We start from the raw sequence: 144,179 nt of genomic DNA, 5'->3' as shown, positions 1-144,179 counted from the left end.
TCTTCTCCTCCTTCTTTTCCTTCTATCCTTCCTTCCTTCCTTCCTTCCTTCCATCTTTCCCTCCTGCGTTCTCCGCCTTCTTTTCCATCTTTCCTTCTTTCCTTCCTTCTTTTCCTTCCTTCCTTCCTTCCTTCCATTTGTCCTTTCTTCCATCCTTCCATCTTTTCCTTCTTCCTTCCGTCCTTCCTTCCTTCCTTCCTTCCTTCCTTCCTTCCTTCCTTCCTTCCTTCCTTCCATCCATCTTTCCTTCATGTCTTCTCCTCCTTCTTTTCCTTCTATCCTTCCTTCCTTCCTTCCTTCCATCTTTTCCTTCTTTCCTTCCTTCCTTCCATCTTTCCCTCCTGCGTTCTCCGCCTTCATTTCCATCTTTCCTTCTTTCCTTCCTTCTTTTCCTTCCTTCCTTCCTTCCTTCCTTCCTTCCTTCCTTCCTTGAATTAAAATGAGTTTGACCCCTGTGTTCTATGTCATCACTCTAAAGAACCATGTTTGGTTCCAGTTAGAACCTTTCCTGTTCAGTGTGAGTTCAGAGCTGCTGATATTCTCCATCCTGCAGCTTCGGAGCGTCGCTCGTCATCCAGCAGCCGATCGAGACGCGTCCAAAACCCACCGGACACTGGCGGCTGTTCATCTCAGATAGCCTCCTCCAGCCACGTAGCCAAATAAAAACAGCACTCCTGCCTCCTCCTTTCATCCTCCTCTCCCTGATCCCCCCCCCTCCTCCCTCTCCTCCCTCTCCTTTTTTTATTTTCTTTCATTACTGACTGAAGGAGTGTGTGTCTGTTTGTTGCAGTGAGGAGGAGGAGGAGGAGGAAGGGGGGGGGGGGGGGTGCAGTGAAAGAAAATGGACTTCTGTGTGCTCGCTAGCAGCAACAGCTTTTTTTAATCCTAGCCCCAAGCCGTACTGTGCACTGAAGCAAGCTATTACATGGCAACAATTAAGAGGCTGGAGCGCAGCACCTGGTCCTCCCCATTTGCCGGCCTTCAGTGGCAGCTGACTATACAGTTCGCCCTGCCAGGTGGTTCCACTTCAATCACATTAGCTAGTCACTGTAGGGTTAATAAAGAGCCGGCTAACCCTCCCTCAACCCTCGCTGCTTCTTTTCTTGCAGCGAATCTGAGCGCGGAGCATTTTAAGACTTGTTAAAATTAAGATCCCTCCACTGGCGCTGGGTAATTAAAGCAGGGGTGGGGGCGGGGGGGGGGGGGCAGGACGAGCTCCTTGGAATCTAGTGTTTCAAGGAAAAGAGGAGGGGGGGGGGGGGCTGATAGAGAGGGAGGGGGGGGGGGTGGTCCCTATCCGCTTAGTAGTCCATTTGTACAAAGAGCAGAGGATCATAATAGACCTTTTCATGGATAGACAAAACAGATGGAGGCCAATTGAAATGAGACAGGCAGGGAGACTGTACATATCTGCCCGGATACTGGCCAATGTGGAGGGATTCACCCCCTAAAAAAAAACAAGTGGCGGCTCCGCTCAAGGCTTTTGTTTGTGTCCCCCCGTCGCTCGGAGCGTTATCGCACTAAAAACAGCTTGAAAACCAAAAAAAAAAAAACCTGTAAATAAAAGGAGTTTGGGGTGGGGGGAGGCGAGGGGGGGGGGGAGGGGGGGGAGAGAGACGACGAATGTGTCAGGCTCACAATCAATACTCATTTACGAGCACAAAAAGCAGATGTATGCGCTGACATTTAATGCAGCCGAGGGCCTCGTCCTTTCAGCAGGATGCTAATGCTGCGTTCCTCACATTACCGCCTGTTGCTTTGTTGTTGTTGTTGTTGATTTGTCTTAGTGTTGTTTCTTTTATTGAGAGAGTCGAAGAAGATTCATTCGTTTATTTATTTGTTTTTTATGATTTATTTTAAGGGGAAAATGTCAAATCTATTATAAAAATACAGATAGCTGATAAAAGAAGCTGAGATTTAAGAGATTTTTGCACTTTAACATCAAATTTTCCCCCATTTATTTCCTGTTAAGTGGCATTAAGGTTGGAAAAATTACACATTTTTGTATTTTTAGTTATAACTTCATCCATGCTGTCTGACTGTATTGCACTGTATTGTTTGATTTAGTGAAATATTCGGAGAGTCCATGTTAAAACTGTCAATAAAATGCAATTATTCTTGATGTTTTCTGCCTCATTATATACATATATTCTCATAAAATGACATATTTGGTGTGTTTGAAAACTTTGGGATCCCTAATAATGTCTAAAAATGATCTTTAATTGCACAAAATGAGTTTGAAATGACTTATTTAGTAGATTAGTTGAGTTTTGATTGTAAGAAGTAAAGACAAATATACATTAAAGTTAAAATAATAATGATTTTTAGATGTTTTATAATAGATTATTGATTGTAAGGATTCATTTAAAACACTCATCCAGGTTAAATTGATGATTTAAAGTTAAATTCCTGCAGTATAAAGTGACAGGATGTTGTATATGATACCATATTAAGATAAGAAATTATTAAAACATGTTGTGTATTTGTGCATCAGTCTTTTTGTTTGTTTCCTTTTCTTCAGCAGAATAATAACCCCCCCCCCCCCCCCCCCCCCCGATACGACACGTCGAGTCTTTTCTTTGGATGTAACTCGACTGCATTTCATGTCTGCCTTTCCTCAGAAGCATCACGAAACACATCAAAGCCCCGAAAGCCGAGCTGGAGATGGAAGAAGAGAGGAGGCAGGAGGGGTGAAGAGGAGGAGGAGGAGGAGAGAAGAGAGAGAAGAGAGAGGAGAGAGGAGGGAGGGAACGCAGGATGCCCGCACTTTAATCTTCTTTATCCGCTGATGTGAGGACAGACCGTCCCAAATTCCATTTATAAGAGAAATACTGATGCAAAAAGGCTGAGCGTGTCTTTATACCAGAGTGAACAAATTGGGATGCTAATGCGCAGCCTTTGAACTGTGTAAAGTGGCATAATGGGATGATCCATAAATTATTAATCAGCGCTGGTTTAGAGCTCGAAACCCAGAGGATGGCTGACATCACCGCTGCACAAGAAACACCAAGAAATCTGTTTGTTTGGTTTCTTCTGGTGCGAGCTGAATAAAACATTACTGTCTGTATCTGTTTATTTTTTAAAGACAAGCAATAAAAATGTTCAGTTTTGCATCTTTTTTAAATAAGGTTTGATTAAGTGATTTCAGTGCAGTTTAGGTTTGGTTAAGAGTTAATAAAAAGATGCTATGGCGGCTATTTTATGCATTTATAAGCATTTAGTAGCATTAAAATATAGATAATTGGTTCTTGTGTCTTCCAAATAATGGTATGAATGATTTAATTAAAAATAATGTGTTAATACATGTTTAATTAATGGATAAAATGTGCTGAAAGGATTCTGAAAACTATAATATATTTGCATCTTTAACCAAAACTAAAGATCTGCCTCATTATTATCTATTTTGGCATCTTGTCACCAGCAGCAGATAGAAGCTAAAGAGCTAGATATTTCCTTCAGGTGTCAGTAAAGAAATGTTTTAAAAGAGTTATTACAGGTTTAAATAATCCTAAAAACATTAGAAAGGTTTTTTTTTCAGGCCTTCAGAGTCTCTAGAGAGTTTCCTGTCAGGCTTCATCCAATGAGCTCCACCAATCAGATGATCAGAGCGGCCCTGACAGGCGACACCGAAGGCTGCAAAAAAAAAAAGAAAAAAAAGAAGAAGTCCCTGAAGCATTTAGTGCTGATGGGAAGTAACAAGGTTGGACCAACATTTTTATTATCAGCTAGATTTTGGCAGCTGGACGATCCAACGACGCAGTTTAGACAGATTTTTCTCAGCTGGTTATTTGTGATTTACCCTTTTTTTTTGGGACTTTGTGTATCTCACTTCAAACATATCAAGTTATAGATGAGTTTAAATAGGTTGCATGTATGCTTTGTTTACAGTTGACATTATCATTCATCATCAGCTCCTCTCTCTTGATAAAAACTGACTTCTCTCCTGCTCGTTTGTCATGTCGAACACAAAGAAGCGTCTTCAGGTTTTTGCACTAATCTCGTTTGTTACCTGCCTTCAGACCCCCCCCCCCCCCTGCAGGAAACCCCTCTTACATTGTTTGGGGGTGAAGGTGGGAGGGGGTGAGCTGGATTAGCGACGCTCTGAGTGACTCGGCATTACTGTGTCGCATTGTGGAACTCCCAACGTCGCCTTTTCCAAGGAGATCCACGCCACATGCTGCCCCGGGTTAGAGCGCTGTAGCTAGCAGACAGTGGAGCCAGTGTCCAGGCTGATAGGCTGGCAGGCTGCTTGGCCTCCATGCCAGAGCACACTGCAAAAGGTTAGACGCTGTGGAGGCCGCAGAGGGTTTGTATAGCAAGAAAATAACAAGTGGATACATTATATTACACTACTGTACATATAAATACATCATATCTACGGGGCCTCATCTTTTCTTTAGAACCTTATGGGACTGTAACTTTTATAATGTGTGCTAAAAATTGATAGGAGAGCTGTTTGGATTTGACAGGTTGACTTAGGGTTATTAATAAGTAAGTGTATTTATTCCTTTGTAGGTCACACCAAGAAAGTGCTATTTCTTTGAGGCCATGACAACATAAAACATGGATTATTTTTTCTCATTGACCCTAAATTTAATGTTTTACAGACTTCTACAGACCTAATTTGTTCAAAACGTCTTTTAAAAATATCTTAGAGACTCATTCTGTTCATGTACAAGATGAAAAAAATGAAACTCAACTTCAAAAATGTCTCCAGCAGGATCTCTGATGTCAGCAGTGATTTGTGTTATTCTTCATTTATACACTAAAGCACAACCTGTATCTATAGCAACCATAGAACAACCTGTATCTATAGCAACCATAACACAATCTGATGGTCCTGTCTGTGCATTACATTCCTCATACAAGTGGTACAAAGCTTGGATTTAATTGTTAAACGTTACATTACACAACTGTACATCAATACAATACATTCAACAGGCCTCAATGAGGATTTATGCTCTTTAAAAAAAAATATATATATATATATATTAATGTAATCTTTTCTTTAGAGCTTTATGGGAGCGTAACTTTTATAATGTGTGCTAAAAAAAAAGACATTTTATTGGAGAGCTGTTTGGATTTGACAGGTTGGCTTTGATATTAATGTGGGTTATTTATAAGTAAGTGTATTTATATGCACTTGTGGCCCACATTCAACTAGTTGATGAGTTTATTGAAAAGCCTTTTTGCCTCCAACCTCCCTCCTGAGTGGCTTTTTTTACTGGTTAAGTCTCTAAAATTACTTATTTGTGATCTAATTTTAATAATTTTTCCATAGAAATACTAAAAATAATCTATATTGAGATCACAAAATATTAAAACAAACCTTTTTTTATTATCATCATCATCTAACCGAGTGCATTACAACTCTGCATTAGGATCCCTCAGGGTGCATTATCATATTTATAGCACAGCCACTTACCACTGAAAGCTTGTGTTGAAATCATCATTCGCTGTTTTTTTAAAAATGTGTTTACCTCTGTTTCATTAATGGGAATTGACTGGTAATGTTGCCTAAAGCATCATTACTGTTGTCATGGTTACCTGTCAGTATACTGTATTGTTGCATAAACCTTCCTAAACTGTTTTGTTGTGATCACAAAGTAATTATTTATTAATGTCATAATGACATAAAATCACACTTTCGTCGTCTTCGGCCTCCCAGAAATGTGTCATGAAGCCATTTACTGTATTCTTTAGTTATTTCTACTTCGTCTGTCTTCATGCAGCTTTTATGACTGATGATTTTAGCGGACTTGTTCAGACTGACGTTTTTTGCAGCGGGTGTGTGGTGGCCAGACTCGGAGCAGCTGGTCAGTTAGCAGGCCACATCAGCGTCAGGCCGCCTCACTGATAATGGGATTAGTTTAAGCCAGGCAGCAGGGAAAGCAGAGAGGGTTAGGAGGAGTGGTGGTGGTTGGGTGGGAGTGGTGGGGTGGGGGGGCTGGAGAGGGAGGGGGGGGGGTGAGTGGATGGGTGGAGGGGCCCCATCATTCACCCGCATCTTTAAACCCCCCAAAAACCCATAACTACACACTGCAGGGCCTTACTGCAGGTATGTCACACAGGATTCAGATTCTGGTTCTTACATTGGTGTTTAAAGATGAATGAAAGAAGAGAATAAATAAATTAGTATAAATATTCAGTGACCAGATATTCTGACAAAGTTATGCAAGTGAAATGCTGCAAAAATATTATTATTATCTGCCCGTTCGTCTCAAACCTTTCGGTGGAAAATTTCGGCTTGTTTTCAGTGTTTTCGGATTCAACATCGCCCCCATGTGGCCGTTATTTAAGCCATTTTCATTTTGACTCCTGAACCGTGAAGCGTTATTTTATCCACACAGAGGTCATACATGTTTAAATTATTAATACACGTTTTTAAATATGTAATTTTTATAATAAGTGAACACGTGCTAATCTGAATCTGAATCTGCATCAAATACATAGATGCTAATTGGCTAATTATGACTTCTGAAAAGGCCTAAATTAAATTAAACTATGCTTCATTTTTGAGATACAACCTGTTGTCCTCCCGGGTCAAAACTGCCCCGAGGACAACTGATTGGCTTTTGAAAATTGTGATCCAATAAAAAGGTTGGGAAGAGCAACAGTGAGGCTGTTTTCTTTACATAACTGTTTTCAGTGTGAAGAATTAATATGCAACCATAACATACTATTTTGGGCGTTCATCCAAACCTTTGGTGAAAATTTTTAAGGACTGAATTTTTTTAATAAATGTGAAACCTGTAGAGCCGTGGAAAAGTTGTGTGGTAGTTTGCGCACATCTGGAACAAAAAAACAGGTGCTGGACCAAAAAGCTAAATCTGTAAAGGCAGAAGAAAGTCCGCACACCGTGGCTCCCAATGCAGGTGTAGTTTAATGGGACGTTTCGAGCTTCTCAAGTCTGAATAAGAGAAAGAGGCTTAAACTATACCTGCATTGGAAGCTACAGTGTTTGGACTTTATTCTGTCTTCTGCATGGAAATGGTCGTAATCCAAGGAATCCAATGTGTCGATAACTCTCAGTTTATTATGCACCAAAACATAAGATGTTACATAATCTGCCACATGATGGCGCTATGTGCAAATCCAGGTGAGTTGTTTCTTAGCTTGTGCAGATTTTACATCATTCTATTAACTAAAAAACTGATGATAAGAACCAAAAACAGCCAGGAGAAAATAGACATGGCTGATTTTGTACTGAAGAAAGTGAAGTGATACAAACAAATGCAGTTAGTAAAACTTCTAACCAGAAGTCACTTAAACCCATTCGGTGGATATTTTTTGCAGCGTACACTCTCCGCCCCTGAGCTCACCTGCAGTGGAGGCGGTTGAACCACACTGGGATCTAATAAGCTCACAGCAGCTCTATTATCATAGCCAATCTCACTTGCTAGCAGCCCCATCTTGTGCTGCTGCCGACCGCAGGCTTTAATGGCCCAAGTCTTTGCAGTAGAGGATGGCTAATAGCGGCATCGATACGAACAGCAATTTTTGGCTTGATGGGAAAGCCCTGAAGTCAACATATTACTTCCTCTAAACCACCACCAGCAGCAGAGGCACTACCACATAATTTCACCCTAAAAGCCCCCGGAGCTCCTGCTGAGGGCTGGAGAGGATTGTAAGGGGATTGATCTGTGAGAGTAGATGGATGTGTGAAATCCTACAGAGCCGTCTATTGATTTCAGACAGTGTGGAGGATGAATCCATGATAATAAAAGGTCAGCGCTCCTTAATCCTTGTCTTTAATCAGAACAGAGATCTGTCCAGCAGCCTCTTCAAAAGAAAGAGAGAAAAAAATAAAATAAATGGAACCACCTGAAGTCTCAAAATAAGCCACGTTTCAGCGGTGTGAGAGCGATACATTCACAAGGATCTGTCGTGGTCAGTGTTGCAATTGCTGCACTCAGAAAAAGACAAAAAAAGAAGAAGGTGGAAGGCGGCAGTGAGGGAAGAAAACTGTTCTTAAAGAGGTTGAAAAGTTACAGTGCAAGCTTTTAAACAGTTGATGAGAAAATGGTGTTTAATGCTGCTTTCTTCTTGTTTCCTGTGCTGCTTGTACGACAACATATTAATAAAATACTGGATCTTACCTTTTAAAAATGTCCCAATATTCAAAAAAATGTCTTCCCCAAAATACCATCACTAACTTTCCACAAATATATCATGACCTTTTAAAATGTCATCACTTTACAGAAATCTTCTCACTTCCTCAAGCAACGATCTCAATTTCCAAAAAAACATATCTCTCTCTCCTCACTGTCCAAAAATGTCAAAATGTCAAGATGGCTCGACTTTTAAAAATTATTCTTTTTTTTTTTTAAAGACTTTCTCAATTTCTAAACATTTCCTAACTTTCCAAAAAATGTTGTTACTTTTAACAAAAAATGACATCACTTTCCTGAAATGTCCTTACTATCTAAAGATGGCCTTACCTTGCACAAAGATGTCACCATTTTCCAGAAATGTTTACATTGTCTTAAAAATGTCTTCTCTTTCCCAAAAAATGTTACTTTTCACAAAAATGTCCCTGCTATTCAAAAATGGATCTTTCTCACACAATGTCCTCTGTTTTAAAAAATGACATAATTTCCCAGAAATGTCTTTAATGTCTAAAAATGTCCTCAGTTTCCAAAAATATTCATGTCTGAGAACGTCATGACAGTCCTCAAAATGTCTCAATTTCCCAAAAAGTATCGACTTTCCAAAATGATCTACATCTTCAAAAGGTTCACACACACACATTTCATTGACATTTATTACCTCACCGTAACCATAACGACTACTTGTAAAATACTAACCTTAAACTGCCCACAACATGAGTAATACAAGTACACACACACACACACACACGCACACACACAAATTACATTGACAATCAGAACCTTACTGTAACCATAACCACTACTTGTTGACCCCTAACCTTTACCCCCCCGCCCCCCCCAGCATGAGTAATACAAGTACTTAAACTCATGAGTACAAGCAGACTCACACATAGACACGTATCTATTCATAAATTCACACACACATACACAAATATACACACTGCTGCACACTCAATGTAATTGCTTCACATATATAGACACACACACACACACACACACACACACACACACACACACACACACACACACACACACACACACACACACATACAGTCCCATGAGGCACCTGACACATGCAGCTGCCTGTGGCACCGACATGTTCATACATGTCATTCCAACATGCTGCCGAGTGTCATCTAAAAGACAAAGCATCCAAACACACACACACACACACACACACACTCACACACACACACACACACACACACTTACACACACACACACACACACACACACACACACCGTGCTGCATGTAGAAACATCTCAGATCAACAACCTTCTGTTGACGCCGCTTTTTAATGATTTAGTGTGTTTGTGTTTCTATTCATCGGTTTTAATGAGCATTTTGGATTTGACGCAACAATAATATGAAGAGAAACATCCGAAATCACAAAAAGTATTAATATCTGAAGGTTTTTGTTTTTGAGACTCTGACAGCAGGGCAGCGTTTCATGATGAGATGTTGACCTTTACATTTACATACTCTTCATATTCTGACTCATAATTAGTCTTTACACCAATTCACATTCATAAATTCTCCATCAATTTGATTAATCTTATGGAAAAAAGACCTTTACAATCATTATTTTATGGTCCTGGAGAACATTTTATAGGATATTATGAATGCAACATGTTTGAATGATGATTTTTGAGTCAAATTTGTACATCTGCATATATAAAAATGTGTATCAGCTGCACAAAAATAAAATAAAACAATGCATTTTATTTCCATTTTTTTGTACACTGTGAGTCACATTAGGAGAAATCAAGCTAAAAGAAATGTGTATATGGTGGTTTTACAGCGTTCAAATGTAAAAAATGGGTAAAATTTGACCCTGAATAATGTGTAAGGGTTAATATAAACACATTGTTCCTTTTTAATTTGATCGTTTAGATTTAATTTCAACATCGTCATAAAAAGTTAACGACCGCGGACGAACACTGGCAGCACGAGCTGAACTGACAGGAAGCAGCAGGGGGACGAATTCTGGCGGAAACCGCTAATGAAGCTTGTTGAGTAAACTCCAACCTAATTATGGATATTATGTGTGTGTGTGTGTGTGTGTGTGTGTGTGTGTGTGTGTGTGTGTGTGTGTGTGTGTGCGTGTGTGTGCACTCGCTTGGCATGTTTTTGGTTTATTTTGGAGGGGAAATGTGTTTTGATGACCACTGAGGCTTCACACATCTTGAAATTCATCATTTTAGATTATTAGAGGAAATGAATGATACTACTCTTCAGTGAGCCACATGATGTTACTCAGACACACCAAACCTTTAAGGACAGGATCCAACCAGCAGTCAAGTGTCCATATGAACACAAAGAGGGTTTCCTCTCTGTAATCATTCCTCCTGTTCATACTGACTATTAAAACCTTCAAATGTGCTTTCAATGTAAAGTGATGGAGGACAAAATCCACAGTCATTTAAAAGTAGATGATCAGCTTCTATTGAGCTTCATCAGTCTGAGTTAGTCATATCAAGTGATATCTGACACATTTACAGTCTTTTTAGCATCAGATTCCCTCTTAGTGTTTCCCTGTTGAGCTGTGGTGGAAGTATAGTAACAGTGCCAAAGACTTTGGCACTAAAAACACTGTAACATTGAAACATAGAAGATGAAGATTTGAAGCTTCATTTTAGCTTCAGATCAACTTTTAAATACATTTTCAACACAGAAGAAGGACTGTGGATTTTTTCCTCCATCACTTACATTGTAAGTTTATTATGAAGGGATCTTCTAATGGTCAGTATGAACAGGAGGAATCATTACAGCAAGAAAAACAGGTTTAATGTTGTTTTAAGGTAGACTTCAAAAATTGTGAACTAGTCCTTTAAAGTCTTTTCTCTTGTAAAACCATAAAGCAGCATTTGAAAACACTTCTGACTTCTGATCTCTTACACAAATGTTTCTTTTCCTCATCCTGGTGCTGTAATGGGCTCCCTGAGGCCAGAAACACCCACTGACATTTAACGGTTTTAGTCGATGTTTTTCTCCACAAGAAGAAAAAAAAAGAGCCAATTTCACACGCAAAAAACAAACTTGTACAAGCGACACCATGTTGAGATTTAAACTTTATCAGAAGAACTTTTCAGCTTTAACCCTCCTGTTGTCCTTGAGTAAAAGGAAGGAAGGGAGGGAGGGAGGAACGAAAGAAGGAAAGGAGGGAGGAAGGGGGGAGGAAGAAGGAAGGAAGGGAGGAAGGAAGGAAGGAAGGAAGGGTGGAAGAAGGAAGGAAGGAAGGGAGGAAGGAAGGAAGGAAGGAAGGAAGGAAGGAAGGAAGAAGGAAAGAAAGGAGGGAGGAAGAAGGAATGGAAGGAAGGAAGGAAGGAAGGAAGGAAAGAAGGAAGGAAGGAAGGAAGGAAGGAAGGAAGGAAGGAGGATGGAAAGGAGGAAGGAAGGAAGGAAGACGGGAGGGAGGAAGAAGGAAGGAAGGGATGAAGGAAGGAAGGAAGGAAGGAGGGAGGGAGAAAGGAAAAGAGGAAGGAAGGAAAGAAGGACAGAGAAGAAGGAAGGGAGGGAGGAAGAAGGAAGGAAAGGATGAAGGAAGGAAGGAAGGAAGGAAGGAAGAAGGAAGGAAAGGAGGGAGGGAGGAAGGAAGGGACGAAGAAGGAAGGAAAGGAGGGAGGAAGAAGGAAGGAAAGGATGTAGGAAGGAAGGAAGGAAGAAAGGTAGGAAGGAAGGAAGGAAGGAAGGAGGGAGGGAGGGAGAAAGGAAAAGAGGTAGGGAGGAAGGAAGGAAAGAAGGAAGGAAGATAGGGGGATGGAGGAAGTAAAGAAGGAACAGTCAAAACAGACGGGGTCAATTTGACCCAGGAGGATGACACAAAGGTTAATAGAGCAAAGACTTAAAGGATGAGGACCGGTCTGGCAGATGCAACCTTTTCTTCTATTAAAAACTTCCCAAAAGAGATATTTTTATACATTTATGTGTATTTGCTTGTGCTATTGTAATTAATATTACGTACTGTCACCCACTCCTCCTCTCTGTGATTGATTCATGTGGGTTGAAGACCATTTATTGTCCTGTTTGCTCAGCTGTGAATAAATACATACTTTACTTATTAATGAAGAAGACAAAAGCCAATCTGTGGAAGAGTTTACCTTCTTACTGGTAGATTAAACTTCACCTTTCTTTTTTAAACTGATATTTCCTGTTTTATAAAGCAGATTTTGTCTATTTCTTTATTTTATGTCATATTTCATAACTACAAAGCTTTCATGCTTGATATTTGAGGTTTTAAGGCGCAGCACTTTGTAACTGTAGTTTTGAGGAGTGCCGTATGAATAAATCATGAGTTACGTACTTCAGCAGCAGCAGATCACAGTCTCGTTATGCAGATGATGTCGTAATGATCTGAGTCGTCCCTCCGTCAGCCGGCTGGACTGAAGGAGCTGCAGCAGGGGCTTCTGGGAGCTGCTGGTGTCGTGGAACGATGCCTGAGCCGCCAGCAGCGCTCCTACACTTCTTCTTCTTCTGCATCGGACACAAGCTGAACCCCCCCCCACACACACACACACACACACACACACACACACAGATACACACACCCCTCCTTAACACACACACACATACACACATACACACACACACACACACACTCACACACACATTCGACCAGCCGTGCTTTTGTCTGGCATGTCCACATGCATCTGTCATGCATGGCAGCGTTGGCAATGACAGTCTGCTATTGTTGCCCCCACCCCCTCATGCCCCCCACCCCCACCCCCCGCCACCCCCCCCCCACCCCCCCCCACCCCCATCCCCAGCCACTTCAGCAGGAGACGCAGCCACAGTTTGGGGTAATTGCTGGTCCTAATTAGTTCACACAAACACACACACACACATAAACACACACACACACACATGTATATATTTGCCAAAAATAGTGATTAAAAGCCCCAAATCCTATTAAACGAAAGCTTCGTGAAAAACAATGTAACGTGTAATTTCGAGAGCGTCTTTGTTCTTTTCTCTCCTCTCAATCTCTTTTTTTAATTGTTACAGAAGGAAGGTTTATCTCTTAATTCTGTGTCTAATACCACCATTATGATTATGATGATGATGATGATGATGATGATGATGATGATGATGATGAAGGCGGCGGTTTCACCTACTTAACCTCCTGTGGAAAGTTTTTTTTTATTTTATAGAGGCCAGTGGTTTAGAGGAATTTTGAAAACTGACAGTAAATGGAGGGAAAATAGATTAATTTGAATTATAAAGTTTAAAATCAACTGAAATTACATCAATTAAGCTTTATAGTGTTATTAAAATGTATAAAATAAACACATTTTAGTGACATTTTTGGCACTGTAGTGGTTTAAAAACAAATGTACTGCAGCTTTAATGTTTTGGTATTTCTATATAAGAATCCCATCACTGCCAGTAAAGTGTTCATCACAATTTCAGCCAATCATACCATCACAGAGTTCTGGCCCCTCCCACCCGCTCTCAATGCTGTGTCACTTCCTGTCTCATCATCCTGCCTCCATTTACATGCAGCCTTACTGTGACCTGCAGACTAGTTAAATATATAATACATATATTGTGTTTTTAATTTCATGTTTGACAGTTTTCTGAACAGGTGAGCAACAAGTTTGAAACCATCAGTATCATCAGAATGTTAAAATAATTAATATCAACCTTTATAATCAATAATATTGGAAAATCCTCCTCCTTACTCCTTTCCTTCCTTCCTTCTCCCCTCCCTCCCTCCTTCCTCCTTTTCTTCCTTCATTCCTTTCCTTCCTTCTTTCCTTCCTTCATTCCTTCCTCCCTCTCTCCCTCCTTCCTCCTTTCCTTCCTTCCCTCCTTCCTTCCTTCCTTCATTCCTTCCTTCCTTCCTTCTTTCCTTCCTCCCTCCCTCCTTACTCCTTTCCTTCCTTCCTTCCTTCTCTCCTTACTTCCTTCCTCTTTTCCTCCTTTCCTTACTTCCTTCCTTCCCCCTTCCTTACTCCTTTCCTTCATTCCTTCCTTCCATCTTCCTTTCCTCCCTCCCTCCTTATTCCTTTCCTTTCCTTTCCTTCCTTCCTTCCTTCCTTCCTTCCTTCCTTCCTTCCTTCCTTCCTTCCTTCCTTCCTCCTTTCATCCCTCCCTCCCTCCCTCCTTACTCCTTTCCTTCCTTCCTCCCTTCCTCTTGTCCTTCCTTGACCTGAGGACAACAGGAGGGTTAACAATACTCAAAGATGCTTTACAGAATCAAAGACAAATTAAAACAATAAAACCAAACAGAATAAATGAAAACACAATGAACAAAAGCAGAGAAGAAGAAACAAAATAGGTGTGCTGAACAGGTGAGCAACAAGTTTGAAACCATCAGTATCAGCAGAATGTTAAAATAATCAATATCAACCTTTATAATCAATAACAGACTCCAGTATATTATCATTCTGACAACACCAATATTACTCTTGTGCATAATGTTACAATTTCTTTTTTACTACTATTGTTTTTATTGCTGGTGTACTTATTTATTTATTGTTCTTTATTCTTTTTTATTGATGCTCTTTCTGTTTTTTCTGTCCACTTGTTGCTGCAATACTGTAAATTTCCCCACCGAGGGATTAATAAAGGAATATCTTATCTTATAATAATAATAAAAATAATGCATTTTATTTATAGAGCGCTTTTAACCCTCCTGTCGTCCTCCCAGGTCAAATTGACCCCGTCTCTTTTCACTGTTCCTTCTTTCCTTCCTTCATCCCTCTTTCTTTAATTTTTCCTTCGTTCTTCCCTTCTTTCCCTCTTTCTTTGCTCCCTCCTCCTTCCATACTTCTTTCCTCACTTCCTTCCATCCTTCCTCCTTTCCTTCCTTCCTTTCCTTCCTTCCTTCCTTCCTTCCTTCCTTCTTCCCTCCCTCCCTCCTTCCTCCTTTCCTTCCTTCCTTTCCTTCCTTCCTTCCTTCCCTCCTTCCTCCTTTCCTTCCTTCCTTCCTTCCTTCCTTCCTTCCTTCCTTCTTTCCTTCCTCCCTCCCTCCTTACTCCTTTCCTTCCTTCCCCCTTCCTTCCTTCCTTCCTTCCCTCCTTCCTTCCTTCCTCTTTTCCTCCTTTCCTTCCTTCCTTCCTTCCTCCCTCCTTACTCCTTTCCTTTCCTTCATTCCTTCCTTCCATCCTCCTTTCCTCCTTTCCTCCCTCCATCCTTATTCCTTTCCTTTCCTTCCTTCCTTCGTTTCTTCCTTCCTTCCTCCTTTCATCCCTCCCTCCCTCCCTCCTTACTCCTTTCCTTTCCTTCATTCCTTCATTCCTTCCTTCCATCCTCCTTTCCTCCTTTCCTCCCTCCCTCCTTACTCCTTTCCTTTCCTTCCTTCCTTCCTTCATCCTTTCATCCCTCCCTCCCTCCCTCATTACTCCTTTCCTTCCTTCCTTCCTTCCTTCCTCCTTTCCTCCTCCCTTCCTCCTGTCCTTCCTTGACCTGAGGACAACAGGAGGGTTAACAATACTCAAAGACGCTTTACAGAATCAAAGACAAATTAAAACAATAAAACCAAACAGAATAAATGAAAACACAATGAACAAAAGCAGAGAAGAAGAAACAAAATAGAAAAACAAAACTTCATCATCACATCTTATATTATGTTATCTTATTTTAATGGTTGATGTTATAAAAGGCTCAAATGTTCACTGTGTCCACTAAATCTTCACCAGCTGTTCCTAAATCTGTCACTAAGTTTGTGGCCAAGTCTTTAACCTTTGTGTCGTCCTCCCGGGTCAAACTGACCCCGTCTGTTTTGACTGTTCCTTCTTTCCTTCCGTCTGTCCTTCCTCCCTCCCTCCCTCCCTCCCTCCTTCTTTCCTTCCCTCCTTCCTTCCTTCTTCTCTGTCCTTCTTTTCTTCCTTCCTCCCTTCCTTCTTTCCTCCCTCCATCTCCTTTTCTTCCTTCCTTCTGTCCTTCCTTCCTCCCTCCCTCCTTCTTTCCTTCCCTTATGTCCTTCCTTCCTTCTCTCCTTCCTTCCTTCCTCCCTCCTTTCCTTCCTTCTTCCTCCCTCCCTCCCTCATTTCCTTCCTCCTTTCCTTCCTTCCTCCCTCCCTCCTTTCCTTCCTTCTCTACTTCCTTCCTCCTTTCCTTCCTTCGTCCTTCCTCCTTTCCTTCCTTCTTCCTTCCTTCCTCGATCCTTCCCTCCTTTACTTCCTTCTATCCTTCCTTCCTCCTTTCCTTACTTCTTTCTTCCTCCCTCCCTCCCTCCTTTCCTTCCTTCTCTACTTCCTTCCTCCTTTCCTTCCTTCGTCCTTCCTCCTTTCCTTCCTTCTTCCTTCCTTCATTCTTCCCTCCTTTACTTCCTTCTCTCTTTCCTTCCTTCCTCCTTTCCTTCCTTCTTCCTCCCTTCCTCCCTCCTTTCCTTCCTTCTTCCTCCCTTCCTTCCTTGACTCGAGGACAACAGGAGGGTTAATATAGTTTCAAACTAGCGATTACCTAAATCAATAAAACGTATTAGCCAGTAATCACTGTAGTAATGTGTAAATCAGTTTCTAGCAGGGATGTATTATAAGAGCTGGATACTGGACGGAAAATGGCGCTAAATCCATCCAGTAAGAATCCCCCAGATTACAAGTGTTTCCCCAGCCGGCCGCACCTGTGAGTTCCTGCTCGGCCCACAGACTTTACATTGTGATGATGTCACACGTTTTTAAAATCACTTCTCTCTGCTCAAGGAGAGTTTTACGAATATAAAACTTCCATGGACTAAAAATGAATAATACAGAGTCATAATTGAGCTTGTCTGTGGTTTGAGGTTTCCTGTCAACAGTTTTATAGACTCTCTCTTTTACAATGATGGTCTAATTGGCTTTTTTTTTTTTTTTTTTAATTTTAATAGCTGCAATACCGGAAGCTGCCACTAGGAAATAAGCCAAAATAGCCACTTCCTACTGTAAAGAAATGACCTAAACAAAAACATACTGCACACACTCTACAGGTTTCTGCTGCTGTTTAGTCCTCTAACACCAATGGGAATAAAACAATGACATCATGCTGCTTTTCTAGACTTTTCGAAATGTGATCGGACCGAATGGATCAAATTCTGAGAGTGAAATAAAATAAGTCTATGGGGAAAGTTTAACATGGTTTGGCTGCTCAGTGTTGTTCCTGGATCTAGTGCTCATCCTGATCTCATACGCTGTGCATTGGCTGTTATTGGCTGGGGGCTACACACCAACTGCCAAAAGGTTGAAGCTCAAAAGCATCTCAAACACAGTGAAATAATAAGAAAATAGAGCCAGAGGGCAAAGACTGGGTAGATAAATACACACACACACACACACTTCTAGTAGGTCGAGTGATGATTGACAAGGATTACTTGAGTCTATACAAAATCCTGCACAGTATACCTTTAAACTGAGAGCTGTTGTCATGGGCGCTGTAACCTGATAATAATCAGGGCTTCGCAGTGGGAATACACGCAAGCACCTCTACTCGAAATAATCGCCGGAGCGTGCCCTCATTGGCTCCCAGGAGCCCCGACGCTGCCACAGCCCTGATTTAATCTGCTCATTATTACACGGAAAAATTACTGACAAAATAAATCAGCAGGTTTGGGAGTTATCTGTGTGGCTGCGTGATTTACATCCTGCCTCCCAAAAGGCCCCTTCGGAAAAATACACGGTTGATCCGTTCGCCAATTTAAAAACACACAGCAAACAACTTTGGCGTTTGAATAACATCAAGAAATATATGTTGTTGTTTTTTAAATCATCAATAATTTATTATATTCTGAAAGTTGCCTAAAAAAAAAAGCTTTAATCAGCGACATTTTCTACATGTAATCAATAGAAAACCACCCTTTAACCCTCCTGTTGTCCTTGATTCAGGGAAGGAAGGAAGGAAGGAAAGGAAGGAAGGGAGGAAGGAAGGAAGGAAGGGAGGAAGGGAGGAAGGAAGGAAGGGAGGAAGAAGGAAGGAAGGAAGGAAGGAAGGAAGGAAGGAAGGAAGGAAGGAAGGAAGGAAGGAAGGGAGGAAGAAGGAAGGAAGGAAGGAAGGAAGGGAAGGAAGGAAGGGAGGAAGGAAGGAAGGAAGGGAGGAAGGAAGAAGGAAGGAAGGAGGGAGGAAGGAAGGAGGGAAGGTAGTGGGGAAGGAGGAAAGAAGGAAGGAGGAAGGGAGGAAGGAAGGGAGGAAGAAGGAAGGAAAGGAGGGAGGAAGGAAGGAGGGAAGGTAGTAGGGAGGGAGGAAAGAAGGAAGGGAGGAAAGGAAAGAAGGAAGAGAGGAAAGAAGGAACAGTCAAAACAGACGGGGTCAATATGACCCGGGAGGACGACACGAAGGTTAATTCCTTCTGCAGCATTTCTCTTGATCACTGGAGACCTTATTAGCCTGCTGTGACCTTTGACCTCCTTACTACACTACATGACATCTGTGTGATATATAATTCAGATTAACGGTGAAACTCACACTTGAAATCACTCTGCAGTAATGACTAAAATCCAGTTTAACCATCTTCTGTGTTATGATGTCTTGTGTATTTGTAGCTAATGTGTTTTTGGTCCTTTTAAGGAGCCTTTAGACTGTAAGTTTATTGCATTTCATATCGTGGGAGATGCCTATAATAAAATCATGGCTGCAGTCTGTGTCAGGTTGTTAGATATCAATATGAAGCTGTCACTGAATGTGTGGTGAATTATCGAAGGCGTCATTTATCAGCACCGCTCTGATGTTTAGAAGTTTAGTCACACAAAGTTATTTAATTTTACCTCCATTGTTTCAGCTTTTATGTGTCATGGACGTATTAAAGTGTTTTTCCTCCTAATCTTAATACAATGAAGGAAAACTATTATATCCTTTGTTCTTCCCTTCCTTCCCTCTTTCTTTGCTCCCTCCTCCTTCCATACTTCTTTCCTCACTTCCTTCCATCCTTCCTCCTTTCCTTCCTTTCTTTCCTTCCGTCCTTCCTCCTTCCTTCCTTCCTTTCCTTCCTTCCTTCCTACCTCCTTCCTCCTTTCCTTCCTCCCTCCCTCCTACCTCCTTTCCTACCTCCTTTCCTTCCTCCCTCCCTCCCTTACTCCTTACTCTTCCTTCCTTTCTTCCTTCCTTCCTCCCTCCTTCCTTCCTTTCCTTCCTTCCTCCCTCCTTCCTCCTTTCCTTCCTCCCTCCCTCCTTACTCCTTTCCTTCCTTCCTTTCCTTCCTTCCTTCCTCCCTCCTTCCTTCCTTTCCTTCCTTCCTTCCTTCCTACCTCCTTTCTCCTTTCCTCCTCCCTCCCTCCTTCCTCCTTTCCTTCCTCCCTCCCTCCTTACTCCTTTCCTTCCTTCCTTTCCTTCCTTCCTTCCTCCCTCCTTACTCCTTTCCTTCCTTCCTTTCCTTTCCTTCCTTCCTTCCTCCCCTCCTTCCTCCTCTCCTTCCTCCTTTCCAACCTTCCTTCTTTCCTTCCTCCCTCCCTCCTTACTCCTTTCCTTCCTTCCTATTCTAGACAATAGTGTGATTCCACTTTCCTTTGTGTTTGTGCCGGCTAGTGCTGGGTATCGGTACTCCATACCTTTAAAGGTATCAACCGAAATAAATAAATACCAAGTAGTATCGAAACGTCTCCCGTCAAATGATACATGCAATCGATCCTTTTTGCACCCAGAGCTAGAAAATATGACTACTTGTGTTGTATGGACTTTGCTCACGAGCCAATTGATTTAATGCAACATGTGATTTGCCCCACTGCACTTTATGCAATTTAATGATGGGTATCGAATGAAGGACTCAATTGGTATCGGTATCACTTTAAGGATACTTGGATTGGTACTGGTATTTTTTAAACAATAACAAGCCCTAGTGCCGGCCCAGTTTAAAGATGACAACGCCCCCGTGCACAAAGCAAGCCCCTAAAGAAATGATTTTTCCAGTTTAGTGTGGAGGAACTTGACCACAACCACATTAACCCTCCTGTTGACCTCGAGTCAAGGAAGGAAGGGAGGAAGAAGGAAGGAAGGAAGGGAGGAAGGAAAGGAGGGAGGAAGGAAGGATGGAAGGAAGGGAGGGAGGAAGAAGGAAGGAAAGGATGAAGAGGAAGGAAGGAAGGAAGGAAGGAAGGAAGGAAGGAAGGAAGGAGGGAAGGAAGGAAGAAAGGAAGGAAGGAAGGAAGGAAGGAAGGAAGGAAGGGAGGAAGGAAGGATGGAAGGAAGAGAGGGAGGAAGAAGGAAGGAATGGAGGGAGGAAGAAGGAAGGAAAGGATGAAGGAAGGAAGGAAGGAAGGAAGGAAGAAAGGGAGGGAGGAAGGAAGGATGGAAGGAAGGGAGGGAGGAAGAAGGAAGGAATGGAGCGAGGAAGAAGGAAGGAAAGGATGAAGGAAGGAAGGAAGGAAGGAAGGAAGGGAGGAAGAAGGAAGGAAAAGAGGGAGGAAGGAAGGAGGGAGGGAGAAGGAAGGAAAGAAGGAAGGAAGGAAGGAAGGGAGGAAGGAAGGATGGAAGGAAGAGATGGAGGAAGAAGGAAGGAATGGAGGGAGGAAGAAGGAAGGAAAGGATGAAGGAAGGAAGGAAGGAAGGGAGGGAGGAAGAAGGAAGGAAGGATGAAGGAAGGAAAGAAGGAAGGAAGAAAGGGGGATGGAGGAAGGAAATAAGGAACAGTCAAAACAGACGGGGTCAATTTGACCCGGGAGGACGACACAAAGGTTAAACAACTTTGGGATGAACTGGAAAACCTCATCATCACCCGACATCAGTGCTGGACCTCACTGATGCTCTCTCCAGCAGCCAGGTTTCAAAGTCTGGTGGAAAGCCTTAAAACCAGAAGAGCAGAATGACATGTTCAATACTCACATATCGGGGTAATAAACAGGTGTCCACATACCTTTAGCCATGTCAATCAATCAATCTTTCAATCAATCTTTATTTATATAGCGCCAAATCACAACAAAAGTCATCTCAAGGCACTTTACACATGGAGCAGATCTAAACTGAACTCGTCAGGTTTAATTTTAAAGAGACCCGACATTCCACATGAGCAAGCACTTGGCAACAGTGGCAAGAAAAAACTCCCATGTAGCGTATTTGTAGAAACCAGTAGATGCATTAAAGAGAAACTCTCCCTCTTGTTCGTTTCTTTTGATCTATAACATGAATCTGATCAGGGTCTGCAGATGAAAACAAGCATTTAGGCTAAATCTGACACATTTTACATACTATTGATGCTAATTCGTGTGTGTTGTCTCTGATAAATAAACATTTTAATATGAAATGTGTAAATTACAATCCTTATATCCTCAGCACCCAACACATTTAAGATACAGTATTGCTTCATGGATGCAGGAATGATTAAACCTTTCAAATTTGACGTATTTGATGGTTTATTAATCATCTCGACTTGTCATTAATTAGCAGTAAGATCTGTGTATAAAGGTGTTTTTGGGTTGGATTGTAAATCAGTAACAAACTACATGTGGAGACATCCATCTCAGCTGTGTGTGCAGCAATGTTACACAGTGAGTGATGGCAGCTATAAAACAACACGTCCACTTCAGCTGGATTCATTCTCCACACTACAGCGCCATCTATGGTTCAAAACTAAGAAGTTCTTCTACAGAGTTTGAGGAGCTTCTCGTGCATGGAGAATGGGATTGGCCCATCTGAGGTTTTAATCTTTATCAGAGTGGTTTTCTCTTGTTTTATCTGAACAGAATTTGACATTTGCAGATCACCAGAGATTTTTTTCTACCCCAGAAGAACTGCTTTTTTGGTCCCAGTAGAAATTCTGCTAGATGTTGAAGGTTTTTTGTTCTTTTGGGGTTTTTTGTGCATAGCTCTGCTTCTGATCTGCCTCCGCTAAATCAACTGAAACTCTAAAATCTTCTCTTTTTGCCTTTTTTTATACATGAGTTTCTAACCGATCTTTTCACAAATACTAATAAGAGTTGTAGACACAGCTTGATGCAGTTCAAGGCGCTTTACTTTAAAGTAAATCTTGCTAAAATGTGTCCTCTTGTAGATTTCATCCACTATAGGTTGCTTCCCACCTCACTCAAATGCAGCTTTTGTAGTTCCACTTGTCAGATACTTGTAGACAGCCAACATAACTGAGTCCACTGATTGTAATATTTGTTGATAACCGGACATAAATGTGCACAGTGGTCACAGTTTGTTTTATTTATAGGAAATGTGGGATTGAGTTTTATGAGCTTGAATATCTGTAGCCTCTGTTTATAATATTAATAAATGTCATGTGTGTCCTCCACCTTTATCAAAGTGTATTTTTCCTACTTAAAATGACATAAAAATAACAAAAACAACAACAACAAAGCCTTTCTGCACTATGAAAATAATATTGAGACCAGTTTAGTTTATTGTTTTGTGTTTGTTATTGATGATGTTTTGTTTGTTTGTGTTTTTACATTTTCATTATATTAAAATATCACTTATAGCCTCATTATTACACATATCTGGGCTTTTATTTATTAATTTATTGTTTTTTTTCTCTGGTTTTTATTTTTATTAATGTGTTTGTTTGTATGTATGTGGTGTTTGTTTGTTTTTACTGAATAAGTAATTTATATATCCTATAAGTATATAGACAATAAAAATAAAATAACATTTAATGTCGTCACCCTGTCATAGTTTAATATTTTGATGTTATTAAAGCTTTTATGTGGAAAAACAGAATGTCCATCTTTACATAAATCACTCCATATATTGGTGTCTTATGTAAAATGTATAAAACTGAAGCTAAAAAAAAGTACAAAAACTATCAGTATTTCCCCTTTTTGTCTGCAAATTTACAGATAAATAATGATTATTTTATATATTTTAAAGTCTTTCTTAACTATTTATATTTAGAATAAATACAGTATTTTCCCAAGTAGCTGCAGTCTAATGTAGTCATGAAGTATTAAACTCTTCACTCCAGTTTCAGAGCTCTAACACGACCAGCAGGTGACAGTAAAAGACCAAAAATACCAAATACTGAAACTCTGACAATCCTCCAGAGGAAGTGATCAGCTGAGAGTCATTTTCTACTGAGCATGCTCAGTTCCACCCAGACTGCAACTCTTCCTGCACATGTGTGACAGTAAATGTTTAACTTCAGTGTTTGTGTTCAGAGTTTAGTCCCTCACCACCCCTAACCCTCTGCAGCAGAATGGTGAGTTTACACTTCATTACTTATTATCTTTAAAAAGCCCTTTATGCCGTCTGTTTATAACAAATCAGCAGATAATAAGAAAACTCATGAAGGAGATGTCTGTTGTCCTCTCCAGGTTCGTTTCTTATGCATATTTTATTTTTTTTAATGTTTTTTCAGACCATAGAAATATAAAAACTGCATATTAAAACAACACAAAAGGCCTCACGATGTAAAATTACAGTCTATGCTTCTTTTACTGTTACATGCAACTAATTATATCTAAATTTTAAGATTGATTTGCAGTAATAAACCCAAATTTAACAGTTTAATCTATTCAAATAAAAAGTATATATTTGTGAAAGTATGATACAGTTGCAGATGTTTTTTAACTTTAAGTGAAAAAGGCAAAAATGTCATAATTCACAGTCAGATCTTTGATGTTATTGAGAGTCCATTTTTGTAGTTTGGTGTGTAGTTTTGAAATAAAGGAGAAATCTGCATTACATGACATGTTCTCTCTGACCTATTTAATAGAGAACTGCATTGATTAGTGAATTAATCAATCAATAGAAAATGAATCTGCAACTATTTGATAATTGATTAATCTTTTTGAGTCATTTCTAAAGGAAAAAAAGCTAAAATTCTCTTTTTTCTGCTTCTAAAATGTAACTAATTGCTCTTGTTTCTTTAGTCTTGAATGAGTAAACTGAATATTTGAGTTGTGGACTGTTGGATGAGACAAAATAAGACATTTCAAGTTGCCTCTTTTTCTGACCCTAAAAACACCAAACAACAATCTTTAATCAAATAATAGAGAAAATAACCGTTGCTGACAAAGTAACGGACAAACATCATGCTTTCAGGGATTTGGAAGAATTCAGCATTTAAATAAAAACAACCTGCAGAGAGGAAACAAACACAAATCAAACCTAATTCATTGATATTTGTTTTGTTAAAGATCTTTTCAGAGAGCAGCTCATCTACTCTGACTCTAAAACGAATCTCTGATAAATGACTCTGAAGTGTCTCATGAGCCATTCTGGTGAATAAGAGTCATAAAGGAATACATTACAGCTTGTTCACTTTCATTATGTGCCTCCCATTAATAAAAAACTGTAATATAAATGAGGTTAAGTGTCTTCAGTGAGAGTTTCAGAGAGTCTCTGCAGTCTCAAACGCTTTTAGATGTTTCTCTTATATTTCTCTGATCTGTCACCTCTATAGTATAATATTAAGGTTTCTCATTTTTGAGTAGCTGTCCTTCACTTTTATCACAATCACTTTGGACAGAGTCGTCTTAAATACTAGAAATCCAACTTTTTATAGTGAAATCATGAACTGTGAAAGCACCAATATAAACTCACCGGCCCTTCATTAGGTACACCTGTGCAATATAGTTCAATCTATTACAAAAACTCTGCTATAAAATCTATATTTATGAAGTTTATATATGTTCAGTTTTTGTTGACATTGTCAGAAAAGATGATAGTTGTACTTTATGTTGATTATTGAGGTCGTACTAAGTGGTGATGGTGTATTGGAGTGTGGCATTATATTGAATAGTGTTCCTAATATTTTGCCCCTCTCATGTACGTTAACACAGTGGACAAAATATTAGGAACACTATTCAGACTTATCACCTTTTCTGACAATGTAAACAAAAACTGAAAATGTATAAACTTCCTAAATTAGCTGTTGTACTGGATTGAATTAGATTGCTCAGATGTTCCTAATAAAGAGGCCGATGACTGTATATATCCTGCACACAATATTCATGAATCTTGACTGATGAAGGTCTGAGGATGAATAGAGTGCAAGTGATTGAGCGTGTGCAGGATTTCACAATTGAAAACTGTAAAAACTAAACGTTAATCGTTAAAGCTGAAGTAGGTTTTGATATTTAAGCTATAAACACACATCATCAACATGCAGAGTAAATACATATAAAGTGATGTGATGTTTGCTTTGCCTCTCTGCATCATTTTCTTTGTAAATCCAGAAGATCAGTGTGAGCTTCATTAATGACTGGTCACATGCCCCCCCCCCCCCCCCCCTGCAGGGTCGGAGGTCAGCCTGGTGTTTGGTTAAGCTCACTGATCCTGTTAGAGATCTGAATGGACCACACACACACACACACACACACACACACACACACACACACACACACACACACTGAACACACACTCTGAATAAAAATCTGGAGTTACACACATTTGTGTTTCTTTTCTAAACATTTCGAGCCACTTTGTGTTTCTCGAGCTGCTTGCTGGACAGATAAACATCAGAGTGTAAATGCAACATTACGTCTCCATTACGCCGTCTAAATATTAAAACTGAGTGTGAAAACAATTTGTGTCCACATTAGTGCTTCCAGGTCATTATTGAAAAGAAGTGAAGCACATTAAAAACGCCTAAATCTCTTTTTCTTTGTCGTGTTTTCAGCTGGTAAACCCCCCCCCCCCCCCCCCCCCCCCCCCTCACATTACCATAAAACCAGCTGATAGCCAATACCAGTTGATATGGCACTACACAGTTTCAGCACGACTCGCCTCGCCTCGCCTCGGCTCGGCTCGCCTCGGTACGGTTCCAGAACAGACCTTTTCAATTACAAAAAAGTACCTACTCAACGTGGGCGGGGTCGTCATAGCACAGCTCCGCGAAACCTCCGCATTAATTAACCTTATTGTTAATGTGTTTTTTTAAAACTTGCCTTACTCTTCTCCTTCAATGATCACAGTTTGTTCTGCATATTGATGGTGAGACATTACAGATCTGCACACTGCATCTGTTCTGGGTCTTAGTTTAACTAGATAACTTCTAGCAGTCTGCCTGTTAGTGAGACTCTGTTGACCTCTCACATCATCTATTTGTGAGTACAGACAAATTGGTTGTTTACCATTAGATTGCATGCCAACCTCTCCTCGACTCCGAGCCATGAGAGACTGGCTTACTCTCTCTCCTTCACATCTGACAGACAACTTTATTTGGAGCTCAGACAGATGTTTTTGTTGCTTTTTACCGAGCTGCTCAGCGGTAATCAAGGTGAGATGTCACAAGCGCTCTGGAGGCTTATAAAGTGGGGTGGAACATGTCTCCGCTGTCCCCAGAGGAAATTATGCCACAGATAAAAAATAAGTGACAGATGCATAGATCGTATTCTGTTTAGATTACTTTTTGGGAAATACCTGATATGTCAGCAAGACTATATATGCTGTTCAGTCTTGGTCACATAAATCCATCCAACACTCATTCTCATAATTATTATTTATTTTAGTTTCATGGTATTTATTCATTTTCATCTGTTTGAAAGATTGTACTTCAGTGAAACAGGTCTAAAAAACAATACAAAGAAAAGTCACATAAAACAAAGAAAAACTTTGTTTTCTTCCCAGAGTTCAGCAGGGGGAGGATCGCCCATGCAGGTCCATGCGGTCCGGTTCGGTCCGGGTCAGGAACTGCTGGGATCTCTGCAGGCGTTCGTGGAGGAGAGGCGACTCCAAGCCCCGTTCATCATCACCTGCGTGGGCAGCGTTACTAAGGCAACACTCCGGCTGGCAAACGCCACAGCCACAAACACAAATGAGGTACTTTACAGCTGTGTGTGTGTGTGTGCTCTTGTTTTTCTATCCTGGTGGGGACCGCAACCTGACATCGACTCCTGGTCCCCACAGGCACGAGCATTGGAATCAATAGCAAACAGCCTCCTGATAGGCCTGGTGCAGATTTTTTGAAGAAAAAAAAAAGGTACCCACAGGGCAGGTTTTCCTGACTTTGTGTGCACCCCAGAGTTCACAAACGGTACTGCAGTGTACGAATTTCCCCGGTGGGGACCTTTTCCTGACAAAGTGTGTATATTAGCATATTAGCTTTGTATTAGCATATTAGTTTAGCGATTAGCACCCTGGCTAACTGGATTATTAAATGCAGTGTTAATGGTTAGGGTTAGGGTTTCAATCCAACATTTGTTCAAATACTGAATATAAATTGTACTGTAGCTAACAGTGATGTCAATTGTATGCTAATAGGCGTTAGCATTATGGGTCTCAACGTGGGGGGGAAAATTCAGGTTTCAAATTTATGTGAGAGTTATTGATATTTCAAGTCATTTTTTTGTTCAAACAGAATTATAATGAATTTAGGAGTTAAAATTACGTCTCTAGACCCTTTAGAAAGGGTGGAACCCACGGTACATCACCCAGTCAGGAGTTCCTACGAGATAGTAAAAACGGGTATGTGTGTGTGTGTGTGTGTGTGTGTGTGTGTGTGTGTGTGTGTGTGTGTGTGTGTGTGTGTGTGTGCGCTGTTGTCTCATCATGATGTAAACTCTACCTCAGGTGATCCACCTCACCGGGCGGTTTGAGATCGTCTCCCTGGTCGGCACGTTGAACCCAGAAGCTCACGTCCACATCTGCCTGTCGGACGGCGAGGGCAAGACCATCGGTGGTCATGTGATGGGGGATCTGGAGGTGTTCACCACAGCTGAGGTGGTCGTCGGCGAGGCGGTGGACCTGCGGTTCATCCGGGAGATGGATGAGCGGACGGGTTTCCCTGAGCTGGTGATTCAACCATGCACGGAAAAAATCAGCCTGACTGAAGCTTTTGTTAAGTGATGGCATGTTGGTGTGTGTATGAAACATTTAAAAGCATTTATCGGGTGTGAAGGGCGGTTGAAGTTACAGCTGCAATCAATGTATTGTTGTTTCTTTTATAATAAAGTTGAAATTCAGTCATCTGTCATTTCAAAACACCTGATTATAGGCTTATAGTCACTATTCGCTATATTTAAATAAGACACGTTCTGCACATTTCCAGCTCTATATTTATATTCTGGTGCTCTACTGGAATATCTTTGCATGATTTACAGTTGAAACCTCCTTATTATAATGGCTCTTTATGCAGTCCCTCAGTTCAGCCTCTGTCTCTTAACAGGCCGTTTTAGCGCCTGTCTCTTTAAGGCCCGCCTCCTGGTGCGCCCACTCTGATTTGATTGGTTAGCTCTTGGAGGCTTTCCTATTGGAGGCTTCTGAAGGCTACCTCTAAAAGACACCCAACAAACTATAATAGCAGGATTTCACTTCTTTACTGGTTATTTACTTGAAGTGTTCAAAGCAGGAGCATTCCATGTTTAACATAGATGTCCGACATCATAATAATAAAATATATATATATATATATATAATAGAAAATCATAAAAATCATGTGTCCCCCTTAAAGCCACTAATAGACTGCTATTCTGAGATTATTTGTGTGAGTCGTACTTTCAAGAAAATGATTAAAAGTTCTGATTTATGATGCATATTGTTGCAGCTCACCACAGACTGATCTTATACATGAAATATACCAAACAGTGCCACAAAATGAACAAATATCTGCAGCACAGTGTGGACTATGAGGGAAAAAATGTGCAGAATGATGTTTGTACAGAGACACTAAGCTGTTTTCACCATCATCTGCTGAAAGTAGAAAATATCTGAGTTTAACAGGTGTACCTGCAAGCATGATTTAGAGCCAATCGTGGTCGAGTATGCAACTTACACGTGTGTGATGTGGAAACGTGACGCGTCCAATGCACAAAGACTGAGAATCTGTGAGACATGTTTACATATTCAGAGATTCTGAGTGTTTCAATGAGGTAGAAGGAAAAGATGTACATTTAAGGACTTTTTAAAGGAAGTAATTGAACTATTTATTGTGGAAAAAACGTCAGAAAACAGAGTACATTTATATTTACTCAAATATGTCGTGTTTTTATCAATGAAAAACTCATCATTACTTCAACTTGTCAATGGACAAAGAAAGACAGCAGGGTTTTGGGTTTACATTCAGTGTTGTGACGGATCGATGGATCTGCAGTGTGAACATACAAGTCATGTTTTTACTGTGCAAAAAAAGCCAATTAAAAGGGTGAGATAACAAAAAAAACAACATTTAAAGTCTGCACCACTTCAAGTACAATGTCTTCAGTCTCCGAACAAACATTCACACACACACACACACACACACTGTTGTCCCGAGCCCCAGCATCCAATAGGAGCGTCTCTGTGGGAGTCGCAGCTTTCTGCTAATAGATGTTAAACTGAGCTGCGGCCTTTCAGAGCCTCTGACCCCCCTAGTTGTGACAAGACAAAGCGAGAACCCCCCCCCCCGCCCTAAGGATTAGTCGTGACCTCCTCTTGGTCACAGCCGCCGCAGCGAAGAAAGGAAGGCCTCTGTTAGTGTGTGTGTGGCGGGCGGGTCGGAGGGGGGGGAGCGATATATATAACAGCCTTTTGATGGAATCCAGTTAATGGAGTTTAATTGGAGCTGATTCCAGCCTGCAGGTCTGCAAAAATGTCCGAGGTCACATTACTCAAGTCAAGGTAACAGTCAAGGTGTTTTGTAATGACATAATATAAAATGATTTCAAGATAAAGACAGGTCTGCTCACTCAAGTTGGTTAAAACAGGTGATTTTCTGTGGAGGTAACATGGGTCTAGATGCTGCTGCTGTGTCGTTGATGTATACTTTCGGCTAGAGCATTAACGATTAGTCGATTAAATGATCATTTCTGAGGATTATAAAGTGAATAATTTGGGGTTTTGGACTGTTGGACTACTAAACCAGGCAATTCAAAGATGTCACCTTGTATTTTAGAAAACTGTGACGGACATTTTTCACTATTTTAGAAAATAAAGATTATTCATATAATTTTTCACTAGTATCCAATAGAAACCAAATGAACTGCTTTCAGTTTGTTGCTACTATCGCTGGTCCAGACAAAGCTATTAGAAAAGTTTTGATTGCTCACTTTGGACAAGGTAACGGTTCTGTAGCTCAATTTAACAGCAAATGAAAACAGATTACATTACAAATACAATATCGATCAGTATCCTGCAGTAAGTGGAGATGTGTCTGATCTACATGAATCTTGAAGGTGTCATATGTTTATTTAAAATGTCGTTATGAGTTTTATTTATATGACCTATTCCATATTCAGATGGCTTGATCATCATGCAACTAAATAGCAAAACAAATCTCACTCTGTATTTAAGTCATATATAATAATATCTACATGTATTTTAAGCTTCAGCCAACTGTCAACATCTGGAAATTATCGCTAGTGTTTCTACATGTTATTCTGTTTTATGATTACAGACTGTTGCTATTACAGGTACTTGGTGTCACCGTTTCATCTCTTATTATATGTACTTCACTCATAATTAACAACCTGCCTCTTTCACATTAACACACATATAACTGGATAAGAAAACCTGCTTTTTACTGAGCTATTTTATTTGATAGCTCCGCTTTGTTATTCTGGTTATTCTGGACAGCCAGTGTTAGGCTCAGTGAAGCCAGCTAACGAAAAGACTTCCTGGGTGTGTTGAACTTGCTTTAGTCCAGGCCCAAGAACAAAGGATCTGACAAAGACTGAACTGAAGACAAGGTGTAAAATACAACCTGAATTAATGAGGGAGTGGGGAACAGCTGACTGGAGTTGATACGCTGGGGAAGGAGCAGAGCACGACTGATGGTGGCTGATACAGGACAAGTGTGTAGATTGCCAAAGGTGGGAAAGTACAGGGGAGAAACAGAAAAAAAAACAATGCTCTTCCTAATAAACTGACACACACAAAACCTTAGCAGGAAACATATGGAACAAAGAAAAGACACAAACACTCAGAAAAAAGAGTCCATGACAGTTTTAACTTGGAGTTTCTACAAATTTCAGGATTGAGGTCACATATGCAAAAGAAGAGAATAAAAGAAAAATATTATATGGATACTGGTGTCCTTATAATATCCTTAAACTTATTTTTTGCTGTCTGGAAAACAGCTCATTTTGTGCTATAATCCAAATCACACAAAAACAGACACATCAATCGTCTAGAATACACATATTTTATTCTATTTCTGCCACAGATGAAGTTTGTTTGTTCACATTTATTCATCATCCTTTGGAGATTTTCTGCAGAACATGGAAATATGAGTGGCGGACATCAGTTACTAATTTAAAATACCTTTCTAATGACATCTTGGCATTATGGTATAGGAAGAAACAAAAGGAACATACTGATGCTTTTACATATGTTACCTCATGAACTCAACATGCATTTGCTCGTTTTTGACGTAAGGTGTTTGAAATGAACTTGGGGAAAGTACTGAAAACTGTTTTGGTGCTGTGGATATGGAAGTTCAAGCTGGAAAAAAAAAAACCAAACAAACAAATTAAGCAGCTTTTTACATGAGAACGGGTCTCGAGTCTTGGATGTTGGTTATTCCTCCAAAAAGAACAAAAGACTATGGACAATTAAAAAAAACAAAAACATGACCTGCTTGAGGCAACTTTGGCAAAAACATTAAGTACAGTTAAATATTGACTATCTAAAACTGAAGGGATGTTTTTTTTTAAAGAATGTGAGTTTGGTAGCCAATTAATAAAATGCAGAAACCAGCAGCAGCATGGTCCCGTTTGAGTCGAGGCAGCCCGTCAGCGAGGCAGGCAACCGGCCGCCACATTAAAGCGGAGCTACAAAGTGTCCCTGCTGCAGCTTTGTGCTTTTGTTTTGCTCTGTTGACGCAGCATGGTGGCCAAAAAAGCGTTGGTGGTCTACCCCACTGCCCCCAGGGAGGCAGTTTTATGTGTCCGACTAAAAGCGGATCAGTTCTCGCTGCTGACAAATTGGAAGGCGACGAAACCGCCCCAAAGCGGATGTTCTGGATTTGAAATCTAGCTTTTGATCTTAAAGTCCATCCTCAATTGCCGTCTTTTTATCTCTTCTTTAAATGGCCGAGCAGAGGTGATTAATTCAGTGTAGTTTTCCCCTATGCTTACGTACACTTGTGAAGGCATTTTTCTACAGACAAATATATGAGTTATATTCTGGTTTTGAAATACAGGAGTGATGTTTGTTGCTTATTAATGTTTCAAAGCAGCGTAAGCATTCGGAGTCCTGCTGTGAGGCACCAATTACATTTGACTGTGGGACTCTTTCTCAACAAAGAGTTGACTTTAATCTCTGCTCAGCTGTAATGTTTCAGACCGCGTCTTCTCCCGTGTTTCCACTGCAGCTCAACGTGTTAGCTCTCTCATGTTGTACACGGAAGATACGGACAAACAATATATACATGTTTTTATTTGAATTTTTAATGTGCACATTAGAAAACTTGAGTGGAAAAGCAGAAAATTCAAGAAAAATCTCCAAATTTTGCTAAAAAGATACTATGCTTAATTGGTGGAAAAGTTGAATCAATTAAAGGACAATGCAACAAAGTGCGATGGAAACCAATGAAACCATCATATACATACAATGCATGAAGCTTGTTTATTAAACATCACTGAAGAGATTGTAATATTCTTAAAAATTGATAATGAAACAAACAGAAATGTCATTTTTCTGTCATGTTTTTCACACAGTTTTTGAGCTTTGACTGCCGCTCTTTTGGTGATGTCATCTCGTTGCATCTTCTTCTTCTACTGTGGTTTAATTGCACCGACTGGAAAAATAACACTGGCAGCTTTTAATCTTGATGAAACCAAATATTATATGCATGACATAAAACAGCAGTGAATGGAAACAATGTAAACCTAGCTTGCAATATGACAAGATAATGTTTTTTAATCTTCCCTCATCTGATTTATGCTTTAATTTACATGTGACTCATAATGTGTGAAAAAGACACAAAGACACTGAATTTACTGTCAACACTGGAAGCTGTGACAACAATATAAATACTAGTAAACTCACAGTAGCTGCATGTGATCTCTTTTAATGGCGTCCATGCATGAAGAAGCGGAAGTGGAAACACCATGGTGATGGTCACATGACATTGGTAAGTAGCTTCATATAATTCTGTGTTTTGATGAGTTCTGCTTGTTACTTGTTTTATTGTCACAAACCTGCTATTTAGTTTGGTGTAAGTTCATAAGCTTCTCAAAACAGAAACATGAAATAAGTTGTCAGAGACTCTCAAACAATCAGAGCCTGAATCAATAATTCACTTTATTTATATCACAGGTGATTCTGCCTCCATAGACGATCCCACCAGGATCAAATAAACTACACGTGACCTAATATGAGTAGTAGTAGTTTGTTCCATCCAGGGACTACTGGTGGAAAAATGGGTTTCCTTGTTTTATACAGGGTTAATGTTTTATTGTGCATTGTCCCCGTTTAAATAAAATTTAAATGAAATTAATGAATTTACAGTTGCTGGAATTTGTGTCATGTTTTTTGCTGGTGAGACCTTAAAACTGACGTATTCATATTCTCAGAAGAATAATCTGCATACAACCTCACTGATGTTCTTAAAGGCAACCTGAGAGTGATTGTTATGATTTTAAACGTGGTCTTATTAGACTTCAGATCAACAAAACTGCCCCAAAAAGAAAGTCAAGTCATAACATACAAAAGAAGGTGAATAATGACTATTTACAAACATGTCTTAGTGTTTCTTTTATTATTATTTGATGCAAATGTTTCAGTCAGGTTATTAATTTATTAGTCAGGTTATATGCAAACATTATTATAAATGGTTATACATATAAAAAAGCTTTTTGAACTGTACAAATTTGAATAAAGGTGAACTAAGATTAAGCAACATATTGATTATTAAATGAATTCCTCAAACTCCAGCAGGACCAGATAAATCAGAGCCAGCACATGTTTAAGAAACAGACGTATTTCTGTTAAAAGGATGAAAACAAACATGTTTAATAATTATGTAATGAATAATTAAGAACTTGATCTGACGTGGTACTTAGTGTTTATAGACCTTATATTGTTCAGAGAAAAGGTGTTATCATCTGTTATTTATTGATTTATTTTCATTAATGCTGCTCTACCTTACTAAATATAAAGTGAGGTAGTATAATGGAGTTGTTATTTGGTGTCTTGGTAAATATAGAAGAACATGCATAAGAAATCTTCAACCTTTTCAGTCTAATTTAAGATGATTTGTTGTCTCTTTATGTTAAATATTATATTATGTGTTGCAGTTTGAGAGTATTTATATGTTTCTATAAGTGCTGCAGGCTGAAATTAGGCCGAATATACTCACTTTATAGGCTTAATCTGCATTAAACTACCTACAGGTATTATGAAAGTTACATACACTTTGAAATGAGGTTTAAAGTAGACATAGTGTAAATCCTTTTGGAACATAAATGTCTTTCAATTGGAGGGAAAAATGGATAAAGATGAATTCTGGCCTGCTGGAGACTGCTTAAAAACTAAAGACACATTATACATTTTTCAGTAGTAAATGCTTCATTGGAAGTTAGTCAGACATGCATGTATTGAATAAGCCCCTTCAGTATGTTGTAGGATGGCGTAGTGGTACTATAAAGCTAAACTTGAGTCAAGTTGAACATTTCTGCTGGTATTTTTTTGTCAGCTCTCTCTGTGAAGGCGCCCCGGCTTTGCCTATAGTGCTCTCACTGAAATGTGCTGCGTGTTTGAACAGTTTCAGTAAGTCTCTCTCTGCTCTGCTCAGGTGAATCTCCTCCTGCAGCAGAAGCGTCTCTGAGTGACAAACGAGGAGCAGAGAAGCTGTGGAGGAGCCTCATAATTCCCTCGTTTAGTATCTGCTCTTTTTCTCATTAGTGACTTCTCCTCCCTGTCGCCTTTTGTCCCCCCGACTATATTATCCATCTGAGTAATGAGCCGTGTGAGCGGCCTGCCGTTGTTAAGCCGCCCCCTCTCTGTCTCACTTCCAACGAGACCAACCCAGGTCATTTGTGAGTCGGCTGCTAAACGGCCTCCTTGTTTGGGGAAACAAGAGAAGCAGGGGCGGCGGTCGCAGGCCTATGCACGCCCTCCGGCGCTGGGATGCGAGCAGACGGCCCCCCTGGGGAGCCGCTGCCACCGCTACCGCTGATCAACCGGCTTTCATGTGGCAGCCAAAGATCTCCCAGGCTAATGACACGCAGCTCTGTTTGAATATCGCAGCATGAGGCGGAGGGCCACGCGAATGACACACACAGATCAAAACAATCTGAGTCGCTGCTGTCACTGCTGAGGGAAGTTGCCACAAGTTTAGTGAGTTGTTCTGTTTTGTGTGTGTGTGTGTGTGTGTGTGTGTGTGTGTGTGTGTGTGTGTGTGTGTGTGTGTGTGTGTGTGTGTGTGTGTGTGTTTAATGAACATCATGTTGTTTTGTGTGGTTTGTTTTAACATATTAACACACAGAAAGACACTGAGGCAAGTCACACAGAGCCGTAAACACTGTTCTGTTTCCATCAATAACATTACATCCAAATGAAAGAGGTGGAGGAAGACAAGGAGTCCTGTAATAAAGTAAACATGACAGTACTAAATTATAAGTCCTGCAGTCTGGAGATAATATCTGCAGTATAATGTACAGTAATAACGGAGGACAATAATGAATGCACTAATTACTGATTTTTATGAATACATTTGCATAAAGAAACCCAAATTTCACTCAAATTGAGTCAAAACTACAGAGAGCCAAGATCAGATTTGGACATTTCTGTTTCTTAATTGAGATGTTAATCTTCCCATTCATGACATTATCCTGATTCTAAGGTATCAAAGCAAAGATTTTGTTCCCAAAGTGTTAAACGTCTGTTTTCATCATGTTTATATTAAGTGTGTGTCGGCTGCAGCTCTTCTCTCAGTCAGACTTTAAGCTGTTCCTCAAACAGAGTTACTGATTGATGTTGACACTGGTTGAAAAATGACAAAATCCCTCTGACACAGCAGCTCAGGATTTGGACTTGTGACCTTTTGGGAATGGTGGAACCTGGTGCTGCTGCAGATGTTCACCACCAGGGGGCAGCAGGAGTCCAGAAGTCAGTCTACGAAGAGCCAACTGTAATAAGGATTTTATATTTGCTGTGTGTGCTTTTAGGATTTGTAACTGTTTCACTGTCTGGTCAGCTGTGAAAATCAAACTTTAATACAACAAGCAAGTTAGGTGCTTGGAGAAAATAAACATATTTCTGCACAACACACTATGGTAAACTTAGCAGAGAAAAAAGGGGAATGAACTGGTTGAAATGGAAATTATAAACATCACACATCAGGAAACAAAATATCTGGATGAAAAACAAAGGAACATATTTGAGGATCAAATGCTGAATAAATGTATGACTCCATTAATGTTATATTCTTCTTTCCTCCTCTTGATAAAGAATAGAAGAAATAAACTCACTTGGTTATTTAATCATTGATTCGATGCATTGAATGTGGTTTTTTTTATGATTGCACTGAACTGGAATAGCACTTCACATCTCATTATATAGCAATGCACAATGACAATAAAGCTTTCTATTATTTTCTATTCTATTTCTAAATGATCTACAGTGTGAATGGTACTGTATATTTGTCTTGTTATGTCTGCTTTGTGAAGGCTTGTTATATCTCATCACCATCGAAGACATTTACAAGTAGCTACATGGCAGATAATGAACAAACCTTTGCAGTGCAGCTTGTCTTTAAAGGTGTTTCCAATGCAAATAGAGACAATCACCAACAATATGTCCGATTTGAGAGACATTCATTGACTGTATTGTTGCAGAGTTGGATGCTGAGAGTCGGTGCATGCAACTGACACCACCTTCCAGTTTTTACCTCCCTACCTAGTTTGTTGCTTAATATATTGCTGCACTTGATTTAGAGAAATTGAGTTAAAACCAGTCAGATTATTTCTACCTCTGAGAAATGTTTGTGTAACTGAACCTCGGCGTAGATCGGCCCATCTGCCGTAGATAAGAGTTCCAATTTGTAAATGTGTGGTGAACCTCCATTAACAATAATTGAGTCCCACTCCAGCGAGATGCTAACGGAGGGGGGGGTGGTGGTGTAGGGGGGTGGGGGGGGGGGTGGGGGGGGGGGGGGGTGGGGGGGGGCTGTGTTGTTATTAAAATGCCTTCTCCTCTAATGTGCAGGTAAGGACCCCTCGCCGACCAGGCCCGCTGCCAGGAACGTCTCTCGCTTTTAAGTGAGCACCTTAATTGAGACGAATTTAGCTCAATTAAACCGCTTTACCTCTGCCAAGAGTGTTTCAGAGCATCAGTGCGGCAGAGCGGCCTTTTCAATTAGCTACCGTGAGCAGATTCACCACTGATCCTATTACTCTGTCACTGTTTGGGTTTGTGAAAGCGTCGACTGAAAAGCTGCCGCTGCTGCTGCTGCTGCTCTGTCAACATAACCTTCAGTGTCCGTAATGGAGATAAAGGATGTTTTTACTCATTTAATGACACAAATGAACACAAAAAAACAGACAGATTTAATATAGCATTCAGGAAATATGCTGGATATTTTAAATTGGTGTTTGACAGGTGTCTTGATTTTAATGTTTTATCAATACAGAGACATAAAAAATCAGTGTTCATATGACAGGCTGCTGCTAGTGATTACAGCTGTAAATGATAAGAGCTCATGACAACATCCTCAAATGTGTTGTTTTGTCTGATCAGCAGTCTAACCTCCAAAGATATTCAATTTACCATCATGTAACACATAGAAAACTTGGATATTCTCACATTTGAGACGCTGCAACAGCTTTTTCTGCATTTTTGCCTAAGAAATGAATAAAATTATTATTCTATTATCAAAATAGTTAATTAATTTTCAGTTGAGTGACTAATTGAGTTATTGTGTCCTAATAAACTATCTGCCATAAAGAACAATGAAACTGGACAATCTTCTCCAAACCTCCAGACTGTATTTTTGAAATGTATTTCAACAATATCTGTAATAATATTCAGTTAACATTTCTTAATGGGGAAATATTCTGCATATTTCCAGCTCTACATTTATATTCTGGGGCTTTACTGGAATATCTTTACCTGATTTAAAGTCCAAAAAACTCTTATACTGGCTCTTTCTGCAGCCCCTCAGTTCAGCCTCTGTCTAAAACAGGCCGTTTCAGCTCCTGTCTCTTTAAATATCTCTCGCCTGATGAGCCCAGTCCGTTCTTATTGGTCAGATTCAGGAAGCTGATTCTCGGCAAACTTCTGGCAGTAACATGCAGGAGCCAAAATCAGATCCAAAATATGAGAGCGGACAATGCAAACAACACATGGAAAACCCTTAGCAAGCATCTTAGTGCACAGCTGTTTAACCTCGAGTTTTGGAGCTTTGACCACGTTTAACATCCAGCATCATAACTGTATGTAAATAACAGGAAGCATAGCGTGTCCTCTTCATTGTTTGTGCACTGGAGGCTTCAGGTAAATTGAATACTGGACCAGGATTGGCTCCAAACTAGCTGTGATGTCACAAATCCTGCTCTTAGGTACATGTGTTAAACTCAGATTTAAGGTGAGCTCAGAGAAACTTTCCTTCTTCAGCAGATTAATGTAAAAACTAACTCTGCACACAGAAGCTCAAACATCCAAATGAAGGAAGCAGGATCTTAGGGTTCAATCGATCACTACTCACAACTATTATTATTGATTTTTTCTTTTCAAATGTAGTGCTATTCCCTCTAATTGAGTAATTTTCTGCCTAGTTAATTAAAGATTCTGCTTAAAGATGCAAAGTTTTTCCACCAATGATGCTACAAACAAGAACTAAATGGCACTGTCCACAAAGAAACATCACAGTGTTTTGTTAAATGCAGCTAAAAGGAGAACAAATGAGAAGTAAAATGCAAGTCCGTGAGCGTTTCACCAAAGAAAAAATGGAAACCCGGCGAGTCTTCTATTCCCGCAGCACAATGGGCAGAAAGCGACTCAAAGAGGCTCAGATGTGAAGACATTCTGCTAACCGACAAGGACACATCATAACCTTGGAGACACAAATTGCTGCATTATACCATGTGAATTCCTGCTGGGCTTTTCATGTTAAAGGGATCAGCTAATCAAAGGCGCGAAGAAGGAGCGCTAACACATTTAGCCAGTGTCTTTGTTAGCATGAAACTACAGTATATATACGGCTTGAATTGGGCGGAAAAAGAGATTATTTTTCCTCGACTTGTTCCTTTATTAAATCTTTATCAATCAGATGCTTCATATCTCATGTGTAAAATACTCCGATTTGACTGAGATGAATCAATTTAGACCGTGAAATCAACCCCTGGATCTCCGAAGGCGGAGGATAAATCAGATCAAATGTTGTTTGAATACTTAAGCGAGAGCTGCAGAGCCTTTGTGCAAAAATCCATCCTCAGAAACTTTTTTTGGTAATTTTTTTGGGCTTTGATTTAACGCCTGCAGCCGGGGAAGCTGTGTGTGTGTGTGTGTGTGTGTGTGTGTGTGTGTGTGTGTGCTTGTGCATGTGTGTATTTCCACTGAATTTAAATGAGCAGTGTGTGTGTGTGCTGCAAATTAATAATCTGCTCTATCCTATGATTTACATTTTCTGCAGTCCTGACTGGAGAAATGTAGCTGGGTTTTCGTCTGTTATGCCACTAAATTCTACACACTGCACCTTTAAAGGATGTTGCATTGGTAGTCAGGTGTCCATATAAACAGTGAAATAGGTTTTTCTGTCTGTAATCATTCCTCTTGTTCATACTGACTATTAAAACCTTCAAATGTGATTTCAGTGTAAAGTGATGGAGGACAAAATCCACAGTGTTTCCACACAGTCATTTAAAAGTAGATGATCAGCTTCTATTGAGCTTCATCAGTCTGAGTTAGTCATATCAAGTGATATCTGACACATTTACAGTCTTTTTAGCATCAGATTCCCTCTTAGTGTTTCCCTGTTGAGCTGTGGTGGAAGTATAGTAACAAAAAGACTTTGGCACTAAAAACACTGTAACGTTGAAACATAGAAGATGAAGATTTGACTCATTTGGACGACTGAAGCTTCATATTAGCTTCAGATCAACTTTTAAATACATTCATAGCACAGAAGGAGGACTGTGGATTTTGTCCTCCATCATTTACATTGTAAGTTCATTATGAAAGGATCTTCTAATGGTCAGTATGAACAGGAGGAATGATTACAGCAAGAAAAACTGATCTAATGTTCATTTTTGCTCCTGACTGTTGTTTTAAGAAAATGATGAACCTGTCCTTTAAAAAAATTAGAACAGTTTGAGTCTTTGAGGGTTTTTGAGGTTAAAATCAAACAAATACAAACAACAAGAAAAAAATCAATAGGAGAAACAGCCACGATGGCCTTATTGATTATATCCACTTAAATGATATACTGTACATAAATATAGAAGAAAATCAAAGTCACACTGTTATCTTATAAAATTCAGGTAAGAATGACTCATGAATCATGACTTTAAGTTTTCAGACCTGCTAAACAAGCTTTGTGTGTCAGGCAGTGATTTTTATGGAAGTTAAATAATGAATAAAACAGGAAACTAATAATGTATATTTGTAATAAAATGTATGTGGGGTTGTGATTATCTGCATGTTTGTGATACTGTTTAAGGTCTGATTTAATGTGTAATTGCTCAGATGAGTTTGTGAAGTGGTGAGTTTATGTTTAAATTGTGTGTTTTATCTGTCATGAGACCAGATAATAAAACTAAATGAGTTGATATTAAATGCCACAGAGTACAAAAGGGGCAGGCTGAGACTCCAAACTGATGCAACAGTGATATGATTTCAGGTCCTAAGCTGACGTAAAACACTCAACACTCAACCAGCCTTTTTGTGTCAGTTGCTGCAGTTATGAAACAGCTGAAATGAGACAGATTTAAGATGACAAAGACCACTCACACACACACACACACACACACACACACACACACACACACACACACACACACACACACACACACACACTGGTTATAATGGTGAGGGTTCTCCAGGTGAGGGCGCTCTCCCTCTTTCAGTCGTCTGCACAATGGAAGCAATCTCCTGAAAAATCAGTTTACACACAGACCGAGAAATGACTGAACCTGCATGTTTCTTTTTTAAAAAATCTATTTTCATTCTGTTTGTTGAAAGAAAATTGTTCACTGCCTTCAAGTGTTGCCATGAAATTAGAATTTTCACTTCATGCAATGTTCAAAATGAAAAATTTGAGATGAAATTCTGCCTCAAATTTGCACATTAATTTTCCACTTTTTTCACAATGCTCTTCATGGATACAAGTGTGCAACAAGCTCAAAGCCAAGAATCAGTGCAGATTTTTAAATGAAGGCAGTGAATGCATCACCTGTATGTGTCAAAGTGTGTTTTCATGTCAAGTTCCTGAGCTGCTGCTGGGTGAGATTTCAGCCTGTGGGAGGTGTGTGTGCATGTGTGTGTGTGTGTGTGTGTGTTGTGTGTCGGAGCCTCCACGTCTGTGATTTGCATCAGATTTCCCTTCATCTGCTCTGTTTCTCTCCGCAAACACTGAAATGATGGCTTCATCCTATTACCTGCAACTCTAGAGGAAAATGTTTATGGAAATGGCCCTTCGGAGCAGGCCAAGTGTTTTCCATCAGCAGCTCTTTGCAGTAATAATACAGTAGTGCTGATGTCAGACCTGCCTTGTCAGAAGGGGGGGGGGGCTAATGCTATACCCCCAACACCCCCCCCCCCCCCACTAAAGCCCACCCCCACCTCCAACCCCTCCGCACCAAAACCAGAGAAAAAATCTAATTCACCTTAAATGTGGTACTGCAGGGGTTGGAAAGCGAGAGGGCTTCTGTGCAGAGAGCCCCATTAAAGGAACATTATGTAAGATCAGAACGCGGATGATGGAAATTCAACCACAATACGATTACAGGGAACATGAATACGAGTTAGAGCTGAGTCTGCAGGGCTCACGCGTTTTGTTGGAATAATATATAACTATTATTGTCAAGAGCTCGCTATCATATCGTGGGTTTTTTGTCAGTAACCTTTTGTCAGTTAATTGATGCATTGCTCGGTTCTTTTTGTGTCACTTGTTTTCATTCATTTTGCTTTATTGTATTTAACCAGTTTCTGTTTATTATACAATCTTAATTCTCAATTTTGGGGAGGATCTGCTTAACCTGTTACAATCTCAGTACTTATGCTATATGTACATTATGTTGCTGACTGGAAATTGGTATTGGTATTGGATCTCTATTAATGTACATTCATTTAAAATGTATTTAAGTCAGAGTACACATTTTTTCAACTTTGTTTAATTCCATACATAACATCATAAGCCTCAAATTTCTTGTCTTTAGTTACTCTAAATGGGTGTTTTGATTAAATAAAAATAATAAATCTACAGACTTATTATTTGTTGTGCTTACTTTGATTTTCTAATATTTCCTAAATGACCTAAACAAAAGTGCATATGTATGAACCTAACAACATCAAATAACTAATCATATTTTAAGTCAACTTAACAAGTTTTTATTTTATTTTTCTCTCTTTCTATTTTTCTGTACTTAGTTTTTATTATTAGTGGGGGGTTTTGTTTTTTAATTTTTTTTTTTTTTTTTTTTCCAATTTTTACTATTATTGGGTTTTATTTTTATGTTTCAAAATTGTATGTTTTTATTTTTTTTGTTTCCAATTGTTACTGTCAAATATTTGTTTTATGTAAAGCACATTGAGTTTCCCCTGGGTATGAAATGTGCTATATAAATAAAGCTGCCTAGCATTTTTAAATAATCTTTATTGAAGATTCACAAACATTACAAGACTTAACGATAAATATTTCAGTAATTCATTAATATATATCTATATCTATATCTATATATATATATATATATATCTATATATATATATATATATATATATATATATATATATATATATATATATATATATATATATATATATATATATAGATATATATTCAACCACAAACATCTACCAATAAAATGCAATGTGTCGCCTCCAGGCTTGAAAACTCCTCAAGTACCACAATACCCCACAACAACAACCATTACAATAGAAAGAGAGAGAGAGAGAGAGAGAGAGAGAGAGAAAAAAAAAGAATACTGTACACACATTTAACTACGAGCACCAACATCAGCAACAGAATGCACCAGGTCAAAAAGGCAAAAAACCTAAATGTAAAAAGGATTTCTCTCCGAATTTTTTGTCCTAAATTATCATGGTTTCTCCTCCTCCTGAGGTCAGAAAGAATTTGTTTCATTACGGTACCACTGTCAATTACAGCTGCCTAGCCTTGCCTTGCCTAGTATTAGGTATAATTTATTCGCCACCTGCAGTACCCACCACTGACCACCGGTGGCGCTGTGTTCCCCTCGCTGCTCTCCACAAAGCGCCGGTAGTCGTCACCATGAACCGGAACATGTATCCAATGGCGGTGATGGACAGCATGTAGCCGCAGCATTTTGTCTCATATAAACAAAAACAACTATATTGTTTTAATTTGAGCTATTTTAACCGCTTCGTACGTGTTCAGTTTTTTTAAAATAAGCTTACCGATAAACGGAGATGGGAGTCCCGGCGTTTTTCCGCTGGTTGAGCCGTAAATACGCTTCAATCATTGTTCACTGTGTGGAGGAGAAGGTAAGCTAGCTGCAGCGTTAGCATCACTCATTTAACCACTCTTTAATAGTTAAACATTGTTATCTAATAGTTAAACACTCCTGGTTTATTATATAACCTGTATATGTTAAATGTCCTGTAAATGCTGCATTCCTGGTAGTTTTTTGTGGATTTTAAAGGTTTAAGTTTATACCAACTGACGCACAATAACAACGCATGATTGTGGACTCGTGGTGATACTATAAACAAAACATTGCGTTGGTTCATCGTCAACTTTACACTGGTTAAAAAAGGAGCTAAAACATCCAAATTAAAACTAATGTAATCAGCAATAATATCAATACATTTATTTATATAGCAATTTCAAACTGAGTGTCATATTTATAATTAATTACGTAACATTACGTAAGGTAGATAGATTGAAAGGTAGGTAGGTAGATAGAAATGTAGATGGATAGAAAGAAAGGTAGGTATATAGAAATGTAGATAGAAAAAATAGATAGATAGAAAGGTAGGTAGATAGATATTGAATTGTCTTTGTCATTGCATTGAGGTCACACACACACATCTCACACTACAGTTGGTTAAAGAGAAAAATAGATAAATATATACGCAAACGCTCACATACATACATAACAAAAACTTGTCATTTAAAGTGCATTGGATAATGATGCATTTAGTGATTGCACACAGTAGGGACCAGAGAGTTCAGAGAAATAGATACTTTATTAATCCCATTGGGAAATTCAGGTATCTCTCAGCTCACATGTACTCCATACATACATACACACATTCATAAATACACATAGACACATACACAGTAATACACAACAAAAGACAAACAAGATAATAACCAACAACTGAGTTAAAATATTAAAATGGTAAAAAAAAACACATGTAAGCCCCATTCATGATATACAAGACATTACAGTATCAAGCAGCACTGATAGATACACATTAAAGACTTGTTTTAAGATGTGTGTAAAATACTATACTTTAAATTATAGTTTGTATCTATTATAGTTTTCCCGCCAAGTTAAATTATCTCGTTAAAATCCCTAAAAATAACACCTGTTCTTTCTCTCCTGTCTATTAATCTTCTGTTCATTAAAACGGTTAACTGTGTTGGGAACATGTCTCCTTCACTTCACTGCAAAGTCTATTCTTAGTGTTGCGTGTGTATGTGTGCACTGTGGAGGCTTCAGGTTTCCACATCACACGTGTATATGTTGAATATTGGATACCAGGATTGGCTCCAAACTAGTTCTGATGTCACAAATCATCCTGACAGGCCTTAAAAAATGGCTTTGTAATCAGCTTAGGGAAGTTTTACAATTTCAGGAGATAAAACTCTGCACAAAGAAGCTCAAATATCCAAATTGAGGAGGAAGAAGAATAAAAAGAACCAACATATTTCTGAGTGGAGGGAAACTTTAAACAGATGAAAGTGCAAAGTAAAAGAAAGTTCATATATAAACAGATAAAATGCATATAAACGAAATAAGTTTGTATAAAGCAGGTGCAATTTAATAGAATAGAAAGCTTTATTGTCATTATATTTAACATATAATGAGATTACAGGTGCCACTCCATTTGTACTTTGAAGACAATAAAAAACAAGACACACACACAGCTAAAAAAAGATGACATAATAGGAAGGTATTGCACTTAATTAGAGTAAAATAACTAACCACATATGGTGAATATACTGTATTTGTATAGTGTCTTTCTAGTCTTCCGACCACTAAGTGCTTTAACACTATAAACCACATTCACACACACAGTCGCTGATGGCAGGCAGCCAACCCGCTCATCATTACTCACATCAATGTTACAGCCTTCCGGATCGATGTGTGGTTCAGTATGTTGCCTAAGGACGTTTTACATGCGTACTGGAGCAGCCGGGATTTGAACTGCCGATCGTTCGATTAGTGGACGACCCGCTCTACCTCCTGAGCCACGGCCGCTCCACATATACACACAAATAAGAGAAGAGGAAGTAAAAGAAAGGAGCTCATTTAAAACAGCTATGGTGCCAGTAAAACAGTGATTTACATTTTTCCCACAATTTTCTGACATTTTATGGACCGAACAACTAATCAATTAATTAAGAAAACAATCAACAGATAAATCAATAATGAAAATAACTTGGCTGCAGGCCTAGAAATACTGACCAGCTCTTGTTCACTGAGGATGTGAATGGAATAATGTAGCCTAATAAAAATGGCACAGAAGTACAAAATAGGGTATAAAACTGGAATATTTAGAGCTTCAATCATTAATCAATTAAGCTTATAATTATTTTTATTTATTTATTAAACCAAGCATTGTGAAATTCTTTGATTCCAGCTCCTAAATGTGAGTATTTTCTGGTTTCTTTAGTCCTTCTTTGACTGTTTGTTGAGACAAAATAAGACATTTGAAGACATCACCTCAAGCTTTAGGAAATAATTATTGTAGATTTGTTTCTATTTTTTAACATTTTATAGACCAACAAGTAATCGATGAATCAATACTGAATATAATCATTAACTTGCCACCCTCAACTGTTTTCAAATGCTGCGTATTTAATCAGATATTTATTGTTTTGACCGTTTCTGCTACTTAAATTAATAACGAAGCAAAGTGCTGAACAGATTCCTGGTGAAAATCCTGCAGTATCTTTTTTAAATGAAGTAATTTATTCATGTTTTTCTTTCGTCTTCCCAGGGAAAAGAGTGTAATGGAGTCCGTATACCCGTCGATACGACCAAACCAAACCCCAACGAGGTGGAGTTCGACAACCTGTACCTGGACATGAACGGCATCATTCACCCGTGTACACATCCCGAAGACAAGTAGGAACATCTCTGTTTATTTTTGGATCTTTAGTTTGACCATTAAATCAGTGATAATTTAATAAAAACATTAATAAAACTACACACAGCTTAACACCCTGACCTCTGTGTCCACAGACCGGCTCCGAAAAATGAAGACGAGATGATGGTCGCCATTTTCGAGTACATCGACCGGCTCTTCAACATCGTGCGGCCCAGGAGGGTTCTCTACATGGCCATCGATGGAGTGGTGAGAGACTTTAGCAGGACGTTTATACAATGTTTTATTATGTTTGTGCTGTTTTTAATAACAGTTCACTTTAATTAAAACTGAGATTAATTGAGATGAATATTGTATTAAATCAGCTTGATAAGCCAGGAACTGTTTTTTAAAAAAAGAATAGTGATCAATTTGTCTGGTTTAGTTAAAGCTGTGGTTAATTTTCCACCCCTTGTTTATAATTTAGCCATCATTAATAAATTAGGAGAAGCTTCGTTGACCAGAACTGCTCTAGAAATAAGGATTATTACCATGAAACAGGCTCATAAAGAAAGAAACAGCCTGAAGGAGAACAAGCTTGAGATTCTAGTATTAGAGATGATCTCCTCTATCATGAGAAGAGACTTTTCTTTTACGTCCTGGAGTAAATCAGGTGTATCTGCTGATATCTTGGTTGAAATAATGTGATATTTTCTGGGTTAATTATGGACAGAAAATCAGCTGTTATTCAGTAGATATAATCCTCCCTCTTTTACCTCTGAACAGGCTCCTCGTGCTAAAATGAACCAGCAGCGCTCTCGACGTTTTCGAGCCTCCAAAGAAGGAGTGGAGCTGTCGGAGGAGAAGCATCGCATGAGGGAGGAGATCATCGGGAGAGGTTTGTGATGTTTTTTAAATCCTACAGAGAAAATATGTTGACTCTCATGTCCTTACTTTACTTTACTTGTCCTTATTTGTGTGCACTGTGTCCATTTCACACTGCAGAGAAAACTCACATAGCAAATCTTCACACTGACTAAGCTTTTATGCAAAATTAAACTGACCGATCCAGACTTTAAAAACACAATTGATGTTCTACTTTTTTCACTTTGAAAGTTATTTAAAAACACAAGCATTATTCTGTCCTTTTAAACTCTCTGTGCACTGATACTGATAGTGCCCATTTGTGTTTCAATCAATCAATATTTATTTATATGGAGTTAAATCTCAAGGCATTTTTCAAATAGAGGTGGTCTAGACTGTACTCTTTAATTTATTTTAAGGACCTGAAGTACAGTTTAAACTTATCTGAGAGAGGAAACACACTCTTTCCTCTCAACACTCTTCACTCAGACTAACAGCTTTAAAAGTCCTGAATTAATAAAGACAAAATCTCCCTTACAGTCTAATAGAGTTACTGTATTTGTACATTAATCCTTAGATAGTTGTATCACTGTGTAACCCCATTTTTCTTAAATCTACAGGAGGTTATCTTCCCCCTGATGAGATTAAGGAGAGGTTTGACAGCAACTGCATCACTCCAGTAAGTGTGCTGCGTTGAGTTTTAAGTTGTTGTTAAGAGTATTTATTTTTGTATTTACTCTTTGAATGACTAATGTGACTCGTTGCGTCTCCAGGGAACAGAGTTCATGGACAACCTGGCACAATGCCTTCGATATTACGTCGCAGACAGACTCAGTAATGATCCGGGATGGAAGAACGTCACCGTGAGTTTCTCTGCTGCTGCTGCTGCTGCTCACACTTTCAAACTAAATATATAATTAAATATTAAACAAGTAACACACGGATGAAAGTAACTGTGTCTCCTGATTGTATGTTAATGTTAAATGTATCTCTTTATTTCATTTGACTTTAGTTTTTCCTTTTTTAATCTATTTTAACCTAGATTTTTTACTCTAACCGTATTCTAACTTTCCTACAAAATATATAAAACATATTCTCGTTCATTTTTACTGATTCGTTGATTTATTTATTATTTTCTCTTGTTTATTTTACTTTATTTCATTTTTCTCAATTGAATTTTTAGCATTCTTATCTTTTCAATTACATTTTTCTTCATTTTATTTATTATTTTTCTCTTGTTTATTTTACTTTATTTCATTTTTCTCAATTTTATTTTTTACATTTTTATCATTCTTCTCAATTACAATTTTTACCCTTTTGTCTTTGTAATTTGTTTTTATTCCTTTTCTTTATCTTGTCGTCGGTCTACATTTGTTCAGTCTTATTATCAGCTTGTCAGTCAGCTGAGAAGCATTTTGATCTACATTAATCTGTATGAAATCTGCTATATAAATAAATTTAGATTTATAATATTGTATAAATTCTGTCACCAATTGTCCATTTTTATTTTTTTTCTATCCAGGTTATCTTGTCCGATGCCAGCGTTCCAGGTGAAGGGGAACACAAGATTATGGATTACATCAGGAGACAGAGAGGTACGACCGCCTCACACTGATAAACCTCAATAATTAATTCATGAAAGAAAGACAAATGACATTAACCCACATACAGAAGGAAAGAGAACAACCTTTTAAAAGTTATGATAGCACATTTAATAGTTAGACTTATACAATATTCAAAGGATAAATATCACATACAATACAAAATGCATTTAATATGCACAAGAAACATCAATATCACATAACTTGTAGCAGTTTTCTCTTTAATCTTTGTATCATAATTATAATATTTAAGCTGTGATGAACTCAGTCAGACATTTGTTGACTCTCTCTTGTGCTTCACTTTGACAGCTCAGCCCAACCACGATCCCAACACGCACCACTGCCTGTGTGGAGCTGATGGTACGTCTAAAAGAAAAAAAGCCCTTTAATGCGATGTCAAAGAAATATGTGCAGTTAAGTCTTATTATCCATAAACAATATTAACACATTTTCTCTTTGTCTAATCAGCTGATCTGATCATGTTGGGCCTGGCGACGCACGAGCCCAACTTCACCATCATCAGAGAGGAGTTCAAACCCAACAAACCTCGACCCTGCGCGCTCTGCGGACAGATGGGTCACGATATTAAAGACTGTCAGGGGACGGCCAGAGAGAAGCAGGGAGAGGTGAGCAGCTCCGCAAACATCATAGCTGTTATTTATACATGTGTGCTTTTTTTACACCGAGTCTGCTGCTTCTACAATACCAGAATATCTGCTTTAATAACAGAGCTAACTGTAAAAACGGCATATTTTACACTGTATTTCAGCTAAATGGCAAATACTTAACTTAACTGTTTCATAGTTTTGAGATATTTTTACTTAGTTGAGCAGCTTTGTTGTCAGTTGTTCCTCAGAAGTTTACATCCTTTTGTGGCTCTCTGTCTCTCTCTCTCTCTCTCTCTCTCTCTCTCTCTCTCTCTCTCTCTCTCTCTCTCTGTCTCTGATGCAAGTTTACTGTAACTTCTATAATCAGAAATGTGCAGTAAACCTTTCTAAAGTCTGTTACCTTCTTCTCTTTCAGCACGATGAATTTGCAGACACGATTCCGGTTTCTGAGCAGGAGTTCATATTCATCAGACTCTGCGTGCTGCGAGAGGTCAGATATCTACTTTCACTCCGAATTTAAATCAACAAAATTATGCCATTGTTTATTTCTGACATTTTTAAAACAATGGTGGATGGATGTGGATCACTCACATTGTTTTAGACACCGTTCATCTGATTTTTATTAAACAAATAAATTATACTTGTTCTTCTACGGGGAAATTTTTAATTCACTCAGTATTTGGGTGATTGATTTAGAGATGTTTGGGACAACATATCTGCGTTTAAAATGATCCTTTTGACAGATTTTCAGCCTAAAATGTGATTAAATTCAGTTTGAGAGGTCAGGTTTCAAATTAATGAACACAAGTACTTAAAAAATAAGTTACTGAATTGTCTTTTATTGTCTGAATGTAATGTTTTTTCTTGTCCAATCAGAGCCATGTTTGAACAGAAATGTCTCCAGGAGCAAGCTTCCACTTTGCAAAGAAAATCACCTTCCAGATCATCTCCATTAAATCTTCTCTCTCTTCTTTTAATGTTTCCAGTATCTTGCCAGAGAGCTGACGATGGCCAGCCTCCCGTTTCCCTTTGACTTTGAGAGGAGCATCGATGACTGGGTCTTCATGTGCTTCTTTGTTGGAAACGACTTCCTGCCACATCTGCCGTCCTTAGAAATCAGGTGAGTGACGCCAAAAATGTTCAATCACACTTTTAATGTAAGACTTTGTTTGGTTGTGTCTCTTTATACTGAAAACAGCCGGATCTACATTTTAACACTGATCAGACTGAGAACTTAACTTTTCTTTATTTTATTTGTATGAGGATTAAGTTGGTAACCTGCCAGAGCGGCCAAACGTCTTTCTGTCAAATCTACGGAGTGTTTTTGGCTTCAGTTCAGTGTTTAATTTAAATTTACACTGATTTACTTGCTTTTAATGAGTCTAATCATTCGCTGCTGTTGTTTCTGTGTCTTTTTTTTAAATTTTAGAGAGGGAGCGATCGATCGACTGGTCAACATCTACAAAGACGTTGTGCACAAAACTGGAGTGAGTATCATCACTAAGCTGAGCACAGCGAGCATGCTGGGAAATGTAGTGCAGTGGGTTGACCCCTCCTGTTTGTCTGTTTTTAGGGTTACCTGACGGAGAACGGCTACGTGGAGCTGGAAAGAGTGGAGATGATCATGCAGGCGGTGGGCGTTGCCGAGGACAACATCTTCAAAAAACGCAAAGAAGATGATGTAAGATTTACGAAGCTTCGCACTAATTTTGGCTTTTAAAAAAACACTAAAGCTGCTACTACACCTCTGCACTTTTTAAATATGGACTGAAGTGTGTCTAAATTACCACAAGTTTATATTCTCTTCTTGGAGTATAATGTAGTTCCTATATTAAGTCACCATTTTGCCAATGTTAGACCATCTTCTTGTAAATATACTTGTGTTTTTTTTACCATTTGAGAACTTTGGATTTTTTTTGGTGAATGAAAGAAAAATCAGGACGAGTTTCAGATGCTGACCATGAATCTTCCACTTTTGGCTGAATCATTCCCCCCCACGTTTACTGTCATATCTTTACTCTTGTTATTTAATAAAGGCACAAGATGACCACAAAACAAATACAAATAGATAAATAAATGTCTTGTAGAAAGACGTGGTGTCATATTGCTGCAGGTATCAAAATATGTAAAATGATAACCAGCATTGAGAGACACAAAAACTACAATCCAGACACACAGCTAGCTGCAGGAAGCTAATTCACAGTTTACATTGTGATTAGTAAATGTTCTTAACTTTTAATTTAATGCTTTCAGTGATCGCTGAGTCTTTGTTTTAACCGTCACATTGTCACATTTTCTTGCAGGAAGGTTTCAAGAGAAGAATGAAAGAGAAAAAGAAGAGGATGAAGGTGAGTCAAGTTTGTTTATTTCAATGTCAAAACCTGACTGATGAAAATGGACAAATAATAATAATAGCAATATAGATGAAAGAGTTAATTAGCCTGTTGATAGCAAGTGTGTCTAAGTCGCTGCATCGTTAACCAGCTGTGTGTATGTCCCTAAAATATTCCGAGTGTCAATAATCTTACTTTGTCATTAATAATATATAATAGTACGTTATGCTTAGTTTACTCATTTCCAACATATATATATTTATGTTTCTCTCTCTGTGGTTCCAGGCGGAGAAGCAAGGCCCGGCTTACCTCACCTCGGGCCAGTTCGCCCCTCACGCTCTGGGGAGACGAGGCGGCCCCGAGCCCGTCCACAACGCTCGGCACCAGGCCTTCGACATGAGGATGCAACAGAACAAGGTTTGTTATCTACAGTCATTTATAGTTATTAAATTCACTGAGAAGTTTACTGTTTCAGAGCAGTGATGTCATTTTATACAATGAAGTTTATTATTAAGCTGTAAAATATCACAGCCTCCATTACATAGGTTTAACAGAAGTGTTTGATAACCACATATTAGGGATCATTGCAAAAAATGTGCATTTCTGTGTATATTCTGTATATGTAAGATTATCGGCCGATAATGTCAAAACATCCAGTGTCGGTGGGCCTCTAATGGTTATTACATCAGTCAGGAAGCAGCAGTAATATAACAGTGTAAATGTGTGATGATGATCTCGCTGCAGAGAGCTTCATGATGAAGTGTTTTTGTTGTTTTCCCTCCAGGATGCAGCTCAGTCTCTGAGGGCCACGATGAAAAATGGAGGCAACGTAAGTTTCTTTCTGGATGTGTCAAATCTGTAAAAACCTGTATTTGCCAGAAATCTGAAATTCTTTACGTCTCTGTTAAGGCTGTTTAACTGTAACTATATCCACCGACAAGAGGCGGCTATACATTAGCACATGAATGAAAAGAGCACAAAGGCTTTAGATTAAAAAGGGAGGCTAAGTAGCAAAAGTAGGCAACTTCCTATAAACACATAGATACACACATACACACACACACACACACACACACACACACACACACACACACACACATATACAAGCTTATATATGAGACATTTGCAGCATTTCTTTTTTTATGTCTAAACTCTTAACCTCAAATATCTCAAACATTTTACAGCTCAGACGCCAATTAATAGGTTGATTTGAATATTATAAAAATAATCTGCAGCTATTTGATAGTCAATTATCAGTTTGAGTCATTTAACAAACAAACACACTGAAGCTTTCTCTGCTTCTAGCTTCTGAATTATGAGGATTTGCTTCTTTTTTGGTCTTATGTGATGGTTGATTGAATGTTTTTGGGTTTCCGACTGTTGGTCGAACAAATCAACACATTTGAGGACATTAACATTGGCTATAGGAAGTTGTCATTTTGCACTTTGTTTTAACTATTTATAGGTTATTTTATTAATTAATCCGGATAATAATCGTTAATTTAATTAGTGTTGAACATGATTGTCAGTCTCAGCTCCAACAGTATTGTCTCTGAAGTAGCAATAGTACTTTAATACGTTTATATTCATTTTAAATTTGATTTATGTGTCAATTGAAATCATTTTTATTAGCATAAGTTAATATAACATCACATATTTGCTTCAGTTGGCTTCACAGCAATACAACATCCTTTATCATTTAGATCCTATTAGACTGATTATTTCCTCCCTGAAAGTAACCAGTAGAACTTCAAGTTTAATACTGTGATTTAAAATATAGATGTAAAGTAAAACACCAGCAGATTGAAGAAATAATCACATTAAAATCACAGATAGTAGAAAAGATGCCAAATCTAACTTTATACAGGAGAGATTTTAAAGCAGCTGGAAACTGAAAGAAGAAGAACAGCAGAGTATCAGTTCTCTGTTTTTTTAGTGAAAATTGGAAAACCAACATATAGACACACAAAACATTAAAAAAACAACATAATTCATGAAAGAAGCTGAAGAATTAGACTAAAGTAGAATACCTGAATCACACAGGTTGTGAGTCTCTTTACTGTTTAGTTTACAGTCGTGTTTTTATCATTTTAACACTTCCTGCCGTCTTCCTCGTGTGTTTTGGATTTATGATCATTCAGCAGGACGAGGCTCAGCTGAAGGTTTTCATCTCAGTGTATTTTGTTGTAGGAAAGTTGTTTTTTTTTTAAAAAAATCCTTGAATCACAACGTTTTGAGAAGCGAGACGGATAAAGTTACAAGGTTCAGTTTCTGAGTCAGTTGGAAAACGTTGGAGCTCACAGGATGAACAGTCGAGGCTTTTCACGGCTTTTGTCAGTTTAGAAGGAAATAAAATTGCAGCTGTTAGACGAGAGAAGAGAAGAGTCACGTAGGATTTATTTATTATGTCTGAAAATCTCAGTTTTATCCACTTGAAATCTACTGTTAGGACTACATTGAGTCTTCTTTACTCTTCTGTTGAACACACTCTTTTAGAAGATGTGGTTTATGTTTGATGTAACGTACAATGATCTGATCTTTTCTGTTATTTGTAATTTTGTGCAGTCGTCTGAAGGCTCCAGCGAAGGCACAGACGGCAGGGGAGTGAAGAGGAAAGCCGAGGACAGCGATGACGAGCCGGAGCCTGAAGACAACGTCAGGTAAACCTTTAAAGAACTGTGAGAGCGACGTCATCGTGGCAGCTCTGAAATCTTCTCACTGCAACCTGCTGATCTCCACGTCTGTTAAGTGTAGCTAAGGATCGACCAATATAATCAGTATTATATCGATATTGTGATATGAGACTAGATGTCCTTTGACCCCATCTCTTTTGAGTGTTCCTTCTTTCCTCCCTCTTTATTTAATTTTTCCTTCGTTCTCCCCCTCCTTCCCTATTTCTTTGCTCCCTCCTCCTTCCTTCCTTCATACATTCCTTCCTTCCTTCCTCCTTTCCTTCCACCCTTCCTTCTCTCCTTCCTCCCTTCCTCTTTTCCTCCCTCACTCCTTACTCCATTCCTTCATTCCTTCCTTCCTCTTTTCCTCCCTTACTCCTTTCCTTCCTTCCTTCCTTCCTTCCTTCCTTCCTCCCTTCCTGTTTTCCTCATCCCTCCTTACTCCCTTCCTTCCTTCCTTCCTTCTTCCTTTCCTTCTTTCCTTCCTTCCTTCTCTCTTTCCTTCCTTCCTTCCTTCCTCCTTTCCTTCCTTCCTTCCTTCTCTCCTTCCTCCCTTCCTCTTTTCCTCCATCCCTCCTTACTCCTTTCCTTCCTTCCTTCTCTCCTTCCTCCCTTCCTCTTTTCCTCCCTCCCTCCTTACTCCTTTCCTTCCTTCCTTCTCTCCTTCCTCCCTTCCTTTTTTCCTCCATCCCTCCATACTCCTTTCCTTCCTTCCTTCATTCCTTCTTTCCTCCCTTCCTCTTTTCCTCCATCCCTCCTTACTCCTTTCCTTCCTTCCTTCCTTCCTTCCTTCCTTCCTTCTTTCCTCCCTTCCTCCTGTCCTTTCTTGACCTGAGGACAACAGGAGGGTTAATTAAATAAATAATTGTACGTTTTGCTTTTCCTGCTTTGACATTTCAAACAGGTCTGATTCATTAATAGCAGAGCTGTGACGATTGTTGATTCATCAGTTAGTTGATCAACAGAAAATGAATATTAAACATTTGCTGGTTGAAGCTTTTAAAACACGACGATTAGAAGCTTTTCTATCACATGATCGTATAAACTCTTCTAATCTGCTTCGATCAGTGAAGTTAAGACCAGCTCCATCTGTGCTGCGGACATTTCCCCCTTTCTTCCAACATTTCATAGAAAAACAAAGAGTTGAGAAAACAATCAGCAGATTCCTCAATAATTAAAATATATTATTGAATTAGTTGCAGCTCTAATTAATATCAAGAATCTGCTTTTATATTAAATTTAATGATTAATTCACTTTATGATTCTGCTGATGAATTAATATTGTAAATCTAACCAATGATAGAAGAGATTTCTGATCATTCTTTGTGATCTTTTTGGTGCTGGTGAAACTTTCTCAGTTTGTACTTTCCTTCTTTTTAAATACAAACTCACAACTTATCACATGAACCTGTTAAAACTGTGAATTTAATGCATTCAGCGTTCAGAGATACTCTTTTTATTCAGTCAGAGAGAGACTCATTAATGCCACCGAGCTGCACTACAAGCTGTTTAACTCCCCGCTGCACACACACACACACACACACACACACACACACACACACACACACACACACACACACACACACACACACTCCCCTCCCGCCTCCGTCCGCACGTGATTAATATGGAAAGCAGGAATATATTCGAGTAAATTCCTCTGTGACGCTCACTCGCCCAAAGCTGCTAAATCCATTGGACTAAATTGGTATTCATGGAGGCTTTCCTCTCAGGAGTCGGCGCTCCCTGCGGGCCGCTCCGAGGATCGACGGCGCAGATGCTCCGAGCGGCCTTGATTATGTGTGCAGAACAGCACCGCCGCCCCAAATCTACCAAGAAGTCAAAGCCATTAAACTATTCCAGCAGCAGTGAGCAAGTGAAGGCAGGGTTTTTTAGTCTATAGATGAACAGAGTAGCTTCCTGAATATGAAGGATTTTAATGAGTAAATGTATTGTTGAAGTTCATTTCTACTACTTATATTTAATCCACTTTTATACTGATGGTAAGCTGTAGAATAGATTTAAATACACAAGTTCAGAGACGATGTAAACAACCAAAAACTGACACAATATTCAGACAGTAAATCCTCAAAAATCAATAAATGAAACTTAATTTATACAGCAGCTTTCATTCATACAGGTTAATGTAGTTCAAAGTGCTTCACAGTTAATTAACAAGCTTATAATAAGATAGAATAAGTGTAATAACATAAAGAAAAGGAACAAAAAAGTTACAAAGAACAATTTGAGAGTGATGCAAGTAAAAATAAGTGATTTAAAAATGTAAAAATAACTAAATAAATTAGGATCTATAATAAAATCTGAAATAATAAAAGAGAGAAGAGGAGAAAAAAGTGTATTAAAAGTAGGGCTGGGTGATTAAGGCAAAAATCAAAATCACGATTAATTGGAACTTTTAACCTCGATTACGATTAACGAACGATTATCTCCACCCTTGATGAATAATTATGTTTTCACAGTTTCTTTAGTTTGGTATTTTACGCTGCTGCCCTCACACATGAGGATCTTTAGGGAGTGAAAATAATGCTGTTTTAAAGTGTGACGCTGTGGTTAACCTTTGTGTCGTCCTCCCGGGTCAAATTGACCCCGTCTGTTTTGACTGTTCCTTCTATCCCCCCTTCCTTCCTTCCATCTGTCCTTCCTCCCTCCCTCTTTCTTTCCTTCCTTCCTTTCCTTCCTCCCTCCTTCTCTCCCTTCCTTCTTTCCTCCCTTCCTTCCTCCCTCACTCCCTCTCTCTTTCTTTCCTCCCTTCCTTCCTCCCTCCCTCACTCCCGCTTTCTCTTTCTTTTCTCTCTTCTTTCCTCCCTTTTTTCCTCCCCTACCTTCCTTCTTTCCTCCGTCCTCCCTTCCTTTCCCCTTTCCTTCCTTCTTCCTCCCTTCCATCCTTCCTTTTTCCTTCCTTCCTTCTTCCTCCCTTCCTTCCTTCCTTCCTTCCTTGACTCGAGGACAACAGGAGGGTTAATGTCTAGTTTACTTGATTAGAACTATGTAAAGATCATGGTTTGGGTTCAAATGATCATTGAAGATATGCAACCTTTACTGTCATGGCAACAGTGAACACCACGATTAATTGACCCGAGCAAGATTAAGTCGATTAGAGTTTCTAAATGTTGGTTTCAATTAATTGCCCAGCCCTAATTAAAAGTTAGGCTAAAAGCTATGTTAAAACAAGATTAAGCTCTTAGAACAACACTTTAATTCTAAAATACAGTTTCTTTCCTCTTAGTTCGTTGCGATGCTACAACGTGCACGTTTTCAGCAGCTGTTACAGACAGATATCGATGTTAGCTTTGTGGGTCATGTGATGCTTCTCTTGCACTTTCATTGAGCGTAGCGATCTCTCTGAGGACGCAGAACAAGCTGCTTCACAACAGCCTGAAGAAAACTGACAGAGAATAAATTCAACTTGGTTTTATTGACACTGATAGAAAATGATAGAAGTTACAACAATTACAGCAACTTTTCTTTTTATAATTTGCAGAACAGCATCTGATGTATTTCCCTATTCTTTGTATTTAAGCCCATTAACATGTTACTATACACTGTAAAAGTACTTCTAGTTGATCATTTGTTTTAATAAGACTAAATTAACAAACATTACAAACTTAATTGTAGTCTTTTTCTGCAATGCTGCTTATTATATTGAGCTTTATTTTAGTTTGCATTAAAGTCTGTCTCCCCCCATCCTCCCTCAGCTCATGCACCTTTTTTAAAATGTTTATGCCATTTATTTAGTTAGTTAGTATTGCGGATTTCTTTCCTTTATCAACTACTTTCTAGAGATGCTGTGCTGTCTCGTTGTTCTTGTAGCAATAACTAAATAAAGCACTTTGAACGTTGAACATGGGTTTGAATCCTCTGACAGGTGAAATGGATGAAAGGAAGTGTGTTAAATGTGAAGTTGGTCAATCTGTGGACTGTGACCTGATGTCTGAGGAAAGACTTAATTAGGAACCTTTGCCTTAGGCCATAATCTTCTCATTAGTGAGTTTTTTGTGGTTTTCTGCAGATGTTTGTTTTATCCAAAGTGAGAAAATCACCTCTGGATGTGTTCGTTAATGTCTGCCACTGACGGTTAACTTCATCACTTTTTATTCCACAGTACTTTGTGCAGATGTTCGTTGAGGAAAAGTAGTTTCAGTCTTCTAATATGCTTCGATCAGTAAGTTATAACCTGTGTGTGTGTGTGTGTGTGCTGCAGGTTGTGGGAGGAAGGCTGGAAGCAGAGATACTACAAGACCAAGTTTGACGTGGACGTGAGTGACGAGGATTTCAGGCGGAAGGTGGTTCAGTCGTACGTGGAGGGTCTCTGCTGGGTGCTGCGCTACTACTACCAGGTAACACATCACTCACTCTCACACTGAGTCAGTAGTTTCATTGATAAATAACGGCCTGAAAGTCTTGAAGATGGTTTTATTTGTCACAGTGGAGAAATGTTGACAGAAACCTACTTTATAAACTTTAAAAAGGCTTCACTTCACCTCACATGAAGCTCCACTATCAGGCCAAAAAAATCCACCTTTAATATACAAGAAATATCAAACTCAGATTCATGCTCCTCAGAGGATGAACTCTTCGCATTTTAGATATTCCCTTAGAATAAACTTTACCATCTTTAACTAGTCTATTACTGACAAGCTAAATATCTTTTCTGTTTACAACTACGGGATATAAAGTATTACTTCAGCAGAACTCCAGATGTTTAATCTTGTTTTAATTAATAAACTCTGTTTTTAAAGAATCAACTCTTACTGACAAATGTTTTATACTTTTAAATTAATGCTTTTTTTCAACTTTTTTTCGATTGTTTTAGCAATTAATATGAATAAAAACACAAATGCATACACTGAACAAACACACAACAGACAGGGTTATTACTGCAGTGTGAAATGATGGATATCATTCAAAATAAAGATGGTGAAGAAATGGGCTAATAGATTGGATTAAGGGAGAGGTGTCCATAGCTGTCCTTTAGAGAGACCCTCAATCAGAGGAAATTAATACATTTTTAATGGATAAGTCTGATGATATTCTGTATTTTTCTTTTTTTTTATGTCATCAAATCCCATCAAAAGCCTGATTTATCTTAATCTTCTGTGCTGTAGACCCCCATTATTGTCAAAAACTATTAAAAAACATTTCTTAACTACCATGAAACACTCACTTGAGCCCCAAATGTGAAAATAGTCTCAAACGAATACAACATTTCCTTCTGTTTATTTACTACAGTGACCAACATATTTATGCAATGAATTAGCCTGTTTTTAAATTATCAGACTATATTTGTGTTAGATTTAAAGCTTCACATGTACAGTAGGAACCAGCGAGCTTGATGAGTTCAGAAAGTAATGAGAGACTTTTCTAACAGAGTTGTTTTCATGGAGTTTGTTCACAGCAGGTTAAACGTATATTAACCCTCGGCCTCGTTGTCACAGCACATGATTTATATCAGTTTATCAGGTAGTGAAGGAAGGTCGGCAGCAGACCGAACAAAACGAGATAAAACTCTTAACATACCGTCTACGATGCTGCCGATGCTGCTTTTTCTGCTGTCATCTCTAAACCAACAATACAGTAACCTTCAGTGTCACAATCACAAGTTTTCAAGATTTCACTTCCCTCATTCCTGTCAGCCGGAGAAGATTCAGCCCTGATCTGTCCTCCGCTTTAGCAGATACTTTATAAAGGAGCCGAACCAACAATGAACAGCTCTACCAGTATACTGTGTATCCAGAGCCTTAAATATCTCTCTAATTTCTCTTTGCTGTAGAACTACTAAAACCACATCAGTGCTGCACTGAGTAATAACAGCAGCGTTATTTTAACTCTCAGTAGAGCGCTTCTATGTACGACTGGTGCTAGTTTGCAGAGCTCTTAAATTTGCACTGAAGTTATTTGAGTTTTTTTCTTTCTGTTAGTACAAAGTCTAGTGGGGTTTGATATGTGACACAATAAGCTAGTAAAGCTTTATTCCTGCTCTGTTAAACACTAAATAAACATTAATAGCTTCACATTCATTTTCACTGCTGTTTGGATGAACCTGAGAGGAAGCATTGTGACTTTAGAGCAAACATTTAATGAATTATAGGAAAGAAAAGATGTAATTGTCCTTTTTAAATAATTCAAATAATATAGTTTTTTGAAGCTGTAAATGTGATAAAACAGCAGAATAAGCTTTAATCTGTAAATCACCACACAGTGCAAATAAATGAGAAGAAGAAGCAACTTAAAGATGGCTAGGGTTGCAAAGGGATGGAAACTTTCCGTAAACTTTGCATGGGAAGCTGGAGAAATTTGGGAATATCCCAAATTGGAAACTTTACATGGAAATTCTGGGAATATATGGGAATTAACTGGAAATTAAACTGTATCAACTGCATACAAACATAAATATAAACATTGTTTTGTCATTAGCAGACATGCATGCAAACTAATACAATTTTTCTTAAAAGTGCGGCATCAATAGTCCAGGGTTGTAGATATCGTGCATGTGATGGAGGAATGCACCGTGCATGTAGTGTATGTGGCCCTGCAGTAATTAATGTATTATGTGCATGTGATAGGGTAGATATTCAACTGTATCTGCATTGAATCTGGTTATTTTAACCAAGATTTTGCTATAAGATGGGTTTTTTTCTAACTACATTTAAGGTCCTTGTTTAGGCTAACATGCAGTTTCCGGTTTATTCCCATTAATTCCCATGGAAAGTTTCCAACTTTGCAAATTCACGCAATATTGCAACCCTAAAAGACGACACATGTTGATGCAATAACTAGAAAAATTGAGTTAATCCAGCTGCTGTTTGTCATCCTTTTATAGACTGTCCTTTAATGCTCAGTTGATTTAAAGAGAAAGTTTGTTGAAAAAAGGTTTTTATTTATTAGATTTCCAAGAATATAATCTATCACCTCAGATCACATCCATTCATTGTCAACCAGCAGACCTCAATAAATAAACAGTTTTTTATCAGAGCGACAGGTTTTTTCCTCCTTTATAAGTCAAGTACTCTCGTTTTCAAGTATCTGATACAAAAAGCATCTTCATACAGCTTCCTCTCATATCTCTACTTATTTATTTACAGTGTGATTACGACACTAAATCATTTTATTGTGGTAAAATATTGATCTTTTTTTATCTCGGAACATAAAATAATCAGCTGCGGCGGGGCAACTCTCTCCAGGAAAAGAGCTGGGGAGGGATTTGGGGAGGGGAGGGGGGGAAGGGGGGCTGATTGTGAACACGTTCGCCAATCCAAAAAGCCCGTCTCAGGGGGCCGTTCTGGATGAATTCATTAACGGGCCCCTCGGCGGGTAGAGACGTGTCTGCTCTGTGCTGCCACACATTCACGGTTTTACCACAGCAGAGTTATGATCAGGCACACCTCACCAAATGATGAGGGAGAGAGAGAGAGGGAGAGAGGGAGAGATAGAGAGGAAAGGGAGAGAGAGAGAGAGGAAGAAAGAGAGGGAGATAGGAAGAGAGAGGAAAAGAGAGAGGGAGGAAGAGAGAGGGAGAGAGAGAGGGAGAGGGAGAGAGGGAGAGAGAGAGAGAGAGGCTTTATCCCAAACACAAAAGACACAAACTGAGACTTTTTAGGTGTTCATGAAGGAAGCTTTCTACATGCAGACAGTTTCTATGTGTTTATTTTTCTCTTTTCAAATATTAAACAGACTTGTAGCAGGTAGACAGACCTGATTATGGATTATAACCAGTAATATAAGGACAAAATATCAACAGTTACTCCGACAGATGGAGAAGAGTTTATCCTCTCCAGTTGTCTTTATGTGATGAAATGAAATGATTGAAGTAAATACAACGGGACATCAGGATCTATTGAATGACTAATGTAAAGAAAAAAGGGTCGGTGTTATAATCAAATACTTCAGCCTTTCACCTTTTTGGTCAGAAACAGCTTTATTTCAAGATTCAAGAACCTTATTTAGCCATTTGTGTTTGCACACATAGGATTTTTTGTGCGGTTTGTTCAGAGAGTCAAGACAAAATTTAAAAAGACACACAAGAAAGACACATTCATAAAACACATACACATACTCGAGACATAAAAAAGTGCAAAAAAACTCTGTGTAAAGGGAAAGTTAGAGCATTGTTTATTTATTTAATTGCTATTTCTTTATTATTTTTTCCTTTTTGAGTTTGTCACGATTTCTAATGGAGATGAAAAAAACAAGCACATATGATTATTTACTTTATTTATATTTGTGTATTTGAGTTTAATGGCTGAAAAAATGAACTAAACTAATATTTTTAATTATTTATTTTTGACAATTTAAATGTTAACTGTCTCTGTCTCTAATCTGGTTGCCATAACTACAGTATATCGTTACATAGCAGTGAGCTGTTTCCTGTTTTATCCAGTGAGGCTCAAAGTCATTTATTTCACATTTTAAGTTAACATGATTTAATATTGATTAATATTTAAATGATTTTTTTGTTGATTCTGGCTCATAAAATAATCTAATCAATCAATTTAATGAAGTGTTTTCTATTGATTATCTTATATAAGTTAAACAAAACCTTCAACAACTCTTTTTGTTAGTTTTTAATAATAAAATAATGTTTCATAGCATCTCAGTTTGACTTGAATCATTAACTGTGTTGACTTGATTTCATCAGAACAGAAAAATAAGAATCAACAATCTTAATAAATGATCGCTGAAGTTTTTTTTTCTGGACGTTCAGCTTCTCAAATGCGAGGATTTTTTTATTTCTGGGCCTTTTAATGACATAAAAATTGAATATTTTTAAGACTTTTTCTTAGATGTGACCTTATGATGTTGAAAATTGTGCTTTTTTTTAACAGAATTTCATTGAGAAAAAATATATAATTGACGGATTAATCAGAAATTAAAATAAATCTTAATTGCAGCCTTAAATTATATTCATATTCTAACACTAAAAGACGATTAATAACATTACATTTCAGTAGGTAATATGAGCTTATTTACTTTCATTTCATTTTATTTAATAACATGGTGAAGTAACAACTCTTTTGTGAGTCATTTTTTATTCATTTATATATTTATTTATGGGTGGTTTTGTCGTCTTTGACCCTCCCGACCGCAGTCACAAATAAATTTCTCATGGAGACAAAACATGTCATCATATTACCATAAATGATCTGTACAATTATCTGAATGTGGAGGAGGAAGGGGGGGGGGGGGGGCTCTCCTCTACTCTACCTTTTATTATGGTAAAAGTCTCATATTATCATTTAAATGAACATCTCTTAATAATAGAGTGGTGGGCTTTAAAAAAAAAAAAAAGAGAGATTGGCTGAGATGTGAGAATCGGTGGATTTATAGAGGACCTTGTTTTCTCAGAGGTGGATTGTGGGAAGTGGAGGTCGTCCTTTTGGTGCGAGACGTTGTTTGCTCAGGAAGGATAAGTGGTCCGAATGCTTGATCTGCAGGGTTAGATGTTTTTTCTTCTTCTTCATTCCTATATAAACATTTCAGCAAACAGAGGGAATTGATTTTTGAGGTGTGAGAGACTCTCAGCAGGTGTTTAGTTCTCAGCACAATCTATCGTCTCAAAGACTGGATTGAGTTTTTTTTTGGTTTCATTGTAGCTTTGAAAGTGAAGCGACGACAGAGAGAGAGGAGATTTTAATTGAGTAGTCGGACTCGGCAGCGTAGAGTTAAAACACGGTCGAGTCCGTCTGATCAGGATTCAGCCGCCAGCCTTGTGAAGGTTTCTAAATGTCAGCGCTGCAACGTTAGTCTGAGCAGATTGGATTTTAAGCTTTGTGCTGCAGGAGAGTTTTTAGGAGAAAAAGGGCAAAGAAAAGCTTTTCTTTCCATTTCCCAAGTCGGCTCTGAGTACTTTTTTTTTTTTCTTCTTCTTCTTCTTCTTCTTCCCTCACTTTTATTCTCATGTTGGCTCAGAAGTCAGGAAATTACTTTTTTAACATTTGTAATGAAACACACAAAAACACTACGAACTAAAATGTTTAATTTAGACTTAATCAAAATTAAAATACTATCACAAAACTCTGCTCCTGTTCGCCATCTTTTATAACGCCCCAAAACTATGGAACAAACTAATTTTAGATATCAGGGAAGGAAAGATAAAAACTTTCTCTTCGCTTTAGCTTTTAATTAGCTCTTCTATCAGTTACCGCTGCACTTCTTTTAAAATGTTGTATTTTACTTGATTTTTATGTAATTTCTTTATTCTACTTTTTAGCTGCTTTTACTATTTACTATTTTTATTGTTAGTATTTTATTCCATCTTCTATTATATTATTATAAAAGTTGTTTTAAGTCCCTTTTTATGTGAAGCACTTGTATGGTATTTATTTTATTATAAAGCACTTTGAGCTGCATTTATTGTATAAAAGCTGCTCTACAAATAAAGTATTATTATATTTATCATTATTATTCACCAGATGTTTTCATTCTGTCTTCATGAGGGCGGGAAAAAAGTAGACTTGAAAGAGTTTAACTGTAAATATTCATTTTAAAGAAGTCCAAACCGACTATCACTACTTTTGTTTAGTATGAATGTGTTTCTACAGTCAGTCACATTGGGTGAGATTGTGTTAATAAACCTTTTCCTGTATGTTGGTGTTCTGAGGTTCATGTCTGACGTTTGGAGTCGTATTAAAGTCAGAATATTTCCTGATTGATTTTTTCAGGGCTGTGCCTCCTGGAAGTGGTACTTCCCGTTTCACTACGCCCCGTTCGCCTCCGACTTCAAAGACATCAAAGGCTTGTTCACAGAGTTTGAGAAGGAGACCAAACCGGTAAGAAAGGACTCAAACTTATTTCCTTTGCCTTTATTTCTTTTGTCTTTTTCTCTCTTGAAGGAAAAACAAAAGTTGGATTTTGAACTGTTTTAATATGTTGCTCCAATCAAGACTCCATGTGACTTTAAAGTCTTTTGTACTTTACCAGCTTCATGAAATCAAATACCAATTTATATTTGAATAAAGATGATCTAATAACGATGTAATTACCACTTACATATTTCATGTGTGATGTGTATGAAGTAGTTAAATGACTCTTGTTTTATATTGTGTTTTGTGAAGTTCAAGCCCTTGGAACAGCTGATGGGAGTGTTTCCTGCTGCTAGCGGCAACTTCCTGCCCCAAACATGGCGGACCCTCATGAGCAGTCCGGTAAGTCTCTGTTTAATCCAAAAAATTAGGTTTCAGGAGACTGTTGTGACTATTCAGTCGTCTTTTAACTCAAGATGTTAAAGTGGATGTGAAGTTTTACTGGAGTTAAAATACATCCTTTCCTTCTAATAGCAGTTTAAAAAACCCTCCATGTAGCTGTTGCATCATCTTCTCTTTTTATAACAAGTTGTGATATTAAACTCTTCCTTTAATACAGGAGTCTTCCATCATCGACTTCTACCCCGACGACTTCGCCATCGATCTCAACGGCAAGAAATACGCCTGGCAGGGTGAGTCACTGTCTCGTTAAATAACACAGAATTTAAAGGGGAGATTTGAAAGGTATTTGTTTCATCATTGTTCCAGCAGCAGGTTTATGTCATTTGTGATTTAACACTTAATATCAACAGATTAAGTTTTAAATTTAATGCACTCAAAAGAAAAATAGATAATACATGCAGATTGTTTGAGATTAGGAAAAGAGAAATGTGCAGAAGGAGCCAATGAAACCCATTAGGGCCCATCAGGTGCCTCTCCTATAGTTAGGCATATAACATAACAACTTAAAGAGTAAAGAAATAAAAGAAACATCATCACAACAACATCCAGCATCAAATATGCTTCCATTGATAGATGTTTATAGTTGGAGTTTATTGTTAAGAGTGCTTTATGCAGATGTTGCCTGAGAGTCTAAACCCAGGGCAACAAATTCCCAAAGTGCTCTGTGCAGGTTTTGGAGCTTTTAAATTCAATGTTACAGTAAAATAAACTATAATATTTCATGTGTGTATCAGGATTTCTATCTACTGAGATCGATACACAAAGTGAAACACCAGCTGTAATGTTTCTGCTTGCCAAATTTAAGTCAGTATGACAAGAAAAAAAAACACTTTGTAGATATATTCTTATCACTCAGGGAGCGTTGAGTTTGAAGTGTGTATGTGAATGTTAACATGTGATTTATTCATGATGTTTTGTACGTATGCTCGTATTTGCAGGTGTTGCCTTGTTGCCGTTTGTGGATGAACGTCGGCTGAGAGGAGCTCTGACTGATGTTTACCCGGACCTCTCACCTGAGGAAGGTGAGCAAACGTTCCTCTAGAGGTGTTTCTGTGCTGAAGTGATGAACATGCAACATAGCTTTTATATTATTTATCAACTGAAGTCTGTGAGGTTTGAAAGATAAAACACACAGACGGTAGGGAAGTGGGAAGGATGGACTTCACTAGGAAGCGTTAGAGGACACACTGGTTAGAGAGGAAATGTTCAATAGTTTTGGTTTCATTCAGTTTAGATTAGATGAAATAGTCTCAGAAAACATCGATTCTGTTTCAAATGTGTAGATTTTTTATCTTAAAGGACACAAGAATATATCACTTATGGGAAATACAGACATTTTACAACATCTTTCTGATGACTAATCAAGAAAACAATTGTCAGATTAATCAATAATGAAAATAATCATTAGTTGCAAAACTTGATCTGCATTCTCTGTTTCAGTTCCCTTTCTGATTTAAACATAAAGATTAAAGAGATCAGGATCTTTGTGCTCTCTTATATCTTTTTTATCTCAAGTTCAGATTTGAATTGAATAGAACAGAGTGCAAAAGAAATAGAATAAAGAACTAAACATAACTAAGGAACACATAAGAACAATTAAAAAGACATATGGCAACATCAGTTAAAATAAGACCAGTGCTTTACTAAAATAAAGTGCAATCAAGTGCCTGATAAAAACATAATAAATAACAACATGAAATCATTTAAAAAGTAGCTGTTTCTGTGTGGTGGCACTTTTTAGATTTACCAAAGTTTGAGGAAAGTTCAGAAATGTTCCCAACAACCATCAAATAAACTTTAATTGTAGCAGCTGCTGTGACTGCAGTTAAGAAAACTGTCTAATTTTCTTAATGAACTGTTTTTAATCATACAGTAAAGTCATCTTAATAATATACTTTAAGTTGCTCATCTTCCCCTCCTCTTTTTTTCTCCTTTCTTTTTACTTCTAATCTGTTTTTGTGCCTTTTATCTTATCTTCTCAACCCATTCTTCCGTCTTTCTCTTTCTTTCTTCTTCTACTATTTATCGAGTCCAGTAAACAAATGATGTGTGTTCTCTGTCGCAGTGAAAAGAAACAGCCTGGGAAACGACGTCTTGTTCGTGGGGAAATCTCACCTGCTGTTCGACTTCATCCAAGAACTTTACCGTGGCGAAACTAGCGAGGTAACAAAAAAAACTCAAACTTAACTAACTCATTAACTTCATTAACTGGAGCCCAAATTCCCCCAAAAGCTGATATATTACACCGATATGTCTGTTTAACCGAACTTAAAGGGGATTTTAGGAGATGTGGAGAAAAGGGAAGAATTAACAACATGCAGCATCTTAAAGGTTTTATTATATAGCAGCTAGTTATTAGACATATTGTGGTTATATGTCTTTATATACACACACACACACACAGTAAGCAGCTTTGCCATCTTAATACGCGTATAATGAAAGTCTTCTTATGTGGATAAAACGTTTTAACATCCGGTGAAAGATCTGCTTTTCTTTGCTGCGTCATTCTGCTGCAGATGTGTTTGTGCAGCTGTGCAGGTGTCGCCACAGCTGGATTCAGTCCCTGTTAATTATGCATCTGTAAACCAGAGACACTAAAGTGTTCGCTGTGTGATTTGCTGCATCATGTAGCGTCTCAGAAAATACAGCAGCAGCTATGAGTCAGAGCCAAGTCTGATCAGGATCACCTCAAACTAGATTAGTCAACATTATTATTGGCATTATTTTTGGCTGCTAAGAAGGATGATTAAATGTGAGCTGGACTTTAAGCACTTTAAGTGAAAATATTGGCTTTGTGGTGGGTTTACAATAAATAAAATCATCACCTGTAAACCACTATAATAATATCTGCTGCTAATTTCACAGAAAGACTCAGTAGTTGAGTTATTGTGCGATAATTTAACCCAAGGCCCCAAAAACACATTGACATAAATCTCTATGATGCAATTAATGTAGTTAATTATAAAGTTATTTTATTTATTACTTCCATAAACTCAAATAGGAGTGATGGCTGGATATTCTGCAGGTTAATAAATGTTGTTAAAGGAGACTATCTTGCTCTTTTCCAGCCCTACATTTTTATTCTGGGTAGCTTTCTAAACACTCTTTATTTATCTTATACCGGCCTCTTTCTGCAGCCCCTCAGTTCAGCTTCTGTCTCTTTAAGGTTCCTGTGTGGAGCAGACGACCATATAAAGAAATCTGTCACGAGCTGACATCAGCTTGAGCTAAAAGTAGGAAAAAAACACTAGAAACAGAGCGTTGAGAGCAGTCTGAAGCTGCTTTTTGCTCACAGGGATTATCTCTACATTAGTTTAACCTCATTATTAGACACTTGAGTCACGTTTAATATGAACATCTGACTTTGTAACACAATATAAATGAGAGCAAATAGGAAAAGCATAAGTCCCGCTTTAATGACACCTTTGCTGCTGAGTTGACACCTTACGAATCAATTCATGATGTAATATTTTATACAATCTGCCCCTTTTATCTCCTCCAGGGCACTGAGATCCCTGCTGAGCTCTGCCACGGAATCCAAGGTATATTAAATCTTGATGACGACCCTATTCTACCAGATAAGTAAGGAACGCCGGCTTTATTTATTCTCACTAGTGTATATTAATGTATTTAAACGCTCTCTAACCTGCTGAATGCGAGCTGGGCCGATTGCAACGACTCCGACCGGCTCATTTATTCACTTTTTAACTTTCTAAACGTTTATCCTTCAGGTCGGTGAAGTCGCCCATTCCCATGCTGCGGGACATCGCACAGAACAATTCGATCGGGTAAGGACCAAGAGTGTGAGAGTTGATAAACACTATTAAGAAAAATCAGAATGGATAGATTATGCAAGTTTCTGGTTGATGCGTTGATGCTGTTGAACAAGCTAAATCCTCTTTAGTTATAAGTGGTTTGTTCTTGAGCTTTGACTTGATGCCATAATATTCTGTGAGTGAAATATTCAGATATTCAACATATAACACAAGCTTATAATTAAGGCTACAGCTTAGGATGAATAAATACCTATTTATCTGTTCATTCATACTCATAATTGTTTTATTCTAAAGATCGTTAAATGATCATCACAAGCTTCCAGCGACCAAAGTGACAGCTTCAAAATATCATCTTTTATCTGCCATCTTTATATATGTCAAAAAATCCAAAGACTTGCAGCAAATTGTCACATTTAAGATGCTGAAATCAGACAATTTCTGGTAGTTTTGCTTAAAAAATCACTTAAAGAAAAGTCGTTAAATTTCAACTGTTATGTTCTGCTGTTGTATTGTAGAGAGAGGTGTTTATATTTTAATTAAGTATCTCTCTCTGCTTAAGTAAAAGTTGCTAAATGAATCCCACTTTGGATCTAAATCTTAGCTGCCTCTAAAGTCAGAGTGAATATAACACAAGATATAACAGATGTCAGAGTGGTTATAACTAAGGCCGCAGTTTAGGATAACCAAATACCAATTAATCTGTTCATTAATGTTGAATAATTGTTTAATATAACTCATCACAAATTCACAGAGACCCCTGTCACATCTTCAAATATCTTGTTTTATCTGCAAACAGTCCAAAAATCCAAAGATTTGCAGCAATGTAGATGCAAATAGTCACATTTAAGATGCTGAAACCAGACAATTTCTGTTGGTTTTGCTTTAAAATCATTTAAAAAAAAAAAAAATCAGATTCAGACATTATTGATCCCAAGAAGGATGATTCATTTGCAGCTTAACCCTAACCCACAACCACACAAACAACATCCAATATGTTACATGTCAAAAGCACGTCGAATCTTAACTGATGTTGATAAAATTTCAACATTAACGTGCTGTTGTATTATAGAGAGAAGTGTTTATATTTGAATTAAGTCCCTCTCTCTGCTTAAGTGAAAGTTGCTAATTGGATCCCAGTCTGGATCTGAGTCTCCTATACTTTATGTGTATATATCAATCTTTCTTTGTTTACTACATGTTTTGTTTGTGTCTGTGATTCACTGAAATGACACTTAAACGCTTTACACACAAACATCCAGCGCAGCTCCGAAGCAGTTTGATTGCAGGTTATTTTTAGTTGTGTGTGTGTGTGTGTGTGTGTGTGTGTGTGTGTGTGTGTGTGTGTGTGTGTGTGTGTGTGTGTGTATGTGTGTGTATGTGTGTGTATGTGTGTGTATGTGTGTGTATGTGTGTGTATGTGTGTGTATGTGTGTGTGTGTGTGTGTGTTTCTATAAACTCGCCTTTCATCAGTTATCAACCTTCCTGTCAGCCTGAAAAGACATTTTGAGGAACATGTAGAAAATGACGGTGAAGAAGAAAATGATTATGCTCCATCACAGAATAATCCTTGACTCCATCAGACATCACACACACACACACACACACACACACACACACATCACACACACACACACACACACACACACACACAGCGGTGGAGTGTTGAAGGCGAGATTTTAAGTTAGCTAATGCATCGCTCTTTGTCCGCAATTGAAAATCATGTTCTTGTATTTTGCAGAGTGTGGTTCAAGGATCCTGAGTTTGCTCAAGACTTTGTGTTCAAGGCGGTTCTTCTTGCTGGAGCCAAGTGAGTGAAGGGTTTTTTTTTCTCTTTTCTTTTTTTTCTTTTTTTTTTTTTTACTTATTACAGAAATTCTTTGCTAAACATTTATAAGACATCTTTTCAGGGATGGAAAGCTTTTCATTTTTCACACCTCATTATCACAAGATGATGTTGGTGCTTTTGAAAATGTTCTCATTGTCAGATAATCTCATGAAAAGACCAAAAAAAAAAAAAAAAAAAATCTATCTAGCAAAACTTTTTGACTTTCCTACTTTGTCGTCGGCTCTCGGCCCTCGAGGTCATCCCAAATAATTCACAGTAACTTCCTGAAACAGCCGGACACTGTAGATTTTTAGCAAACATTATGTAGGAGAATATAAAGAGGAATATTGGGTGTTCATTGTGATAAAGGAACATGTCACCCAGTGCAGCAGTGTGGCTCATTGACGTGTTTTTAATAGGTTTTGGACAATAACGGAGATCTACGGTGCAGAGAAATAAGATATATCAGACTTTAGATACACACACACAATACTTGTTGGTAGATTAGTTCATTTTTGTCTTTTCATGGGATTTGCTGACTATTAGAAACAGTCACATCAACCTCATAACCTTCATTTTTTTGATATTTAGTTAATTTTTCACGGCTTTCATGGATCTTATAATGATGTAAAACACAGTGTTAGCTCCTAATGTTCAGGAGAATTAATAAGCATGTAGACATTTATAGGTTTTAGACTCTAACTATTACTGCTAACTCAACTGATTTGTAATATTTCATACAAAAAAGACACAAATTCGCTTAAAAAAAAATGCTCCCTTGATTCTGTTTTATATGTATTAAAGTTTTCTTTCATTGTCCATTACGACGGATTTCTTACCAGTTTTTGCTTTTTCATTTTTATTCATTCAGAATTAAATTATAATAATTAATTTCAATGCATTTGTTATCATTGCACAATGTACAACACACTTAAGTGTCTCCAGTGATACAAACAGTAAACATAACTGCACACAATAACACGAAATCTACAGACTAGTAGACACATTACAATCTGAGGAATAAAAATAAAAACAAACAAAAGCAGACTGAGTACTTGAGTACTTGTTATATTGCACATGGTGAATAGCACATGCATTATATATCACAGGATGAGTGTATTGTTGCATGTGTACAGGATAGGGTTGTACTTATTAACCTGATATTCAGCATGAATGAATAGGATCACGCTGATGTCTTTTATATTACTTTTCCCCACACAAACATTCCTGTTTTCTAATTATATAAAACAGAAAGACATCAGTTGTTTGCATGAGTGGATATTATTATTATTATTTAACAAATGATTCATCACTATGCAGTTTCACATCATAATGTTTCCCCTTGTTACTTCTCCCAGGATGCCCAACAAAGTCCTGAAGCCTGGAGACTGGGAGAGAGGAAACAGGGGACCATGGCAACCACAGCTGGGCTTCAACTCAAACAGACAGCAGGCTCACCTGGGCCAGTCCGGCTTCAGGGCTCTGGGGTAAGTTTATATCCGTAACACTGTTATCTGTCCAACCTCAGAGTCTGGGGAAACTTCTCCGTTATGAAATTATTTATGAAAGAGAGAGAAGTGCAGGTATATATATTTTGGCTGCTGGTGCACTCTTTAACCCTCCTGTTGTCCTCGAGTCAAGGAAGGAAGGGAGGAAGAAGGAAAGAAGGAGGGAGGAAAGGAAAGAAGGAAGGAAAGGAGGGAGGGAGGGAGGAAGGAAGGATGAAAGAGGGAGGAAGGAAGGATGGAAGGAGGAAGGAAGGATGGAGTGAAGGAAGGAAAGGAGGTAGGAATGAAAGAAAGGAGGGAGGGAGGAAGGAAGGATGGAAGGAGGAAGGAAGGAAGGAAAGAAGGAACAGTTAAAACAGACGGGGTCGATTTGACCCGGGAGGACGACACAAAGGTTAAATGGAGAGTCTGCCAGTGTAACACCAGCTTCTCCAGAGTGTTGCATTATGGGTTGTTTATAACCTTAATGTTGGTAGTAAAGTGAGTTTCTTCAGCTCAGTTTATAATAGTTTTTAAATGTCAGTCAGCACTCAAAGTCTCTAACCTGCAGGTATTTCTGAAGGCTCATCTAACCTGTTTTTTTTTTTTTTGTTCTACTGCGGAGGAAATACATCTTGATTGAGTTACAGTTGATTTAAATTTAGGTAGCTAGATTGAAAGTCTTTCATGTCTGGAAAGTGTCTTTAAACACCAAAAATATCCACTAAAACATTACAAATGTCACCCACGATATCAGCCTCATGACATTATGTTACACTGAAAATAAGACTTATATATATTTTTAAAAACATAGATGAATATATGTTTCTTATTTATCCATTTTGCACAGCTTAAAAAACCCCATAAACATACATAGGGCTGGGCAATATGGGCAGAATCAAATATCACAATATTTTTGACCAAATACCTCGATATCGATATTTTGACAATATTGAAGGGACGACTATCTGTTCATTGATAAATAATCATCAGTAATGTGGATATAATAACTAAGTGGATAGAGGCAGATCATAGAATAGACTGTAATGCCGCCTTTAAAAGCATAAAAAAGACATTTATTCCATATCACAATATTCAGAATCTATCACGATAGCTGTGAAATATGAATTTGAATATCAATATATTGCCCAAAACATACAAAAGCCTCCAAACACACACCTGCTTCTGCTCTGCCACATCCTGCAGCGTGTGATGATATAATTTTACATTAAGCTGCGTTTAAACAATGACGACTGATTCTGCAGTGACTCAGTGTTCAGATGTAGGAGAGGAGGAGTACAGTATTTTAAAATGGAAAATGTGTTTAAATGTTTGTGTCCCCCCCTCTCCGCCTCCTCCTCTCCCCCTCTCTAAACCACCCCCACCCCCCTTTAACGGTCCCCATTAACCAGCCATCCTTGATTATGATCTAAGCTCTCTCCTCCACACATTGATATTATCATTAAGGAAATGTGAATAATTGAACATCTGGCTCGGTCCAACTGTGTGGCGTGTTTGTGAATTAATTATGCACAAACGGGAAGAAACACAACGTATTATAGCTTCTTTTTTTCTTTTTTCATCGTCTTCTTTTCTTTCTTTTTTTCCCCCAGCTAAAGTAAGTCGTTAATTCAGGCAGTTATGTGCCTTGATGGGGCCAAACAGGCAGGTGCTGAGAGGAGGGTGAGCAGCAAAACCTGGAGAGAGAATTTAAAGAAAAAGGATTAGTAGTTTAACAAGCAGACAATAATGAGCTTAATACCAGATATATCATCCAGCTGATTGAGGCTGTTTTAAACATCACCTGTGCTGTTCCTCCTGTGACGAGTTACCGTCAATAAACTATAAGTGAGTTTCTATAATAAGCTGAATTAATAATCATAGTCAACCACCCACAAGTGTAATTATAGGGGTCCAGTGTGTTTCCATTCAGGCAGCATGCACAGATAGGGGTCTTAGCCTGCTGATCCTGGTCTATAAAAAAACTCTAAAGTCTCTTGTGGAGCAGCTGTGGTTGATGCAGGATGTAGAACAGGAGCAGCTCCACTTACAGCACCGACTCTAGAGCCAAATCAGTGCTGCTGAGTTAAAGTTTAGACCTTCTCTGAGTCTCTGGGAAAGGGTCCTAAGAGGAGTCTCAAAGAAACCTGGAGTCTGGAGATTGGCAGGAACGTGCAGCTTGGTGTTTTGTTATATAGGGGTCGTGTTAAACATGCATGTTAGAGCATCAGGTATAGTTCATAAGTGTCTGGTAGCTGATGCATGCAAAAAATCAGGTGATGCTGGGTTATTCGATGAAGAAGTTAAACCTGGTTAAGATGCAGACTGCAAACACAACGTCTCAAACCTTTGTTGAACATCATCTAGCTCCGTCCCTGCACTTCCTCTGTGTTTACTGCAAGGGTTTAACTTTGGTTTGAGAAGTGAGGGGGGGGGACTTAAAACAAGGGGTCAGGGGTGTAAAAATGTTTTCTTATTTCTTATATATTTAGGGACTATGGTGATACAAAATCAAGGGAATAATGAAGTTGGTCATAATGATATATCGTGATATATATACAAAGGGGATTTTGAAAAGAGCCCCAGCTTGACTGTCAATCTCAAATAAAGACGAGACGGCAATAGAAAAAAACAACTTTAAAGAAAAACAAACTTTTACTGGACAGCAGCAACCAAAAGCAAGAACACACACATTATTGGTAGAAGTCATTGTCACGTTAGCGCTGTATATCTACTGTTTACTCGTGATAGTTGTGTGGAAAGATGATGACTTTCCACAGTTATACTTCTGTATAAACTTCTGTGCAGTCATTTCTCAGTAAAGTCTTGAAATTCACTGACCTGTCACTCAAACTGGACTTCTTCTTTGGTGGTATTTCGGAGTCGGTACCTCTAGCAGCACGACACAATGAAAGACCGTTTGGTTCTGCACACCTGCCGAGTGATTTGACCCACAAAGGCCTTTTTACTCTGACTACCTGGAGATAACCTGTTTGTGTATAAAGATGTCATTGTTGTTAATTAGATTTTACAGCACAGTTTTTTTTTCTGTCTCTCTTCAGTCACAATATGAACAGGAACCAACGTGGTGGAGGTCAGTACAGCAGCGCTCCACCGCCAGGCAACTACAGCCAAGGAAACTACAGCCGTCCTCAACACAGCGGAGGCCACCAGCCCTACCATCGTAAGAGACACACACACACACACACACACACACACACACACACACACACATACCCTGACAAGTGTCCACTGAGCAACAACATGGGATTCATTTTATTAGACATTTCATAACATTTCATTTTGTAGAGATCTTTATTTAAATCAGTACAGTACCAGTAAAAGGTTCTCGACACAACTTCCCGTTTACTTGACGTAGAAATTGTGTCCCAACACTTGACCTTATACTGTGTGTAGTAGAAAAAGGAAAAAATCTCAGTTCAACAGGCTTTAAGTAAAATAGTGAAATTGGATGATTTTGAATTTAAAATGTTAGATTCAAGTGAAAGCTTCAGAAAAATCTACTTTTCAGTTAATGTTTTATGTGGAAACCCTAACCCACTGTTTTAAAGGGTGAAGAATCAACATTACGACTCAAATTGGGTGAATTATCGGATTCACTGCTGTAGCTTTGTATTGACTAAGACAGTACGATGCTCATTAAGCCAGTCCTATTAACTCTGCAGATGAATCAATAATGAAAATAATAATTAGTTGCAGCCCTACTGTAATATAATTTAATTGGATTTCATTCAGGACCAACTCATATAAACATCTATAGTGATATTTCTCACCTTGATTTTGATTATCTATAAAATACATTATCTTGGGTCATCTTCATGTTCATCTCTATTGTCTGAAACAAACATCATGTGCAGCTCTCCTGCTCCGATCCTTCCTCTGAACTAGTTCTATAATTTATATTAGCAGGAAAATAAAAGAATAAACTCATAAACTGCTCAGCGGCTTCATCAGCAGCTGTGTGACCTGCTGGAGCCCAAACCTGCTGGTTTAGACGAAGCTTTTCCTCAATAATCAGCTGCAACGTCAACACAAAAAGACCTGAATGGATACTGTTATTAATTCACTCAGAAGGAAGACGACACTTTGTCTAACCAGCTGCCAAACTGTCCCTGTTTTAAGACACAAATAATTGTGTTATATGATTTTTAAAAAAAGCTCCTTTTGTTGGTCACATGAGGGACGGATGATGGAGCGGCACAGAGAGTCACATATGGAGGCAAAATCTGTTTCCCTGCTCCTAATCACGGACTGCGCTCGGCCCCCCGGCCCTCGGCCCCGCGCTCCTCTGCCAGCTCTCCTCCAGTTTGACTTTGATGTGCCAATTTGCAAGTAGATGAATAATCTCATCTGCCCACTGATAGCGTGCGGGGGAGTCGCGGCTATTCTGGTGGCACTTGATGCAAATGGGGGTTTTTGGCTCCTCCGGATTGCGGTAGCACCTCCCCTGGCCTCTGCCTCTCGTTCTTAATGTTAAACTTTCCAATTAGTGGTTTCCAGGACAGCTTTTTTTAATATATATTTATATCTCTCTCACTCTGTATTTTTTCCATCATTTTGTAGGGAAATGGTTATTTTAATAAATGTGAATTATTGTAAATGCGGAGCTTGTTTCTGGTTGACAGAGGATCAGCTGAAGTACCTGAAACAGAAATGTGTCATTATTGAAGGTAGCGTTTATATTAGATTTGATTTTTGCTGATTTTCGTCCGTTTTAAAGTGTTAAACCTTTGACTTCTTCATTGAGTGATGACAGTCGGATGCTGAAATTTGATCTAAAAATAAGATTCACCTGTGAACTGATGAAATTATTCAACGGTTTTAATAAAATAAATGACTCAGGGACTTTTCTGACACCAGCAGGGAAACGTGGACGAATCGTAATATCGGCGTCCCGAGGAATGTGATTATCCAGACAAGTAGGCCTTATTCTGCAACAGGAGGCCAGAGGCTCGCTTTTGTCCAGATAACACTTTCTCAGGGACAATCCTCTGCCTGGCCAGTAATCACTACAGGCTTTGCTCTACTGGGCTTTTGTGGGGGGCTTTTTTTGTGGGGGGAGGGGGGGTTGCTGATTATCGTTGTGGGAGACCGAGGCTGGTAATGAGACTGTCGAGTGGCTCCGCTGGACACAGTGGCCCCCTGTGATAAAAGCATCCGGGAGGATCCCGTTTGATTGGATGTGTGATGCGCTCTGAAGAGGGTTGAAACCAAAGTTAACTTCCCCCTTTTAACAGCGCCGCTACCTCCTGCGGTGATGTGTCAACACGCTGCCTCTGAAACACGCTGCGAGGCTTTGTGCACCGCAGCCGGACCAGCTGGTGTTTAATAACCAGCCGGGGAGTCTCTGCTGGTGGCCATTATTGTCTTGACACACACTGACACCAAATTTTAACCAGGGCACAAGCAAAGTAACGGTTTCATCCAGCGGCCACAGCGGATGATAAGCCTCCAAAAACTCCCCCGAACCACTTGAGAATAACAACTGCACACAATAGCTGCTCACACTGGCTGCTGCAGCGACTTCAATAACAAGGAGTCACCAAACACATGTGGCCTTTTAAGTCCTGGGAAACATTATCTTCACTGTGATCTGATGCTTCTGAAAACTGAGATTTTTGCTCTGAACTTCTGCATCTCAGATTCATTTATTAAAGCTTGTGTTTGGTTGTTAATACTCGACGTAGTTAAACTCTGCTTTATCTGTATAACGGTGCATGAAGGCTTTAAAGTAGCAATCAAACTTTATTCATACAGCACCTTTCATACAGGTTCATGTAGTTCAACGACAGGCTGGTTATAAGACAGATCATAAAGCAAAGGAACAAAAACAAAGAAAAAATTACAAAGAAACAAGAAAAAATGGAGACCAATGATTTAAAGTAGGTCTAGTAGCTCTCTGCAGGGCTTTGTGATGTTGTGATAATATCATTAAAGGTACTGAACATTAGCATTGTATGCTTCTTTTCACATTCCTTGTAGTTTTAACCTATTTTTTTAATTGGCAAAGCCTGATTTAAATCAAACTTTTGATAATACGACAGGGTTTATTTTTAATAAAGACCGACCTTTCATATAGCTGCTGCTTGTTTGTTACATTAAACACTGAAACGTTGGAGATGTTACACTTATTTGGGAGAAAAAAATTCCTCAATGTAGGTGAAAGGAAAAAGTAAAGCTGCAACAACAACAAGAAGTCGATTTATTAATAAATGGATCTGCAGAATGAAAAGAATCAGCAGCTATCTTGGTAATTGATTAATTGCAAAAAACATCCAAACTTTGCTGGTTTCAGCCTCAAATGTGACGATTTAATGCTTTTCTTAGTAAGTTAGTGACTTATGATGTCACCTTAGCTGGAAAGAAACAATCATTTAATGGCAAAAATAATCATTAGTCTCATCAATAATGAGAATAAGAATGAGCTGCAGCCCCTAGGAAGAAGTTAAGGTTTGGTAAATGTACTGAAACATTTGAAAGAAAACAGTCGTAGTGATTTAAGTCGAGATCAGGAAACAGACTACTATTGATAGTATTGATATTGTGATATTGATTTTTAACTATATCTCTTTCAATCATGATTCATTTAGAGGTTTTAATCTTTTCTTAAGTTGATTCTTTGCTCGTAAACCAGTCCGAGGAGAAGCTGGTTGAGTCTTTTGGTCGTCTTTGTCCGAGCAGACAGAAAAGTTACAGTGTAGTTTCTGTTACGGGTCCTGAGCCGGCTGGACGAGAGCTGAGTCAAATAGTCGCTGCACTAATTGAAAAGAGGCGGAGAGGGACGTTTAGTTGTTTAGCGCGGTTGTAATCCCTGCATTAATACAGTGGAGGCAGCGTGTTTTAAGGATTTAAAGCGTAATCCTTTGTTGGCTTTTGTCCGCTGCAGACTGGAGGTCTATACACTTTCAGATCATTGTTAATTAAGGAGATTGACAGGTGTCCACTTGTAATTCTCTCCTTTGAGTCATCGCTGGCCACGAGGAGAAGAAGACCAGTGTTGTGGAGTTTATAATTGGAGCCCAACTGTGGGTGGTCCACTTAAAGTTTGTTGGTGGAGGAGATAATCAAACATGAAAACTGAATGACAAAAAACAAAATGATAATGCGCCGACAGCAGTCCGCCTGCTGGCTAGTAATTGTGCGCTTTACTACTACTTTTTGCAGCCGTCAGCAGAGAAGTGGTGGGATGCAGACGAGGGGTAGAGGGGGGAGGGGGGGGATTAAAGGAAAAACCAGTACAGGCCTGAATGCTTGACCCCTACAGTGAGGGGATCTGGTGTTGGGGGCATTTTGCTGGTGTGGTTTGGGTCCATTTGTCCGCTTATAGAAGGAAGAGTCACTGCAAATCAATGTTCTGATAGATTAATCATTTCTATCTTGATGGGACTGGTCTCGTCCATCCAAAGGGGCTCGAGGGATCACCGTAAGCCTGTCACAATAATTACCGACTTATCGTACAATAACGTAATTATCTAGCCTGGCTAACACCTGACCGCGTCTCAATTTCATGTGAGATTGAGGTAGGGTCAGGTGAGGAGCCGTTCCTTTCCCTCGTAGTTGAGGCTGGTCAACGAATGTCGATCAAATGCTTCTGTACGCTACTGGACAAACTTACAGCCAATCATAACAACGATAGACAATGACGTATTCAGAGCCTATATCAACTTATCAACTTTGATCCGTTTTTTTTACCTCAGTATTTCCACACTTCACATTAATTCTGCTTATATGGAATTAAAGGTAAATAACTCCCCAACCATAACGGCAATCTGTGTTTTTACAGAACTCTACAATCCCAGCCCCCCCTTTACATTATTATGCTATTATATTATCATTATATCAGTGATATAAAACAGTCTTCAAATGACAATAATATCGTTTATCGCGATTATTTCTGAGAGAATATATCGTCCAATAAAAATACACGGTCGCCCATAAAGTTGGAATAAAGTATTTTTTACCTCTTTCCATGAAATGATTGTGACAATGTGATTTCTTCTTGATAGATAAAGTGTATATATTCTCCAAATTGTATTGATTAATCTCATTGCATCTGGTCAAAGGTGATTACTGATGTGTATAAATAGAAAATAAAAGGAGGAATGTGTCTGAAAACTAAATTATTCCAACTTTATGGGCAACCGTATAGTTATGGTGACAGGTCTTTAGGTGCTTTGATGATGTGAATCGTATCTTATGGTCTTCAGTCATCATGGGGTCTCAACCCAGCTGAACACTGATGGGAGATTTTGGACGGATGTGTGAGACAGCGCTCTGCACCGCCATCATCAAAACAGCAAATGAGGGAATATCTCTTATCCGAATAGAGTTCACAGACTGTAGAGTCAATCACAAGGAGCGTTGATCAGTTCTGGTGGCCCAACACCTTACTAAGACACTTTATGTTGGTTTTTCCTTCTAATTTGTCGTCCTTGACTTCCCCTTTTTAAGACATTTATTTAGTTTTTCTTTGTTTTGATGGTTTTCATTGGATCCAAAATATCGAAAGTCTTCCGTTAGTTTCTCAAAGTCTTGGACTCGTTCATGATTTGTTCGATATTTGATGAATATCAAGTTATCGGCTGGTCCAACATGATCGAGGCTCCTTTCAGGCCAAAGATCTGTTTTGGAAATGTGTTCGGAGGTATTCGGAGGTAATCGGAGGTATTCAGAGGTCATCGGGGGCCGCTCAGTATCTCGACTCCTGAGATGATCGGTTGGTCAACGTGTCATCGTCCCTCCAGTAATTCACAGCTTGGCTCTAATGTCTCAGCAGCTGTTTGATATATGATTTAAATCCTTTAGGAAGATACATGGTTCAGTTGTAAATGATCACACTGCGTCGTCTTGTCTTGTTGGAGTTTGTTCTATCGAAATGAACTTACCGCTTTGGAAAAGGCCTTTAAATCCTGCAGCCATGCTAGCAGCTCTATGAAGCTATATTTGAGCTAAATGCTAACGTCACCATCCTCAAACATCTGGACGTTCAGCAGGTATAATGTTTACTATGTGTTGGCATGCTAGCATTAACTAATTAGCACTAAACTTAAATTAAAATTTTAGCCTGTTGATGAACGCTAGATTAGAAGTTAAGTAAATACATTACATCATCTTGAGGGGAACATGAACATTTATACCAAATTTAATCCGTCCTGTAGTCGTTGAGATATTTCACTTTGGCTCAAAGTGATCGACCAATCAACAGAGAGATGCTGCCATAAAATGATCTGAACACCTACAACCTGAATAATAGACATAAAGAATATATGTATATATACTTACTGTATATATTTTAGGTCACATCTGATGATTACGGCTGTAATTAATGATTTTTTTCCATTATTGATGAACCTGCTGATTATTTTATACTATTATTTAACTGTTTTAGTCGATAACATGAAAAATTCCTTCACAATATCCCCAAAAACGACATTAATATATCCAGAAGTGTTGTTTCCTTTGACCAAAAACCAAAAATATTCAGTTTATTTCCATATATGTCAGATAAAAGCATCAAATTCTGCTTAAAATGACTGGAAGGATTATTGAATTATCAAAATAATTGCTTCATCAATCAATTGTTTCAGCTTTTAACTGATTATAAACAAATGATCAATATATTACCACCAGCCCTGATATCCACACAGTGTTGGCCATCATTTACTTTTATTTTCCCTTTTATCATTTTAGTTTATAACATGTCAGAAAAAAAGAGAAAACCCAATCCTTCAGTTTCTCCAAACGTACACTAACATATTTAAAAGTGCTGCTTACTTTGACTTAAATCGAAAAATACTAAGTTTATTTTCATATATAACAGACAAAAGCATCAAATAGTCACATTTAATAGTTACAATTTTGGCTTTTCTTGCTAGAAAACTATCTGAAAGGATTTAGATTTAATTATCGAAACAGTTGCTTCTGATGATTGATTAAGCGATCAGTTGTTTCAGCTCTACTGATAATAAACAAATAATCAATATATTGCCCGAACAGTGTTGGCTATCAGCATTATTTACTTTTATTTTTCCAATCATTTTTAGTCTTTAACATGTCATAAAAAAGCACAAAATTCCTTCAGTTTCCCCAAATATATATTAATATAATTAAAAATGCAGTTTACTTTGACTTAAATCCAAAAATATTCAATTTATTTTCATATATAATAGAAAAAGCATCAATTAGTCTCATGTAACTTTTACATTTTGGCTTTTTTTGCTATAAAAATGACTGAAATATTATTTAATTATCAAAACAGTTGCTTCTGATGATCGATAAATCAACCAGCTCTACTGATAATTAACCAATAATCAATATATCCCCCATGCAGTGTTTGTCTATCAGCATCATTGGCTCCTATAAACAAGGTTTTTGGTCATTTTTTTTAAATATTTAACAGCGACTCTTCCTCCTGGTTTCTAAACATGAGGCTCTGGGTCCTTTCTGTCACCCTTCACCCACCCTGAGCCTGAACCACTCAGCACTGCTGCCCCTATAAACAAACAAGTCCGCGGCTCGCAGCTGGTCATCGCCTTGGCAACAGTGAATCTAGAAGAAGCCGTTCGCTCCTTTTTTCTTTCTTTTCTTTTTTTTTTTCTCCTCTCTCTCTCCCCCTCCTCTTTTTTTTTTTTTTTTTTTTTTTTTTTTAAGTGTGTCTTTGTGAAGGGCTTGCAGCGATGGAACCAGGGTACTTGAGGCGTCCACAATGCTGCCGGCTGAATGCTTATTTCATTTTCCGAACAAAAAAATGCAAATGCGGCGCTCCTGCTCTCCCCTCGTCTGCCTTAACCCTCCTCCTCCTCCTCCTCCTCCTCTTCTTCTTTCTCCTCCTCCTCCTCCCTCTCTCTCCTCCTCTCCAGAGGCCCGGCCATGATTCCACATTTTGAAAGAGCTTAATTTTATCATGACAACTGATTCGTTCTGTATCCATGACAGAAATTAAATAGTTGCTGTTATTCTTCTTCTTCTTCTTCTTCTTTTTTTATTAATCCTCTCTTCTTTTTTTTTAATCTCCGAGGTTAAAGCCGACATGAATTTGGGTTAATTAGTGAACATGTTTAATGTCAGATCTTTGCTGGTTTTTCTTTTTAATTTTTTTGGCTTTTTTCTAAACAATCAACATGAAGGATTTTCTCAGGCTTTATAACAGTTTAACTCTGGGAAAAGTCGACCCCCCCTCCTCTTCCTCTTCCTCCTCTTCCTCGGCTGATGTGTGAATGTGAAATATTTCTCAGGCTTTTATGATCTTGATGACGTTTCATATCAAAACAAAACACAAAAAGCTGCTTCTTTCTGAAGGTTTAAATGATTATATATTTATTAAACAAAGGTCCGAACTCTCTCTTTCTCTCTCTCTTTCTTCTTTCTCTTCTCAACTGTCGTCTTTTTTGTTCTCCACAGATTCCAGGCAGTCGAACAGTTTGCTCGGAGCGCCTCCCTCCTTCCAGCAGCCCCAATTTCCAAGGTGAGTCGGCCGCCACAGCAGGAAGTAAAGTTCACATAATAAAACACTCCTGATATTTTACCTGTTTGTTTTATCCGAGCCTGGAGAGGAAACACTCGTTAAAAAATGACTCAAAACAGGAGATTTTCATTCTTTGTTTACATCCAAACACTTTTCATCCTCACAGTTTTTATTATAATGTTAGATATTTATTTTTTATTCCCCAATAAACCTCCACTTCCCTCTTTACCTTTTTAATCATACTTGTGTGTATTAAACATATCAAGGCTTCGCTCTGTGTTTATCATGATAGCTCGTCTCCACGTTCCTTCTATCAGGGGACGTCGTCCTCCTCGTCGTCGCTGCTGCTGAATTAATATTTTTTCCCCGTCGCTCTAAAACAAATTTCTCTCGAGGACGTTTGTGCAACTTAATGAGGCATCACTAATGCTGCAGGAGAGCTGCGTCGTTCCCCCTCCGCCGCCGCTGCTGCAGCAGAGTCCACACAGACCGGCTATTGATTCTGGCTCCAGACCCCCCCCCCCCCCCCCTCCAAAAAAAAAAGTCCTAATCAAAGTTTTCTATGGTTCAACTTTTTTTTTCCAGGCCCATTGTGGCTCGGTGTCACCTCAGGTCAGTAGTTATTAGCGGAGACTGAAAACAGTTTCTTTTAACTACTCAGGACCGGACCGAATGAAATGCAAGGAGGAACTTGAAGAGGAGGAAAGGAAAGGAGGGGGGGGGGGGGATTATGGATTCCAGCGCTCGGTTAAGTCCGGCGCTGGTCAGACTGTGACATGGTTCAGTAATGAGGGATGGGGGGCTTCTACTTCTTCTTCTCCTTCTTCTGTTTCTCTTTATTGTTGCAAAGCAGAGACCTTTTTTAATATCACTGCTGGATTTGACTTCTTTGTCCCCGTCGGTCAGGTTTCTCGAGGGCCGGCTCGTCCTCTCCGCCCCCCCCCACACACACACACACACACACACACACACATACATACATACATACATAGATGCATTTTAAGGGACGAGGTCGATCCGAGCCATATGTGTGAATATGCTTCATTTCATACTCGTGCGTTCTTTTTAAGTCATCTCTGAGGAGGAGAAGCCGTTTCATCTCTTCCTTTTCTGAAGAGCTCGATCCCTCCGTTAAACGCCCGTCGATGGGATTTTAAGGGAGGTCACTTCAAAGCAGAATCAAAGGCCGACTCTTTCTTTCTCTTTCTCTTTTTTTTTTTTTTTTTAGATCAGGAAGTCCAGGTTTTAAGTGACTGTTGGCAGCTCCTTAAAAAAAAGAAAGGACAAAAAGTCTGATCTTCTGAGGCGGAAGAATCAAACCTTTTAGTTTTTTTTATGTTTGATTTAAGGAATAAAAAGGATAAAAATTGAGCCAAATGTTTTTAATCTTTAAATATTTGATTTTTTATTTCAAACTTTGCTCAGTTTAAACTATATTTATTTAGAAAAAGTCCTTTTTTTGAGGGGAGCTGCTACTGATTTCAAATAATTGAAAAAAACAGAAAGAATAGTTTCCCAAAAGTTCAAGGAGACGTTTTTAAATGTCATATTTTGTCCAATCAACAGTCAAAAACACAAATATATTCAGTTTATAATGATGTAAAACAGATAAAAGCTGAAATTCTGGTGTTTTTTTTGGCTCTAGTGTTGGAAACATTTGAATTATAGTTTAATTTCTACATTTAAAAGGTAAAAAAACAATAATCTGAGCGTCCATTAAAGTAAAAACTGTCTGATCCATGCTCTCTCTCTCTCTCTCTCTCTCTCTCTCTCTCTCTCTCTCTCTCTCTCTCTCTCTCTCTCTCTCTCTCTCTCTCCCTCTCCCTCTCCCTCTCCCTCTCTCTCTCTCTCTCTCTCTCTCTCTGTCTCTCTCTTGGTCCATTAAGTCCGTTTAGATAACGCTGATCCACTGTTAGCATATTTTAACTTCTGAGTAAAAATCTCATTTTCATCATTAATTAATTAAAAGGTGTCAACTCGTCCTCACACTTTATAACGACCTCGCTCTCGTCCATTAACCAGTTTTAACCTGTTCAAAGTATTTCTGAGGTGATAAATTGTTACTTTTATTACCGGAGATAAGAGCAGGAACAGATTCACACTCATGACTAAATAAACCTCCACATATAGAATTAAAGTATTGATTGAACATGTTAGAGTGTGTAGTTGTGTTTTCTCAGTATTGAACATGTGTTTTTGGTGTGTTTGTGTCTCCAGGCAGCAGCAGCAGCAGCAGTATAGCAGAGGAGGAGGAGGAGGCGGCGGGGGTCACGGTTGGGATCGGGCCGCGCAGTCGCAGCAGTCGGCCTATCAGCACAACATGAGCCGCGGTGGACGAGGAGGAGCGGGAGGGGCGGGGCAGGGGGGGGCGGGAGGGGCGGGAGGGCAGGGCAGCTACCAGCAGCGCTACGACCAACGTAGAGACGACTGGCAGCAGGACCGCAGGGACGACAGGGGGGGGCAACAGCAGCAGGTAAACACACACACACACACACACACACACACACACACAGGAGGGCTCACTGTGGGAGGAGCTTAAGTTTCCATCTTCCCCTTCGAGCAGGTTGTGATGAAAAAGTTTCTTTCTTGGTGGATTTTTTTACACTTTTAATCATTTCAACTTTAAAATTAAAGTTCAAAGCTTCTCACAGCTTAAATCAACTTTGTTTTGTTCTTCTTCTTTCTTTCTTTCTTTCTTTCTTTCTTTCTTTCTTTCCTTTTAATTAATAAAAATAAACAAACCAACCAGGAAAAAGAAAATCTCATAATGTTGAAAAGTTGATCATGGTGTGAAAACAAGTTTCAGATATTTATATGATGGTAAAATTGATTCCTGTTGTACTGAATTAAGATTGATTTTTCTTGATTAATCAATTAATATCATGGCTTATAAAACATTTTAAAAATGGTTTAAAAGGGGTAAAAAGTTCATCACAATCTGCTAAAACCTTTAAATATAATAAATGAAATGTGTTGCTTCATCAGACCAACAGTCCAAAACCCCAAAAATGTTCAATTCACTGCAATAAAAGACACATTTCAGAAGTGTGAACCATGATGATGATTTTCCTTAAAAAATGAGTCAAACTAAATATTTAATTATAAAATATTTGCAGCTCTATTTTTCATTCATTCTGTCAAAAGATCATCAACTCGTTAAAAAACTGATGTAAAGAAAGTTTTAAACAGATCATTTTAATTACTGTAATAATAATTTTGGATTCATGTCCCAGAAAAACAATCATAACAAATCTTAACTTTTTAGACTTTTATCAGATTTTAAAACTCATCTAACGGCAGATTGTATTTAACACATGCAGACGTCTTCTCATTGTTTTCACATTTTAAATAAAGAAGTTTTAGATTATTTTACTTTCTGGCAGTTTAATGAGATTTTAAGTGGAAGCTGAGTTGCAGGCAAAAAGTCAATATTAAGAAACTTGACTCAGGATTTTATTCTTAAATGAAATAAAGAGAAAAAGTTTCAGTTTCAACCTGCTGCTGAAAGCTGCTGAAAAGACACAAAGGAAGTAAAAAGTCCAGCTGGTTCTGTTGAGTTTTGTTTGCTTTATTTAGATCAAACTGGACAAAAGTCTGTTTATTGGATTTAGTGCAAAGTGGGACCAGTTGAACCAGTTAAACCAGCAGCAGCAGCATATAAAGGCTCATTTCACCTCAATTAAAATAATAACTTTTCTCATTTTTACCTCCAGGTTTTAATTTCAGCCTCAAACTAAATATAATAAAGTAAAATAAAGTTTTAGTTTGTGATGATTAAAGTCGAGCTGCATCGATTAATATATTATAGTCACTTGATAGAAATGTTGATAATAGAATAATTGTAGTTTTTAAAGCAAAAATGGCCCAAAATATGTTGATTCAAAGCTTCCAACTTTGACAATTTGGTGCTTTTATTTGTCTTTAATTAATCAAAATGTTATTTTAGATAATTAGATAAAATTAAACAATTGAAGACGTCACTGTGGACTCCATGATGTTTGATTTTTCACAATTTTCTGATGTTTTAGTGACAAAATGATTCATCAGTTTACCATGAAAGTCAGATTATTAATAAAAAATAATGATTAGTTGTTATTGTAGTTTAACAGCATTAAAAAAACAACATTTAATCTTTCTAGAAATGCTTCTTTTAATACTCCACTGATTATTAAAATGGGACGTTTTCTACCATAGAAAGTCGTTCAAATCATTTTTTTAAAAATCTTGAGCTTTTGGTGAACTGACCCTTTAATGATGGACCAAAAAAAAAGAAAAAGCACATTTATAAACAAAAAATAATGTTTTTGTTAAAGGTTTCAGTTCCTGTGTTTAATTTTTAAAACATCCTCGAACATCACAAAGCACAAAAATTAGGATTAAAGTAAAAATAAAACCTCAAAACTGATCAATTCAAATCTGATTGGTTGTTTTTTTTGCATTTTCAACATAAAAAGCTTCTTTTTTTATTCTGTTTATTTTAATAATGTGACAATTAAATGACTTTAAAATCAATTTGAGGAAATGTAAAATATGTAAATCCACTCTGCTTGTAATTATTATGTTTTATTATCTTTTATTGAGCTGTAATATAATTTAAAATGCTGAACTTTGTGTGTTTCAGGGTTATAACGCGGGCAGAGGTTACCCTCCTCCTCCTCCCTCCAGAAGATACAACTACTGAACTCACCGTCTGTTGGACTTTAGGAGAGGGGGGGGGGGCGCTCGTCTATTTTTAGGGGGGAAACAAGTCATCTTGGTTTTTTTTCTTCTTCATTTTATTGTCGTCTTGTACAATGAATTATTTTTTTTTTTCCTTTTTATTCTACTTTAAAAGAAAGAAAAGAAGCTTATTACGTAAAAATGTGTGATTTTTAAGATGATCCGCCTGTAAAACGTGTAAAATACAAGTGAGTGTTGAGCACTAGTAGTGTCCCAGTTTGTTTTACTTCTGAGAGGAATCTCCAAAGTCCAAAACACTGATGATGGGATGTTGTATTGTTTTACAGAAATGTGTCTTTTATCTTTAAGATGAAGGAAATTTTTTTTTTTTTTTTTAAATAAATTCGACTCTAAACTTAAAAGCAAAAAAACCACTTTTGTTTTTAATAAATTTCCAAAAGAAGAGAAGATGTCTTCACAAAAAAAAGAAAGAAAGAAAGAAAAAGTGATGATTTTTTGAGTCTTTTTTTAGATTCAGCTGCAGCAACTTTTACTGCAGAATATTTGATGTTTTTTGGTGAATATTTGGGTACATTTAGCGTCACAGTGGCACACATCCGGAGAGTCACACCTGCTGTTAATTATCCTTTAAAAACACAGAAAAAAAAAATACAAAATGTTTCCTTCAGGTTCCACAGAGAGAGAAAAAAAATAAACGTGTCCAAAATGAAAATATCATGATGTGTTTACTGGTGGAAAAAGAAATTAAGATCATCTGTAACAAAAAAAAAGGAGTTTTAATGACTTTTCTTCCAATTATAATATTTCTGGAGAAACATCTGTTCTTCACAAAGGCCTCTATTGCTTCACCTTGTTATTAGTTTCACATATAAACTTGCAAATAATTTAACCTGTCTGAAGTTAAAAGGGAAGCACAGTGAGCGAGCTTCCTGAATCTCACAGTTCAGATTTTTTTGTTTGTTTTTTGTTTCCTGACCTTAAACGCAGCAGCGAGTCACATCTGTCATTTTACAAAAAAAACGAGACTATAACAAATATTTCGCTCTGAAGAAGGAGAGAGAGAGAGTAATAACATTATCAGTAACATTCAGCCTGGTTCAAGCTTCTAATATACAATTTATTTTTGCACTTTTAATGCTCAAAAAAACCCACTGAGCCAAGTGTCCGTTCTGTCCCGGTGTGCGTAAAGGGAACCGGAGCTGTGCGTAAAGGAACCAGAACTTTACGCACGGAAACATATTTTTAAAAAAGCAGTTCTCCAGCCGGTTCTCCCCCCAAAAAAAGAAAAATCCAACCCGGGAATGAGATCCTACAGGCCCGATCCCGCCTGTCAGCATGCCGGTGTCCCTACCAAGTTCTCCCGTACAGTAAATTGGAGCCGATCATGCTGTTGGTGTACTCAATGAGTCCCATCGGCGGACTGGGGGACAAATCCTCCAGCTCCTCTGTGGACGACAGCTGGTTCACCTGATGCTGCTGTTGCTGCTGCTGCAGAGGGGGAGTCACAGTCAAAGCTTCCCCCGAGCTGCTCTGTCTGTTCTCGGTCTGGTTTGGCCCACTGGAGTCGGTCCTGCAGGCTTTATCGCTCTTAGAGAGAACCGGGGACCCGCTTCCGTCCTGCTGCAGCTGCTGGGTTGTTTTGTCTTTAACCTGCCGCTTCAGCTTGTATCGGTGGTTTTGGAACCAGATCTTGACCTGGTTGGGGGAGAGGTGGATGAGTCCAGCCAGGTGCTCCCTCTCCGGGGCGGACAGGTATTTCTGCTGCTTGAAGCGTCGCTCGAGCTCGTAGACCTGCGCCTGAGAGAAGAGCACCCTGCGCTTCCTGCGTGGCGCCGCGTGCAGAGTCACCATGGACTTGCCGGTGGAGTCCATCCCGGCCAGACTGCCCACCATCCCGGACATGTTCATCCCGCCGGAGGGGCCCATGAATCTGGAGACTTAGAGGAGCAATAACCAACACCGAAGAATTTAAAGTCAATAAAATATGAAATTGGATGAATCACATCTTCAAATGTATCTGCAATGATCCGGATGGTCCAGTTAAATACTGATGATTTTAAATGTTGACTAAATGTAGAAATTAAATAAGTAAAAATTTCCAGGACAACAAATTCACCTCCTGCTTTTTATTATAAAAACTCAGATTAAATCCAATTATCACTAAACAAATATGAGCTCTTTATTATTATTATTACTATTATTATTATTAACAGGCTGAAAGGAATGCTATGAAGTTTACAATATAGTAGTCGTTATATTGTGATTAAACATCGTATTAATTACTGCAATTGCGCATTTAAAATAACGAAACTTTATAAATGTAATTGCTTTAAAGTCATAAAATCTTAATTCTGTAAAAGGCCGATTTATTGTCTCATTGTTGACTAATTAAAAAACAAAAAATGAGCTATTAATTATTATTATTATTGTTAAAAGGCTGAAAGGAATGTTATTAAGAATTTATAATATAGTCACTTTAAAGTCATTATATTGTGATTAAACACAGCATTAATTACCGTAATTATACACGTTAAATAACTATAAACTTTGTGACTTTAAAGCATTTAAATTCAGAAAGCTTAATTCTACTAAAAGGCCAGTTTTAGGTTTTGGATATTTATTATATCATTGTTGCGAAATAAGGAGTTTATACACACTTTAGAAACATTGCAAAGATTTAAATCTATGGTGCGTAAACGGCACAGCTCCCACCTACACTAATGTTTGGTATATTTATTCTATATAGGACTTTATTTTATTTTATTTTTACTTGAAGGTGCTGTTGTGTCAATTTTAAATTCCCTCCTATGGGGATGAATAAAGTTCCCTTATCTCTTTCCCTATAAATCAGGAGACACCAGATCACATTTTCCAAAATTAAAAATTAAACTTTTTAATTCACGCGCTCCTTACTTGTCGGGTATCTTGGCTCGGGGTTGCTGTACCACGCGGCTGCTGCAGCTCCTCCACCTCTCACCGTCTCCTGGTAGGACGGCAGCTCTCCCACGTTCCCGATGCCTCCGTTACAAAACCCTCCGACGGCCCCGGAAAACTGCGGCACCCCGTGGGACACATGATGATAAGGCCCGCCGTGACCCAGAGCCGCTGCTGCTGCTACTGCTGCTGAAGAAGAGGAGGATGATGAGGATGGGGACGAGGAAGAGGAGGACAGGAGGTGATGGTGATGGTGGTGGTGATGATGGTGGAGATGAGGTGGTAGTTGATGCTGATGTTGATGTTGATGTTGATGCTGCTGCTGCGGCTGCTGTTGATGCTGCATACCCGGCTGGGAGACTTGGGTCTGCCGGTAGGCGCCCAGCGGGGTCCCGAGGCTCCCCGCTGCGCTGTGATCCATACCTCCAAACCTCCGGTAGCTGTCCTCCATCGGGCTCAAAATGTCTGTCACTGAGAAGGGAGTGGAGTGTTTAGGGCTCAATGACATGGTGCGGCCTCTTTGCCTGGATGTGCTCGGGTCTGTCCGGCTTCCCCCTCCCTCCCCTCCGGCTTCTTGCTGCCTGTTTCTGCCTGGGAAGGAGTCCAGCTGATCGGCTGCAGGAGGAGTCGAGTTGCCCCCTTATCCCCCGCCGGACTCAGACTCCGACACATGGAGGGGCGGAGCGACGCGAGCTCAGCAGCCAACAATGACAAGTGACACGACAGACAGAGAGGTAAGAGGAGAGAGAGAAAAATGGTTTGGACCTACTTTCTTCTTCTGCTGTTTGGTTTAGAAGGTTTGACCAAAGCAGAAAACTTCAAATTCCTTCAAACTCACACATCTGTCTGATTAATAAGTCCTAAAAATGCATCTTCCTAATGAAATAAGCTCACTTTTATTATCCAAATGTGTTTAGAAATGACTGCAAATCGGTTTTTAATGAGCTGAAATCAGCTGATTGATCACCTGTTAGCCCTCCACCTGTTAGAAGCCTTTATTATCGATCATAGAGGAACACATGCAGGTATAAAAGATGCAGAGTGGAGGTTTCTGGCACAACTTCACTTACTTCAAAGGTGCATAAAGAGGGAAAAATCAGTCTCCAGTTTGCGTTAACGCATTGGTCTGATAATAAACTTCTTACTATAAGTGTTGTTGGAGCTTTGACTTCCTTTAGATGAAACTGCAACTTGTGGAAAATCAGGTTCAGCTTCAGTTTTCTTTGTTAAACTTTAAAGCTGATTCAGAACTTTTCGCTCCAACTTCATTATGAAACATGCGAGTTTGTGTCGTTTCCAAATTACGCACCAATGGATGTGAATGAAAGGTTTATATTCTGCATCTATCTGCAGGAATCTAACTTTACTGCTTATAAACTTTAATTTATTCAAGTTTCTTTCCTGCAGAGCAAATATAAGGTTTGTTATGTTGAGTTATTTTAATTCAACTGTTTCATTTAAACTCTCTCCTCAACAAATATGCAGTTAAAGCGCCTTTCTCCTGTAAACTAACTGGAACATTTATCTTGTTAAATGTGATTTTAGGTTTACTCTTTACAGTCTGCAACAAGCAAAGTTCAGACAGTTAAAAAAATGCCGCTTTAAAACAGAAAACCTCATAAAACTTATTCTGACGTTAAATGTATTTACTGAACAGTTTTCATCCATTCTTTATATATATTCTTTTTTCTTCTTCTGTTATCAAAGTGAATTTCTAATTTTATTTCCACGTAAATTACTTTTTAATTTAGAAGGCCTATTCATAGCCTGATGTATTTAATTATTATTTTTATATATTTTTAATATATTTATTTTAATTAATAAAGGCCTTGTGCGTGTTTGTTAAAGGTTTATTAGTTTATAGCTTCTGATGCGTAATTTCCCTTTTCACAGGCTAAAGCTATATTTTACTAGCTGAACTTATTATTTATTATTTATTATCAATATTCAATCAATCTTTAACAAAAGTCATCACAAGGCTCTTTTCACACAGAGCAGGTTTAGACAACACTCTTTTATTTATTTTATTCTACTTATTTATTATCAATATAACATCTGGTTTATTCTAAATAAATTTTAAATGGACATTAAACATAATTCAAAAAATAAATAAAATGTCTTAACTCCAATTTCTTAAATCAGTAATTTTTCTACATATATTGACTTAAATCTATAAATTATAAATTGATTAACCGCTTTTTTCCCCATCTATATACATTTTACTTCACTGTTCTGACTTTAAATGTTACTTTAAATGTTTTTTTTATTCATAATAAACTTTTGAGTATATTTAAACCTTTTCACCTCATTGTTTCCTCGCGCTCCGTGTTTTCAGAGTTCCTCGCGGACAGGAATCCACCTTTCACACTCACGTGCAGGTTGAGTTGAGTCCTCGCGCTCGCTGCTCTCAGTCCGAGCAGCCAATCACCTGCTGACCTGCTGCATCACCGGCACGTCACTAAACTTTGTCGTTTTTCAGGCGGAGGATTAAAAACTGAGCCGCTGCTGCCGGTGGCTCTCCGGTGAGAGATCAGCTGCGGGACCCACCGGGAATCACCGGAGACCTACCGGGAACAACCGGGACCAACCGGCGACCCACCGGGACCAACCGGAGAGGAGCCCTCCAGATTGAATGTAAGGATTCATGAGCAGATGTTTACAGATGTTTTTTGATAGTTGGATTTATTACCTTTAAAATTAAGAATTAAACTGAGGAGCGTTTTAATCTCTATTATACTAAAAGCTTCCTCTGATAATCTCTTATCATGTTTCTATCATACTGACTTAATTATAGGAGATTAAATGATTGTTTTTAATTCTTATAATATTAAAATAGAGACTAATAATTAATCTACATTAAGTGTTTAACTTTAAAGCGTTTTGAATTCTTATAATTTGTCCTTTTTGATTTCACTCTAATGTTAAAGGAGCCTATTTTTAATCCTCTGGTTCTTTAAACTCTACTTTTACTGTGTTTATGACCACTGATATAATTAGTATGCTTTTTTATGATATGTTATTATAATATAATATTACTACAGAGTCTATTATCAGTCTAAAATTACTTTTAGTGCTTTAATGCGTGTTTAACATCTTATTTAAAAGCATTTATAATAATATTTAGTATATTATTAGTCTATTATATTATAAGGATATCTGTCTAAAGTTACCTGTTATCACTTTTACTGTCTTAGTGAGTAATACTACTGACTTAATTATAGGAGACTGAATGGTGGTTTTTAGTTCTTATATTATAATATGTATATATAGATTTATAATTAGTGTACAATGGAGTGTTTAACTTTAAAGCGTTATGGACTCTTATTGACTAATATGTCATTTAATATCACTTTAATGTTAGTACGATAAACTCTTTTACTTATACTATCTTTATGATATCACTGACATAATATTATGTTTTTATTCTTATGATAATATAATATTCCTATAAAGGCTTTTATCAGTCTACAGTGAGTTTTAATGCTTTAGTGAATGTTTAAAGTCTTACTTATAATATACAATATATGACTAGGCTGTAATATTATACTATAGACTTATTGTTAAAGTTACCTCTATGTTATCACTTATATCAGATTGTCAAACTCATTTTAGTTCAAAGGACCCATAAAGCCCAGTTTGATCTGAGGTGGGCCAGACTAGTAAAACCACTGCATAATAACCCACTAATAATATATAACATAATATATAACATAATATAACTTTAGTGTAATAAACCGTCTATTTATAAAACAGATGAACAGCCTGAGATGTTTAAAGAAAAATGCAGTTTCAACAACATGTTTCAGTCTTTTTCAGATTATTTTGGACCAAAGCTGCTGAAACATTTTGCACAATGTTAAATATCTGAATGTTTTAAATATAACCATAATATGTATTTATTGTTTTTTCAGAGGAATATATTCTGGTCAGGATGGAAAAATACTTACTTTGCAAAGTTATCCAGTGGGGGCCGGATTAAACCCCTTTGCAGGCCGGTTCTGGCCCACGGGCCGTATGTTTAATAGCAAAATCCTCTTGTTTCAGCTTCTTAAATATGAACATTTTCTGTCTTCCTTAGTAAACTGAATATTTTTGGGTTGTTGACTGTTGTTCAGAACAAAACATCCTGAGCTTTGGGATGTATCTTTCACCATTTTGTAACATTTAATAGACTGAAACAATTAATCAATTAATGAAGAAAATAATCATCAGACTTTATGGTTTATCCAAAGTCTGATCTATTTTATTTCTCTGTGCTGTAGATCTCTGATATTGCCCAAAAACTATTAAAAACACACCAGTGAGTCACATCACTGCTCTGGTTGACATGTTGCTTCATTATATTATAAAGAGCTTGGTCACTTTAGTATGTTTAGAAACATCTCCAAAGATTAATAACTGATCATGTTTTCAGAGAGTAGTTCTGTGTGACTCCACTGAGCATGTGCAGGAATGTTGTTCTTCTTGTGTTACAGATCACAATCATGTTGACTTGGTACTGAAGTTTTTGAGTAATTTACATTATAACAAAGTTGAGCTCTTCTCAACAGACTTTGAAGGTTTTGGACAAAATATATCAGACTTTGTATTCACACATAAATAATACATGTTTAATAGATCAGTTCATTGTTGACAATAAGAAAAATAGCCTTTAAACCTCAGAGAGTCCAGTGATGATGTCATACGTGGCTTTTTAATCCTGATTAATGTTTCTAGTGAGTTTATGATGACATCAGCACATAGAAATGTCTTTTAACATCTGTTTATTATGTTTCTACACCTGTCTGCTGTGTATTCTCTCATCCTGCCTCCTCTGATAATAACTGTGATTTTCTTACAGAGTCGCTGCTGAGAAGAGACGTCAGAGCAGAGCAGCAGGTTCATTCTACTGTTTGACTGTGGAGGTGAAATTAAGATAGTTTAGTGTTTGTTGTCCTCTGATCTTCTTCTGATCACAGGTTTTACTTTTGTTTTTGTAGTTTTGGAATTTTTTTAAATTATTTTGACTGTTTCTTGGTTAACTTGTTATTTTAACTTTCTTCATTTAACCTTTTTAACAACTAATTTTATCTATTCATAAATGGTTTTATAACACTGTAGTGTAGTTAAAGTGTTTTTATTCATGTCTTTGTTAACAACTATAACTTCACTGTTCATAGCTGAGAAATACTTTATAACACTGTAATTAGCCAACATATTAATATCTCATTGTTTTTATTGTAAGTTTTTGTTTATCTTTATATTTGTCGTGTTTTGGCTCTTGTTTTGTTTGTTGTTGTCTGCAGCTGAAGAGGATAAAAGTGACTTTGTAGAAGCTGATGATGGAAAATAAAGAATAAAAATGTAAAGTCTCCTACAGTAAGTTATTGAATCCTTGTTGTTGATTCCACATCTGGATTTATTTCAGTTTCATTGATTGTACAGATGTTTAGCAGCTTCTTTAGTAAGTTATTGAACTTAATGCTGTTTATTTATCTACTGCAGAGATTTATAATATGTTGAAATATTTCTATTATATTGCATTATATTGTTGAGTTTATGGTGATTTTGTTGCTCAAATGACGTTTTTTTCTATCTTCTCTCACAGTTTACAACACACTACATGATGCTTTTTTTTAGATATTGTAATGGGAATTCTTATTATTCATCGTCTCTGATACAAATGAGCAACTATGTCATATGATTAGGTGTATGTGTGTGTCGTAATCTGCTGATCATGAGACCATTTATATATAAATATTCATAGAAAAATGAATAATTAGTCTAAAGTGAGTTTATTGCATCTTAATGAGTGTTAATGCCTTATTTATAAAGTGGAGCCACTTGTTGGGTTTCTAATGTTATTATACAGCATCACACAAACAAAAGTTCAATTTCAAGTAAAAGCATTAAAGATATAAAATATTATTAGAAAAATGCATTTAAAGCATCAAAAGTAAAATTATCCAGGAGAGTGTCAGCTGTCATTTTATTATTATTATTATATTTCTGCCTCGTACATCCTCACAGCTGCAGCTATAGAGGCTCATGTATTCTTTGCATTGTTCATATTTACATTACATTAATAATTAAAGATGTACAAACAGTGGTAAAGTTTTATAAGTTGGTTTCAGTAGTTTTAGACTCAGTGAACACTTCTGTATTTCTCCAGCAGGATTTTATTTCTGGCAGTTTGAAGAAGATTGAATCAGTATTTAAACCTTTTCTTTAATCTACATAAGTTACGAGTTAACTGAATAAATTCCCCACATTTCAAACCTCCTTTTGTTTCATGAAATTCATTTTTGTGGGAAAACTTGTGACCTCAGCGAGTCCGAGCTGCCTCCTCCATTATATTTATATTCAGTTTTATTCAGATATGTTGAATTTAAACTCCTCATTGAACTCTCTGATGCCCAGTTTTTTTTTCTTCTTGTTCCTTTTAGTTGGATGTTTGAGCTTCTCTGAGCAGAATGACGTGTGTGCAGAGTTTGTTTTCATCTGCTGAAGGAGGAAAGTTTCTCTGAGCTCATTGAAAATCTGATTATAAGTGGTGAACCTACGAGCAGGATGTGTGACATCACAACTAGTTTGGAGCCAATCGTAGTCCAGTATTTAACTTACATGAGCACAAACACTAAAAATGGACTTTACAGTGAAGATTTTTGAATTTTTAATGAGTGAGAAGGCATATATGTCATTTAAATGATTTTAACAGGATAATTCAACTATTTTCTTAATTGTAGAAAAACCATATTGGACACAAATTCTTACACAAATCATTTTACATTCATCTCAAAACAGATTCGGAGAAGATCTTTAACCTTAAAGCCACAAACTCCAACTACCTGGACCTCCTTTGGTCTCTTTGGAGCCAGTTAATACTCTTTTTTTCAATACTGTAATTTAATTTATCTGAACAATAAAAGATGTGTTATAAAACCAGAGAGAAAATATATGTAAATATTTCTATATTTACATGCTGCTTAACTCGACTGTAAAAGTCATCAGACTGAAGGCGAGTGAACATATAAACATTTACACATCTTCCACCACTACATACAGCTCATGTAATGTAAAAGAAAGAATAACAATCAAAGAGGGGGGGGGGGGTGATAATAAAACAAATAGAAATAATTACAGTAAAAACATGAGGAGAAAAAGACAAAGAAAAAGGTTATAAACAAAGCAGAGTGCAGTAGGAGGAGACAACAAGTCACCAGTTCAATAATCATCTATTATCAGACATAATTACTTTTAATTCAAAGCTTTTATTGTCATTGCAGCAGAACAATGAAACTGTGTGTGTCCTCTGAGGCTCTTACACATAAAAACAGCAGCAGACAATAAACATAGAACAACATACAGTAGATTAAAAAAGAGAATATTAAATAGAATTGGCAATAATAAATAGGTTATACTATTATCAGGTCTTTATTATTCTTCATATGTGAGTTTCTGTAATAATGAGTCTGAATCTTAACCCTTAAACAGGCAGGAGTGGAAAATGAGATGTTAATCATTCTTTTTATTTACTTTTTATTTACTTTGATGTTGTTAATTATCTCATTTGCACCTAAGTAAACATTCCCACAAATAAATTTAAAGATATTTTGTGTGTTTTGGATTTAATGAGTTGTATCTCCATCAGGATACGTTGCCCCTATTAACCTTCCTGTTGTCCTCAAGTCAAGGACGGAAGGGAAGAAGAAGGTAGGAAAGGAGGGAGGAAGGAAGGGAGGAAGGAAGAAGGGAGGAAGGAAGGAAGGAAATGAGGGAGGAAGGAAGGGAGGAAGGAAAGGAAGGACAGAGGAAATAAGGAAGGAAGGAAGGTAGGATGGAGGGAGGGAGGGAGAAAGAGGAAGAAAGGAAAGAAGGAAAGAGGAAAGAAGGACAGAGGAAAGAAGGAAGGGAGGAAAGTAAGGGGAGGAAAGAAAGAGAGAAAGAGGGAAGGAAGGAAAGAAGGAAGGAAGGAGAGAGGAAGGAAAGAAAGAGAGAAGGAGGGAAGGAAGGAAGGAGAGAGGAAGGAAAGAAAGAGAAGGAGGGAGGAAGGGAGGGAGAAAGGACAGAAGGAAGGAAGGAAGGAAGGAAGGAAGGAAGGAAAGAAGAAGGAACAGTCAAAACAGACAAGGTCAATTTGACCCGGGAGGACGACACAAAGGTTAATGTAGAAGGTAGAACAAAATGTATATATGTATGGGTCTCCTGGTCTCCACACACACACACACACACACACACACACACACACACACACACACACACACACACACACACACACACACACACACACACACACACACACACAGATATTAAATAACCTGTTTGGATGTGTGTTGAGTACCTCCAGGCTCGGGGGCATACATGTCCCATAATGCACCAGGGAGGGCAGGAAGTCATCGATGCGGTTCTGGTGTTTGTATGAAATAACATCAGTCAGCAGATTGTGCAGCTTAATAACCCGACAGGTCAACACATTAACCTCTTCAGCACATTTATTCTCCACTTGAGGAGAAAATCCACATTTTAGTGATCGGTATGAATCAAAACGCTGATGATAATAATAATAATAATGATGATAATGTTTAGAAGTCGGTATTTCTGGATCTATTATTTGCTTTATTTTTTTTTTCTCATGACCAAATATATAAAAGGATTTGGAGTTTCCTAAATTTGATCACTTAATATGTAACGTTGTAGCCAAATTAGCAATATTTACCCTTATTTTTTCTCAATTTTTAATGTTAGTATGTGTTGATCATTTGCTTGTTTAGCTCTGTAGTGAAGACAGGTGTGTGCCATTAAGTCCTTTAGATTTCTCTCCTCCATTCATTTCAAAGAAAAGGAGGATAAACTCTTTTCAATTCTGGTCAACAATTGACCCTCATTTGCAAAAAAAACCAAATAATTTAATACTTTGAGGAAAGCTGTAAGCTATGTTTGTATTCTCAAACAGTGTGTGTTTAAATCAGGTGTTTCTGCAGCAAAGAGGAGAACATTGGGGTCATTTTAAGAAGCATCTACCACAGTTTACAGCTGAAGTGTCGATGATGGCAGCTAGATGATCCAACTGACTCTAACTTCTCTCTAGAAACACTAAGTTAAGTCATTCTCGTCTCAATTAATTTAGACTTTCTAATAAGTGTGCTGGTAAACATTTGAAATAGGCAATTACTGCTCCATTAATAAGATTAAAAGACTTGTAGTAGCTTTGATATCTTCCATGTGGGTGTTGATTGACAGCTGTGATTAACAGTTGGCCGACCTACAAGACTCACACTAAGTCGGACTATTGTCTACTTATATTTCACTATAAGTTTAATTTTACTTGATTTGATTTTAATTTAACTCTCTTCCAAATATGGTCACTTCTGGCTCCAAATAATCCAAGATAACGACGGTCAAAATGCAAACTAGAGGCTTCAAAATGGGACTCATTAAATAATAGGTTACATCACAGTGATTTACATCCATTTTTTTGTTTAGTTCATGGTGTTAGTTGAAGTTAGTGTTATCTTGGGTCCGAGGTAGCAGGAAATGTGTAAAGCAACACTCTTCACTCCTTTATTGGAAAGTCCTGGCTCTAAATTTAAAAGATAAGCTGCAACTCTGAGCTTCAAACCAGAAAACATGATAGAAAATATAACATTTCTGATTATTTCACTTCACACCGAATAAGGCATGAATGATGTTTAACCCTTTACATACTGTTCATATTCTGACTCATTATTAGTCTCTACACCAATTCACATTCATAAAATCCTCCATCAGTCATTAATAAATGTTAAAAGACTGTATTCTATTTATATATAGGAGAAAACAACACATTTACAATCAGTATTTAATGGTCCAGAAGAACATTTTATAGAATATGAAGAATACAAGAACATAAAATTTTGTAATAAACACAGGTCAAATTTGGACATCAGCTGCAGAAAAATGAACCAAAATGATGCATTTTATTTCCATTTTTTTGTATATTCAGGGTCACATTAGTCAAAGTTCACCTGGAAGAAATATGTATAGTGTTTTTACAGCTTTCAAATATAAAAATAAACAGTATTTAAGGGTTAAGTCTGTTTCTATTTGTTTTTTATCCACACGCAAACACATAAAATGTTGCCATGTTGCCATATTCAGACTTTTAATTGGTTAACAGTTTTTAAAGCCTGTCTTAACCCAGCAGTCATGTGTCCATATGAATAGTAAAAGGAAGTTTTCCTCGCTGTAATCATTCCTCCTGTTCATACTTGCTACTTTTACATTTCCTGCCTCATCGTTTCCTTTTATTTCCCGTCTGCAGACTCTGCTTCTCTGTCCATCTCCCCTCCGTTTAATCCTCTGATCTCTGGAGGAGCATTAGGCCAAGCAGCTGGGCCCCCTGAACGCCTCTTGAAAAGGCAGCCCACTCCAACCAGGAGGCCAGGGGTGGTGGTGGGAGAGGTAGGGGAGGTAGTGGTGGGGGGGCATCCAGACCACCTGGCTCCTGAAACATAGAAAAATGCACCAACATATAACTCCACACTGAGAGGAAGAGAGTGGAGGACTCTCAGGTGAAAACTCCAAGAAAAAAGCATCAAAACACAAGCCTGGATCCTCATATTCAGACATACCAATCAAGAAATAAAGGAAAAGCTGAAGAAAAACAAAGTAAAAAGTGACTTAATTAAATAAAACAAAAACAATGTCACGTTGTAGATTGGATTATCAGATGTGCTGCTGATGAACACCAAAGTCTTACGATGCAACTTGCAACAGAAACAGAGCATCTACTCACAACTGGGAAACTAGAGACGGCTGCAAAACATCTGAAAATAAAGAAATAAAGTTCTAAAATAACTAAATAAAGTTATGGTTAGATTTAGGAGCAAAAACCACTAGGTTAGGTTTAAGGAAAGATCATATTTTGGGGTAAAATAATAACTTTCTTAAGGTTAGAGAAACATGTGGTGTAGTTTAGAGTCACTACCCTCGGACAGTTAGGTGACTTTGGTCGTCATGGTTACAGTAACAACAATGGAGTTAAGGTTTGGGGACGAACGAGTCACGCTTGAAAACAAACAGCTGTAAAATCCACTGTGTTTCGTGTTGACTCGACGTTTCCAAATGGAGACTTTGACGCCGTATATTGACATCATGTGATTTCTTTTCTCTGTCGCTTCGGGCCATTTAAACTTAAATATAGGTTGTTTTTGGGCCACTGGCTTTTATGATGTCTTGTGTCTTTGTTTCTTGAGAGGAAAGTCTCGTAAATTTAGGTAGAAAAAGACTTGGTTGCATGGTTGGGATTAAAAATAATTTAGTGGTTAATGTTTGGGAATAACAGTCAAACCAGTGTTGACTCTCAGTAAGAAATGGGAAGCAAACAGCAGACATTGTTGTTGAAGGGACATATTCTGCACATTTCCAGGTGTATATTTATATTCTGCAGCTCTATTTGAATATCTTTGCATAATTAACAGTTAAAAACTCCTTATTTATCTTCTACTGGCTCTTTATGCAGCCCCTCAGTTCAGCCTCTGTCTCTAATAGGCCGTTTTAGCTCCTGTCTCTTTAAGAGCCCCCCACTCTGCTCTGATTGGTCGGCTTCAGGAAGCTATCTTTGGCTCCAGAGACTATGTAGACAAACTATAGTACCAGGATTTGGCTTATTTTTCTTGTTCTTTACTCAAAACATCAGCTTCTTAGATATATCCTTACATGTTGGAGCTGATATATACGACTGATCAATGAGAACAGCATATGGAAAGTAGAGGTAACTTTGCTCATTTTAAAAGCCTGTCTTTTGATTTTCAGTGAGCACTTTCACATTTGTTCACCTCGAGTTTTGGACCTTTGAGTATTTTTAATATCCAACATCCGAACAGTATAAATATGACAGAAAGTCACAAAGAAGCACGATATGTCCCTTTTAATGTTTTGCAGAATCAATAATAACAACAGGCAAGAGTCACATGACCAACATTTGCTGTTTTGGGGCATTTGCTTACATGAACTGCTGCTGTTTTCCTCAGTAGAACAGTGTCTTCATTCCACCACCGGAGGGCGCCAGAAGTTGGACATTTTGAAGCCTCCACATACTTTAATATCAGCTAAAGGTAAGAAGTGTTGTGCATCAATAAAAACAAATACAAGGTTTGAAAATAATGTAAAAGGCAGGATATATATATTTAACATATGTGCTAAAAGCTTCCAGATTGAGGAGAGAGGTCGTCATAGTGTAATATGGATTTTAGGATATTGATTGGATGTGCTCTCAGCTGCTTTCTTATTACTTTAAGAAGGTGGATGAAGTTCATGATCTTGACACCAGGGCCAGTGGAACAAATATAAATCTTTATATAGATTTAAGTATAAAATAGGTGAGGATGCTTTTCTGTAATTTAAGTTGTTCAATCCTTCCAAAACCTTCCTCCTTCTGTTTTCTGTGTGTTTATCATAACCTCAACTTATGCATCTTGAATAAGTGTTCTTTTGGCGTGATGTTATGTGAGTCTGCGTTTAATTTTACCTTGATTATTTTATAAAGAAATATTATCGATTGTTTGTTTTTAAGCTTCAGTTATCTACATTTAGTGCTTTTTCTGTAATATTTCTTCACGCCAGACAACAAACACCTCCCAACTGTTGCTGGTCTGTGAAAATATGAAGAAAAAAGATGGAAATGAGTCCAGAACTTTATCTTTTCCATCCCCAATAAAGTCTAATATGTTGTATTAGTGTAAACTCTAAATCTAAAGCCTTAAAAATACATATGAGGATCCAGAAAAGTGATATTTTAAGTTTTCATAACATAAAAAAATCCCAAAAGATCCATTGTTCCATTTAGTTGCATCAGTATTTATCTTGATATATTGATATTGTGAGTAATCTTGTGTGAAAAGGACAGAAATCTATATATCTGTATTTTTGCAGCTTATAATATTTTAATAAACGGCCTCCAAAAGTTTAAATCTTAAGCTCAGCCTCTCGTAGCTTCCTGTCACATTTCTCTGCACTGATTATCTTCTACATCAAACGACTATGTGACAGGTTTTCCTTTTTTTTAATCACCAAGCTTGCATCGTGCTCACATATTTCAGCATTTACCAGGGGGAGGAGAAAAAAGGCTCCATCTTGACCTTGTTACAGTGTGCAGGGAAAAAAAGGGTCAAAGGTCACGCATCCAGAAGTGGTCTTCAGAAATCATTCAGTGTGTCTGTGCGCCGGTCGGCGGAGGTCAAGGCGCCGACTCTGCACCACTTAGCAGTAAAAGCCACATTAAGAAACATGAGAAACATTGAAAATGCTTGCATGTCATCAGCCGTGTGTGTGTGTGTGTGTGTGTGTGTGTGTGTGTGTGTGTGTGTGTGTGTGTGTGTGTGTGTGTGTGTGTGTGTGTGTGTGTGTGTGTGTTAAGAGCTCTCCACTGACTGTTTAAGCATTGCTGAGCTCCAGAGCGCCACCAAAAGGTTAATAAGTGTTTTCCTTTCATTTAAAGCAATCTCAATGAACACATCATTTTACTAAATGAAATAAAATATGAATATGACTTTTTAAAAAACATCTTTTCTAATTTTCCACAAACAATGAAAACAAACCATCACATTCATCTGGAGCTGCAACAGTAAGTCGATTAATACATCAGTTGATTGACAGAAAATTAATCAGCAACTATTTTGATAATCAATTAATCATTTCAAGTCATTTTTTAAAGAAGAAATGCAGAAATTATTCAACTCCAGCTTCTTAAATAGGAATATCTTCTGGTTTATTTGTTCCTCTATGACAGTAAACTATGTTTCTTATCGATTATCATTATCTATTATTATTAATGTTACTATCTATTATCTGTTCTTATATCTGATTGGATTATGACAACAATCATTAGTATGATACACATGATACACAATGACAAAAATAGTTTGAATTGGGTTTAATGTCCATATTCATCTTCCAGAGTCAAACTGTGAATCCTTTATGAACATATTTGTCTTCGGTTTGAGAGTCTAAGCTGCTTGTTTAATAACCAATAAGTCCATCCAACCTATAAAAGTCATTCCCCTGTGTTTTCCCAGTTCATTAAGACTGTCTATATGGTTTTGTGTTTGCATTTGCTTTAGATTGTCAAATAGTTTCTCAAGTAAACTCAAAGCTGGACAATAAAGATTGTGTTGATATGATAAATCAGTATTTGTTGTTTTCATGTGAGTTTCCCTCCCTCCTCCTTCCTCCTCATCTATGTGAAAAAGGTCCTGAAACCACAAATCAAACTTAATATTCCTTCACTGGTTCAGGTGCAGCTCTGTGATGACTGTTGCAGCAGATATGATGAAGGTGGAGTTTATCCTTTATTTTGATGCATTAAAGTAAGATGACACAAACAGCAAAAGCATTCTCAAAACTCTTTTATTTTTGAGCTCGATTTTCACATTTCAATTGGCAAAAAAACGTAACTGTCATAAACTATTTTTGGGAACAAATTTCAGACATAGGACAAGTTTATTAGGGTCAGTTTGTCAAATTTAAAAAAAAAAAATCAAAAGCAGCGTCCCCTGCTGGTAAGAAGCTGAATTTTAAGGATAATGAACATGATCTGATAAATGTGTGTATGTGTGGGAAGCAAAAACCAAATTTGATCAAGCTCTTGCTGCCACCTGCTGGCATAATGATGAACTACAAGTCTGACATCAGTTGCATTTTTCAACATTTTTAAACTAAATAAATCCTCAATGAAGTCAAAATAAAAACCTTCGTGATACATAAATTAGTAAACATGAAAATAGGAACCAAACATATATGTTAAAAAACACTGTTTAAAGTTTGAGAAATGAGATACACATGAAATTTAATAGGATATGTTTGTTTTCCTTGAGTGTGCTGAATTCAGCATTAACATCACAATATACAAACACTATATGATAAATCAGTTATTTAATTACATGGAATAAGATAGAAAACGACTTATAGAAGAGAAACTGTTTCAAATGTGAGACAGATGGAGACACAGATCACATTTAATATACAACCACTGCTGGTTACAGTCTGACATAAATTATCCTTCCTGTTTTACTGTTATGAAGACTTTTAATGGTTTTTTAAAACTTTAATCCATCAACAGAAACAGCAAACATGTCTGCTGTGAAACAATCTATTAAGTATTTCATCTCATGTTCAAAAACTCACTGAATTACTGAACACTTCTGTAAATGTGCCAGCTGCTAATTGTCAAACTGCGGTCCTTTTGATGAGATATTCTAAAACATGACAGACACTGTAAAGACAACAACAATAAAATAAGCATTTTTTAAGACAGTGCAGGAGCCATGCAGATAATAATACAATAACACACAGTTAGGCAGGTAGCTCTGTAGAAGTGTTTTCTTTCTGTATTTACATGTGATTCTCTTTCCAGCACACAGAAACTCTTCGCAATCAGGTGAGTTTTTAATACTTAACTTCTCAGTTGAATGTTTCTATTTAAGGCTTTTTAAACTCTATTTAAATGTGTCTTTTTATGACGTCTTGAGCTTTATTTACATTTTGTGCTGTACAGATAAACTTGACTTTCTACAGATCTCCCAAAGTCCTAAATGATGGTTGGTTAATTCTTGGTACATGAAAGATGGAGACGGTCAAATCGCCAAACTCGAGGCTTCAAAATGACAAACTGATGTGTGATGTCACTGTGAGTATGTCCTTTTTTTTCCTTAACCATCTATGAGTGAATCCAACACTGTCATCTTGTCACCTTTTAAAGGATAAGGCTCACATGTTTCCTTGGCTCTGAAGAGTATCGTCAAATACTAATAACAGAGATCATGTTTTCAGTCTCAGGAGAGTAGTTCTGTGTAATGAGTCTCTGAGTGATTTGAAAAGTGAAATTTTAAAGGAGAATTCTGGTGATTTTTTTTTATATTTTTCTTCGTGTCAACAAATATCATGCACACAGCTAAACCAACAATGAACTGATCAACTAACAAGTACTGTGATTGGACTATTTTGATAACTGATTTATCATTTTAGTCATTTTTTAAGGACAAAAATGCCAAAAATTCTCTTTTTTCAGCTTCTTAAATGTGAATATTTTCTGGTTTCTATGACAATAAACTGAATATCTTTAGGTTGGTGACACTCCGTCAAGACAAAACAAGACATTATAGGTTGCATCCTGACTTTTGGGAAACAGTGATCAACATTTTCACAATTTTCTCACCTTTTATAGACCAAACGATTGATCAATTAATCTAGAACATAATCCACAGATTAAATTGTTAATGAATATATCGTTAGTTGCAGCCCTTTGTGTGTGTATCCAAAGCCTGATCTATCTTATTCCTCTGTGCCGTAGACTTCTGCTGTTGTCTAAAAACTATTAAAAACACACCAAAGAGTCATTATGAAGAGTTTGGTCACATTAGTTTGTTTAGAAACGGCTCCAAAAACTAATAACTAATCACATTTTCAGTCTCCAGAGAGTAGTTCTGTGTAAAGCGGATATCACTGAGCCTGTGTGGGAATGTAGTTCTAGCTTGTTGTGTTATATATATCACAATTTATTTGCAGCAGTGTGGCTCATTGATGTGTTTTGATACTTTTTTAGACAACAGAGGTCTACAACACAGAAGAATAAGATATATATAGTCGATCAGTTCATTATTGGTTTGAATCCAAACATGAGATTTATTAATATATAGGATTAGACAACCTTATAGGATTAGGTTCCCTTTAGTATCATATCCTCTGAGGTTAGTGTGTCTTTCTCTAATTAGCTTGTAGTCTATGTTTGATTCTTGTTGGATAATGTATTTAATGAGCTCCATTAACACTTACACAGCTGAACACAAAGTCTGTTGGCTCAATTAGTGACGAAAAGCACACAATAAAATATCTGTGGCATGTCTCTAAATAAACACATCGCAAGTAATACTTAAATTAAACAGTTATAACATCAGATTTGGTACAGATATAGAGCCAATCTAGGTTTTGTCCTTAACTTAGTGTGAGGTTTAATATTTGAATATCTGACAGGATTAAACATCTTCATTCACCAGCAAACCAGCTATTAACTGTGTTGTGACAAAGGAAAGAAAGACCCCCGTGTGTGTGTTTGTTGGGGGGGTTCGGAGGGGGCGTTCGTCTTTGTATCCAGAGGGGCCAGAGGTCAGCTCATCTCAGAGGGATGATGTCACAGGAGGAGGAGGGGGTCAAAGCTTTGAGGCGGTTATAATGTGTCACCTGCTGCTATAAAAGAGGCGAAAGAAGAAGAAGAAGAAGATTAGGAGGTAGAAGACATTTCTGGCTTGTTTACGCCCATTTAAGATTAACATATTTATGCTACTTTATTGACCTGCACATACACATGATAATAGTGAGTTTCAGCTCGTTGTTTAGCTGCACGGCTGCAACTTTACTGTGTTGGTTCACTCTCAACGCTTTTATAGCGTTGTTTCTAGAAGGAAAAAGCTGTAAAAAGCCACTGAACACTACCTGCTCAGCACCAAACAGCAACCACACAGTTAGCTGTAGACTAGCTGGTGAACATAGTGGAGCATTTAGCAGCTAAAGAACCAGATATTCCCCTCAGGAAGTTGGTTAAAGAGCAAAAAACAGAGCTAAAAGAGAATGAATATTGGATTTAAATTCAGCAGGTGGAAAGAAACATGACTCCAAATGAATGATAATGTTACTTATCTAAACTTAAAAGCTGATGACATGCCAGAGTTGTGCTTATTGCTTGTTTCTGCTGTTAAATGGGGAACAAAAAATCAGTTAATGCAGGTTTAGGATTCACCTGCTTGGGTCTAAAAGGACAATTTATTTGTAACACCAGGATTTCCAAGATCACTGGAAGATATAAAGGTTTAGAAATCAGAGGCTCTGCAACTCTCTGCATGACTGTCCTATTTTGTCTGATTGCAAACATAATGAATTACTAAACTACTGAAGTACTATTTAAACCACTCATACATGTTTAAATCTGTCTTATTATTACAGTCAGATAGACCAAACATTATCGGTAGATCAGGTGTCATTTTGAAGACTGCTCCACCTTTGATTACTTCATTCCTGTCAGGTTTCATTGTTCTGTTATTATTGTATATTCTGGTTGAACTCAGGTAATCATGATCCAGAGTAGATGAATAAAAGCCCAGTTAATCCCCCCGTTCCTCCTCTTTGTACATCATCACACACACAATGGATGCTTGGAGGTAATTTAATTAACCACAAATTAATTGAGAAGTCAGCACCACGTTGGCTCAATATCAGCTGCAATAATGAAGCTCTTTAAACTAATTATGACACCAGACCTTGAGATCAGTTAATAAAGCTTTAACCGTGAGGACGCTGAATGAGCCTCAAAGCTTTTAGCAGCTCATTTGGATCAGTGTCAAATCCAGCCGGGACTTTAAAGAAGTGAAAACAGCTACATTTACTTCTTTAATTGACTTAAACATGACGCCTCACATCAAGCTGTGCCAACCTTTTTTGGCCGGTGACCATTTAAAATGAGGCGATGTCCACTTGTGTTTATATTATTAACTGCTACTAACAGGTTATGGCTTTTTCTTTCTTCTCAAACTCTCATTTTAATGTTTTTTTGGAGGACTGAAATATGAAAATATCAGTATTTTACAGTAAATGTTTAAATAAAATTAAGGAAAAAGAGAAATGTCTCTTTTTTCTGCTATTGTTTGTTTCACTTTGTGACCCCTCTGATTTATTTTGGGACCCACTTGGGGTCCTGAACCTCAGGTTGGGAACCACTTTCTTAAATACTGTTTCTGCTCTGATATGATTCAGGAAGGTGGCAAAAATAAATAAAACTATAAAGTCACTATAAACTCACCTCAAACATTCTCAGGTTACTAAAGAAACATATAATATTTAAGTATATTATAAACTGAGTTACATTACAATATTTCTGCGGACTTCTGCAGTCTTTAAGAGAATAAGGACTTTTAACCAGGTTTAAACTTTATATTATACATTTTAATATAAGACAAAATGTCTCAAAGATGCTTTTAGACAATACAGGTATAATTTCTCCTTTAGGAATATTATAGAAATATTATAATAACAGACATTTTAAATAGTTGGGTAATGAATCATTATTATTAATTTAGAAATTCTGCAGAAGTTTGAAGTTGGTGTAACCTGATAGACATTATCTATGAAAGTATTGTTAATATAGTATTGATGTTTATTTATACTGTGCACATTATTGATTTTAAAATGTGGATCATTTCTCTTTAAATAATAACAATAACAAACAAATAATAACCTACAAACTGATGTATAAGATCCATCGTGGTTGAGCTGAAATGAAAAACACTCACTTCTGCTCCAACGTTTATTCACCGTCATAAATATCCAGTTTATTACAAAACAAGTCACCGTTCAACATTATAAATAGATTTTATAAAACACAGCCAAACATTATCTCGCGACACAACGAAACAACGTAAACATCACAAAGTCCAAAAAAAACCATCAGTTTGACTTCAGTCCTTTTTTTTCTTATCCACAACATCAGTCAGTGTAGTTTTAGACGTTTGCGCGTCTTAAAGAGGAGAACGTATTTTATCTGTGATGAAAATGCTTCTTTTTTTAAAAGGGGAATTCGCCTTTAATTTACATAATGCAATCAATACTGTCAGATAACGTGTAAAAGAAATACTGAAAATAAAATTAGAAAGTCCAAAGAGCTGAATAATAATAGCCTAATAATAACTTATTCTTATGTTTAAGATTTGAATTGTCTCCTTGTTATTTTTCTGGTGGGAAACAAATGAAAATGTAACAAACTCCTTTAAAAATATTCTCATTATCTCACATTTATCTTTTAAGGTGGGGCTGTTCTGGTTCTGGTTCTGGGTCTGAGAGGAAAATTAGCTCATCCTTTGTATTTTTGGAAACGTATCATCAGTCAAAGTCTTCACCAGCTCCAGTGGTACATGTGCGCCAGCTGCTGCACCCCGGGGTGATGCTGCTGCTGCAGGCCGGGGTGCAGCAGCGGAGAGTAGGCACAGAGTGGGAGACTCAAACCGGACCGGAGCGTCGCCTCCAGGTCCTGCACTGTGATCCGGTCGCATGGCCTTCCGTCCCGCACCAGCACCGGGATGGCGACCCTGCGCGCGGGCAGCGGCTGCAGCGCCTCCAGGCTGCGCTCCGTCCGGGCCCGCTTCATCTTGTATCGGTGGTTTTGGAACCAGATCTTCACCTGGTTCGGGGTGAGCTGGATGAGCCCGGCCAGGTGCTCTCTCTCCGGGGCGGACAGGTAGCGCTGCTGCCGGAAGCGACGCTCCAGCTCGAAGGTCTGGGCCTTGGAGAACAGGACTCTGCGCTTCTTGCCACGGCTCTTCTGCTCAGAGCCGCCCGCAGCATCCATCTCCGGGTCCGGGGAGAACTCTGGAGATTTAGGCTCGACCCGGGATTGTAAGGAAAGACCGTGTACTGCAGAGGAGAGGACAGTAATGTGATTACTCCTGATGTGTGTGGGACACTTTTTTTTTTTTTTTTGCAATTTGGACTTGTTTACCCTATTTACATATGAATCCAATACATTATATCAACACCTAATATCATTATGAAAGATTGTTAAAACAGGAGACACTTTTTGGATAATGAACTAAAACGTTTCTGTATTTGTGGATTTTGTAACCTGGGACTCTGGTTTGATATGATGGCAATAGGAATATGTTTATTTATTTTATTTATACAAAGCAGCCTTATCTGCCAAAACATTCTGAAATATTTGGTCATTTAATTTAGTAGGCTTACAATTTGTAGGTCACATGTGTCATTTTAAACAATATAACTTACACAGTAATATAGTTAAAATAATAGAATAGAAAAAGAGATAAATGCACTGGAGCTTAGTTGTCCCACATTACCCTAATCCATCCTATTTTTATTATCCTGAAACATCACACACACTTCCAGTTTAATCGTTTTCTTTATATCAACAAAAGACTGAAGTTAGGTCTCCTTTTAACAGCAATATTATAATATAAGGCGCTTTACGTGATTTAAACTCAGATTATTTCGATTAATATTAACATGAAACATTAAAGCTGATCTCTCTTCACATAAATATGATTTTCAGTTCAACATGATGGAGTGGAAACCTTTTAATTTGCTGTCCTGGTTAAAAAAGCACCACTTTTGAGCTGTAACTTTTTATTATTATTAATAATAAATAAGAATATCTGATGTAAATATTGACAGTGAAGCAGATTATTACAGCCACAGTTTATTTGATAATTACGCACGAAGAGAAGAGCGTCAAATTTCAGACTTTTAAAGGCAATTAAGGTCTAAAATGAGTCAAAATAATAACTTTTCAGCGACTATTTATAAATCAAAGCTCCTCACATGAGAAGTGCAGGTTACCGGATCCGCAGCTCCACCTGCTGAAGCTCCCCTCGCCTCTCTCGCGCATATTCCTCCCGGTAAATCCCAGTTTCTGCGCGTTTTCTGGCCCGGAAACCTCCGCGGAGGCCTCCTCGGTGTCGTCTTCCTCTGTCTCCTCGGTCCCGGAGCCGCACCTCCCGGTGAAGGAGTCGGGCATATCCAGGATGTCCTGCACCAAGAAGCCCGTTCTCATGTTGGTGCCAAAAGACATGGAGGAAGGAGGAAGGAAGAAAGGAGAGAGAGAGACGCAGAGAGGTCCAGGTTTGTGTCCGAGATGTTTCACCGGCTGCAGCCCGTTAAAGAGGAGCGGAGAGTGGGCTGCGTGCGTCCATGAATACCGTCAAACGGAGCTGGAGCCCGGAGCGTGCACGGGCCTTACCGGAGACGATTTAACAGCTGGAGAAATACATGAAGGAAGAGAAGACACTAAGAGAGGGAGTCCTCCGAGCTTTTTAACGGCGTGTGTGTGTGTGTGTGTGTGTGTGTGTGTGTGTGTGTGTGTGTGTGTGTGTGTGTGTGTGTGTGTGTGTGTGTGTGTGTGTGTGTGTGTGTGAGACGTTAAAAAAGGACGGAGGCGGGTCCCGGGAGTCAAGTGGATGAGGGTGTGGGAGCCGCTTCAGGGAGGAGATGAATGTTTAATGAGCAGGATTAGAAATAAATAGAGTCACTGATCCGCTTCCTGTTTACTTGTTTACTGAAGAATTAAAAAGGAAAAACACGTCAAAATACACAAATAACATTTATGATGTCTAGAAATCAATATTTATTTTTTATTTTTTGATCAAATATCACATTTAGAAAGTTATAAATCTATGGAAGACCACATAGAAATGATTTCATATTATTATTTGTTTATTATTCTATTTATTTATCTATATACTGAAACATAATAATGATGATGATGATGATAATAATAATAATAATGATACAAATAAAAAGTGCCAAAAAACTAAATAAGGATTTAATTTAAAAAATAAAAAATAAAAAATAAAAATGTAATATTAATCTATTATTCAAATTAAACAAACAGATAAAAAAAGTTGAATTGATAAAAAAAATAAAGAAAAAATATAAATGAAAAATCTAATTAATTAAATTCATATATTTTAAAAATCAGTTTATTCTATTACCTGTGTGTCATTTAGTTAAACAAAATAAAAGTTAAACAACATTTTAAAAAATAAAAATAAAATGATGATGAATCCACTACTTTGAAGAATATGCCATAAACATTTTAATACATTTAAAATAAAACAATACATTCATCCCATCAGTTTACATACAGAACTGCCCTGAGAAATGAATGGATTTTGAATCACTGTGATGATTAAACAGCGAAGGATAAGAGGACAAACATTAGCTCTCATCACACTGTTGTTCTGTAGAGATTCAGCTGCAGAAACAAACACTTTCTCTCCTCACTTTGTTTGTTTCTGTGTTTGTTGTGAGGATTACGAGGACCAGATGAAGAGTCACTGACATACTGATCTACACACACTCTGCTGACACTACTTCACTACAGCAGCTGGTTATTAGTTTAGAGACTAATTGAACTTGTTCTCATATCAGTATACTCATTATAATAGTCTTTATTAGTACAGTTACTGTAACATTTGACTTTCAATTTAAAGAAAACAGACATTTATAGACATTCTTCACTGAAAAGATAGACATCAGTTATCTGTATGTGCTGTTATAAATAGACTATAATGTGTTTGTTCCAGTTTATAGCACAAAGTAACTGTTAGCCTTTAGCTCCCAGTGGTGGAAAGTAACTAAGTACATTTACTCAACATTGTCCTCACAAGAAAAACAACAGTATATGTCGAAAATGCAGGCAGGCAAAAACAACTTCTAGTTACGTTCATGCCATCTAGAGGCTGATGTAATTATGACCCAGGGTTCAGGTGATGTCAACATTAGGTGAATTCCTTATCTCAATGAAGCTAGTTTGCAATTTGGCAAAAAAAAAAAGCAAAAAGTTGCCTCTGCTGCAGGCAATGACTGTTCGCCTCCTTCTTCCAATCAAGTGTTTTCCATGTGAAACATTGTGAGTCACTGCTGCTTGAGTGTCCAAACCATGATGGGTTAAACCGGTTTAGAAAGCCAGAGTACATTACTACAGCTGTTGTTGTCTACTGCTATAGAATACATGATTCTAACAGTATCCGGGTGTCTAATGATCTCTGTGTTGATTTTTTAACATCTCAGCCATTTATTTCTCTACCAACAGAGAATATTCAGACCTGGATAAGGTGTTTACATGTGACAGTATCTTGTTGTTTTTAATATTACAGGCAACACATCCAGGTTTCTGAAACCAGGATCAGATGTTTACACGTGCAAAACATAACCAAGATACTCCTGATTATAACCAGTTTGTGTGCATGTTAACTCAACCTGCTGGTGGCGCTGGAGGAAAAGACAGAGGATCATTAGAGTTGGTTGGATTCATTGTCTGACAAACATTAATCTGTGTATAAAACAGGCGGGGAGTTCCGGTCCTCTGAAATGATGCCAACACGGAAGTAATTTAAAACTGCATTCTATCAAAAGGCCACCAGGGGGCGACCGTTTTGGTGTCAAAAGGACTTCCGTCTCAATACAAGTCAATGGAGAATTCACCAACTTCTCACTTGATTTCTAACCTCAGTAAACGTTTTCAAAATGTGTTTATGGTCTCAATCGCTAGTTTAAAGCCTTCTTCAATGCAGTATGATGTTCATTTGTGAAAGTTTGGCCTCCCTGATTTTATATTTGACGATAAAGCAGGGTATGCATTAGGGCGTGGCTACGTCGTGATTGACAGGTTGATTGGTTCACAGGTTCAGGAGGGCGCCTCATGCTCCTCCTGATGCCCATATAAGTAGAATCCGTGGGGGGGGGGGGGGGGGGGGGGTTTACCCGGCATGCACCGGAAATTTTCAAGATGGCGCTGCCCAGATATGAAACTATTCGCTTCCAAGCAGCACTCCACAAACCAATGGGTGACGTCATGGATGTCCATTTTATATACAGTCTATGGTATAAAATGTTGCACCAATCAGTCAGTTAGATGTTGAGATTTGGACCAAAGTGGTGGACCGACAGACCGACATTGTTAGAAATATGACAGCTGTACAAATCCATCTTCATACCACTCCATAGCTGTCTGACTTACATGCTGGGTTTTGTGCTTTAGTGCATAGCAGTTGGTCATTTGATTAAGCCTCTCAAGTAATTTTGTTTAATTTTTATCGACTTTCTCTTTGTTCATTTTTGTCTTTGTTTAACTTCTTTTATTGACATGGTATCTTTCTTTTTTTTTTCGGTACAAACTCTCTACTATAATTCTAATTTATCATCTTGTCAGGTTAATAAAATATAAAGCTACTTCTGGAAACCAAAATATAAGATGAAAAAAAATGACACAAGCACCTATAAAAATATATATATTGATGAATCAATAATGAAAACACTCATCAGTATTTATTATTATTATATGGTGTATTACAATACACATAGACAGGGCTTAAATATAAAAGAAAGTGTAATAAAGTGAATAACTTTTTAAGCAATTGATATTTTTAAGCATGTTTAAAAAAAAAACTCAAACCAAAAATCTACATTTCAATTGATTTCGGTGCCAATCAAGCTTTAATTTATTGTTAATAGATTTGAGTGTCATGTTTTTGATTCTCAATTACTGATCTGATTTCTTCAGCCTTGTTTTGTGAGTACTAAGCCTCATTTCTACAAAATCTATGCGGACAAGTATCATAATTGTCTGAATTTGACATGTTTTAATGAGAATAAAAGTCTTGAAAACTGAAAATAAGATTAAATGACTTGATAAGAAGACATTTCTAACTTCAGGATTTGTACTTATTTGGGGACAGTTTTTATAGCAGAGTTTGTATGTTTGGTTGAGTTTTGGTTTCTAGTTTACTGCGTGTGATCTGTGTGACAATGAGTTGAGCTTTGTGTGTGTGTGTGTGTGTGTGTGTGTGTGTGTGTGTGTGTGTGTGTGTGTGTGTGTGTATGTGTGTATGTGTGTTTGTGTGTGTGTGGTGTGTGTGTGTGTGTGTGTGTGTTCCTGCTGGGTGGTCGAACTCGACAAACAAACACACGACGAGCCGACAGCCAACAAAGACCGCACAGCCTCCACATTTATCCCATTTATTTCCCCTGAACACTTTATAATGGCCTGAAAAACACACACACACACACACACACACACACACACACACACACACACACACACACACACACACACACACACACACACACACACTACTGCGAATACATGTGAGGCTGCTTGGAGTTGTCATGGTATTCAGACTGCTGCCCTCAATAGACTGTCTTCTATATTCATGACCACACACACACACACACACACACACACACACACACACACACACACACACACACACACACACACACACACACACACACACAGGTCGTCACTGAATTGATTTAAACTAATAATAATTTAAAAACTGTAACCTTATCACGAAATATAAAGCAACCTGAAGTTAAATATAAAAATAAAAAATGTGAATAATAACATTGTTCTTCTTCTTATATTTCTATTTTATTATTACATTGTCCATGATGCAAATCAGTATCTCTATACAAATAATGATAAAACAGATACAACTACACTATGAAAAAGGAAAATATAAAAATAAAGTTTAAATTCTTGAAATGAGTGAAAAATTTAACAACACAGTGTAAGACAGTTAAAAAGAGTCACCCACCTAAACACAAACAAAAGCTTTAACTTCTCATATAAAATCTGATGAAATGTTATTTACTCTGCTGAGTTGATGTTGGAGTGAAAGTTGATGATCAGTGGAGTCTGATAGAAGCAGAAGGTTGTCAATCGTTTTCATATATCACCGTAGCTTCATCTCCATCTTCATCATCATGCACCTGATGCTGAACAACACAACACACCTGAGCTTCTGAGATATAATGGAACAAATAAATGACCTTTGTTTCAGAGTAATACAGTCAGCACTGTTTATTCTTATTCTCTTTATAGAATCACAGTAAATAGTGAACTACCACAAACATACAGTAAGCATTTGAATATTCAGTTTTAAAACTCACAGCATTGTCACTGATCTGTGTTTTGTTCCCTGAAAACAAAAAAAGAGTCAAGTTTAGTTTCATCAGTAAAAATCCAGATTCATCAAAACGTGTTCATAAATGTTGTGTGAATGTTCTCACCTTTAGTTCTCGTCCAGATGCTGACTGACACAACGATTATTATGAGTGCAGTTAAACCCACAGACACGATGAGGAACCTCAACCAGCCTGGAAAGAGAATTAAAATATTAAAAACATTTATGTGTGTGTGTGTGTGTGTGTGTGTGTGTGTGTGAGAGAGAGAGAGAGAGAGAGAGAGAGAGAGAGAGAGAGAGAGAGAGAGAGAGAGAGAGAGAGAGAGAGAGAGAGAGAGAGAGAGAGAGAGAGAGAGAGAGAGAGAGAGAGAGAGAGAGAGAGAGAGAGAGAGAGAGAGAGAGATGCAAGTTGTTAAGTACCAACCTGGATTTATTGGAGCATCAGTGGTTTTAGGTGGTGTTTGCTTCGTATTTGCTTCTGTGCTTTTCCCCACTGTTGTTACTGTTGTTGATTTTGTTGTTGCAGCTCTTTTTGGGTCCTCACCTAGACATTAAAAAAGAACAAGAGACAGACAGAGAGATGAACTGAAGCAGAAAAAACTTGTTTGTTGTATTTTCTTGCAGGTACTGTTGTGTTTGATTCCACTCATTTGTTTTTTATTTGTTCTTCTTCTTCGTCATCTACACACAAATAATGAGAAAATAATTAAAACAGATTTCTCACCTGAAGATGGAGGGCTGAAGGCAAACAGCTGCTCTGCTCCAGTGATTGTATCTGTCACGATACACTTGAATAACTCAGAATACTTTGAAATCAAAGCTAGATGTGAAGTTGTAAACTCCACAGTAGCAGAACAAGAAGACTGTGACTCCTTCATGTGCTGAGTGTTCACATCCTGATCATTACCCTCATACAACCACTTCACTGTGTGTAAACACCATCCATATGTCGACACAGAGCAGTTTAACTTGACCTTATCAGTGTCATTATGTTCAGTCACTGGTGAAGATGGAGATATTGTGAGAGAAAGACAACAAGAGTAAAATTAACTTCATCACTGTAATCATAATTATTGTAATGTTTCAGTATATTGTTCTAACAAGACAGTTTGAGCTGAAAACATCATGATGTAAATACTCACTGCTAACAACAGACAGATCAACCAGAGAGCCTCGACCTTGTTTTTGTCCTGATCTGTTGTACTGTCTGCAGCTGTAACGACCAACATCCTCAACTGTGACCTTCTTTATAACCAGAGAACAGTTCGGTGTAACACTCAGTCTGTCTGATTTAGCTTTTGCATTTTCACCAATCTGCCCAAGTTTAATCAGCACTACTGCTGTTGCGTGTCTTGAACCACTGAAGATCCAGTTAGTACTGTTACATTTATACTGATCAGTCATCACATTTTCACAGGACAAAGTGGCTTCATCTCCATCTCTGACAGTGATGTCGAGGAAAGTTTGTCCAGTTACTGCTGTTGAGAATTTGAGAGAGAAATGTGATAAATGAACTGAACTAAGAATATGACTGTAGGGTGAATGTTAAAAAAAAAAAAACTTATTTGATTGTCTCCGTATAATGAAGGTTATTTAATAAGACTTTTGTATCTTACCTGTAAACTGAAGCCCCAGAATCAGAAATAAACACATTTTAATCCCTTTGACTTCAACCATCGCGCTTCTCTGTCTTTCTCTCTGTCCTCCTCTCACACTCTTCGTTCTCAAAATGCAGACATAAACTATCTATTTCCTGTAATGAGAAAAGTGTCTCCTCCTCATTGTGGTCAGTCTATTTTTCTCCCTTGTGAGTTATCAACTTTTTTATAGACGGTGTATATTTACTTTAAATTGGAAAGTTTTTTTCTTTTTTTCGAGAATGCAAGCACTCACATCTGCAGTATCTTATATAATTTCATATATCTAATCTTATATTATAATCAGACAAGAGTAAATACATAAAAGATTAGATATTGTAGAAGTTAAGGATAAATGTGTCCACCCATTCACCACAAAGACAACAACACACATCCTTTCCACTGCTGCATTTCAAAGTGCTTCATGTTTATAACCATGACCTCATCATGTGATGCTTTTAAAATGTGAAGATACTTTTTCTCTCTGTGTGCACAGGAGCAGTATGACCAGTTAGACAAATGGTTCCCCTTAAAAATGACATTTTTCTATAGAGCCCCTATATTGGTTAAGACACATAATTGCAATGTCAGATAAGTAAAAAGTATAAAATATGTGTTGAAACAGAATTAGGTTTCAGTCTTGAAAGGATTCATGGTGATGTTTGACAGCACACATAAACAAACAGATGAAGAGTCAAACAGATACGATGTTATTTTAGTGGTCTAAGACCTGTAAGTTCCTCATTGTATATTTGCAGTCAGTTTCTTAGAACTGAGGTGGAAGTGTTTCGCACAACAGCAGTAGGGGTCTGCAGGTTTTAGCCTCTAACGACAATGACCTAATAAACACCAAAACCACAAGAGGCTCACCGTCACCGAAAAAGACTGAAGAGGTTGAATGTGTGAAGAATAGTAATCATGAAAAAGGATGTAGTCTATTTTTAAGATACTGTTGAGCAGAAAACACATAAACAGACAGAATAGCATAACGACAGAATTTGACTCTCATGGTGCAACATGAAGAATGTGAAATGTAAAGTTCAGTTTGATAACCAAATCTTTATCTCTTTAATATGGCAATGATACACGATTTGACGCACATGGACCCATACCCTGGACTCTGTGGCTCAGTACTATTGAGGAAGACTTTTAAAGACATTAAATATCACATATTCTTGGAAATACAAAATTAAATGAGCAACTTCACACAGAGATAGTGTTTGGAGTCGGGCTGTAAGACACAGCGGTAATTTGAAATGTAATGAAGCCCACTGATGGAGTCAACTAAACAGTAGTCGAACACACTCCCAACACACTGCTTCCGGTCTGCTCATCGAATTATAAAATTAAAATACGTCCCAACTGAGGCCCTTGCTCCAATGGATGGAGATTGGGCTGGCATCTCTCAGTCTCAGCACCACATTTCTGTTCCTGTGGCTGCAGATTATTTGCAGATGCTCAGGAAGTCATGGAATGACCCTATTGGTGCACCTCAATTCAATGCAGGATGCAGGAGGCTAACTAAGGTCCTGTATGCTCCTGAGACCAGAATGAGTGACTGCTAATCCCTGCTGTCCCTTGAAAGACTGTGAGAAGACTGACTGTCTGGTGTGTTGCACACAATGCAGCCACATGAGCAGCCCACTCTAGCATTGCACTTGCCATCTTGTTAGCAGCCCTGAGGAAGACAACTAATACAGAGGACCAGGACCCTATGAGACTGATAGACTCTGCCCTTGTCACTCATTCCCAGTTTACAGGGGATGTTGGTGCAGTTATGTCGTCTGCTATGATGTCAAGGAGGCAGATTTGGTTGGCACAGACATCTCTGCCAGAGAATATTAGAAAAGAGCTCACAAGCATGCAGATTGTACCGGCACAAGACTTGCAAGGGTGAACGTTCTTGGCACACAAGAGATTGTGTGCCGAGAAAAGGTTACGGACATCAGGCTGGTGTGCCTCAGTAGTGGTGAGGGGACAGCCGCAGTTTCTTCCGAGCTATGCATGGACAGCTGGGAAGAGAGCGTTTCAGACCCTTGGGAACTGTAGGATCTGCCTTGTCCCCTCTCCAGCTGTTGGGATAAAAATCCTCCTGTACTTTGACAACTGGCAGAAAAGCCATCTCGAACCAAGGCAGCAGGCAGTCTTTGTGGGACTTTGCTTGAATTTTGTTACAATGTTTGCATCCCTCACTCCTCAGAGGGTGATGAAAATCCTGGCCCTCCTGGACCAATTTCATCTCGGCAGACGGTTGGAGATGGTCCAGTTACAGAGATTATTAGGCATAGCTGATACAGAGGTTTATCCTTAACCCAAAGTGTGACAGACTTGGACTCAGGAAGGACTGCTCGCACCATTAAGGTGTATACTGCTGCTATATACTTCTCTGACGAGGCAGTGAACAGCGTTACAGTAGGCAGATCTCTTTTGGTGTCTCCGTTCATTAAAGGAGCTTATCATCTGCAACCGAACAGTTCCCCAAGGGCTCCGTCAACAACTTTCCTCCTGGTTATATGTTCAGCCAAATGAATGGGTAAATTACATGCTCTGTCTGAGTGGGGATTATTTGAGATGGAGGACTGATAACACTGGGAAAACTTATATTTCATGCACTCAATCTCTGAGATGTTCCCATTCTCACCACCTGCTATGAGACTGGGTTGGTCTAAACTTTTTAATCCAGGTTTTCAAGAATGAAGATGCTGTTTCAACGTCGACACTCGTGGGGTCACCAGTCTGTCTGAGTTGTCTGGGAAAAGAATGACAAAGGAGACAAAGTCAAGTGACGTACTTGACACATTTTCTCAATGACATGTAAGAAAACATGAGTGGGTGGAGGCAGAGGGATTCCCTTCTGGTAACACATGATGCCACTGGGAATTCCCACTGATCTAAGTAGATTTTTTTTTTTTCACAGCCTTATCAGTTAACCTTGTTAGTTATATATATATAGCGTGTATCTGAGACACAGAGGCTGTAAATGACTATGGCCACAAAATTTGAGATACAAAAGTGTTTTCCTCTTTTTATTCCTCATGATTATGGGTAAGCTAATGTAGCCACTTTCACTATTGTCTGAACAGGCAAAAACAAAACAGATTTCTCACAGTTGAAGGTGAAAGAATCAAAGCCAATGGTCATAACATTCACCCATCTTTCCAGAGTTATCTAGGACACTTTGTTGTTTTTCTGTGAAGAAATGTTGAGGATATACATAAAATCATCAGTGAATTATCCGGTCTACCCTCGGGACCAATAAAACACAACAGGGATCAAATCTCCTGGTTAAATGTTGAGTGATGTAGGGGTTATGTTTTCAAAGTACTATATAATGTACTGTTCTCCCTGCGCGTTATGTAAATACGGTCAGCCAAACTCAGTATAACACTACACTTGAGCCACGATCAGAGCGTCTTGCTCCCTTTATTTCCTTTCTTTTATGGTGAAATACCACGAGTGAAACTGCAAATAGAAGACAATACAAAACCTTAGTTTCTTTCACAGCGTTTCGCTAATAAACAGTATAACACACAACAGTAATGCTATTTAAAGAATAGCTAAAGAACTACACGGTACAAATGAGCCGTTTACATTAACAATAGGCTGATACACATCGTTGCTACGCAACGGACACTTTACATTAGCTCTGAAATTACTTTTAGCACCGCTTCTTGTATGACTTCCCAGTCAATAAACATCACACGTTACAGTACTAAACTTATCATTACATATTCAACTTCATTCGTATCAAATATCAAATTATCAAACTTACAGCCATTGGTTTCGTGAGCATGAGAAGAGAAGATTCACTGAGTGACCGGCCGCCTTTCTTACTGCTGGTTGCTACGTTACCGCAAGTATAAACAGTTATGTAGCCTTCAAAATAAAATTCCAGATCGCTGTACAAGTATAACTGAGTGTGTGTGTGTGTGTGTGTGTGTGTGTGTGTGTGTGTGTGTGTGTGTGTGTGTGTGTGTGTGTGTGTGTGTGTGTGTGTGTGTGTGTGTGTGTTTGTGTGTGTGTGTGTGTGTGTGTGCGTGCGTGCGTGCGTGCGTGCGTGCGTGTGTGTGTGTGTGTGTGTGTGTGTGTGTGTGTGTGTTTCTTATGCAGAATTTCTTACTGTAAATGTAATCTAATACATTCATTTAATCATTTCAAGTACCTTAAATCATGAAAATTATTCTGAGAGCAGAACATATAATATTCATAGATTCGTGGACATGAAACAATAGATTAAAGTATTGGTTATTTTATGAACTGTTATGAGAATGGGTGTGCAGGCGCACTGATCACTTGTTTTACTGTATATATATTTGTAGGATTATGTACAAAAATGTGTGCACAACTTTTTGTAATATATAATACAAATTATGAATGAGAAAATGTTGATTTGGTTGAGATAATAACCACTCATAGACATTTTAAACAATAATATTTGTATTTATTGATCTAACTTGTTATGTATTAAACAAACATACATATCATATATTTCATAATCAACACAACACAACCTCTCAAATACTTTAATGAAATCAATATAGTTAATAAAAGTTACAGAAATGTTAAAACATTTCATAAAGACAAAAGGACAATTCTCTTTTTGAGAATTTAACACATCCCCAGGACCAAATATAATGGAAAAAAACATTTTTTTTCTTTCCACAACTTTAAAAAATGTGATATTTTTCCACACTTTTATTCTAACATTATACAGATCAATTTAACTCAGATCATGATTCATAGTCTGAAATTTTGTTGAGCTCAGAGCACCTCCTGCTGTCAGACTGAGGAACTGCAGAGTCTCTTTTCAGCCACATGTCCAGTTAATGTAGAAATAATAGAAATACAAACCAATAGGCACGATTTTAAGTATAAATGCATATTTTTGAAAAACTTATTTAAACTTGTACAGACTGTTTAAGAAAGAAAATGCATCAGAAAATATACTATATGTGTAAATATATACAACAAACACACACACACCATGTATATTTTGTGTATATATTTCCCAAAGTTGTGTTATCTGCTTTTCACTGCAGCTCAGCCAGTAAACACAAAGAGGAACCAGTAGAATAATATCAGTTATAATAAAGAGAAGACAGTTACTGACTCTATTAAAGCTCCCAGCTCAGTTCAGTCTATTCTACACAATTTAAAATATATCTCACTCTAAGCCAACAGGTGAAAGTTACTTCTTACTACAAATGATGATAAAACAGAGACAAAACTACACTATAAAAAAGAAAATATAAAAAATACAGTTTAAATTCTTGAAATGAGTGAAAAGTTTAACAACACAGTGCAAGACAGTTAAAAAGAGTCACCCACCTAAACACAAACAAAAGCTTTAACTTCTCATATAAAATCTGATGAAATGTTATTTACTCTGCTGAGTTGATGTTGGAGTGAAAGTTGTTGATCAGTGGAGTCTGATAGAAGCAGAAGGTTCTCCAACGTTTTCATAGTTCACCGTAGCTTCATCTCCATCTTCATCATCATGCACCTGTGAGGAAAAACACAACACACCTGAGCTTCTGAGATATAATGGAACAAATAAATGACCTTTGTTTCAGAGTAATACAGTCAGCACTGTTTATTCTTATTCTCTTTACAGAATCACAGTAAATAGTGAACTACCACAAACATACAGTAAGCATTTGAATATTCAGTTATCAAACTCACAGCATTGTCACTGATCTGTGTTTTGTTCCCTGAAAACACAAAAAAAGAGTCAAGTTTAGTTTCATCAGTAAAAATCCAGGTTCATCAAAACATGTTCATAAATGTTCTGTGAATGTTCTCACCTTTAGATTTCGTCCAGACGCTGACTGACACAACCATTATTATGAGTGCAGTTAAACCCACAGACACGATGAGGAACCTCAACCAGCCTGGAAAGAGAATTAAAACATTAAAAACATTTGTCAATGTTCAAACTCCTGTAGTTAAAATATGAGAGAAATACAGTTTATACAGCACGTGTGATTTTTACAACCTGCAAAATGTTGCATTTATCAGAGCTTCATTATAATATTAATACAATATAGTTCAATATTTAAACTGAACTGTGAACTGTGGTGCTGAGTGTATGTTGTTAAAGAGAGGAAGCAAAAAAATACAGAAATATATCTCTTCTATCCATCCATCAAAGGCTAAGAGACAGAAAGAGAGAGAACAGTGAGCAACAACATGGTTTGAGACTCATAGTGATGCTAAACCCACAGCAACGATGATGAATGTTGCCCAATCTGGAAAATCTGAAAATAAATCCTGATCAAAAGAGAGGAAGAGATACAAGTTGTTAAGTCTCTACCTTCTTCTGTTGGAGTATCAGCGGTTTTAGGAAGTGTTTGGTTCATCTTTGCCTTTGTGCTTATTCCCATCACTGTTGTTGTTGTTGTTGATGTTGATTCTTTAGGGTTCTCACCTGGAAATATGAAAAAGAACAAGAGACAGAGAGATGAACTGAAAGACAAATAACTAGTTTTAATGTTGTATTTTCATGCAGATGCTGTTTTGTTTGGCTCTATTTTCTTTTTTCATTTGGTGTTTATTTTTTGGGTTTTGTTTCTGTTGTTAAATCCAAAGCTGGAAAAAATTAAGTCTAAAAAATCCAACAAATTGTGAATGGTAAGAAAATAGCCCATAATTCTCATCTAGACAAAAAATGAGAAACTAAATGAGGCAGATTTTTTTTCAACTGTCACTCTACACTTAAATAAGTGTCAGTAAGATGAGAAGTTGTAAACTTCACAGAAGCAGAACAAGAACACTGTGACTCCTTCATGTGCTGAGTGTTCACATCCTGATCATTACCCTCATTTCACTGTCTGTTGACACCATTGATATGTTGACACAGAGCAGTTTAACTTGACCTTTTTATTTTTTAAATATTAGAATAAAGTGATTTTAAACAGTTCATCATCTTCTCACCTGGTTTCTTACCTGACAACTGACGACTGACGTTATACAGCTGCACTTTTCCACTGCTGTCATGTTTGACTTCACACTTCAAAAACATATAATTTGGTGTGTAAATAAAATGAGAAGTCGACAACAGCACAGTGGCTAGGCAGGTAGATTGTGATGTCTGTAGTTCTCTGGTATTTATGTCCCAGTCTCTTCCTTTATACAGCCACTTCACTGTGTGTCTGCACACATCAAGTATCGACACAGAGCAGCTTAACTTCACCTTATCATTGTCCTTATGTTCAGTCACTGGTGAAGATGGAGATATTGTGAGAGAAAGACAACAAGAGTAAAATTAACTTCATCACTGTAATCATAATTATTGTAATGTTTCAGTATATTGTTCTAACAACACAGTTTGAGCTGAAAACATTATGATGTAAATACTCACTGCTAACAACAGACAGAAGAACCAGAGAGCCTCGACCTTGTTGATTTCCTGATCTGTCGTACTGTCTGCAGGTGTAAAGACCAACATCCTCAACTGTGACCTTCTTTATAACCAGAGAACAGTCCGCTGTAACACTCAGTCTGTCTGATTTAGCTTTGGCATTTTCACTAATCTGCCCAAGTGTAATCAGATCTACTGCTGGTGTGTTTGATGAATGACTGAAGATCCAGGAAGTACTGCCACATTTATCCTGATCAGTCATCACATTTTCACAGGACAAAGTGGCTTCATCTCCATCTCTGACAGTGATGTAGAGAGTTTGTCCAGTTACTGCTGTTGAGAATTTGAGAGAGAAATGTGATAAATGAACTGAAATAAGAATATGACTGTAGGGTGAATGTTTAAAAAGACAACTTATTTGACTGTGTCGGTTAAATGAAGCTTATTTAATTATATTTTTGTAGTTTTACCTGTAAACTGAAGCCCCAGTATCAGAAATAACAACATTTTAATCCCTTTGAGTTCAACCATCATGCTTCTCTCTTTTTCTCTCTGTTTCCTCTCACACTCTTCGTTCTAAAAATGAGAATCTACTTCCTGTAATGAGCAAAGTGTCTCCTCCTCTTTGTGGTCAATCTATTTTTCTCCCTTGTGAGTTATCAACTTTTTTATAGACGGTGTATGTTCAAACAAATTTAGCTGTCTCAATAAATTAAAAGTTATTTAATAAAGTACTATTAGTAATGATGCAGATTTTTGTATCTTACCTGTAAACTGATGCCCCAGAATCAGAAATAAAAACATTTTAATCCATCTGAGTTCAACCATTGTGCTTCTCTGTCTTTCTCTACGTCTTGTTCTCACGCTCTCAGCTCTCAAAATGCAGAAATACACTATCTACTTCCTGTAATGAGCAAAGTGTCTCCTTCTCCTATGTTTCCTCACTTAACCTTTTGTAGGTGGAGCATATTAGCTTCCCTTTTCTTCTTATTTAAAAGTTTTTGCATTTTACAAGCAAGCATCTGTGGTATCTTATATATATATATATATTCATATACATGTAAGATTAGAGTTAAGCGTCAATGTCTCCAGCGACTCACCATTAAAAATGGATATTTTCTGTGGCATCTCAGTATTGGTTAAGACACATATCACATAACTGTAACATCTGACAAAGATCCTGTGAAACTGGGATGTAATCATGGATCACAAAGTAAAGAAATATGTTTCTGCATTCAGAGCAGCCATATTAGTCAACAAGTGCACACTGTGTTTGTTCCCACAGTGTATTTGTGACAATGACGTGTCTCACCTCTTAAAATAAGAAGAGGAAGTTGAACATGTGAAGATCGATGCTCTCAACTGTCAGAGTCTGTACAGTAGTTTGTGTTGTAGAGACATTTAGTCTGTTTTATTCTGTTTCCTGTCAGGTGTTGAATTCACTGTAAGTTGACAGAGTTCATCCCATTTTCATCCAAACTGTCAAAAACTTTTTGATCAGCAATAACAGAATCTACAGACAGTCAGAGGTCAGAGGTCACAGCAGCCTGACAAAGACTGAACACACTGAACATGTAGGATGGAGACCTGATTATGTGTCAGCAATATTTTTCTGCCTTTAAAACACAAACTGAGGCAATCTAATGCTGTAACAAGAAAACAACTGAATATTAAGACTCATACTGTGCACACTCCAGTCCCATGATGCATTTCTGTCAATGACGTGCTTGAACTCATGAAAGGAAGAAGTCGAGAACTGAGGAAGTTGAACGTGTGAAGATTGTTATTTAAGATAAATGTTTTCAATAATGCATCTCTTCTTTTCTGTATATAGTGTTTATTAGAAAACAGACAGGATTCATGGTGATGTTTGACAGCACACATGAAAAGACTGATGAAGAGTCAAACTTTGATGCAACATGGTGATGCTGTAGCTGCTGTGAAAGAACACATAAGATGGTGGTTTAGTGGTTTGACACCTTTTAGTTCCTGATATCATTTTTGCAGTTAAGCTTTCTGAGAAATGAGAGATGTGTGAAGTGTTTTGGTCAGAACGTGGAAACAACAGCAGCACGACACTGTTTGTACATAAAATAATTACAAAACACTGTTGAATTAAATGGTAAACATTTCTTTATATGAATATTATATTACTACAAGATATAATAAAGAGAAGACTGTTACTGACTGCAGGAAGACTCATTAAAACCAAACACATGTTGGACTTCTGAAAAACAAGTTAACAACAATAATGAATGAAAGTGAAAATTAGTTCGCCTGTACACTTAAATATGAAACTGAGCTTCAGCTGCTGCAACTGAAAAGGCAGCCAAGAAAATCTGAAAGTCTAAATTAAGATCTAAATTCTTCCAGTTGAAGCAGATTTAAGGGAGGTTTCTCAACCTCTGGTGGCAAGAAATAGCCATCATGATGTCGGCAGGGATTTCAGCCCCGTCCTCCCTGTAAAGAGGCATCCCAGAGAAAGATTCCGGACATCAGGCCTGTGCACCTCAGTAGTGGTGAGGGGACAGCCGCAGTTTCGTCCCAGCTATGCATTGACAGCTGGGAAGAGAGAGTTTAAGACCCTTGGGAACTGTAGGAGCTGCCTTGTCCCCTCTCCAGCTGTTGGGATAAAAATCCTCCTGTACTTGGACAACTGGCTGATTTGTGCTCCATCCTGCGTCCAAGTCATACAGCACAGAAGGTTGGTGATCTCACACATTTAGTCCCTGGGGTTCAAAATAAACTGGCAGAAAAGCCATCTCGAACCATGGCAGCAGGCAGTCTTCGTGGGACTTGAATTTTGTTACAATGTTTGCATCCCTCACTCCTCAGAGGGTGATGAAAATCCTCGGCAGACGGTTGGAGATGGTCCAGTGCCAGAGATTATTGGGCATGATTTCAGCTGCAGTGGCCGTTGTTCCCCTGGCCTTCCTCAGGACTCGGCTGCTACAGAATTCAGCCTTCACCGGAAGTGTGACAGACTTGGACTCAGGTAGAGGTGCTAGCAGCACCATTAAGGTGTACACTGCTGCTATATACTTCTTTGATGAGGCAGTGAACAGCGTTACAGTAGGCAGATATCTTTTGGTGTCTCAGTTTATTAAAGGAGTTTATCATCTGCAACCGAACAATTCCCCAAGGGCTCCGTCAACAACTTTCCTCCTGGTTATATGTTCAGCCAAACGAGTGGGTAAATGACATGCTCTGTCTGAGCGGGGATTGGGTGAGATGGAGGACTGATGACACTGGCGTGTCTCTTTTGCCAAATCTTTAGGTTATTTACATAACCCCGGGTTCTCTGAGTAATATGAGTGAGATGTCTCACTATGGGATGCACGCCTCGTTGCAGACCTCAGAAGCATTAATCTCATTACGCCAATCATGATTGGCTGGTGAATGTATTCGTCCGCAGCATGTAGTGCCACCTACCTTAAATAGCTGCTGCAGACGTCACAGTGTCATTCAAGATAAGCACCTCTTCTCACTCGCCCAAGCAAGAAGGGTTGCCTGGTGAATCATCTCACTCATATTACTCAGAGAACCGAGGTTATGTAAATAACCTAAAGTTCTCTTTCATAATATTTGTTTCGATGTCTCACTTTGGGATGTGGTAGCTCCTGTATTGCCAGACAAGCTCATCTAGCGTCCACCTATCCACAGGGAGAGCTGCTCTGTTCCAGTTAGGACTCCAGGACCGCCCGTGCTACACACGGGGCCGAGACATCCAACATATAGAAACGGACAAAAGTGAGAGGCGAAGACCAACATGCCGCAGCACAAATATCCTGAACAGGAACTCCCCTGAATAAGGCCCAGGATGCGGCCAAGCTACGAGTAGAGTGCGCTCGCAGGCCCACCGGCGGCTGCAGACCCTGACTCGTATAAGCCAAAGCAATTGCCTCCACCACCCAATGGGAGAGGCGTTGCTTTGTAACAGGTTTCCCCTTATGAGGATTACCCCCCGGAGACAAACAGCTGATCGCTCCTCCTGAAACCCCCAGTCTTATCCATGTAAGTGCACACCGCACGAACCGGACATAATGCGCGCGACCGCTGCTCTCCAGGCGACGCAGCGAAAGCCACAAGGTCAATAGGAGAACATGAACCAACCACCTTGTGCACAAAGGTCGGATTAGGCTTCAAAGTCATCCTTACATCCCCCTGGGCGAACTGAGCGTATGAGGGATGCACCGAAAGCGCATGGATGGCGCTAACTCATTTAGCCAAAGCCAGAGCCAGTAACAACGCAGCCTTGAAAGACAGATGTTTCAGGTCTGCTTCCTCCAGTGGTTCAAACGGAGGACCCTTAAGCCCCTCCAGGACCACAGCCAAATCCCATGGAGGCACCATTGGTCGGGAGACAGGGAGAAGCCTGCGCATTCCCTTCATAAAGTGGCAAACCAGTGGGTGTTGGCTCGCTGTTCGTTCCCCAAATCCGACATGACAGGCGGAGATGAAATACACCTTGATCGTGGAAAAGGCTTTCCGTTTGTCAATCAGGTCCTGCAAGAATGACAATATCACTCCCACAGGGCACCGAAAAGAAATGTGGCCCTTTCTGTGACACCATTCCTCGAACACTCCACTTACAGCCATACAGAAACCTAGTGGAGGAGGCTCCAGTGTTTTGGATAGGGGCCATCACCCCCTACCGGAGCCCCACAACGGTCAGATCGAGCCACTCATGGGCCAGGCCCACAGCGCGAGTCGCTGATAACCAGTACCTCCTCCCGCGTAGCTGGGTCCTGTGTCTGCACGAAATCCTCGCATAACTCCGCCTGGTATGCGGTGAGCATGGAAGGGCCGCCTTGTAAGCCTTCTCAGTCAAGGCTGACTGATACCGGTCAGACTTAGACGGCAGTGTAGGGGCTCATGGAGGACATGGTTGACAGCCGGGGGTGAAGGTGGGCTGCAACGAGCGGCTCCATTGGAGGCATACGGAGCAGACCCCGGCTCTCCATCGCATCACAGTCGAGGGACGAGGCAACGGGTATCGGGCTCCTGCTGCTGTAAGGGCGGTCTTTCCATGAACGCATGACCTCATCTAGCAGCTCCGGAAAGACAGGGAGAAGTTGTTTTGCCGTACTCTTAGTTAAGGGCAACCTTTTCCCCTCGTAGCGGGATCTGGCGATCTCCGTTACGACAGCAGGCCAGGATGTCCTCCTCTGGCGGGGGAACCGGAGCCATGTCAAGCTGTGAGCCCCAGCTAACGCCAGCTACCGGAGTCAACTCCGCACTGACTTCCCTCTCCCCTCCGCTGTTGACCGGGTGGTCGCAGGTGGGGAGGTAGGGTCATGGTCAGACAAGCCGTCTGCGGAGACTTTCGATCGTGAAACAAAGCGCTGTATTGACACGAGCTGAGCTGGTGAGGAGCTGAGAACAATTACCATGCCGTGGAGGGGGCGAGGAAAAAACACCAAATCTGATCTGGTGTGATCAGAGATGAAGCAAAGGCAAAAAGAAAACTAGCTAGCGCCCGGCGACGGAGGCTACGCAAGATGTGCTGTGAGTGAGATGAGGTGTTTGAATGAGACTGTGTCATCCGCAGCAGCTATTTAAGGTAGGTGGCAGTACATGCTGCGGACGAATGCGTTCACCAGCCAATCATGATTTTTGTAATATATGATATAAATTATGAATAAGAATACGTTGATTTCGTTGAGATATTAACCACTCATAGACATCTTAAACAATAATATTTGTATTTATTGATATTACTTGTTATGTATATTCTTATGTGCATAGGTAAAACAATTCAAATACACTTTTTGGGAAATTCTCACATTTACATATTTATACCATCAAGTATTCTGTACAAAATGTTTGCAGTTCTGTTTAGATGCCTCGCTGCATTTCAATGTCAATAAAACTGATTTTTTATCTAATCTGATTAAACAAACAATAATATCATATATTTCATAATCAACACAAAAAACCTCTCAAATACTTTAATGAAATCAATATAGTTAATAAAGGTAACAGAAATGTTAAAACAATTCATAAAGACAAAAGGACAATTCTCTTTTTGAGAATTTAAAACATCCTCAGGACCAAATATGATGACTTTAAAAACTTTAAACTTTAAAAAATTTGATATTTTTCCACACTTTTATTCTAACATTATACATATCAATTTAACTCAAATCATGATTTATAAATAGTCAAATAATTGTGTGACATTTTGCTGAGCTCAGAGCACGTCCTGCTGTCAGACTGAGGAACTGCAGAGTCTCTTTTCAGCCACATGTCCAGTTAATGTAGAAATAATAGAAATACAAACCAATTAGCACGATTTTAAGTATAAATGCATGTTTTTGAAAACCTTATTAAAACTTGTACAGACTGTTAAAGAAAGAAAATACATCAGAAAATATACTATATGTGTAAATATATACAACAAACACACATACACACACCATGTATATTTTTTGTATATATTTCCCAAAGTTGTGTTATTTGCTGTTTACTGCAGCTCAGCCAGTAAACACAAAGAGGAACCAGTAGAATAATATCAGTAATAATAAAGAGAAGATAGTTACCGACTCTATTAAAGCTCCCAGCTCAGTTCAGTCTATTCTACACAGTTTAAAACATATCTCACTCTAAGCCAACAGGTGAAAGTTACTTCTTACTACAAATAATGATAAAACAGAGGCAAAACTACACTATAAAAAAGAAAATATAAAAAATACAGTTTAAATTCTTGAAATGAGTGAAAAGTTTAACAACACAGTGTAAGACAGTTAAAAAAGAGTCACCCACCTAAACACAAACAAAAGCTTTAATAATAATAAATCAAACTTATATAGCGCTTTATGCGGTGCTCAAAGACGCTTTACAATTTCCCTATTTCCCTATTTAAAGCTATGAAACAAATGTTTATAAGTTATAAAAGGTTAAAAAACAAACAACGAGAGAACACAAAAACAAAGGTTAAAAACATGACGAGTCCAGTGGGAGCTAGGAGTTGAAGGCTAGTAAGAAAAGGTGTGTTTTTAGTGCAGATTTGAAAGAGGAGAGGGTTTGGGAGATTTTGATGTGAGGGGGGAGTGAATTCCATAGGGTGGGGGCAGCAACAGAGAAGGCCCGATCACCCCAGGTCCGGCACTTAGTGGTGATGAAGGAGGTCAGCAAGCTAGGGGGGTGCTAAGTTGTTGAGGGCCTTGTAGGTGGTGAGGAGGATTTTAAAGTTGATTCTGTGTTTTATTGGAAGCCAGTGAAGTTCACGGAGGACAGGTGTGATGTGTTCTCTGGAGCGGGTACCGGTGAGGAGGCGTGCAGCAGAGTTCTGGACGTATTGGAGTTTATTGAGGACTTTGGTGGTGGTGCCGTAGAGAAGACTGTTGCAGTAATCGAGCCTTGATGTAATGAAAGCATGAATGAGTGTCTCAGCAGCGGTAGTAGACAGGTTGGGGCGGAGGCGGGCGATGTTTCGGAGGTGTGGTGATATGGTTGACATGGGGGAGGAAGGAGAGAGTGGGATCCAGGATAACTCCAAGGTTACGGATTTTGGTGGAGGGGGTGATGGTGGAGCCGTCAATGTTGAGGGAGAAGTTCTGAGTGGAGTGGGTGAGGGAGTCAGGACCAATGATGAGGACTTCGGATTTGTTGGAGTTGAGTTTGAGGAAGTTATTTTGCATCCAGGTCTTAATGGCAGTCGGACAGTTGGAGAGGGTTGAGAGGGTGGAGGCAGTGATGGTTTTGGAGGGGAGGTAAAGCTGTGTGTCATCGGCGTAGCAATGGAACTGGGGACCATGGTGACGGAGGATCTGACCAAGTGGAAGCATGTATAGAATGGAGCCCTGGGGGACACCGTGGATGAGAGGAGCAGTGGCTGATTGGCAGTTGTTGATGGCAATGAATTGGTGTCTGTCGGAGAGATAGGATCTGAGCCAGGAGAGGACGGTGCCAGTGATGCCGAGGGTGGATTGAAGACGGGAGATGAGAACGGCGTGGTGGATCGTGTCAAAGGCAGCACTTTAACTTCTCATATAAAATCTGATGAAATGTTATTTACTCTGCTGAGTTGATGTTGGAGTGAAAGTTGTTGATCAGTGGAGTCTGATAGAAATAGAAGGTTCTCCGACGCTTTCATATATCACAGTAGCTTCATCTCCATCTTCATCATCATGCACCTGTGAGGAACAACACAACACACCTGAGCTTCTGAGATATAATGGAACAAATAAATGACCTTTGTTTCAGAGTAATACAGTCAGCACTGTTTATTCTTATTCTCTTTACAGAATCACAGTAAATAGTGAACTACCACAAACATACAGTAAGCATTTGAATATTCAGTTTTAAAACTCACAGCATTGTCACTGATCTGTGTTTTGTTCCCTGAAAACACAAAAAAAGAGTCAAGTTTAGTTTCATCAGTAAAATTCGAGGTCCATTAAAACGTGTTCATAAATGTTGTGTGAATGTTCTCACCTTTAGTTCTCGTCCAGATGCTGACTGACACAACGATTATTATGAGTGCAGCTAAACCCACAGACACGATGAGCAACCTCAACCAGTCTGGAAAGAGAATTAAAACATTAAAAACATTTCTCACTGTTCAAACTCCTTTAGTTGAAATATGAGAGAAATACAGTTCATACAGCACGTGTGATTTTGACAACCTAAAAAAATGGTGCTGAGTGTATGTTGTTAAAGAGAGGAAGCAAAAAAATACAGAAATATATCTCTTCTATCATCCATCAAAGGCTGAGAGACAGAAAGATAGAGAACAATGAGCAACAACCAGGTTTGAGATTTAGATGTGTGTCAACACACTGACTGAGATTATACACTAATTATAAAATACATATGGATATTATCTTCTGTTTCTGCCAAGTCCAGAGAGAGAGACAGAGAGAGAGAGAGAGAGAGAGAGAGAGAGAGAGAGAGAGAGAGAGAGAGAGAGAGTAAGAGAGTAAGAGAGAGAGAGAGAGAGAGAGAGAGAGAGAGAGAGAGAGAGAGAGAGAGAGAGAGAGAGAGAGATAGAGAGAGAGAAGGATATGCAAGTTGTTAAGTCTTTACCTGGATTTGTTGGAGTGGATGTTGTTTGCTTCGTATTTGCTTCTGTGCTTTTCCCCACTGTTGTTACAGTTGTTGATTTTGTTGTTGCAGCTCTTTTTGGGTCTTCACCTAGACATTAAAAAAGAACAAGAGACAGACAAGAGATGAACTGAAGCAGAAAAAACTTGTTTGTTGTATTTTCTTGCAGGTACTGTTGTGTTTTAATCTGCTCTGCTAGATATCACTAAATTATTCGCACTGCACCTTTAAATCACCACCTTGTTGTTTTGTTGCAGTATCATTGGTTGTAGGATGGGGAGAGAGAGAGAGAGGGAGAGAGAGAGAGAGAGGGAGAGAGAGAGAAAGAGAGAGAGAGAGATAGAGAGATAGAACGAGAGAGACAGAGAGAGAGAGATAGGGAGGGAGAGAGAGACAGAGAGAGAGAGAGAGAGAGAGAGAGAGAGAGAGAGAGAGAGAGAGAGAGAGAGAAAGAGAGAGAGAGAGGGAGAGAGATATGCAAGTTGTTAAGTCTCTACCTGGATTTGATGGAGTATCAGTGATTGTAGATGGTGTTTGGTTCGTATTTGCTTCTGTGCTTTTTCCCACTGTTGTTACAGTTGTTGATTTTGTTGTTGCAGCTCTTTTTGGGTCTTCACCTAGACATTAAAAAAAGAACAAGAGACAGACAGAGAGATGAACTGAAGCAGTTTGTTTGTTTGTTGTATTTTCTTGCACTTATTTGTTTTTAATCTATTCTTATTTGTGTTGATGTTTTGGGTTTTATTTAATGTTTTGCCAGCTCCGGGGCAGCCCGACGTGATGATAAAATATTCCAAAATAATCATCTAAACACAAAAAATGAGAAAATAATTAAAACAGATTTCTCACCTGAAGATGGAGGGCTGAAGGTAAATAGCTGCACTTTTCCAGTGTAAACATTTGTCACTCTACATTTGAATAACTCAGTAAGATGAGAAGTTGTAAACTCCGCAGTAGCAGAACAAGAAGACTGTGACTCCTTCATGTGCTGAGTGTTCACATCCTGATCATTACCATCATACACCCACTTCACTGTGTTTGGACACTCCTTAAATGTCGACACAGAGCAGCTTAACTTCACCTTATCATTGTCCTTACGTTCAGTCACTGGTGAAGATGGAGATATTGTGAGAGAAAGACAACAAGAGTAAAATTAACTTCATCACTGTAATCATAATTATTGTAATGTTTCAGTATATTGTTCTAACAAGACAGTTTGAGCTGAAAACAATATGATGTAAATACTCACTGCTAACAACAGACAGATAAACCACAGAGCCTCGACCTTGTTTTTGTCCTGATCTGTTGTACTGTCTGCAGGTGTAACGACCAACATCCTCAACTGTGACCTTCTTTATAACCAGAGAACAGTCCGCTGTAACACTCAGTCTGTCTGATTTAGCTTTGGCATTTTCACCAATCTGCCCACGATCAATCAGCTCTACTGTTTCTGTGTTTCTTGAACGACTGAAGATCCAGGAAGTACTGTCACATTTATCATGATCAGTCATCACATTTTCACAGGACAAAGTGGCTTCATCTCCATCTCTGACAGTGATGTCAAGTAGATTTAGTCCAGTTACTGCTGTTGAGAATTTGAGAGAGAAATGAGATAAATGAACTGAAATAAGAATATGACTGTAGTGTGAGTGTTCAAAAAGACAACTTATTTCACTGTCTCAGTTAAATGAAGGTTATTTAATAAGATGTTTGTATCTTACCTGTAAACTGAAGCCCCAGAATCAGAAATAAAAACATTTTAATCCCTTTGAGTTCAACCATCGTGCTTCTCTGTCTTTCCCTCTGTCCTCCTCTCACACTCTCAGCTCTCATAATGCAGAAGTAAACTATCTACTTCCTATAATGAACAAAGTGTCTCCTCCTCGTTGTGGTCAATCTATTTTTCTCTCTCTTGTGAGTTATCAACTTTTGTTAATCGATGGTGTATATTCACTTTAAATTAGAAAGTTTTTACATTTTATGAGAGAGCTAGCACTCACATCTGCAGTATTTTATACAATTTCATATATTAGATCTTATATTATAATCAGACAAGAGTAAATACATAAAAGATTAGATATTGTAGAAGTTAAGGGTGAATGTCTCCACCCACTCACCACCAAGACCACAGCACAGTTCCTTTCCACTGCTGCATTTCACAGTACTTCATGTTTATAACCATGACCTCATCATATGATGTTACTCTGTGCACAGGACCAGTATGACCAGTTAGACAAATTGTTCCCCTTAAAAATGACATTTTTCTGTAGAGCCCCTATATTGGTTAAGACACATAACTGCCATGTCAGATAAGTAAAAAGTATAAAATATGTGTTGAAACAGAGTTAGGTTTCAGTCTTGAAATGATTCATGGTGATGTTTGACACACATAAACAAACAGATGAAGAGTCAATCAGATACGATGTTATTTTAGTGTACTGAGACCTGTTAGTTCCTCATTGTATATTTGCAGTCAGTTTCTTAGAACTGAGGTAGAAGTGTTTCTCATAACAGCAGCAGGGGTCTGCAGGTTTTAGCCTCTAACTACGTTGACCTAATAAACACCAAAACCACACGAGGCTCACAGTCACTGAAAAGCACTGAAGAGGTTGAATGTGTGACGAATATTTGTCACAACACACCACACACAACACAACACAACACATGAACAGACAGAATAGCATACACAGAATTTGACTCACATGGTGCAACATGACGATCATGGCTGCAGATTATTTGCAGATGCTCAGGAAGTCATGGAATGCCCCTAGTGGTGCACCTCAATTCAATGCAGGATGCAGGAGGCTAACTAAAGTCCTTCTATGCACCTTAGACTGGAACGGGTGACTGCTAATCCGAGCAGTCCCTTGAAAGACTGAGAGAAGATTGTGTGGTTGAACTCTGAGCTCAGAGCACCACCTGCTGTCAGTCTGAGGAACTGCAGAGTCTCAATAAACCATGTTTTAAGTATGAATGCATCTAATCTAATAATTCCCGAATCCCATATTTAATACTTCCTTGAATACGAATCTAACATTTACTATTATTTCCTATTGTAATAATTTCACAGAAAAAAAAAGTAATTTGTAAAACTAATTACAGTTATGAACGTATGGTTTAGTTAGTTATGAGATTATGGTTCTGTCAGTTATGTTGAGTTTAAAACAGTTGATTTGTACAGGGAGCCTATTTCCATTTTACAAAAGGACATATTTATTCATTCATAATTTAGAATAGAAAACCTCATTCTTCATAATTGTATGTTGGTTTGTAGACAGATGTTATGTTTTTTCATGTTTATCTGACCTTTAGAAATTATTTAGAATGAATGAAATGGGATTGTGTAGATTGATCACCTTGTTACCTAAAATAGTGCCAATTTACAAATACATATATATTTTTTTATTAATAATTTACAGATCGATCAAAAGTGTTCAATACTTTCCTTTTCATATCCAACCTAAATAACAAACGACAGCTGAGCTTTCACTATCATCTTTCCACTGACGCTAAAAAAAAATGTAATAGAGTAAATATTCCACAAGGAGGCGCCATTGCATAGAAAATAATGAGAGACGTCTTCAAGAAACTCTTCAGTCCTTTTAAAGTCCTCTTCCCTGTTCCCGCTTTTTCACTTTGGGAGTTCTCTTAAGGGTTGAGATGCTTTGTGAATAACTTTAATCTTTAACAGGATCTAGACTTAACTGTGAGGAGAAATGCTTAGAAAATTTCACGAGGAGCAACTCTTTGTACCAGGAAGCTTTATGAATACAGCTTCTGATTTTGCAGTATAATATCTGATAGCAGTAACAGCAATATTCAACTCTATATGTTTTTTTTTTTAAATAATCTGGTTAATGTTAAAGTTTTTACCTGTAAACAGCCTCCAGAAAGTGATTATGTTCATCAACGCAACATAAATGGGAACGTGACAGTCTTTTTAGTGTCAAAGTCCCTCTTTTAGTTACTATACTTCAACCACAGCTCAACAGGGAAACACAAAGAGGGAATTTGATGCTAAAAGGACTGTAAATGTGTCAGATATACACTTGATATGACTAACTCAGACTGATGAAGCTGAATATAAGCTTCACATCTACTTTTAAATGACTGCACACTGTGGATTCCGGCTACCTTGTCCATGAAACCGAGTTGTAATAAAGTGGAATAATCCTTTAAATAGTTGATTGATCTGGTCCCATCATCCAAATTTAATGTGTAATGTTGTATTTATCTGAGTATTCAAAACATCACGAGGTTTCATCATCAATGTTATGACGTGTTCAGCGTGAACGTGCGTAACCTCAGAGGAAGGTAGGTTGTTTTTCATACAATACTGAGGTACAATTCCTACTTTCCAAACTGTACTAAAACTATATTCCCCCAGACTGAGACTATACTGTAAAATATAAGAGACAAATTCCACAAAACTAATCCCAAAGTTCAGCTGAAGCTAAAATGATGCTTCAGCAGTTAACTTAATCGATAAATTAAAGACTGTTCAGTGTGAAATTCCCTCTTTTTCTTCCTCCAGAATCCTCCTTACCAAGCTGCAGCAGAGGGATATATTGTAGTAGTTGTGTATCGTTGCTAGGAGTCAGCCCTCCAAAAAAACAAAACAACCCCCTTACTCTATAGGTCGTAATATCAGTCGACAAAAATGACCATACGTTGCTACGTTTGAGTGACACACGCCATCTAGTGGTCATAGTAATTATGACTTAGAGAAGTGATGCAGTTCAGATGACATTTATATAAGGTGATAACAAGGTGACAACATACTGTATAACTTACCAAATAGGCAAAATCAAAGCAAGGCAGCTTTATTTATATAACACATTTCATACCCAGGGGCAACTCGATGTGCTTTAAAACAAAACATTTAACAGTAAGAATTGGAAACAAAGAACATAAAAACAAACCATTTATAATAAATAAATAAATAAAAACAAAACTCAATCATAGTAAAAATTGGAAACATTAAAAGATTCAATTAAAAACAAGAAAACCCAATAATAATACAAATAAATAAGTACAGAAAAATAGAAAGAGACTACACTAAAATAGAGCATAAGATGGACAATTAGACGACTGTAACTCCCCCTACATGTGCACGAAAACATTTGCAGTTAGTTAACCAGACCAGCCATAGGTCCCATATTACCCTTCTTCTTACTTCTCTCTGTTGGCTTTCTGTAAAATTCAGAATCAGCTACCAAGATCCTGCTGATTACACATAAGGCCCTCCATAACCTTTCCTCTAGCTGCTTCTCTGACCTCCTCGTTCCTCATTCCACCTCTCGACCAGAACAATCCTCAAATTTCTGCCCCCTTTTTTTCTATTGCCTAAACTAACCGCGAAAAAAAAAAGGAAAACAAAACAACTGGCGACCGCGCATTTGCAGTCTTAGTCCCAACTCTGTGGAACCGTCTCCCACAATCTTTAAAATCTGCTTAATCTTTCAACGGTGTTAAATGATGCCTAAAAAAAACCCATATATATCAGCAAGCTTTTCTACAGGCTTCCCATTCCTTTGGTCTGTTTTTCTTATCATTTTTTTAGTAAATGACACAATTTTATTCATTCTTTTATTATTTTTTGTTTTAATTTTCAATATGTGTTTGTTAGTGAAACACTTTGTACAGTATTTTAAAAAGTGCTTTACTTACTTACTAATAAATGACCATATTTGGAGGTGGCAGGTTAGATCCTAACTTGCAAAAAGGGGACTTAGGCTAGTTGTGTTTGTTGCAGGAGACACTGTTTGCTTCTTGCTTCGAACCACAAGTCAGGGCAGTTTTTCAAAAACAGTGTTTATTGTTGCCATGACACTGAAAGTTGCCTAACCTTAAGTAACAATAATAATAATAATATTAACTTTATTTGTATAACACATTTCATAGAAGAAATGCAGCTCAAAGTGCTTTACAACAAAGAACATTTAATGCATGTAACAGCATGTAAAAAAAAAAAAAAACCCCAGCAATGTATCATGAATAGAATGAGATAAAATAAAGTGAAACATTACATTGAAGTGCAAACTCAAAGTGTTTCGCCCTGTGTACACACTCTTGTTCACGCCTCAGTCTCTGAAGCCACAAGCAAACAGCACAGAAACGGAAAGGAAGTATAAAACATTACTGTCACATCATCATGATACATCATTATTTTTTAACAGTGACTTGAAACAGTTTAGTGATTATTGCCAATAGAGGCACCTGATTAGAAAATGCTCCTATGGGTCGTTCTGGAGTGCATGATCAAAAAAACCTATGATCTTTAATTTGAAGGATTTTAGGGCTTTTTACTTACATTAAGGTAACCTTCAAAGAGTGAATGTTTTAATGTAAACTGTTCTCAGCTCAGCCGGTAATGATGTGAGTGTGTTTTTTAGAGATTTCCTAGCAGCTCCTCTTCTGATGAGCCTTCAAACAGGGTGTTTCTGTCCATTTTGACTGATTTTAGCCACAACTTGACTGGTGAGGGAGCATTTTAGCTCTCCTGAACTTTTGAAGGAGGCGGCAAAGTTTCATTCAGAGAGAAGTGTGGAGAGGAGGAGGAATTGTTACAGCAACCAAGACTTATTTCCACATACATAATGAGACGTAGCTATTGTATTAAGACAGATTTTTACATTTAAATTCACCAAAGAGACGTTCAGGAGCGCTCGTTCTTCTGGGTGCTAAATGACGACAAATGATCCTCCTGCTTTGCAAACAGGAAACATGACATCCACCCACAGGAGGAGGAGGAGGAAGAGGAGGAGGAGGAGGTGGAGGAGGAGGAGGTTCAGGGAAGTCCAGGCTGCAGTCAAAGCATTGTTGGATGTGTTGGATGGTGGAGCAGTGAGACGCTGAGGCGCTGTGGATAGCAGCTGATGGGTGAGACGACAAAAACTGTTAAACTTTTACTAACTGCCGCTGAAGGTGAAATAGAGAGAGAGATAGAAAGAGAGGATTCATGCATTTTCTTTATGAAAAGTTGCATATTTTGTGGGATTTTTAATGCCTTTAAAGCAACAGCAGCAGGCATTAAATAAAGATAATGAAAGACAATGAGATGCACAAAATGAGCTGATAGAAAATGAATATACAACATGCTTTTTTAAACTTTGATTTCATGGTTTTTATGCATAAAAGCTCCTTAGTTGAACAATAATTGTATCAGTCAGTGCTGTTTGTTAATGCTGTGTGTTTGTTCTCTGTTGTGTTGGAGTAAAAGGTATAAAATGAGATGTTGCTTAGTAACCAAATCCAGCTGTTAAACTTTTATGACATCAGATTACAGTTAAAATAAGGAGGAAATGTTGCGTGTTGTTGATCTGGAATTTCTTTATAGAGGATGAATATGTTTTAAATGAGCAGAGACGCTCAAACCTCACCTGTTTTGGATTCAGGAGGACAGGATGAAAGTTGCAATTTACAAATCAGAAAAACAGCAGTTTAAAAAGGCGAAAGGATATAAGAAAAAAAAAAAAACCAGAGGATTAAACTCCGGATTTTGCTGCTCCATAGGTTAAAAATCTCATTTTAAAATTCATAATATCAGTTCAGATTTTTTCATTAAAATCTTCTCACTTCTTGTTTTAATGTCAGAACTTCGCTTCAATGTTTGGCACCAAAAGAAATGAAGGCAAAGTGTTGAAAGAGGATAAACATCTTGCTGATTTGTCTCTTTTGTATTGTAAGATGAGATAATGATTTATTTTGAGTGGTTTCAGATTATTATTATCTTATTATTATTATCTCTACTATTATATTAATTTAAGAGAGATAAAAGTCTGATTTATTTGTGTTTCCTGATGCTGTTAAACGTTTGTTTACATGAGTAATATTTGTGTACAAGCAGATGTTTTACAGCTTTAATGAGATGAAAAACAAAAAGGTTCCTTCTATA

The 144,179-nt window shown here is 38.1% G+C and overlaps 4 protein-coding genes and 3 long non-coding RNA genes across 7 annotated transcripts; 2 read left to right on the top strand and 5 right to left on the bottom strand.

The window, feature by feature from the left end:
• The first annotated feature begins 26,508 nt into the window (after positions 1 to 26,508).
• On the top strand, positions 26,509 to 27,867 carry LOC133997681 (bifunctional protein GlmU-like). Its single transcript, XM_062437363.1, has 2 exons — positions 26,509 to 26,721; positions 27,472 to 27,867. Exons 1-2 carry the CDS (start codon positions 26,554 to 26,556, stop codon positions 27,745 to 27,747), a joined length of 444 nt encoding a protein of 147 aa, XP_062293347.1. The 5' UTR covers positions 26,509 to 26,553; the 3' UTR covers positions 27,748 to 27,867.
• Positions 27,868 to 43,297: 15,430 nt separating this feature from the next.
• xrn2 (5'-3' exoribonuclease 2) lies at positions 43,298 to 89,067 on the top strand. The gene is made up of 31 exons (XM_062437368.1): positions 43,298 to 43,497; positions 46,186 to 46,313; positions 46,431 to 46,542; positions 47,059 to 47,170; positions 47,757 to 47,815; positions 47,910 to 47,999; positions 48,659 to 48,731; positions 49,047 to 49,097; positions 49,206 to 49,363; positions 49,761 to 49,835; positions 50,332 to 50,465; positions 50,775 to 50,832; positions 50,919 to 51,026; positions 51,649 to 51,693; positions 51,964 to 52,095; positions 52,463 to 52,507; positions 54,244 to 54,338; positions 58,570 to 58,705; positions 65,027 to 65,134; positions 65,420 to 65,509; positions 65,727 to 65,799; positions 66,508 to 66,591; positions 67,635 to 67,732; positions 69,072 to 69,151; positions 69,301 to 69,357; positions 71,085 to 71,153; positions 72,530 to 72,658; positions 75,721 to 75,842; positions 84,080 to 84,147; positions 86,371 to 86,616; positions 88,765 to 89,067. Exons 1-29 carry the CDS (start codon positions 43,423 to 43,425, stop codon positions 84,145 to 84,147), a joined length of 2,664 nt encoding a protein of 887 aa, XP_062293352.1. The 5' UTR covers positions 43,298 to 43,422; the 3' UTR covers positions 86,371 to 86,616; positions 88,765 to 89,067.
• A 1,103-nt stretch (positions 89,068 to 90,170) lies between these two features.
• Positions 90,171 to 92,265, bottom strand: nkx2.4b (NK2 homeobox 4b). The gene is made up of 3 exons (XM_062437369.1): positions 92,018 to 92,265; positions 91,737 to 91,870; positions 90,171 to 90,760 (listed from the first exon to the last, which is right to left on the bottom strand). The coding sequence occupies exons 1-3, from the start codon at positions 92,263 to 92,265 to the stop codon at positions 90,171 to 90,173; spliced, it is 972 nt and encodes a 323-aa protein (XP_062293353.1).
• A 19,386-nt stretch (positions 92,266 to 111,651) lies between these two features.
• On the bottom strand, positions 111,652 to 113,340 carry nkx2.2b (NK2 homeobox 2b). The gene is made up of 2 exons (XM_062437630.1): positions 113,091 to 113,340; positions 111,652 to 112,169 (listed from the first exon to the last, which is right to left on the bottom strand). Exons 1-2 carry the CDS (start codon positions 113,338 to 113,340, stop codon positions 111,652 to 111,654), a joined length of 768 nt encoding a protein of 255 aa, XP_062293614.1.
• A 4,670-nt stretch (positions 113,341 to 118,010) lies between these two features.
• Positions 118,011 to 118,431, bottom strand: LOC133997687 (uncharacterized). The gene is made up of 3 exons (XR_009927306.1): positions 118,344 to 118,431; positions 118,224 to 118,252; positions 118,011 to 118,043 (listed from the first exon to the last, which is right to left on the bottom strand). It is a non-coding gene; the product is annotated as an uncharacterized LOC133997687 (long non-coding RNA).
• A 6,803-nt stretch (positions 118,432 to 125,234) lies between these two features.
• Positions 125,235 to 125,696, bottom strand: LOC133997424 (uncharacterized). The gene is made up of 3 exons (XR_009927295.1): positions 125,679 to 125,696; positions 125,557 to 125,585; positions 125,235 to 125,377 (listed from the first exon to the last, which is right to left on the bottom strand). It is a non-coding gene; the product is annotated as an uncharacterized LOC133997424 (long non-coding RNA).
• Positions 125,697 to 136,293: 10,597 nt separating this feature from the next.
• Positions 136,294 to 137,352, bottom strand: LOC133997327 (uncharacterized). Its single transcript, XR_009927293.1, has 3 exons — positions 137,132 to 137,352; positions 136,780 to 136,899; positions 136,294 to 136,372 (listed from the first exon to the last, which is right to left on the bottom strand). It is a non-coding gene; the product is annotated as an uncharacterized LOC133997327 (long non-coding RNA).
• Between the last annotated feature and the right edge of the window lie 6,827 nt (positions 137,353 to 144,179).

This window comes from Scomber scombrus, chromosome 17 (genome assembly GCF_963691925.1).
Source record: "Scomber scombrus chromosome 17, fScoSco1.1, whole genome shotgun sequence".
In the NCBI taxonomy this organism is placed as follows: domain Eukaryota; kingdom Metazoa; phylum Chordata; class Actinopteri; order Scombriformes; family Scombridae; genus Scomber; species Scomber scombrus.
The sequence above is the reverse complement of the archived record's forward strand: the minus strand, read 5'-3'. Positions and strand labels throughout refer to the sequence as shown.

Excerpts from the sequence above, each read along its gene's own strand:
- LOC133997681 (XM_062437363.1), top strand. The coding sequence starts at position 26,554 with ATGCAGGTCCATGCGGTCCGGTTCGGTCCGGGTCAGGAACTGCTGGGA. Across the intron at positions 26,722-27,471 it reads CAGCCACAAACACAAATGAG|GTGATCCACCTCACCGGGCG; the intron begins GTACTTTACAGC and ends ACTCTACCTCAG.
- xrn2 (XM_062437368.1), top strand. The coding sequence starts at position 43,423 with ATGGGAGTCCCGGCGTTTTTCCGCTGGTTGAGCCGTAAATACGCTTCA. Across the intron at positions 47,171-47,756 it reads GGAGGAGATCATCGGGAGAG|GAGGTTATCTTCCCCCTGAT; the intron begins GTTTGTGATGTT and ends TTAAATCTACAG. Across the intron at positions 67,733-69,071 it reads ACCGTGGCGAAACTAGCGAG|GGCACTGAGATCCCTGCTGA; the intron begins GTAACAAAAAAA and ends TATCTCCTCCAG.
- nkx2.4b (XM_062437369.1), bottom strand. The coding sequence starts at position 92,265 with ATGTCATTGAGCCCTAAACACTCCACTCCCTTCTCAGTGACAGACATT. Across the intron at positions 91,871-92,017 it reads CCTCATCTCCACCATCATCA|CGGGGCCGTCGGAGGGTTTT; the intron begins CCACCACCATCA and ends GCCGCAGTTTTC. Across the intron at positions 90,761-91,736 it reads CGAGCCAAGATACCCGACAA|TCTCCAGATTCATGGGCCCC; the intron begins GTAAGGAGCGCG and ends TGCTCCTCTAAG.
- nkx2.2b (XM_062437630.1), bottom strand. The coding sequence starts at position 113,340 with ATGTCTTTTGGCACCAACATGAGAACGGGCTTCTTGGTGCAGGACATC. Across the intron at positions 112,170-113,090 it reads CGGTAACCTGCACTTCTCAT|TACACGGTCTTTCCTTACAA; the intron begins GTGAGGAGCTTT and ends TCTCCTCTGCAG.